Below are 121,012 nucleotides of genomic sequence, written 5' to 3' on the forward strand. Positions count from 1 at the left end.
CTTCTAAATCAGCTTTTTTTTTTTTGTTTGCAAAAACTGTCTTGAGTGCCCTGCTGCAAACTGTGCAAATCTCTGTGCACATTTAGACCTCACACATCTGAGCCCTGCTGGAAGGCGGCATATGTTCCTGGAGCTACTCCTGGTACAGGATCAGAAGCCTTTGGCAGCACTCAACCCTGTAATTGCAGAGTGCACACCTTCTTAGCTCAGTCTGGACCAAGAACATCTCAAGAAGGTGACCCTAAACATGCCTTGACCTGTGAGGCTGGCAGGAACAAGGTGGCACCCTGGGGCAGCTGGCCAGGCAGGACCCTCGAGTTGGATACAGTCCCAAAGGCAGCCAAGCAGAGAGCTGAAGCTGACAGCTGCCTGCAGGGGCCAGGGAGCTCTGGTGAAGGAGTCCCTCAACTATCCAGGGGAGCTGTCATCATCCCTGTGGCTTCAGGAAACTCCCAGAGCAGCTTTCTCATGCTGTGGGAATGATTCATTAGCAGCGTATTGGCCTCCCTTCTGGCTGCTACATGGGATGTGACACGCTGCACTCTGTCCCGGGAGATCTGGCTTTGCCCTGAGTGCTGAAACTTAAGGAGTGAAAAACCAAACCAGTTGGAGAACTCTGGAGACCAAAGGCAGAAGTCTCTGTAGGCATGGTGCAAAGCCTTCCAACAGGTAGCTGTGTCATCTGGAAGCTGTCCCTGCCCTGTCCTGCCAGTGGTGTTCATAGAATCGTAGAATATCCCGAGTTGGATGGGACCCATAAGGATCATTGAGTCCAACTCCTGGCACCACACAGGTTGGTGTTGATTTCCTTTTCCTTGTCAGGGGATTGAGTGGAAAAGATACAGATACCAACCAATACTTATTGGAACACCTTTTATTAATGAAGCTGTTATTATTAATAGAATCAAGCTGTTAGTAACAGGTTGGTATTCACACAACAGTAACTAACTCCTACCTGCAGTTCCCTGGCTGGAACCCCAACAGGGAGCTGACCCTGGAGGGTCACAGTGATGTGCCAATGTCTTGTACGCTGAGAAAGTCCTTCAGGTGTCCCTTGCATTCATCAGGTTTATGTATAACCTGTAGCCATAGTCTGCAGGTAGCACACACACCCTTTTGGGTGTGATCCCAGTATGATCCATACACAGCCGGCTGTGTATGGCAGTGATGCTATGCCTTGTAACCTTGAGGTTACTGGTTCTTGTGGAACCAACAGCAGTGCCGAACTCCTGACCATATCCATCTTTGGAAGGCTCCACACATGTGCTTTTCTTTTCCTCCTCACAGCCCATGTGCCTGTTGGCACAACCATTCCTGGAGGGTGCCCTGGACTGGAGGCCAGCAGCTCAGGTTGGCTGATAGTTGTCATGTGCCACCCAGTGTGTGCTGTGCTGTCTCTCCTGCCACCTCAGCCTTGCCAGAACCCAGGGCAGGCATGTTCTTGGGCTTTAACCTGGTGGCAGCTTAGCACCATGCAGCCTGCACTGTGTCACTGTCCCAGAAGAAACTCCATGCAAGGTATGATGTGACTCACACGGTAGCTTAGGTTCAGAGTGTGTCATGTGTGCTGTCTTCAGGTCTACAGACCATTCCCCCAGGTTGCTGAAGTCTCCACTTCACTGTGCTATTGCAATGAAGTCCCACTCTGATCCCAGGATACCCACCCCAGACTTCTGGGACAGCTTCTGCCAAATCCAAGGTAGAAGTCTCTGGGTGCACGGGCAAGCACAACACTGCTGAGTTGGAAAGGGAGAAAGGAGGTGGCTGGTGGGAACAGTGGTGCTCCCTGGTCACCCTGTGCCACAGCCAGCCTTGTGCTCCAGCAGGCAAAGGAGCAGTTCTGTCACAGGAAAGAGGATACATGAGGTAGGAGGAGGAGGTGATGCAGCAAATTTTCCTCTTCAAAAGCAGGTCTCCGAGTAAGTAACAGGCTTAGCACTTCATCTCCACCTTGCCTGACCCAATTGCATCGGGGAGTCTCTGTCCTGAAGGCCATCTGTCTTGGCATCTGGAGGATCTTCTTGTTTGCTTCTGCTGTTATTTACTTATTTAGTCTTACATCCCCCAACCTAGAGCCCAAGTAGAAGACCTCTAGGAAAACCATGCATCTCTGTGTGCCTGACAGCTTGATTTTTCTAAGGCAGAAGGTCAAAGAACAGCACCAGCTTACAAGACCTTGGAGACATCATGAGAAAGTAGGCAAAGATGACCAGGAATAGTCAGGTGAAAATGTGACGAAGGTGATGAGAACTGTTTTTAAACATCATGAGATGATTCCTTGTCTCTGGTACACAAAAAACAGGCCCTACAGAACCCCACATGGAGCTCAGCACCGTTGATTTGAAGCAGTGTTGCCCAGTGACGAAGCAAAACAGAGATTATGAGAAGAGGGTGGTCTCAGGACAAGTTGACTGGGACTTTGAAAAAAATCATCATCTCTGGGAAAAATTGTGATGGTGGCCAAACCCCCTGCAGCCTCAGCAGGGTTTTGGATCTGAGGTGGCTGGAGGAGCTTTTGCTGTGACACACTGTGCCACAACACACTGCAAGTCTCTGAGCCACTGAATCCCTCGTGCCCTGCACCCCTCATCCTAAGCTGCAGCGTAAATGATGGCAGAGGAAGGAAACACCGCTTCCTCCTGGCAACTCAGCTCAGCCAGAGAGCTGTCATCTGGGGCCTGCCTGTTCTGACCTGCAAGCTGAGAGCCTTGGTCTGGAGCTGCTGGGGGCTTTCCACTGGCCACATTCTCTCAGCCTGGGTACCAGGCTCCTGTCCACATTGCTCTGTTTCACCAGCTGGGCTCTAAAATGGATACAGTGACATTTGCTGCCAGAATAATATTTTCTGCAGGAAGATGCTGAAGAAAGCAAATTAGGAGGGGAGTTATTTGTCCCTGGCGATGCCACAAGCTGGTCATGGATATTGTTTATATCCTGTACAAAAGTCCCTTCCCTCCACCCCAGGGCAGAAGCAGCAGGGACAGCACAAGAAGGCTGTACGTGCCCAGGCCGTGCCCTCACATCTCCCCAGCCTCACCACAGCAGCGAGCCCGCTTCCCCAGCCAGACCAAGGGATCCGTGCTGTAAAGGCAGAAGCAGAGTCTGTTGCATCCCCTTGTGCTGCCTGTATGCTCTGGGACACATCCCTCTAATGAGGCCATGAAATCACTTGCATCGCTCACTGACCAGCTGGCCAGCCTGGCCAGGCCCTCAGCCCCTGCTGCTGCTGGCGGGTGGGTGCCTGCGCTGCGCCATGGCTGTGATGGGACCCGAGGAGCAGACCAAGTCCTGGCCTTTCTCCACACGGCTGCTGCCAGCAGCTCTGCTCAGGCTGAGCTCCACGACCCGCAGTGAGCGGGCACCAGAGACACCCAGACCCGTGGGGGGAAGGGAAAGGTCAGTCAGCGTGAGGCTGGCGGGGCTGTGCCAGGACAAGGGCTCGGGCAGAGCAGGGCAGCCAAGCTCCCTGGCTTACCCACAAAACTGGCCCGGAGGTGCCAGACTTTGTCTGCAGGGAAGTGAAATACCCTGCCTGGCCCGCTCTGCCCATGCTGGAGAGGCTGGCAGCACAGCGACCGGAGCTGGTGGAGGGACCAGGGTTAAAGGCGAGAACGAGACTGGTGGCAGGGCTGTGGGTTCAGCAGAGAGCTGCATCCTTGTGAGGGAATGTGGGACCCTGTGAGTGCCATCACGCGTGGCTTTGCAAAGGGACACAGCACCGGTGCTGTGCCAGGTCACTGGGGAAGTGACAAGGAGCATGTGTGTTTCTTTGTTGAAGACAAATGAAACATTTGTCAGTCCCAGAAAGCAGTATCTGCACTGGGCCTTAATGAAAAGTCAGGTAGCAGGTAATATAATTACCATCTGGATTGTCAATAACAAATGAAGCCCTGTTTAGGCTGGATGCTGGCTTTCCTCAGGGGTTATTTTCCACAGGTAGAAGATCATGCAGGCGCCTGAGGGTCAGAGCTTTTCTGTTATTTGTGGGGATCTTCTCTCTCATGGACCAGGTCCCCAAGTTTCTCCTGCCCTGGAGCATTCAGCCTCCTGCCTCTTCTGATGCTGCACAGGCACAAGAGGCACCCTGACCCTTGATGCCCTGTCCTGCAGGGACAGATGACACCACCAGGACAGTCAGACCCCTATCTGTAGGGTGCCAGATGTGCTGTTTCAAACTCTGCTCCCAGTCTGGGCAACTGTCGACTGTGGAAGAGAATTCAGGGTATGTCCTGAGGGATGCTGAGCGTTTTCAGCACCCCATGAAGAGAGAGGCTTTGTACACACTACAGCTCTGAGTCCAGTTGCTTACGCAGAAAGTGACTGGTCTGCTACCTCACTCCTGTGCCCTGAAGAAAGACCTCAGAGCAAAGGAAGGTTGAACGTACTAAACTGGGTTGCAGTAGCTTTCTGGGCGCAAAGTTCTCCTGGGTCCCAGTTCAGCAAGTTAAAGCTGGTGCCAGCGTCACCCCAGAGCAGGGATGAGCCTGAGCAGATCTTCAGCACCCAGCCAGAGGGTGGGCCCTACACAGGACCATGCGGAACTGGGATCACAGAGAGATGCAGTGATCCCTGTCTAGAAAAGACGCTTATGGATTTCCACTGGGCTTGGGCTCCTTGGCCCTGTCACTTCACTGTTGCCATTTCCAGTACCAGTGTCCGTTAAAAAAAAAAAAAAAAAAAAAAGAAAAAAAGAAAAAAAAGTTTGCTTGGCAGCCTCCAGCAGAGGTCATTAAAGCTGGGAGGGACATACTAGGACATGAGTGGCAGAGCTGCCACTACCCCAGGCAGTGAGTGACAGCACATCTTTTTCCCTTTGCCTCTTCCACACTCCTTGTGCTTCCAACTCCCTTTTTTGACCATGCATGACATTAGCAGCTGTTCTTAGATAATCACAGATGTACGGGAAGCCAAGACAGCTGACGGAACAAACATCCCGTCTCTTTTCCTTCCCCTGTCTGATTCTGCTCTTGGTTCCTCTGGCGTGGAGGAGACCAGGGCATGTCACCAGGCAGCTCTGATGAGCACGTGGCCTCCCTGCACAGCAGATTTCTCTGAAAGCCCCAGTGCCAGGAGCCAGGTGAGGATTTCAGTTGTCCCTTTCCCTAAAGGAGGATTTTGTCCTGTTGGTGGCAAAAAATGTGCTTCCAAACATGCCTTCCAGTGGGTTGACAGCCAAAATAACTGCCTTTGCCTGCATCTCCCATCAGCCCCAGTCCTCTAAGTACAGCCTGAGAATTTCCATCAGGGGCCCGGGCTACAGGAGGCCAAAAGAGAGTGAAGCATCCTGTCCCAGTGTCCATTTGGGAGGGCTCACAAGCACTTTTGGGATCTGTGGGTCAGAAAGGCTTGTATAGACAGGCTGGTCCAGTCTGCTGCTGCAGAGCAGGTGAGGGCTGAAGCCACACCTGTAATGTGCAGTCTATTCCCCTTCATTCTCTTGCTTCACATTTAGGCAAAATCTCCTCTCCTGGCCCTTTGAGTACGAGTGCTGGCTATTGTGCCAGCCCAGACCCAGGCAGCCTCCTCGGCAGCAACCCTCAGAAGCACTGAGGGTTCACAAGCGCTTTGGCTTCTTGTGCCATATGCACAAACAGCTGTTGGGAGGATGGCTTTAAATCCCACTCTCTGAGCAGCTGGCAAATGCAAGCTGGCACACACAGGCAGACCAGGACCCTATGGAAGTGCTGGAGCATGCAGATCAACGCTGAGCTGTGCTGCCAGTTTCCACCCTCCTGGCCTCCCCGGGCACCACCAGGCAGGCAGGGGTGTAAGCAGGCTATGCCAGCCTCTGGGGGACACTGTCCCTGGACAGGGCAGCCCCGCAGGCGGATGAAGGGATGGGCTTGGGCATAAGGGCATGTTTTTGCCATCCTGGGTAGTGGAGGATGCTCCATAGCATCCTGATGAGGTCTTGTCTCTTGAGGTGCTTCTGATGATAAATCAGCTCATCCTGCCTGGCAGTACATCACACTTACCAGGCAGCACAAGATGCCCTGATAATAAATAGTTTCAAAGACAAGACTAGGTAGGGCCCAATATATTATCTTACTATTAACACAGAGCTTCAGGTGCCAAAAAAAGCAGCTTTCCTGGCATGTTTTCAGGGCCATTATGCCAGACCTGTATCCCAGCTGTAACTTTGACAATGACAGTCTTGAGCTGTACTTATTCAGGTGCAGCAGGCAAACAAACCACAGAGCAACCAAGCAATTAATAGGATTCTCAGCCTGGCCTGGCCCAGATGTTATTTCTGAGCATGTCCTTGGCCAGGACTGCTCAGGGTATTTCAATACCATGGACTGAAGGTCCCAGGGATCCCTCCCCTCTGGGGCTGGTCGAGATGAGGAGCTGCCTCCTGTCCCTGTTGGTAGGTCCAGCCAGCAGCAGGGCTGAGCCAGATGCCCACGCAGCCTGCAGGACTGCTGAGCACAGAGGGACTCTCAGGCATGAGGGCAGCACTGTGTGGCTACCCATGGGGATACAGGGTACACAAACAACCCCATCCTCCTTGTGAGGCTCAGTGAAAAACCCTTTCATGAGCATCCTCGGTACACAGCTCCCAGGCCCTCCATCTCTCCAGGATTTGACTCCAGTACTGCCTCTTGCACTCACTGGCTCGTCTGTCTCAAATTCACTGCTGGGTCTGGATCACACAAGGATGATCCACACACATGTGAGGATGCACAACAGGAAAATCAGAAACGAGGACAGACTGCATGCTTGTTCCTCTGTGATCACCTGGATCCCTCCCTTCTTCCACCAGGAAGCCTTCCCTTAAACCTTCCCATAACAAGCCTTGTGCAATCCCCAAATTGTCATGTTCAGTCCCCAAACTTCCCCTACATGTCCCACAGGAGGCTCCTGGGCACTTTAGTTTGCACAGCTTTCCAGAGGGTTTCTTCTGCTATGTCCCTTCCACAGCAGCAAAGATGTGACTTCACCTCTGTGATGGTTTAGGGGTACCTGTGTGGAGAGGCCAGGTTAGCTGAGGTCAGCACTGCCTTATTCCCACTGGTCACTTTCTACTTGAATCATCCTTCTACAGCCACCTTGAAGGAAAAGCACTGGGAAGCAGCAGGGAAAGTGTGAAAGAAGGATGTTTATCACAGCTCTAGGTGAGCATAACTCTCATTTAAGGTGTTGCACCTCTGTATCATGTAAATATGTGTGAACACACAAGCACCATAGCAGCCCTGTCTTCGAAGAGTATTTGTGACCCCTTATCAAAGTCTGCAGTGAAAGAGAAAAAAAAAAAAAAAGATAAACTAGTGTTTGTGAATGCTGAAGCTGAGGCCACCATACTTGTTACATGGAAGTGCAATTTGCTAAATTCCTGTCAGCATTGTATTTCTCCTCACTAGATGCAGCACAAATGATCGCATTAGCCCCAAGAGAGCCCAAAGCCCCAGTGTGCAAGTCAGACACAAATTCGTATTCAGTCCCAAATGGCTTATGAGTTTTCCTGGTAAGACAGACAGATGAAATATAATAAGCTTTGCTTTCCAGATGGGAAATTGAAATACAAAAAGGTTGAAGTGATTTAACTGGGTTTTGGAAAGGAGGCTTGCTGCAGCCCAAGCACTGGAGCTTCCCTGGAAGAAGTCTTGACCACTCAGCGTCCACCTCATCTAAAATACTGGCTGGCACAAAAAGGGAGGTGCCAGCACCTATGGGAGCAGCATTCATGCTGCCAGCCAGCTCCTCCTCACTGCATGGGGCTGGTGGGATGGAGGGAGCCCTGGCAGAAAGCTGTGCCCCTTCCTATTCCAATCCTGTGGGCAGGGGCTGCCCCCTCCTCCGGGCAGCATGCACAGAGGGCACATGGAGCAGCACACAGGACACGAATGATGCTTGCACAGAACTGATGCCATGGTTAGAAAAGCAGCTAATCTATAGATGTGAATGAGGTTCATCAGCAGCCCATATTGCTGGAAGCCTCCAGTGCACACTGGCACATGTGAGGAGAGCTCTGGGGCTGGGTGGGAGCTTGCTTGCAGGTCCCAGGGAGCCATCCAGGTCCTGCTGAGGTTGTGCAACTCAGTTTCTCCCCTACCAGCTGCTGTCACCTAGACACTCCTAGGGTTTTCTCAACTGATTAGTCTCCTACTGCTTTGCTTCTCCTTCTCTTGGGTACTTGCAGTGTCTCTAGTGTGTTTTGTTGTTGCCTAGGGAATTGTGTCAGCACCTACCTTGTCCCTGCTCATGTGTATGTGTGTGCATCAGCATGTGTCTGTACACACGTGTGAACGTACAGACATGCCTGAAAGGGGAGGGAGAACCCCACAGTGTAAATAATCTAGCTCGGTATCTTGCTAGTGCTGCTATTGAGAATGACTGGGTTTCGGCAGAGGCCTCGGTGAGAGCTGGAATGCAGTGCTCCCGGGTGGGGGCTGTATGCAGTGAGCAGGATCAGTCCCTGAGGACATTCAAGTCAAGGCTGATCCACCTACTGCGCACGAGCCCTCAAGGCCTGTGGCTCCCTCCATCTTCAGTACTGATCTGGAAAGTGTTGGGGGAGGAGGAGGATATGTGTAAGTCCCCTGGCACCCTTGGGGGCTGGGGTTCCCCAAAGATTGGTCACCCAGGCACCTGAGGTGGGATTACAGAGTCAGTCCTGGCTTTCTCTTTTCTCTCCAGCACAGACAGGTTTGGTCAGCATGGGGTGACAAAGCTTTCCTGCACTTTGTAAGACTTCAGGAGGAGGCCTGCAGAAAAATTAATATTCTTAGAAACAACTCAGGTTTCCATACATGGGAGATCAGGATACTCAAAGCTGGATGCTGGGATGTCACATTTGGCTTTCTAGACAGTCAGAGATTGCAGATTTTGAAAATGCTACATGCTGAGACTTTTTTGGTTCTTCCTGATTTTACAAGCTCTTTGCCATGCTGTCATCTCACTGCAATCAGAAGACCATAGCTTTGTTACTTAAAATACAGAAAATCAAGCTCAGATTTGGCATAATCCCACAACTCCAGGAGCAGCACCGCTTGAAGACCACACCAAATACTGTGAGCTGAGAAGTTCACACGAGTCGGCCAGGGGCTGCGCATGTTTGTGAATGAATAAATCACCGGATGGACTCTGAGCAGGGGGGGGAAGAGCTTTAGAAATTTCCCGCAGAAGTGCAAAGTGACAGAAAGGCACTGCAGCATTTGCAGCCTTGGCACGGAGGCTCCTGGCTTCAGCCAGGGAGGGACATGTCTCAGAGGGGCTCCTGCAGGCTCAGGTGTGAGTTGCTGTGCAGCCAAACTGTCCCACGCTGCTTCACACCCTCAGCAGGCGGGCTGGGAGCTTGGCCAGGCTGCAGTGGGCGCATGGACCCTGCGTGCTGGCAGCACCGTGCAGCCCTAGAGGTTACCCAATCACCCCAAGCCCCAGCAGCAGTCTTTATTTGCAAACCAGTACTTTGGAGGGTTAAAAAAAAAAAAAAAAAGTAATTTGCTGCTGTTCTTTTTCCCTTGCCTTGCCTTAAGATGTAAAGTGCTTTAGCAATAGTGGTGGATGAAGGTGCTGAGATGGCACAGGACTTGAGGAATTGCTTAAGAGAGCAGGTGTGTGGCAGTGTAATTGTAGGTGTGAACGCCATGCTGCAGGCAGTGTTGGGGGGGTGGGGGGGCAGGGAACAGCGATTTGCAACACAGCTGCTACAAATTTTGAGCAAAAGGACCTTGGTGGTTTTTAATCTCCTCACCTGATGAGGAGTTCCTGTTTCAGAGCATGAATTGCCCCTTCCCTGTTTGCAGGGAACCCAGGGCTGCTTCTGATAAGCCCTTTCTGTCTTGTTTGATCCCTGTGTTTCTTTGGGACTGAGTGTTTGTCATTGTGGCTTTCTATAAATATTAAATTATTCTGAAGCTATTCTATGCTTACATGAGGGTCTCAGTTAATACCTGGCTGATCTCCTGGTCCTTGTGAAGGAAAGCCGGCCACCACAGCCTGCCCGTGGCTCTCAGCAGGCTGCAGTTCCCAAGGGCTTGTCAGGGCTGTTCCCCCCGGGGAGCTGCTGTGGGAAGATGCGGTGCTCCTGGGGGGACTCAGCTGGTGGTAACTCTGCTGGCCCTGCTCATGGGTGTCTGCGGGGCACACAAGCCCAGCAGAACTGCCCGTCCTGTCCTGTCTCGTTTTGTGTCTCAGAAACAAGGCAATAACTGACCAAGAATGAGATTTTTGAAGTTGAAGGGCGACTGTGTCAGATGTGGTGCTGTCCTTTTTGAGGCATTCAGGACATCTGCAGCCCAAAGGGACAGCTTTCCTGCAGGCCCTGCCCCTGCCATGCCTGCAGGGCAGGCTGTGCTCAGCCTCCCCACAGCTGTGCTGCCCCCAGCCAGCACGGGGCCCACGGCCCCAGCCCCAAGCAGCGTGCTGTGTCCTGGTGTAGGCAGTGCTCAATTTCTTTTCTGTTCTAAAACCCAGCAGGACTTTCCTCAGTCTCCCAGATTTGCACACACCTCTGGCCCACCATGATCTGCAGATACACACAGCTCTCCAGGGACTGCCAGGAGCCAACAAGAAAGCTTGCGGACCTAATTTTGGTGGACCCTACCACTGCATGTTAGAGTTAGCATCCTGGCAGACCTGGTTTTGCCTGTTTCCTGGCTTACAAAAAGAGTGAAGCAAAGCTTTCTGGCCTCCTTGGGAGACAACTGAATTCCTCAACCAAACCGTGGTGAGAGACCTGGGAAGCTAGGAACCTGACTGCAGCCTGCAAAGCACTCCTGGGTGTCCTGCTAGGCCTCAGTCTCCTCCTTTGTGACAGGGGGTGGCTGCTCGGAGCCACGGGCATGCGGCACTGCTGCCAGCAGGCACCCAGGGCAGGGTGCTGGGCAGAGGAGGTTAAACGACGACTTCAGCCACCCAGAGCCCTACGGCTGCAGTGTGCCCCACTCACTGATGGAGATGTGAGTGCTTCATATGAGTAAATAGTAAGAATGGGATCAAGATGCTAAAAAGTGAAATGTTAAAGAGAAAGCAAGTCCACAAAAAGGCATCAGATGGCTGGAGTCTGTTTAGTAGCAGTTGGTGACAGATCTCCTTTCTGCTTGGGTTTTTCTGTAGGAACAGTAAAGATTTCAGTTTTCTTCATGCAGCTTCAGCAAGAAACCTCTTTGCCTGTCAAAAATTTAGGGGGCAGTGGTTTTCACCTGGCAACTGGCCACTGTTGGCTGCCCACCTAGGGCAGTCCTGCACTGCAGGAGACCAGAGATTTAAGGTCTAACTCACAGATAAAACACAGCACTTTCTGCTACCCAGGGCTGCAGTGGGTGCCAGCACAGGAGCAGCAGCAGCCTGGCTCAGCTATGCCGACCTCCCTCACCCTGTCCCTGTCCTGCCAGTCCAGGATCTCTCCCAAAGGGCTTTTTCTCTGCCACATTTGTTAGCCATGAAGGCAGGTCCTTGAAGGCTGGTCCATGAAGGCAGCACAGCCACACAGAGACAAACAGCCTGCAGAGTTTTTCTTCTCTCTTCTTGGGCTCCTCCTGTTACTTGTTATGGGTTGTTTCCCATAGGGAAAATGGGTTGTTAGGGCATTCTAACAGGGACAGAACAGCAGGAAAGCCACATCTTCATAACAGTGTGACTCAGGAGCAACAGCTTGTCAGAGCAAGGAAAGTGCTTTCATGAAGAGGGGCTTCTCGGCAGCTTCAGCATCACTGAATTAAGACAAGAGTTTTGGTGGGCCAGTAGAAACCTATCTGCGCAAAACAGAGCCTTGCAAGGCAACTGTGAGACCTGGTCCAATTTTGGCAAGGGAAGTGCCACACAACTGCTGTTGCTGAGCTGGCCTGAGCGTTTTTCCTGATGATTGAGGGACCACAGTGAGGAGGGACGGCAGAGCAGGGTGCTTGGCTTCATACCCACCCAGCACGGGGCTCGCCCTGTCACTGTCCTTGTCCAATGCCAAGCACTGCAGTGCGTGCTCCTCACAGGAGGCTCCCATGATAGCAGCTCCTGGCAGAAGCAGCTCCTGGGGCTCCCTGCCTGCCCATCTCTACCACCGCACCTCCTGGCAACAGCCCTTCCCTTCCCTTCCCTTCCCTTCCCTTCCCTTCCCTTCCCTTCCCTTCCCTTCCCTTCCCTTCCCTTCCCTTCCCTTCCCTTCCCTTCCCTTCCCTTCCCTTCCCTTCCCTTCCCTTCCTTTCCCCTGAGCCCTGTTTCCTAGTGCAGGAGCATTGAGCACTCCCCACCTGCCTCTTGCTAAGGCTTATCCCTTCAGGGTGGGTCCTCCTCAGCCCTTGGCCTATTTTGTTTCTCTGATTGAGTGTGAGTCACAGAACGAATGTCTCTGTGACTTGTCTCTGCCCTTGTTATTTTTTTTTATTTTTTTTTTTACTGCTGACCTATTTTAATGTGCTTTGCTTTGCACTCTTCATTACCTCACCTTTGTCTTAGCAGTGGCTGAACCTTTTGAATGCAGACCAGTGCACTCCACAACAGTAGTTTAAGCTCAGCCTTTTGGTGTTCCTCCGGTCTCTCCAAAACCATCCCTGTGCACATCCTGTCTACATCATGCCCATAGGTGGGGGCATCTCTGCTCACTGGAAGCAGGGGCTGGGCACCAACATGTGACTAAAGTTCAAGTGCTGGGCTATGGCATGGAGGGGGTGGAGAAGTGGTAAGTCTTGTGCACAGCCAGGCAAACCCATCCGTGCTGTTGGGGGGAATTTTGTGCCCCTCTGCAGACCACAGGGCTCACACATGGGATAGAGAGCCCTGTGGCTGCTTGCACTAGGGCATAACATCATCCTGTAGCACCAACCCAAAGGTTTGCTGTAGAAGGTATCTCTTCATTAGGTGTGTGCTCCCCACCATTTCTGCCACCGCCACTCTACTTTCTCAAACCCTGGCAGCAGTGCTGTGCCTGCAGAGCACAGGAGTGTGCCCCATGGGGCTGCAGGCTCAGGCAGCCACTGCCCCAGCTCAAGCCACAGCCAGCTGAATGTGGACTGCAAGCAAGAAGGAGAGCTGCAGCTTGCACAGACACAGGCAGCTGGTATGCCTCCGAGGCAGATAGCACGCAGGCCCCTGCAGTAGTCATCATAGCCAGAAATACTGCTTTATTTCTTGAACAAAAAATGGTATTCAAGTGCAGTGTGCAAATCAGGCACTTGGAGTATCAGAGCCAGAGAGTGCAGGTGCAGGACATGGGGAGAAAGCAGAGCTGGGGGTGATCCACCTGCAGGAGGGCAGGCGGGGGGGAGGCATTCAGATGCAGCAGGCTCCTGCAAGCACCAGGCAGCGCCAGGCTGAGCTCTGGTGGGAGAGCAGGGCTGAGTATGCTCACCCCCTGCTCTCCCACCCCTGATTACATGGAAAGCCCCATGGAGCAGAGGTAGATTGATCAAGTGATGAAGGGCAGCCAGTGCAAAGAAGCAGAAAGTGATGTCTGGCAGTCCCTCAGCGTTGCTCTAGGCCCATTGCATAGCTGGCCAGCATCTCTGACCAGAGGACTCCTGCACTGACTCTTGATGCTTTGTACCATTGCTTAGGGACAACAAGCCTTACCTTCCCCTGGGCCCTGCAGATTCCTGCTCATGCGTGGGACATTCATCAGACAGAGCAAGAAACAAGAGACCCAAAACCTAAGTCCACGTACTCTGGCAATGGGGAGTTTCTTGACAGTTCTGGTGTCATCCCCGAATGACATGTTTGATCACACTCTCCAATCTGGAGATCCCCATCTGAAGATTTCAAACCCCAAATATGACTTCCAGGACCGCTCAGATTTCTTCAAGCTCCCTGCCCATCCCAGATGAACAGAATCCTTGTGACCCATCACTTTGGTCTTTGAAGTTTGGGTAGCTCTGCCTGGAGCAAGGAGAGCAGTCACCTCAGCTTGGAAGTCACCCCATCCATTTGGGGTGACTTCCCTCCTTTTCTCATCCTCTGACTCTCCGAGTCTGAGTGACGAAGAGCTAATCTCTGCCTCAGCAGAGGTGAAGGCAAGACAGGGCAATAAGGTCCCATGCCCATAGGTCTCCTCTCCATTGCTGAGTGTTTGCACAGTCCTCTACTGGGAAACAGCTCAAAAGGCAGGGCTGGATGCATTATGAGCTGGGACCCATCCCATAAGAAGGGCTGTTGTAGGAAAGACAGCAGAGGAAATAGCAAGGTATCTCTGGGCTAGTGCCAGCTGACCTGACACCTCAAATTAGTGTGTGATCGGTGCAGGGCCCCTTAGAGGAACAGGAACTAAATGTACTGGAACCCATCCCTGTATGCAGAAGGGCCAGAAAAAAACAGTCTTCTACCAAGTGCATGTGTCTGTATGAGATGGGTCAAGGTCTACTTCAAAAGCACAGCCTGTTCTGTAGCAGGTTTTCTCCAGCCTTAACCAAGTGAAGCTCCCAGAACTAGACATAGCCATCTCCAGAAAAATTCTGTGAAAGGACTGTAAGATCTTATGCAAATGGACTGTGTCTTTCCAGACCTGTGGGCAGATGAGTGAGAAGAACCTCTGATCTCTATTTTTGGCCTTTGTATGCTGCTGTGTTTAAAAAAATATTAGGTATAATTTCGGGCACAGCAGGCAAGTCTCTCTGTGATGCAATGGACTGGTCCAATTGAACTCAACCTCCATGAAATCAGCAGGACCTTGGCTTGACTTTGGGTTTCCTAGATCCGTGGGGATTCCCTGAAATTGTAAGCCTGGAGGAGTCCAGGAGGTGAGACACAAAGAGAGGGAACAGCACCAGCTGTCAGCAGGGACCCCTGTCTCCTGCCAGCCTCAGTGGCAAGCACAGCACAGTCTCACAGATGGACATGCATCACCTGGCAAGGGGGTTTGTAGCCAAAATCCTTCCTAACAGCCGGCTGCAAGGAGGCTGAATGCAGGTCACATCTTACAGGACAGGGAGTGATATCCTAGTATGCAGTGATCCTGGAAAGGAATTAGGGGTTGAGATAGAGGAAGCATTGAATACAAGCTCCCACTCAGGCAAGTCCTAAGTGAGTACAGTCAACCTGCAAATCCCAAGGATGATAAGCTTGTTCAGGCTGTTGAAAAAAAAAAAAAAAAAAATGTGATGCAGCAGCTCTCTAGTGATGCATAATGGGGTAAACACTAGAGAAGAAAGAGTTCAGCAAGAAAGGTCACAAGAAATGGTGCAATGTTTGGAGATGTTTAAGCTGGGAAGTCATACGAAAGCACAAGCGAGCACTGCAGGGAGGTGCTGCAGCAGCCCCGGCCCCAGCTCCGTCTGGTTGTACATCAATAGTGGGTGAGTTCCGGCTTTGTCTGGGCTGGGGAATACATGTTGCAGCTAGTGATGCTAATTAAATGGTAACTAGACTAATGGAGATTCATTTTCAGGCTTCTTGATAGAAACTTGTTATACACAGCTGGGAAATTGAAATCTGACCTCCTGCTCATTTCCTCTCTTCTCCAGAACAGCAGTTAATTACTGCAGTAGCCTGCAGAAGCTATGGGACAGGCTCGTCCACACTGTGTTCCCTTGGGGACACCCAGCCAGGCCTGGCAGGAAGCATCTCCCCAGCCTGGCTCCAAAGGCTGGGCCTCATCTTCCTGCATCCCAGACCCAGATCCAGGTGATCAGCCGTGGAGGCGGCTGGGGGTGGCCTGGGGTGGTCTCCCAATGCCCCTGCCTTGCCTTCCTGCAGCTCCCCAGGGAGAGACAGGCTGTTCACAAGTGTAGAGATCTCAAAGCCGTGATCTGCTCCTTGACGTGTTTTCTTCCATCTGACTTTGCACACATTTCTATCTGTGCATTGCACAGCAGTCTGGAGTGTGGAGCTGCTGGAGCCCTGAGATCTTCTTGTCTACGTGGAGCTAACGGGGCACTGCTGGACCACCCCAGGTACCTCCCTGTCTCCTGGGCGGGGTGGGCTGTGAGTTCCCTACTGTGGGGCCAGCTCCACACCCCTCATCTCCTTCAGTCCGCAAAGGAGAGATGGTGCCAAAGGGATGCAGGCAGAGGGAAAAGCAGCAGCTGCCTGAAATAGGCCTAAAGGGCTTTGCAGCACATCTGGCTTAGCGCTGGGGGCCGTGGGTCCATCTGCTCCCCATCACAGCCAGCAGCCTCAGCCAGCAGCAGAGTGGAGGCCTGCCTGAGGAGGGGCACAGTAAGTGGCACTCAGACTTCTGGGTACCTTTAACCCTTGCATTTCAGGTGGTGTGCAAACAAAGCCCACTGCCTACACACAATCTCCTGGTTAGCACCAAGAAACGACACAGCAGTCACCCACAATGCTTTTATAATCTGCTTTCTGCAAGATGACTGTTCCCACAAGAAAAGAGGAGGAGACATGATTAATTTTCATTAGCCTTGTAAATAATAAGCTAGTTTCCGCTAGTCTTGCCCTGTAATTAGGGCTCTGGTTCCAGGGACCTGCAGAATGAAGCAGGTGACTCATAGGAAGGCAGGACAGCCTGGCCATCTCCCATCCACCCACACTCCCCAGGAAAAGGGAAGCAGCTGAGGCACCGCTCAGAAGGGGATGGGGTTAGGGTTGGGGTTGATGTTAAGGTTAGGGGAGGTTAGAGGGCAAAGCCCACCCAGAGGAAGTACAGGATGAGGCTGGCAAATCTTAATTATTCAAACAAACAAACAAAAAAATAATGCAAAACTTCTGGTCCAGGACTGGCAGCGTCTGACCTGAACATCTGGATGTTGTGTGGATGGTCTCAGGAGGAGCCAGTTACATGGAGGTGAGGTGCAGAATGGGCGCCTGGGTGCCTGCAAATAGTCCAGGACTAAATAACCAGCAGCCATCAGCACCCAAGCACACATCTTGTGTCCAAGGTAACAGTGGAAGTCACACTCAGGAACCGGAGTAAACAAACCTCTACAGCTGAGGACACCACTGTGCCTCTGTGAGAGACACCACACAATGGAGATGGGTGATCTTTTGGGTAGATATGTGACTTGAGGGAGCTCAAAAACTTTCATGAACAAGAGAGGAGTTTTTTGAACCTCCGTTTCCATTTTGGTGCCTGCTAAACTAAAAAAAAAAAAAAAATCAGTTTTTAATATGAAAATATAATTCTGATATATTTTAAAAAGTGTTATTTTACAACAAAAAGACTGAATGGTTTAATAAACCCAATCCAAATGAAAGTATTTTATTATAGACCAAAGAAAATGGTCGTTCTCATCCCCAAACATTTTTCTTATGCCAATTCCTTAAGAAAAAAAAAAAAAAAAAAAGTAATTGAAGAAGAACCTTCAAAAAATCAGCACTTTTTTTCCTAAATTTAGCCAGAAACTGAATAGTTTCTGTGCATGCAGATTCCCCTGGCCCAGTCTCCAGGAGCTGTACATATGTGGTTTGACCTTCCCTACTCAGAGTTGCTCTGGACAAGGTGGAACTCACCAGAGGAAGAAAGGACCTGGCTTACGCTCATCCAAGGGAATTGTATGAGAGGTAGACCTCGAACCCAGCTCATCTGTGCCCAACATATGAAGAGCAGGGCTTGGCACTACCTTACCATACACCCTGTGCAAAGCAGGGGTGCCATGCTCACCACAAACTCTTCTGTTTTTCCCCACAAGGAACATGCATTTCACTGCCTCTCTGATTTTATTTTTCCATAGTTTTACTGAGGCTGCATCATACCCTCCCTTGCTGGAGGCTGGATCCTATGACTCTGTGTGCCGCAGAACACCTTTCCAGCAAGACATGTTTGGACACAGGGCTTTGGCTTGGCTGGAGACAGGTGGCCAGGGAATGCAGTATTTGGCCATTCACTTCACCCAGTGTAGCCCTATTGCTTGGAACCAAACCTGTGTCTGAGCACTGTGTTTGCCAGGTCAACAGCTCCCCCAGGGGTAGAAGATGCAGGATATTAGGCCAGAGCAGAGGTGACACAGCCACTGTAATAGATGTCTGCAGAAAAGTGTAGTCAGAAAATGTAGTGCCTTTAGGAGATCTGACGGATAACTTCCTGCTGGGAAACAGCATTCAGGCAGCGTGTAGGTGGCAGAGGGCAGCAGTGCTGGAGGCAGGAGTGCCTTTAGCTGGTCCTGCCCTGCAGTGCGGGCTGCCGTTCAGGGAATGCTGCCCAGCCTGCCTGCCCCAGAGCAGCCACACAGCAGCAGGAGGCTCGTGGCTGAGCAGCACAACTTGTCCTGACCCAAAAAAATCACCTGGGGAGAAATACAAGGGAACTCATGGGGCTGAGATCTGTGAAACAGAGCATGTTCCAAAGCAGGGAACTCTGCTGCTTTGGTGAAGCTTTTCCCTAACACAGGGACAAGGTGAGGTCCTTTTTCACAAGCAAAATTTACCTCTGTCACTCACTGCCATGAGATAGGTATCAGAAGCACAAAGCTAAAAACATTTCAAAAGGGAAAAAACAAAAAAGAGAGAGAGAGAGAGAGAGGTGAATAAGAATGTCTCTGCCTGAATGAAGGAAAAACACTCATTGGGCCCCCTGAAAAATGCCAGGGCACTACTACCTGCACAGATCACCTCCAGGACTGCCCCCATCCTGGAAGCATGCACATGATCCCTTCTCGGGCCTGCAGGGCTCTGTGTGCAGCTCAGGTGGTGTGAAAGTCTCTCTGTGCACCTCAGGCAGCCTGTGAGCTGAGCTGCCTCTGACATACCACAAAGCCAGCCAGGAGCCACCGAGGCAGGGCAGACCTCCAATATCTGGATGCAAGGGGATGCAGTCCTTCATCAAGGCAACAGCCTGTCACAGCTAAACACTACAGCAGTCAGGGAAGTCATCCCTTGTTGAGGTGACCTTTTATTTTACAGCCACCCCAAAAGTCAGAGAACAGCAAGCGGCTCCTCTGCTGGGCACTCATCCCTGGTGTGAGCCATGGGCTGGCAGGACACAAGCCCTGTCCTGCAGCCTCCTTGGCAGGAGCCTCCTGCTGAAAAACACAGCCCATTCTGGGAACAGACTTTACCCAAAACAGCAGATGCAGTACAAACCCATCTCGAAAGAACAGTTCACTAAGGAAAAACAATTGGCACATTAATTAGAAGTGACTGATTAAAGAACTGAAAGGGAATTACTCATCTTGTTAGAGACAGGCACCTGCAGAGTTCTTGCTATCAGAGCAACAGCATCCTCCACACCACTGATAGGACACTGCTGCTCAGCAGCACAGCACATCCTCTCATCGAGCACAAACACACAGCCACCAGCCCAGTGCATTCCAAAGCCCCACAAATCGATCCACCACAAGGCAGTGCTAGCCGTGGCCATCAGGACGACAGCACAAAACAGAGAGTGTGATGGGCCAGGCTGCCCAAACAGTGCAATTCACACCCAGACACACAACACAAGCAGAGATACATACAGAGGGGAGCACACATGCATGCATGCTCCCTCTTCTGGGTAGGCTGTTCTCTTCTAACACCAGCCTGGTCTGCCCTTATTTTGCTTTTCCACATACAGCTTCTCCATGTGCTTTGTCTCTTCCATCCTTTGCAAAGGTGCAGCTGGTGGCTGTGTCAGAGCAGGATTCAGGCAAGAAGCACAGAGTAGAGACCTGTTCCAGGCAGCCCAAGTGTTTCTGTATCACTGGCACTCTCTTAGGTGATACAGGTTATCCCAGGTGTTGTGCCAGGAGCTTTGCATAAAAGCTCCTCTATAAACTCTCCATAACACCTCACTGGAGCAGGGAAGTTCACCAGTGCTTTTCCTGGCCCAATAGAGGGTCTGGCATTTGGGCCAACCCATCCATGGGACTAAACAGTACTGAGATGGTATGTCCATTTGATGCTGTTCTGCAACTGTGGTACTCACAGTGCTATTTTAAGGGAAAAAAAAAATGCTTTAAGTCTGGTCTGTCTTCTGGAAGACGTAAACATGAAATCAGAGGTCCTGAACTTGTGTGACTGTCCCATTTATCACAGTGTCCTAACACTGAAGTACAGCCACTTCTGGAAAGGTAAGAGCAACTGAGGAAGAAATAGCTGAAATCATCTATCCTTCAGATCTCTGAACTGTGTTTGAACTAAACATCTTGGGAAAAACCTCCCAGGTAACTTGAACTTTTGCCCAGGATGGAGAATGCACTGCTGCACTCAGTGGAGAGTAATCTTTTTAATGGCTGATTGCTCTTTTTAAAAAATACCTTACCTTTCCTGTGGTCTGGACTGGCATACGCTTTGCACTGCCTGTCCCTGGATGTTGTTGGTGTTCTGGAGCCTCTGTTGTCAAGCTTTTATGGACTTTTTTTTTGTGTTCTGCAGTTAAGGCACTTCTGTTCCTGGTATCTCCCTGTGTGAAGCCACATCATGCACTCACTCCCTGTGGCTCTTCTCTAAACTATCTCTAATTTATCAACACCCTTCCAGACACCACCTGCTATAAAAGGACCCTCTTTTCCCGTAAGATACCATCTTTGCCACGCACAGGTCCTGCTACTACAGTGTCCTTCACGCATCAAGGCAGAGTGCATTTTAATGATCATTTTGTACAGATGTCTTGAGTCCAGCTGCTGAGTCACCGTGGCCTTCAAGTCCATCTCGGAGGGTCATACTAGGACACAGTTCTCAGCACAGGTCACTCCAGTTAAGTTCCTTATACCAAGGCAACCTGTTTTCCATGTGTATCTGTGGTGATTTTACTCAGGAGTAAAATGCTCCAGCACAGGTCCCCCACAGGCGGCAGCTCCCCCCAGACCCCTGCTCCTGCGGGGGCTCTCCATGGGCCGCAGCCTCCTCCAGGCCACATCCACCTGCTCCACCAGGGCTCCTCCACGGGCTGCAGCATGGAGATCTGCTCCATGTGGGACCCATGCGTGCAGGGGGACAGCCTGCTCCACCAGGGGCCTCTTCACAGGCCGCAGGGGAACTGCTGCTGCGTGCCTGGAGCACCTCCTGCCCTCCTGCTGCACTGACCTTGGGGTCTGCAGGGCTGTTTCTCACTCCTCGCTCCCCAGGTGCTGTTCCCCAGCAGCTTTTTCTCCTTGCAATATTCTCTCACAGAGGCACAAACAACATCACTTATTGACTCAGCTCTGGTCAGCAGTGGGGCCCTTATTTAACATGGGGCAGCTTCTGGATTCTTCTTTCAGAAGTCAGCCCTATGGCCCCCTGCTACCAAAACCTTGCCATGTAAACCCACTACAACATCACAAAGATGCCTACAAAGCAGGCTGCTAGGCTCACTTAGACAAGCTCAGGGGGTTGGAATTAGATGATATTTGAGTCCCTTCTAACCCAAGCCATTCTAAGGTGATGGGTTGTGAAAGGCTCTGTACATCTTCTGATTTCTCTGATAGAAAACAGAACTGTGACCATTCGTTATCATGTGCTTTACAGGTAGGTATGACTCAAAAAGCTGCCCTTGCCCCTTACCAGAATCATGACATTCAGTGTCCCTCTTTGGATCCTCATTCCTCCCTAAAGGCGTTGATTTTAACATTTGTTGATTTTAACATTCCAATTATATTTCTCTCCTAGCTGGATTCATGCTCATATGTGAGCAGAGTTTATTATCCAGGCTCCTTCTCCTCAGTGTGAAGGCAATTAAAGAACTTCTTCTCTTCAAGTCCTCTTCAAGAACTCTTCAAGTTCTTTCTTAAAGTCTGGAATGACTTTATGCTCAATACCATGATGTCAGACTAAATGAGGTCCTTCCTACTTGTCCTTCTCCTTCATTGTTTCATATCCTGTTGGGTACTGGATGCCCTGTGCCATCCTTGCTCCCCATCCCCTCGGAGGAAGGTCTACCATTATGAGCAACATCTCCTAGTCTGCTGCCATACCAGACCCACCTCATGCCCTCAGGCTGCCTGTGGGGCACTGCCACAGGAACCTTCATCATGCAGAGACATAAAGGCTCCCCAGGGCAGCTGTTGCCTGTGAGAAGAGGCATTAGTGCAGATTAATGAAACTCTCCTCACCAAGTACAGGCTGCCCAGCCTTTAGTGTCAGGGCCCCAGGGAGGGAATGCACCACCTGTCTGGGGACACCTCAGTAGGAGTATCCCTCTTCCCTGCTGGGTGTCATGATTATCCTACTGCATGGGCTGGACAGGATTCAGTCTTGTTCCATCTCTTGTTCCTCCACCAGAAAACTCAGAGCTGGTTTCTGCTGTTTGCACGCTAAGAACTGGTGACCTCCACTCACGGGGAATTGTGTCCTCTGCTCTTCTCTCCAGTGCTGCTGGCCTCTCTCTGGTCAGGCAGAGCAGAACCCAATTGTCTCTGTGCTAATTTAGTAAATTAATGAAATAAAATTTAATGAAGAACATTACTGGAAGGGAAGATGGTATTTCTTTCAAATAAAACAGATTTCAGTCACTCAGACTTATTCTCTTCTAAGTCTTAGTCATGATCTCACAAGCTCCAAGACTTGTTTCCTGGTGGTCTTGCTAGTATCATCTGTAAACAAGAAGGAAGAAAATGAATGCTGCTGTTGAGTCCCCACTACATCTCTTGGTTCTTCTTGATGTGGATTTTGGGTCACCCTTTAAGAGTTAATGGTCACTATGGGTGGATTTTGCCACAACATCTTGCTTACTTCAATTTCCATAAATCTTGTGCAAGAATAGTGCGCATTGTCTTTGTGTCCTTGTTCACCATATCTTCCTGTCAGGAAAGTAGGAAAAGAAACAGCATATACAGTGTTCTATAACCTCATTTTCCTCCTCCCATGACCCAAACACAACTCTTCTGCTGACAAATCATCTGTGCAGGGACCTTCACACAGCACAGCCCTTATGGACCCAGAGCAAGGAACACGGTTTAGCAGGACTTTGTCACTCTTCCCACCCTTGATTTATTGTTTCCTCTGATGCTTTCATACACAGATTTTCACATTCATACCTCCTTCAAACCAATCTCAACACTGACTACAGATCTCTTTGTTTATGAACAGACATATCTCATCTGTGCTCTCCACTCTATACACAGCATCTTTTTTTTTTCTTTCTTGAATGTGAGGCAGCGATAGCTCTCAAATCAGGCCACAAGCATCCTTCAAATGAAATTTAATTCTTTCTAGGAGACACAAAGGAGTTCAATCTATTTGTTTTAACCAGATAAATGGTTATAGGATTAAAAGTACAAGAACACAAATATATTTATTTTCATCATTTCTGTTCCTGGTATTGCACAGAGAGATGTTATGGTCTATTATATAAAGGAGAGCAGACCAGATATTTGTAATGACTATAGCTGAACTTTCAGCCTGTAAATCTAGATATTAGGGGGAACTTGAGTTATGGATGATAGCAGGAAGAGGGGAACATTGCATTTTCAGCAGTCCCTGCCATTACTGGCAGCTGGCATGCCTCACTGTGCTCTTCACCCATTTCTTATCGCCCCTGTGTTGGAGCTGCTAGTTGTGGTCGTCTCTGAAGTGGAAACACCAGGGATTACAAATCTCAGATCAGTGTCTCCTCAAAGTCTTTCCCAATCACATTTTAAAGCCAACAGGACCATGTGGGTACAGATCAGCAGGCTGTGGCCCACCTCTCCTAGACCAATGCTCAGAGGAACCAAAATCATGAGCTGATTTTATTTACGTCCCTTTTAAGGCCTTACTACTAAGGTCATTCCATATGCTGGTTACTCACAGCAGCTGAAATGATGAGGAGACCCCTCTGGGAAGGGTGCTGCTCTCCCACTCCTTCTTCCTTTGGTGAATAGGAAAATTTCCAAGTGCTAACATGGGTGATTTGCAGTACCAGGCAAAGGAAAGGCTGGGCACGTGTTAGCCTCAGGCTGCAGATGGACAAGAGGAAGCAGGCTGCAGTGGTCAGTCCTGACAGCCTAAGAGGACAGAGCCTCAGCAACAGGTCTTGATAGAGAAATGGTCTCAAACATCATGCTGCAGGTGACATGCAGCCTGAAATATGAGCAGATCAGTTCCTCCAGTCTTGGAGGAACCAGGTTCAGGGCAATTTGGCATCCTAAACCACACATACAGACTCAGAAGGACTATACCTGCACCGAGGAGACACTTATGGCTCTAGACAGCAACACCAGGCTTATTTGCTCTGTCTTGGTGCAGGCACTGCTGTGAGGGTGACACTGGATGGGACAAAGTTAGGGCAGCCTTGGAAGTGGGTGGCAGGAGGACTGGAGTCCAGCAAAGCCCAGGAGATGACCAGGTTTCACCAGTGAGGTTTGGCTGCAGAACATCTGAGGCCCTAGGTCACCAAAAGTGTCTCAAACCACGTGGCGGAGAAAGATCAGTTTGTCAACAGGGCAGCTCTGAGAAAACAACGTGGGAGCATACAGACCATGTTGGCAGCCTCCTGTGCCTTCACTGCCTGGAAGCTCAAGGGCCCCAACGTGCCCCCAGCTCCCCACCTTCCCCCTCACTCTGCAAACCACTTGCCTGAGGTCACACCACCTCTCATAGGTGTCTTTCCACACACGTCTCCAACCTCACCCTCTCCATGCAGCAGCCAGGAGGTGGTGATCGAGCTGCTCCTGAGAATAAGAGAAAGATGGGGATGATTGACATGGATGTCCGGTGGTTAACATAATGTAATTGTGCTGGTGGCACAGGGGTTCATTTGCATTTCCTTGGGGCGTTTATGTTGATATTAATTAAAGGTAATCATAGCACTGCTTGCTCAGTGCAACACTAACATACAAAGACAAAAGCAGTATTATAGAAAAAAAAAAAAATACTACTTCCTCCAGAGTTTCACCTTTTGTTTTGAGAAACCTGCAAGGTGAGTGGAGGCCTGGAGCTCAGGCACTGCTCCTCCCACACATCACAGCCACTCTGTGGCAAGGGGCTGCAGGATCATCACCATCTCCAGAAGTACCCCGGGATACGCTGACAGTGCTGGTGGCAGACACAGAGGTGGTGGGTGATGGTGTTATGGTGTTACTGGGAGCAGATACTTGCAGCACAAGGAGCTACTAGTGGTGATACAGGATGCTGGGCAGTAGGAGTGAATACCTGGGCACGCTGGAGGGATGCTGAGAGCATTGCTAGCAGACACTGGTGACTTTCATAATGGACACTGGTGGTTCTAGTGACATATAGTGTTATCCTTTGTAACAGCACTGGTGGCATTAGAGCAGGAGGGCAAGATGCTGGTGCTGTGGGTATCTGCGGGTGGCACTAGGCACAGATTCTGTCTGTGCTAATGGCTGCTGCAGTCCCTGCATGTCTGGATTACTGCCTCAAAGGTAACCCAACTTGTCATGTGGGGAGAGCTGTGAAAGTGCTAGGTGGTGTCAATGCAATTACTGCTGCATGGCCATCTGCAGCAACCAGGCTTGTCATACCTAGTCTTATCACATGCACAGAGTGCTATATTTAGTGATGGGAGCAGTGGCCTGTGAGCAGCAACTTGCAGCCTCATTCACGTCTCTGAGCTCGGAAATGTCTGAACTTGCAATGCGTAATTGTCCCTTGTCTTCAAGAGCTGATGCCTCCACCATGAAGGCCTCCTTGGTTAGGGAAAGCATGTTTGCTGAGGCTGCTGGATAGAGTTTCTGTCTCTAGATTTCACAGCTGAGTACATACTCAGCAGCAAGAAACTCAAAACAAACAAACAAAAAAAAGTGTTTTGGTGTAGACAAAGACAGGCGACTTCTGGGGAAGGACACAATTGCCTTGTCTAAACAACAGCTGTCTCTTGCTTGGTTCTCCCAGGGCATTTGGTTTTCCTTTAGCCACTTCCTCTGCAGCATTGGAGTTCAATTGGTACAGAACCAGTGGGAAGCAGAAGAGGGCTTGTACCAGACTTAGGAGGGCAGCCTTCTGATCTTTCCAGGCTTTCCATTCTTCTGTCTGTTGGGATATCCATTGAGAGTCTCTAAACACCTCTTGAACACCAAATACTTCTACCTGTGCTGTATCTGTCTGTGTATCTTATCTAGCCTTTCAAGACCCGAGTGGCTCTTTGGTCCAATGAACAGAACTACCAGCAGAGGAAGGCTGACTCCTCAGGCTGTTACTGTGCTGTTCCCATCCCTCGCTTCTCAGCAGTGAAAAGCTGAATGCCCCAGATTGTCCTAGCAGAAAACACACACACGCACACACCCACCTTGGAAATTAATTGACATGAAACCCAAATAATATTTAATCTCGCTAATAAAATAATGCAAGCTGTGCTCTATGTTGTGATGCATAGGCTTTAGAGAACATTAAGAAATGTTATTTTTAACCTGTATTTACTTTTTCTTTTATTTACTTTCCTAACAGGGAGTATTTTTTTCTGTTGGTTGCAGTGTGGTTGATGGTGAGTGACAATAAGGGAAGAACCACAACATTTTAGCTGAAATATAGTAGCACCTAGTGACCAGTTACAATGTGGTCTGCTCAAGCAGAAGTTCAATGAGTACTGATAAATGAAAGGAAGCTGCAGATTTTGGCAGGGGTATAGCTAAACACACCAAAGGTGGCTGGCCACTACAGGGAAGGTGTTTATCCCCAGGACCAGACTTACTTCTGTTCCAGACTCTTCTCCCAGGACTCAGAGCAAAGTGAAGAGCCCAAAGGATGAGGCACAGAGGGCTGCAGAACCGTCTCTGCTCAGGACAGTAAGATCCTGGCATGGCTAAGAAACAAAGACAGAGCCATGGGCAGCAAGGGGAGTCCTTGAGGGATTATTTCAAGACAGAGAAACAAGGGAAGGAAAGTCAAAGAGCACCATCCCCCAGCCCTGTGCCCCCAGGCTTGCACAGTTTCCTCCCCACCCAGCTGGTTTCCAGTCCATCCTTTCACTCCATGTGTGATGCAGAGGAACATGGGACTCACTTCCACATCTTCCAACCACAGGCATCACCTTTGCCTTTCTGTGTAGGATGCTTTATAGCATTTTCTTTGTGCCTTTGCTGAAACTTAATGAAGACAACCTGTGTATCAATCAGAGTTGCAGCAATTTTACATCTGGGACATTTGGCAGGGAAGCACTGTTGTGCTCTGTGACCTGAGGACATTTTCCCTTTTCTCTTTGCCTGACAGGTCTTCATGAGGGACAACTCTGGAGCCCAGAGAGGAACATGGTGCACAGGATGCTGAATCTGGCCTAGTCCTGAAACCCAGCAAGCTGTGAGAGGTACGGCATGGCCCAGGGCTGGCTGCGGGGCTCCTCAGAAATGGTTGGGAAGGAGGGGGGGTAGCTCTGTGCATGTGATTTAAGAAGCGGTGGTGGGGAGGGAGAAGGAGGCTGGGGAAGGGAAGCTGAAGAGGGCGTTTCAGTAACAACCCTCCCTCCATCTAGTAGTGAATCCTGCAACACACCCATCGCCAGTTATGAAAGTTATGAAATCTAATATTGATTGCTATAGTAACATCACGCCTCCACGCTGACCTAGTTTGAGACAAAGGAAGTACTCCCGCAGCTTTGAGCATGCAGGATGCTGCAGATGAGTTTCAGTGTGTTCTCTGGGAAGAATGGCAGACGGAGCTGCTGAGTTTTCCACCTGCTCCCCCTTGCCCCAGGACCCTCAGGCACCATGAGCTGCTTTGTCTCGGGCACGGAGCAAACCCAGTGCCAGGGAGCATCTCCATCCTGCCTCCCTCATGCAGGCATTAGGGCCCACCTAGCTTCATCCAGGCATTCAGGTAGCAGGAACGTCTGCCCTGGAACCAAGCAACGTCCTTGCAAGCTGCAGAGATCCAGTGGTACAGCAATAACAGCCAGTGCCATTCAGAGCACCCTGTTACTGTGTCACAAATTTTCACTGCAAGCATAGAAAGCCTCCATCCCCAGGAGCAGCAGCATACTCTGTAAGGTAAAAAGCAGATGTGTAAACTGCTCTTCATCCTCTGCCTGCTCCATGGAGGGCTTTGCAAACACACACACACACCTCCAGGCCTCTTGAACAGCACTGAACAGAAAAAAATCATTTTTTTTTTTCCCAAGCTGTCTTATTAGCTGCTCTTCCAGAGAAGCCACAACATGCACCACCATGTGCCCAGGGTGCCTTGTAAGAGAGGACATACATGTACCTGCAGCTAGGCTTCAAACCACAATGACCCTCACTGACTTCCTTGGTCCTTCTGCTCCATCTCATCAGCTCTCCTGCCTTCTTCCTAAAAACTCTCCCTTTCTTATCTTATTCGCCCTACTTAGTGTTTTGCATCTCCTTCTTCAGAGCAGATCCCATCTCCTGGAGAATTTTGAGAAACTTCTATTTAGGGACAGTCAAATAGGTTGTAAAGTTTCTGGGTTTTTGTTCCCTTGAGAGTTGATTATATTACCAGTGACATTTGCATGAAAATAAGTTCTCTCTCTCTGGGGCTCATCTGCTCCTCCAGATTAGTCAACATCTGAAGTCAAAATTCTTTGTCATATTGCAGTTACTGATTTTCACTGAAATTGGTTGTGCTGATACCAAAAAAAAAAAAAAAAAAAAAAATGTGTCTAGCATACAAGGAAAAAAGTTATGTTCTGTCTGTTTTGGGTGTTTTGGGATGTCTCCAGCCACATCCTGTCCCTCCCCATCACCACAGTGGGCATCAGTCAGTCCCAGAAGACCCTTCCCTTTGCCCAGAGAACAAGAAGGATATGGCAGCTCCCAGGGCTGCTGGAGCACACTGTTTATCTACCACGAGACCCTGGGAGCTGTATGCAGATTCTTTTTTTACATGGACACAAAATACTCATTCCAGTGTGAAGTCGGATGTGAGTCGGTCCCTCCAGTGGTGATACGGGACTCAGTAGTTTTGAGAGGTCAGTGCTGCATGCTTTTTTTGGTCTCGAACACCAGCATAGCCATGCTGGGATTAGCTTCATCTATCTGTAGCTGCCTGGAAGGTGGATGAGTACATGGGCTGGGTAAGCCCAGCGGGACACCTTCAAGCGGTGGGACAGACTGGCCCTTCTAAAGCAGGTCACCCACCTTCCAAGGAGGTATCTCAGGCAGATGGGCCAAATCACTTGCAGGAACCCCCTGTCCTGCTCCATTGATGTACAGAGTGAGGGGGAAGGGTGGGCGAGCCTCAGCTCCTGGTGATGCTGTCACACGTCTCAGTGTGACGTTAGCCCTGGGGGGGCTCCCTGGGGGACCCTGGCTTAAGCTCTCAGTAGTGGTCCACAGCATGCAGCACTTCTTGGCCCTCAGTCCACTGGAAGGAAGCTCCCTGGCAGCACTGGCAGACTGCCACGGGAGGAACAAGAGGTAGAAGGAGCCTGGAGGAAGGTCTGATGTATAATGAATAGCACTAAGCAGAAACTGGTTATTTTTATCCCCTGCGATTAGATTCTAAACTCTTTGAATCATCATTAATGCAACGCCCTGGAAGCTGGCGGCCCCCCTCGCTGAATGCCACATGAAGTGTTCCTGCTAATTCAGGGAACATTTGAAATCATGCGTGTAGGCAGACCAACGTCACCCACACCACAGTATACAATTTTAAGCTTCTTGAGGTAGGGTGTGAGGAGTCATTTTTCTTGTGCAGGTTGCAAATCATTTATTCCGTATCTAGCTAGTTATTAGCATGCTGCTAGGTTGCTATATATAAAAGCCACCCATGTGTTTGCAGCCAGCTTGGATGGCTGGGCCAAGGTTTACGTGGGCGGTGATGGTACACGGAGCCCTGGCAGAGCTGATCAGCAGAGGGCACAACTAGTCAACTCCCAAGGGTGTCTGCAGCCCCATCAGGGTTGGGGCTGGTCCCTGTGGAGGGCTTACGTCCTGAGCAGCCTCGTGTTATGGGCTGCCAGCACCTGAATGGCCTCCTGGCCCTTCATGGACAGCCCTGCCTCAGGACACGTCCCTCCCCAAACACTCCTGCTCAGGCAAACCCTTCTTCGAAGGTTGTGATCTCAAGAGGTCTCTTCTACAGATGAGCCCATGATTTTTATCTGTATGCCAGCCAAGAAGGCGCTCTGACTTCTCACTGGCACCACTTGGGCCAAAGGCTGGTGTCTGGTGCATTGATTTTGTGGTACGTTATGTTTTAACAGGGGATATGTCAGAGGTTAGGATGAGAGAGCTGAGCTGTCCCAGGAGATATCCACCATAATAAGGTCCTCCTTCTGCTTAGCAAGGACAGAGGCCCCTGGGCTGGCATGTGGGTGGAGGCACAGCTTTGGTGTTTCCACAGGGAGCAGACTTAGAAGCTGGTGGAAAGCTCTGCTGCTGTAATTCACTATGACTGTGAACTGACCTGGAAGAGAGATGGGAACTGCAGGAAAAGCATGGCTAAGCTGTGAGGGGGAGGCAGAAATGAGAGGGAAGCAAGGAAGGAGAGGAATTATGCTTTCAGTTGTGATTATGTAGCTCTTCAAGTGCCTCTTCAAGGCACCTCTCAGGCAGGGCAGCCACAGCTGTGTTTGCAGATGAGGGTGGCCAGGGGGAGGACATTAACTTCTTGCATGGAGGATGTGTGCCAAGGGCATGGTAAAAGGGAGGGAGGCAGCACAGAGCCTACACCTACTGCTGGCAGGCAGGAGGTGAAACACGTCCATCCCTGCAGCTCTACAGCTTCTACAGGAGCAGAAGCACCCGCATGCAGATTGCAGTCCCTCCTGCTGTAGGAGCTGCAGAGGTGCAGCTGGCCTCCTTCTAGGCTACCTCTAGTGCCCAGCAGGGCAAGCCCAAGCCCTGCACATGGCTCTCCACCATGCACACCACTGGCTGCAGCCCAGACACACACACAAAATCCGCAGCCCCACAGATGTGTTTGTCCTCATGGTCCACTCCCAACATGCATGCACAAGCAGCAGAAGTCTGTAACTTGCTCATGCAGTTCCTCCAAACAGGCGTTACAAAGTGTTATGCTCCAAACATCCCAGGTAACACACACCATGTTTAGTTTTTAAACACATACATATCTCAACAACCCTGCTCTACTGCAGGGGGCACACTGCAGTATTCACTGTCCACTCTTAAGGTGAGTTTGTAGAATTCAAGTTGGGAATTTGGCCAGCAGGAATCCAAAGACATGAGAAAAATTGTAGTTTCTCCTGGCTTCCCCCTCAAAGTTACAATGCAGGCATGGTGGGAAGTGACAGCTGGTCTGCCCAAGCCCCTCACAGTGCAGAGTCCCAGTGCAGAAGGGGGTCAGAGCGCAGAGGGGTCTCCCAGACTTTGTTGCTCCAAGTCTTAGGGCTCAAGCCTGTTCAGAATGGGCAAGTAGAAGCCTCCTTGGAGCCTCCAGTGGTCCTCTGGCAGGACAAGCACCTTGTGCTGCCCTCACCATGTTAGGGCAACGCAGGAGGAATTTCTATGGAGAGATGGAAATGAAACTGGCCAGCATCTCCTGGGCAGCTGTCCTCTTGAGGACATAGTGCACAGTCTGGTGGGGGCACCTCCCAAAGGACATGCAGTTAGTCTCCAAGGATGGGAGGGAGAAAAGAGGTCTGTTCTCCACATGGAAAGGGGACAGGACAAGACATCACAGGCTGGAGCTGCCACTAGAGAGATCCTGGCTGGACAGAAGTAACTTCAGAGTGCTTACAGGATTGCACGGAGAGACAGACATCTTGAGAACAGCTCATTGGACTTCTGTCCTGGGTGACGTTTTGACAGATCTCTCTCACACTTTTTGCCAGGAGTTACAAACCATAATTGCAAGGACTTTTGTCAGAGTAATTCAGAGGCTGCCAGGCTGCTGGGCTGGGTGACTGGGTGGATGGACAGACAGAAGCTGAGCAGGCATGTGAGAGTGAGGACAAGACAGACAGCTGGGAAAACTGTGCCTCACTAGTATATGCACTGCGTTGCAGCTGGCTCCTCTTCTCCATCCAGTTCCTTTTGGATCTCCTGCTCTGTCCAGAGTTCAGGCCAGCCTAATCTCTTTGCTTTTAAAAAGAGACTGAAAAGCAAATATTTGCACTCAGTGAAGTATCTCTTACAACAATGGAAGATTTTCAGCTCACAATGAAGACATGATTCAGTCTTCCTGGAGTGGAGTGAACCATCTCCCAACAGCTTCAGCAGACTCTGGACCATCCCCATCTCCCACACAGCATGCAGCAGCTGTGGGCCCTACAGGAGGGAGAGGTTGGCAGCTCCCTGCCAGGGGAGGAGAGGACTCCCTGCTAAGCAGGAAGCTTCTTCAGGCAAAGCTATCATCTGCCTTGTTTGAGATCTCATATGCTATTCAGTCTTGGGAGCTGCAGATGTATTTTGCAGGATGTGCTGCTGCAGGTGATTCAGGCCTGAGCCTGCAAGCAGCAGCCCCCGTGCTGCTGTTGTAAACTGTGCCCAAGAGGACGATGACTCCAGCTGGGGTTTGGAATGGCTTGGGGCATATAAAACTGCCATAAATCAGCTCAGGTCATTTGCTGCACCTCAGGGACCTCCAAGCATCAGCAGAGCTAGTGGGAAGAGGGACCCAGAGAATGGAGTCAAGCTGTGACAGGGGAAGTTCAGGCTGGATATCAGGAAAAGGTTCTTTGCCAAGAGGGTGGTTGCACACTGGGACAGTCTGCCCAGGGATGTAGTCACAGCACCAAGCCTGAGAGTTCAAGAAACATTTGGACTATGCTCTTGGTCATATGGTCTGAATTTCTGGGTAGACCTGTGTGGAGCCAGGAGTTGGACTCAATGATCCTTGTGGGTCCTTTCCAGCTCAGGATATTCTGTGATTCTATGAGAACCCAGGCTGAGGGGAAGGAAGGTGAAGGGGCCACACAGCAAAAGCTGCCCCTTCTCCTGGGCTCAGGGATGCATCCACTCCATGCTCTGGCAAACCCCTGCTATGAGCATCTCCTAAACAGGGCTCTCCCCTGCTAGGCTGTGGCTTGGCATGGGGGTGAAATGGCAGGGCACCAGACAGCTGACAGGGGACACCACTCTTGCCAGATCTAATTCTAAATGGCCCTTGGCCTTCCTTGTCACATCCCTGCATACTCTGACAGTGTCCCCACATTCCTTCCTCTTGCTCAATTTGTGAGCTTCAGAGTCATGGATTTGGGAGATTTATTGTCAAAATGCCAAGATATTTCATCTCTCCAAACTAAAAAAATAAATAAAAGTGTGGAAGAGGCTTGGTTTTGTTCCTTCCCCAACACCATCTCTTGAGGAACTGCCAAGGGATGCAGAAGGGAACTGTAATGAAAAGAGTTTAATTAATCATAAAGAGAAACCAGCTCACAGAGGATGCAACAGCCACCGTGAGGTGGGTGCCAGCAGCTGGAAAGCCGTGACCACCCCACCAGCCCCACCAGCCTTGACCCACATATGCCCAGCATTGAGGCTGCATCCCACATAGCAGCTGGCAATCAAGTGAGGGGATGCCCACAGCAAGCAGGACAGGATCAGGACTGGTTGGCATCCTTGCAGGAGGCCAAAGGAGGGAAAGGGAATTATAAATTCTGCCATACAGAAGCAAGTGTTCACCCTTGGCAAGAGTACAGCAGCCTGGGAGAGAGCGTGCCCCCTTTCCTCCCCTGCTCCATGCCCACCCACCTCCTTTCCCCTTCTGCTTCCATCCTCCCAGCCCCTTGCACAAACTTCACTTTTCCTCCCTGCCCACTTGTTCCAATAGCCCCTCAGTCTTACCTCCCCACCCCTCTGCTTCTTGAGCCTTCCCCAAGCCAGGCCGGACCCTGGCCCCACTTTTTTTTGCCTTACAAGTCAGGCTTTCATTTTATTTCATTTATTTTCATGTATTTTATTTAATTTCATTTCTCTATTTATTTTTAATCCTAGGGGTATTTTTACTTTATTTGTGGCCCAGTGCCCAGGGAATACTAAAGCAGTGATGCTGATGTGCTTTACGCAGACACCGGGCTGAAGTCTTTCTCAAGATTCCCTGGGAGATTTCTTCTTCAAATATTGACTACCCTTTGTAGGAAAAGTCATATTTATTATCAATATCCAGGGACATCCCATTATAATCAAATCGGCAGCTGTGTTGTCTCCTGAGGGAGTGTCTGACTCCCACAGAGTAATGTGGCATGGTAGCCACCAGAGCTGGGATGTCCACGTGTGGCTGTGCCAGAGTGAAAAACCTTGCCAGGAGTCTGGACCCGCGGAACAGAAGAAAGGAAAAAAGAAGAGAGAGAGGCCATAGTGGGTAGAACTAAGCTCGGGCAGGTCTTGCTGGCATTCCAGGAGGATTTGGGCTCCCTGCTGCCTGCAGGGCTTCCCCTCCAAGTCAGGCAGTGTCCATTCACGGCCAACTGAAATTTTTCTAAATTTTCTAAACTTGGCAGCTGGCTTTGGCTAGAGCCAGCTATACCTTGTCCTTCTCTTCTGTCCAGAGACCAAATGCGTGGCTTCTCAGAAACAGTGAGCGTTTCCTCTGGGAACATCTCCCATGGCTTTGTCACATCCTGTTTGTCACTGCACTGATGCCAGCTTGCACAAAGTGGGAGCTGGGCTACCTGGCACATGAGTGTCTCTTGTAGGGCACTCCTCCAGACAGCCCCTCTGCTGCTCCACTGGCTCACTGTGATGTCCCATGGGCGAGGGACTCCTGAGAGGCTGCTGCACCCAGCTGCCAAGGAGCACAACAGGAAAGAAAGAGGATGGTCCCCAAAGATGGCCCGCGAGCAGCAGGACACCAACTGAGGCTGATGTTTCATGTTGTGCTTTGGTGAGAAGGATGGGTTTGGTGTCAAAGTTCCCCTAGGTCAGCCCAGGATAACAGCCATGTCCTCAAACCCAAGGCACATGGCCACCAAATCCCCTGGGGACACAAGTAGTGCAGGCCACAAGTTCACATTGACCAGCACTGCATTGCCTAGAAGTGGACACTGCTGAATTCCCAGTGAGGGGCTGGCAGGACCCCAAGAAGCAGCATTTACCGAGCCTGTCTGAATTTAAGAAGAGATTGGACTGTGAACTTAGGCACATGGTCTGAACTTCTGGGTAGACCTGTGCGGTGTCAAGAGTTGGACTTGATGATCCTTAAGGGTCCCTTCCAACTCAGGATATTCTATGATTCTATGATTTGTGGGACAAAGGATGGTGGTCTCCACATCAGAGCAGAGCCCAGGCTGCTGTCCACAAACCACTGCTATTTAAAAAGACGCAGCCCTTGCCAGCCCAATGGGAGTGATAGAGTTGGGCAGACTTTTCAATCATGTTTTCAAATCCAGCATGCTACAGAATACATGACACTTCTTTTTTTTTCTTTTTTCAAATAATTTTTAAAGCCTCATCTGCTTTTCATCATTAATACATTTTTCTGTGTGAGGAAGGAAAACAAGACTGTCAATTCCTATGATCCGTCAGTGTTTGCTGACTGTTCCCCACACCAGCTCAATCCTAGCTGGGAGGCCAGGTTCCTCCGGGAGACTTGAGCACAGTTTGCAGCTCAAGAGGGAGAAGCCACCACTGTGCTTCTCGCAGGGACACACCATTATCTGACTGGCTTCTTGAGGAATAAGCAAACAATGCTTTTTCCTCCCACAAGCTCCCTGGGGCCTCTGAGGGTCCAAGCATGATTTCCCCTTCCAGGTGCATGTTGAGGAACATTGGCTCAACCTAGGGTTGGCAAATGGCTCATCTACACAGACCCCCATCATCCCAGCCCCCAGGGCAGCCAGTTCATCTCACCAAGGAAGAGCCATTCAGCTACATTTGGATGTTTTGGCACCTTGGATTTTGTAAAAGTAAGCTAGGATCCCATTTCTCAGAATTTTTACACCCGTAATATGCTTCAGTGTTTGCTAGTTATCTTCAAACTGCATTCAGTCGAAAACAAGAAACTAAACTAAATTGTCTAAGGGAATAAGAATTAGCTTATACACTACATGATTCCAAAGCAGTTTTAAATACAGGAAATCAACTAATTTATTGATCACCTTGGCTTATCCATATGTTCATTGACTCTCTTTAAACTGAAAGTTTAAAAGTTTGTCTTTTCTCACTGTATAAACCAGCACAGACGGGGATTCCTCTGAGTAGAGCAGGACAGTCAGTGCATCTCGGTGCTCCCCTCCCCACACAAATTAGTCTGTCCCCTCCACCACACTGCAGGGATGCCTGTACATGCTGCATGGCCCATGGAGAACCAGCCTCAGCCCCTTGCTGTGGCAGAGCAAGAGTGGCACAGCTCCCCCAGGAGCAACGCAGCAGGGCAGAAAAGATCAACTGAGCAGCAAACAGCTTCTCAGGTCAGGCTCGGAGTGTTCAAAAACACCTCTGCTCTCATCATAGCTACTGAAACATTTTCCTCTGGGGTAAAACATGCCATAAACACCAGCGCTTGTTGGAGAGGAGACGTTTGACATCATATCACATTAATGCAGCTGCAAGCAGCACGGAGCAGGACTGCCAGCTCCCTTCAGAAATCCAGTAACCACCGAAACACAAAACATAATGCAGCAGACCGGATGCTCAGCTCCTAGCTTCCCTTGGCTCAGGCAAGGCCTATGTGCAGTGTTTGACAGCAGATTTTTCTCCAGCCCCTGCAAACCAATGGGACAGGAGCAGTGATTTGCTGGCAGTAGCCCTGCTATCTTTTGTTATGCTGGCCAGGGAAGAGACTTTATTAAATAAACATGTGCAGAGACCAGAAAAATAGCAGCAGCATTATTTAAGCTGGCTCTTTATGTGGATGAGCCCTGGGACCCACAAGCACTCAAAATGCAACTAAAAAGAAATAATCCTTCCTGTGCTCCAATTCTGTACCCTGTTCTCTCCAGTCCCTGGTTCTCATGCCCCTTCTCCTTCCCTCCTGCTGTGTGATCTCTCTCCTATCCTGCTTCTCTCCTTCATCCCTTAACCTTGAGGCATTTTCTTTTAGAGCTGGTACAGCCCTGGTAAGGTTGCCACAGTGAGCAGTGGGCTGCAGAGCTTCTCAGCACCCTCTGAGCATCTCTCTTCTTCCTCCAGGTGCAGAGGATTCTGCGGGGAGCAGGGTCAGCACTTGTGCACGGGCTCTGCTGCACCATCCCTGAGCAATGCTCTAGAAAACACTGGGATCATGAAGGGCTTAGGAGATAATAGAAGCCGCCACCTCTCTGATAACCTGGACTCCCCTCAAGACTCTCTTTATGCCCCTCAGGACAGGAACCCTTATCTCCTCAGCCCCACTGACTCCTTCACCATGGATCCCCGGTTCCCAGCCCAGAATACCCTCCATGGAGACTGTCTCCTTCCACTCAACAACCAGATCTCCAACAGCAGCACTTTCCCCCGCATCCATTACAACTCCCACTTTGAGGTCCCAGATGAGAACCCTTTTCCGAGCCATGCCCAAGCCACTAAAATCAACCGCCTGCCTGCAAACCTCCTCGACCAGTTTGAGAAGCAGTTGCCCATCCACAGAGATGGCTTCAGCACCCTCCAGTTTCAGAGGAGCGATGCAAAACACCGGAGTGAAAGCCCCGGGCGGATCCGGCACCTTGTCCACTCTGTCCAGAAACTGTTTGCCAAGTCCCAGTCTCTGGAGGGCCCCACCAAAGGCAATGTGAATGGCAAGAAAGGGGCTGATGACCCCAAGCAAAACCGGAGGAGCAAGAGCAAAGACCGAGCGAAGACATCTGAGCCCAAGCGCAGGACCAGATCCAACATATCAGGCTGGTGGAGCTCAGATGACAACTTAGACAGTGACACCTGCAGCTATCGCAACCCCATGGGCCTCATGACACTGGGCCGGCAGCCGGACCACAGCCAGCCTAAGTATTTCATGCATGCTTACAACACCATCAGCGAGCACATGCTGAAATCCTCCAAGAGCAATAATGACCTCAAGGTCACCCCTTGCACCAATATCCCCATCAACAACGACTCCAACTACATTAAGAGGGGCTCCTGGTCCACGCTGACACTCAGCCATGCCCGGGAAGTGTGCCAGAAGGCCTCAGCCACGATTGACAAAGCCTTGCTGAAATCCAAGTCCTGCCATCAAGACTTGGCCTACCACTACCTGCAGGTGGGTGCAGCGGCGGGTTATGGCATGCTCCATGAGGGGACAGTGCAGGAGAGCAGGGGACACCCTCTCAGTGGGCGCCCTATTGCCTGGCAGAACTTATCAAACAATTCCAGATGTTTCAGCGGCCACTTCAGGTCGCATTGCCAGGAGAGGGCTAGGGGGACATGGAAAGGGTAAAGTCACCCAGGTCCCAGCTATGCCCAGGGACAGCCCACCACATCTTCCGTGGGGACACGGCGCTGTCAGGGTCGGGCTGCTCCAGGCTTCCACCAGCCCCTGTGCTGGGCCACAGCAGTGTGGTCAGGAGATGTAGTGCCCACAACACGGGTGACCTGCCAGCCCCCTGCTCCCCACCCCGCAGCAGCCTCAGTGCCCTCTGCTGTGACCCCAGTTTGCCAGGAGACCCCCTCGCACCACGCGTGCCCTGCTGCCCACTCAGACCCTGCAGCCATCGTGGCCGGGGCAAGCCCAATGCTCGGGCAACTGCTTCTGTGGGATGCCCAGACAGCCAGGCACACCGAGGGGCCACTGCACTGCATGGCCTCCAGCCAAGCATTGCCACCATCCCATGAAGGTTTCCAGTAATAACTGATGTTAACCCCTTATATCCATGTGTCGCAAGGACGTGCCAGCGTGCCCCATCAGTCCCGCTCCACAGAGTTTCCCTGGAGTGCTGGTAGGACCTGCAGCGCAGCGGGGCTCAGCTCCCTTTGCTGCTTACCCCAGGGCTGTGGGGTGAAGATGGCAGCGCCAGCCACCCAGCTTGCATGGCAGGGCCTGCATGGCTAACGCTGGGGGTCACAGGAGCCCCATGGTCACTGGGTGGTCCAAAAAACTGCACCTGAAGAACCCAGGCCTGGGAGATAGGAATGAAGATAAATAAGCCAGGCCTGGATGGGGGAAGGCAGGGGACAGGATGATTGAATGGGCTACCTAATGTCAATCTCCAGCATACTTTTCTAATGCAAAGGCGTCATCAGCTCCCCTGGCTGTGGCCAGCAGGCTTAGGGGCTTTAAAGAGCCGTGAATTATTGAAGCACATACTGCTTCTGATATCTTGCTGGCCACTGCTGCACATCAAATTGTGGCGGGAGTTATTGCATCGGGTATGTTGTCAGAGACATGTCCTCGGCCTGGTTTCTTTTTCTTTGCTCCCTCCTTTCACTGAGGAGTTTAAAAAGCCGCAGACCCCTTCTGTGTGAGCCCAGCACAGGTGGCCCCAGGTGCCAAGACCCCGCAGCCCTTGCCCAGTGCTCACTCACTCCCCAGGCTCTGGCCAGGCCCAGGTATGAGAGACCACCCTGATGGTTTGTTCCCCACCCATGTAATGAGCCTCCGTTTCTTGACAGCCTGACGGAGGGCTGTGGGCACAGCTGGGTGGCGTGAGCCCAGCCAGCAGCTGGGCAGCCCCACCGCTCGGCTGGGAGGACACGGGTGCTGCCCCGCTGCCACCGAGCGAGCCCCCGCGGAGGTGGGACCAGCCCCTCAGCCCCGGGCCAACCGACGCAGGCAGCGGCCAGGTAGGGATCTTGCTTTGAGGGGAAGATTTGCCCAGCTCCCTCCACTCCCTGACCCTCCTGGGGCTATCGGATGAGGCCGGCAGCCCCCCACCACAACTCTGGGTAGGGCACAGAGCCAGCACCGTGGGCACTGAGTCCAGGAGACACGATGCACATAACGTACCCCTGCCCCCAAAAGCCAACAGAACATGGGTGCTCATGGCCAGCCCAGGCCAGCCTGCATCCATCCCTTAGCTTAAGAAGAGACCTAAGGCGGAGGTGGAGAAGTCACCTCCGATGTGGGAAATGTCCCTCCAGAGTAGCACAGGCCCTCTGCCAGCACCCGCTCCTGCAGTGCCTCTGCCTTCTTGCAGAGTCCGGTGTGTGGGGCCCGGCCCCAAGGTGCAGAAATGCCATTTTGACCCAAGGGAGGTCAGGAGAAGCAAAATGGGGACAGGTCCCCCAGTCTCCAGGCTGGAGTAAGACCCTAAGGCTTTTCACTTCCCCTGTTCCATTCGCAAGCCCTGGGAAGGCTCCAGACTCATCAGAGACTATTGGGGCTCTCATTATATCTTCAGGCCCATTCCCAGAACCAGTCGGTCACGGGAGCTGAGAGCAGCTGATCACCCAGCTCCGCTCAGGTGCAGCCCTGTCCCTCAGTTTGGGGCTTTCTCTGGAGCAGCCCTCAGGGCAATGGCCTGGAAGAAAGTCTGGAGCACAGCTCCCAAGAGATGGAGGCCGAGCTTCCCCATGCCCATGTCTTCCCCTCCTGGTGGGCCCCACGCACGGCCAGCAGCCAGGCAGCCTGTGCCCAAGGGGATCGCTGGAGCAAGAGATACCCTGGGCCGGCAGAGATCAGGAGCAGGCAGGGCCCAGCAGCCTCTGCCCCACAGGCACTCAGGCCCCCATCTGGGCAGTGCTGTCCATTTTGGGCAGCCCACCCTATTTACACACAGTGTGTGCAAGGGAGGGACACCTCCATGCTGCCCAGGCACCACAGCATCCTTCAGAATTTTCAGGGGACGCTGTGGTTCAGCCTAGCTCATGCCCTGGGTGTTTCTCTCTCATAACCATCTCCCAAAATAAGCAGTGAGACAGTTCGGGTTGTGGCTGTTCTGGGCTGTGGGGAGGGGGATGTAGGGCCCCAGCTCCAGCGACACAGCCCCCTGCCTCCCTGTGCTCCTGGGGTACAGGGTCACACCACTGTCCATTAGCTTGGAGCTTCATTCAGGTTAGCCTCCCTGACCACACCAAAGCTTCCTCACCACCCCAGAAGCACCAAACATGAATTCATAAGCCAGGGCAAGCAGCCTATTAAGTGTCAGACATGCTGCTGATTGCTCCCATGGAGCAGAAAACCCAGCCCTGGTCCTTCCCAGAGCCCCCCTGCCAAAAGGCCAAGTCAGGCACATAGGCAGCCTGGGCTCCAGCTTTCTTTCTTGGGGACACACCTGAGACCACAAGGAACCCTCAGGACACCACAAGGGATCAGCTCTGGAGGGAGCGGCAGTGTGCCCCCATCAAGCTCATTCTGACATTGCAGCCTGGCTGCATGGCACAGGCATCCCTGTGTGCTGAGTCCAGCTCCGTGGGTGCCTCAGCGGGTATGCTCATGTGTGCTGCATGTCCGCATGTGCCAGGCTGGGCTGCATGTTGGAGCTGTCACATACGCAAACTGGAACCCTGCTTGCTCTGCAAGTCTCTCTGCCCCGTGCCCTCAGACGTGATGTGAACAGCAGGGCTCTTCTGTCCCTGCCAGTGCCCAGGAGGTGAATTTTCCCTTTCACTGCTCCCTCACTTCTGGTAATGCTCCGTTTGTTTCAGTGACTGGGGAATGCTCCATACTTAAGGAGGGGAGAAACCCCCATGTGGCCCCTTCTTTCCTGTCCCTTCTGTGCTTAGCTCATGATAACAGGATCAGAAGAGCAGTATTGCACAGAATGGTGCCAGTGGAGCCCAGCTCCAAGGGACAGTTGAGTGCCTGTGCCAAGGGACACCATGCAGCACCAAGACCAGGCAGAGAGGAATCTGCATCCCAAGCCCTGGCAGATCCTCTGCTGTCTACTTCTCCCCAGTGCAGCCCCCTGGGCAGGGTGGATCCTGAGCTTTCTGTGGCCACTGGCCACCTGTAAGAGTAGTGGACCTGGGCATCCTCTTGCTACCACTCCTTTCACACACACAAAAAAAAAAAAAAAACAAAAAAAACATGGGTGAGACCAAGCATACATCTGAGAAACAAAGTGCACAAGGACTCCCTACAGCCTATGTGGAGCCTCCTGATCTTCCCTGTTCCAGGCCTACAAGTAACACATTGCAGCTCTCGTTTCATTTTTGTCCTTGTTTTAAAACATGGGCAGTGTTCAGAGCTCAGGGTTCCAGCTTCCACGAGAGATTCTACCAGGGAGGTGCTGCGTCAGTCACTATCAAGGTCTGTCCCTTGATAATAGGAGATGCTCTGGGTTCTTCATCCCCTATTTCAGAGTCTGTTGGACAGGCTCTTCTGGAACCAGCAGGATCCCTCCTGGCTGGCCTCAGGGCCACTCCATGCGGGTGGCTGGCTGGGGCAGCTGTGAACAATGTGGGGAACAGGAACCAAGTGGTGCTTAGCAGCTCTGGCTCATCACAGTTAGCTGCAACTCAGCTCTCTGCATTCCCAAAGCACTATATAAACACTGGCTGATTAGTCCCACAGCCCCCCAGGGAGCTGAGTAAATCCAACAGCTCCATCAGCACAGTAAATGCGGATGCTCTCAACAGCATGAGCTGATGCAGCACATGGCCCTTTGTTGCTCCCCATGGCGCTCTCCAGCCAGCCTGCTTCCCGCAGCAGACTGGGCAGCCTTGGGCTGTCCTGGTCTGTGTGTGTTTGTAAGAGGATATCTCCTCCAGACCCACTTTCTATGGCTTTCCCTCACCATCACCTCTATTTGGTACTGTTGTAGCTACAGTCAGTGCTGCAGGTGATACTGCAGGGTGCTGGACGTCCCAACCAGCCACAGCAGACCCTGTCTCGGGGAATACCCTTGCTGTCCCCAGGCTCGCCTGCCTTCCCACGCTGTTGCACACTGGATATGCAAACACAGCAGGGCAGACTGCTGAAGATGAAATCCCTTGGGAACCATTGCAGCAAATTGTTTCAGTCCTCACCTCAACCCTCACTTCTTGACCATGCTTCCTCGTTCCAAGAACTGGCTGTGGCGCTTCCTGGCTCCTGACAACTCAGGTAGCACAATCTTTCTTCTGGACTGTCCCACACCACGTGTGGCTCCTGTTTTGATCAGTCCTAGGCTGACATCTGACTCTGCTGCTGGCCCAGTGCCTTGGCCATGCCTCCGGTCACCTACATAAACCCTTTGCAGGGCAGACAGGCAATGGTGTTAGTTCCTTGAGATTCTCAGCACTTCAGGCCTCATGGAAAGCATTAGCTTGCCCATCTCTACTGAGAGAATGAAAGATGGTGTTAAATTAATGGCAGAGTTGTCACACTAGTGAAGATAGAAATGCTTTTTTTTGCACAAGTTACTCATCTCTGTGCAGGCACCACTACAAAGTCTATGTAACCAAGCTGCTCTAGGATTTGTGAGGGCCTGGCTTGGCTTTTGAAATGAATTTCAGACACTAGGAGTCCCATTCAACTCAGAAACCTTAGAAGGGGGGCAGGGCTCTGATCCGTAGGTCCTGTCTATGACAGCTCTTACAGACTTTGACCTGAACAATGTGTGCAATTACTTTAATAAGCATGGGCTTTGTGTTAAATGAATGTGTGCCGCTCCTGTCGCAGTGTGCAGTGCAAATCTGGTGAGGCTCTTCCCTCCTTATTATGTCTGATGTTGTGCAGCTTATATCAACTGTGTAAGCATGGTCCAGTGTGAAGTTGGTCTGCAGTGGTCATTGGGTGAATGCGTGTGGGTAGATGCTGAAACGGAGGCAATCAAATGCAAGGCTGCCTGGCTCAAGCTGCCAAGGGAGGGCTGGAAAAGAATTGCATTTCCCATTTCCCCTGTGCTCCATCTGAGGGTCCAAAACTTGGCCTTGCTGCCAATTCCCAAAATCCCCATGGTCCCCTTGGTCCCAGAGATGCTCTCTCACAAATGCTCATGCTCCCCTTACTCTTGCAGGTGCCTCAGGGGGAGTGGAACAACACGCTGTCTCGGGACAAAGACAGTGAGATCCCGTGCCGGCGCATGCGAAGCGGGAGTTACATCAAAGCCATGGGGGATGATGATAGTGAAGACTCAGAAACCAGCCCCAAACCATCCCCGAAAACTGCAGCTCGGAGGCAGAGTTACCTCAAGGCCACCCAACAGTCCCTGAGTGAGCAGAGCACTACCCAAAGGTAACTCTGGGGCTCCCCTAGGAGCTCTGTACGGGTTCCCAGGGACCACCCCAGAAGCAGTCCTTGGGGTTTGGTCATCACCACCCACATGGAAACCCCACATGGGGATCAGAGCCCAGCAGAGCTCCCACACACCAGCTCAACTGGCCATGGGACAGGCTGATGAGGAGACGAGCGTGACAGAAGAAGATGTGGCAGGGGACTGAAGAGACCTGGTGACTCCAAATAGCCCTGGTGCTAGGAGTCTGCCCCAGGTCCCTGTCCTCTTGGTGATGGGGGGAATCCTTTGGTGGAGCTGTGTGGGTTTTCTCTGACTAAGGATCTGCTCCTCTAAGAGACTGTGGAGAACCCAACCCAGGGATGCTATTTAGATGGTCAGCCAGTGTGGCTGGGACCATGTGGCACACAGGCCACAGGCTACTGCAACTGTGCCATCTGCTTTGCTCCACAGGTGTCCCAAGGTGTCTGGGACCAGCCAGAGAGTGCCCCCTTCACACACTAGGCTGGGTGGTCCCCTGAAGACAGGAGAGATGAACTAAGAGGCCTGGAACCCAGTGTGGAGGGAGGAAGACTCACAGCGTCTTGAGCTAGCCAGCCTGCAGAGCAAGGGGAACACAGCAAACGTGCTGGGCAAGGGGCTAGCTCCCTGTATGGGGTCTGTGTGAACCACCTGAACAGAGGTTGTGCTTCCCAGGACAAAGCACCCAGCGGCTGTGGCAGGCTGTGGGCAGTTCAGATGCTGTAGTCAGCACCAGACGTGAGTGGCACAGGAGCAGGAGGAGGCAGGAGCAGCTGCAGATGAACTGCTCACAGTTTGGCAGATAGAGCCAGAGAAGTGAGGAAAAAGCAGGCAGTGTGGAGACCCCTCACGGTGTCATCAGACTGTGGAGCAGATGCTGTTTTCTAGTGGGAGATGGGGACAAAGCTAACTGCAGGGAGCCCTGGAAATCCCTGCTCTGAATCCATCCCTGCTCCATGGCCTCACACGTACTTAAGGGGAAGCAGAACTGGGTCCAGGGGTCTCTGGTGTAAAATACTCAAGTTGAGACATTTGGGTTCTTCCTGTCTTGGGCTAATTAACCACTCAGGTCACGTCCATCAGAGTGTGAAACTTCACCTGGGCTGCTGGGGCCCAGCACCAGGCGGGCCTGGAGCACGGGCACGGCTGCCATCTGCTGACCACCCCCTCGGCTCTGCCCCCACCAGGGAGCCTTCTGGAGCTGTGGCCACTCTGTTTTTTGCAGGGTCTGGCCACTTCCCCAGCCTGGCATGCCGGTGGGACAGCACCCAGAGCAGAGCCATGGCCCCATGCCCTGGCATGGCTGTACACCCACCCACGTTGCAGGCCTCAGTCTCCTCAGCCAGGGCTGCTGGGCCCCATCCTGGTGAGGGGGTCATGGACAAAGCCCTGTCATGCTGAGGGGAACAACAAGCTGAACAGATAGCCCAGGGCTTAGAGTGCCAAGGGACCCTTGGTGGGTGGCCAAGCTCCACAGTGAGTCCTCTGGGGGCTGGGTGTCTCCATCACCCCTGGCAGAAGAGGCCCCTCTCCATGCTCATCAGCTCTGGGATGGAGACTCAGGAGGTGCCACCATCCTTCCTGGAGGTCTGCCTGGCCAGGACACTCCCTGCACTCCGTCCTGCTGGGGTACAGCCAGACTGACCTCCTGCACACCACAGCCCCCCCAGGTGAGGCAAGACCTTCACCCCCATGCTGCTCTGCAGGGCCCACAGGTGGTTTAAGAGGCAGATCCTCTGCAGCTCACCCCTCACCATGCCTGTCTGTCCCCTGCTAGATGCCCAGAGCCCCAGCAGTCCACACAGAGACCACACCAGAGAAGTGCGTGCGTAAAAGATGGCACTGAGCTAATGTGCAGGGCTGCCACACACCTGCCTGGTCTGACAAGGACCTCTCCTCTTCCTCCACATCCCTCCCATCCTCCCGCCTGCCTCCTGGCTGCTGTGCACCCAGCTTTCAGCAGGGGCAGTTGCTCTGGTTTTGGCTGTGTCAGGCTCACTGACAGCCCTGCTCTTCTACTGCTGCTGTATAGGCTCCTGCTGAGCCCTGGGTATGGGACAGAGTTCTTCCCTCAGAGCCTGCAGCAGAAGCTGCTCTGGAAAAAACAAACCCCCCTGCTCCTGAAGCAGTGCCATCCAGGCTTGGCTCACCTTGAGCTTCTTCCAGATAAACTCTGGGGTTCCTCTATACAGACAGAATCTCAGAATCACAGAATGAGGTTGAAAGGGACCTCTAAAGATCATCCAGTCCAACCCCCCTGCCAGGCAGGATCACCTAGAGCACATTGCACAGGATGGCATCCAGGCAGTGTTTGAATATCTCCAGAGAAGGAGACTCCACAACCTCTCTGGACAACCTGTCCCAGTGCTCTGTCACCCTCCCAGTCAAGAATTGTCCCCTCATATTGAGCTGGAACCTCCTGTCCTTCAGTTTGTGCCTGTTGCCTCTCGTCCTGTCGCTGGGCACAACTGAAAAGAGACCAGTTCTGTTGTCTCGACACCCTCCCCTCAGATATTTATACACATTGATGAGGTCTCCCTCAAAAGCCAACAAAAAGTTTTGAAGATGTTTCTAATTGTGAAGTCAATAACAATATCATTGAAAAATCGTTCCCCCTACCACCTTCCACCCCCTGCCCGCCAGTCCAGGCAGGGAAGAGCAGGATTCCCCCAGCATCAGCCTGTACAGGAGCAGGTCTGTAGCCAAGGCTGTGACTCTGGGGGCTGGCACAGATACCATGTGCTCCCTGGGCTTGGGTTGGACAAACCTGGCATCTGCATTGCATTCCTGGGGGCTGGGGGACACAAGGTTTTGTCCCCTCTCCTTCTTCTGCACCCCACAAAACCTTCGCCCCTGTATCAACTTAAGCCAGTGGCCAGCAAGGTGAGAAAGTGTTTCCAGCTTCTCCAGCAGCTGCAGCAAGGGCTGAGCTGTGGAGGACCTGGTGTACAGCATCAGCTCAGTGCTGCCGTGCATACCCGTGCCTGGCAGAGGGTGCCAGAGCAGTGTGGTCTAGCTGTCCCAGCAGCTCCAGCACAGCCCCAGCTCTGCCCCTCACACCCTCTCTCTCTGCTGCAGGAGCCTGGACCGCCTGGACTCTGTCGAGATCCTCCTACCTCCAAAGTTCCCAACCTGGGAGGAAGAATACAACCAGATCTCCGACAGCGTCAATGAGTCCAGTTGCATCAACCAGGTGAGATGCCAGGAAGGCAAACCCCACTGCACACCCAGCCCAAAAGAGAATGGAGGCTGGCTGATGGGAAGAGGAATATCCTTTTGCCCCCTAAAAATAAGGCACCAGTTGCATTCCAGTAACAGGTGTGCTGTTCTCTGGCAGTGTTATTAAACTCTCAGGGACAGCTCCTTAATTCACGTTAGACCTCTCTTGCTTTAGCTTTTGCCTCCTCTCAGCACTGCTGGTGCAGTTGCAGTCACTGCAGCCGTGACCATGGGTATGGTAGCCCAGAGCTCCCCCATGCTTCACAGCAAGAGGCAAAGCTCGCTCAGGGCTGCTCCCTGTGCAGGCTCACGCTGTGCACCACCTAGCAGCTGCCTGCACGGCCGCCCACTCCTGCTGCAAGCTCCGTTCGCTCGCGGAGTGGGCACAGAGCCTGGGCCAGCCTCACTGGTGCAGAAGGCAGCACGCAGCCTGAGGCCAGCTGCCAGGGACCCTGCAGAGGTTCACAGGGGACAGAAATCCTGCTCTGCTCTGAGGGCCCCGTCCTCAGGAAGCAAGTTGGACCGAGGCACAAGGTGCCTGGAATTCAGGAGGCTGTCCTGCCAGCTAACTGGGGGTGTCTCTTGTGTATTCCTGATTCTCATGCCACAGGGAAGTCCAGACAAAGCCAAGGGGGCCAGTGGAGGTACTAATGGTGGGTAGCAAACCCTGACCATGGCCTCTGGGTTTAACTCCTGGTCCCATGCTATGTCCCATCCTCCCCTTGGTATGAAACCAGAGTGGCTAAGGACCTGTGGCCGTAAGCCAGCTGCCAGCAGCCAGGAAATAACCCACGCTGGCATAAGACTGTTGCACGGTTCCCATGTGCTCATCTCCACCCCAGGACGGGGACCCCTCCTTTCGGAGGAGGTGTCTGGGGCATCAGTGGCTCCATGAGCTTTGCCCAGCTGTGTCACTGTCACCCTGGGCCTCTGTTATGTCCCTTCTCTGTCCCTGTGTGCCTACGTGGGAACATAACACACACATGCCCCCCTTCCATGCTGCTCCAGTCTGCCTCCCCACACGCTGCCAGTGCTCCCTGGTCAAGGGAGGCAGCACAAGGTTAACAAAGTGGGCTGAACACCAGGAAGCACAGCATGGAGGAGGGCAAGAAGTGTGTGCTGGCACTGCCCTCCAGGTGCACAGGGCTCTGAACCCACATCCATCCCCACCCAGCTGCTCCAGCCACACACTTTTGGCTTCTGCTGCTGCTACCTGCAGCTGGAGCCATTTGTGGAGAGCTCTGGGGAAAGGCACAGAGCATTGCTTGTGGGCATACATGTTCCTTGTGGTCAGTCTCGTTACTTGTACATTGATAAAAGTGTTCTGGATGTTTTGTCGCACAGAGAAAGAGGTCAGGCCCATTGCATTCCTGTCCTTTGTATGTAAACCTGTGTCTAAAGCCAGGCCTTTGCAGGGAAGGGGAAACCACGGGCAAGCTGAGTCTGTGCTCTCCCCCACCCCATGTTTGCCATTTAGCAGACAAGTGCAGCATCCTCACGAAGGCATCAGAAGTGTCTCGAGGGGCTGAGCAGCCTGCACTGTGCCAGGAAGTGCCCAGCACATGCTCCTTTCCAGACCCAGACCTGCAGCTCTGTCATACTGACTGCCATGGCACCAGCTCAGGCATGGGGCTGGTGTCATCAGTTGTGCTTTGCCTGCCTTCCTCCAAACCAAAGACAGTCCAGTTGCAGCTGAACTGGGATTTAGAGGCCTCTCACAAACTGCGTAACTCTTGAGTCAGGGTGGAGCTAGTACAGCCACCTCACGTGTGCTGGCCTGATCCTCTGCCAGGCCTGACCTGCCTTTTCATAAGTGCTGCAGGCAGCTCCTCCTCCGCCCTCCTTTTTGGGTGACCCCCAACATCTTCTTTGTTTGTCCAGCAAGACTTAGCATCCTCCCATACAGAAACGTATCTGTCTCTCAAAGACAAGTCCACTGTACCTGGCTTTGTGCAAGCTGAACTCCACCTTGCAAACCTCTGGAAGTCCGGGGTTCATCTGATGTGTGTCAGCATCCACCTCTCACAGGAAGGGACCTGCTGCCAGACAGAGCCAGCTGCTGACCCCCAACACTGCTGAGACACAATTTGAGCTGTGCTTTATGTAGGATGGCCAGACCCGGCCCCCAGAGCCAAGCCTCTTCCCTGAGGTACATTTTGAACCTGGATTCTTCCCAAGATGGGTCATCTTGAGCAGCTCGTGAAGGGAGGAGCTCCTGAGGTGGTTGTGCTCTGCAGAGCGGGGATGGAGGGAACAGCCAGGAGATGGGGAGAAAGGACTCCTCCTGGCAGGCAGTGCAGTGTCTGTCAGGCAGCTGTCCATATGCCAAGTGTGTGCCATGGCTTTGCTGTGGAGAGAATGGAGCATTGCTTCCATGGGGCCTCTTCCTGGTGCAGGGGCAGAGGAGATAGCAGCAAGGTGGCCAGCCCAAGTCCCAGCAGGGCAAAGGATGGTTTCCCTGATGCGCAGTGCTCAGCCTGCCCGTGCACCCAGCTCTGCAGCCACAGGGCCATCGCTGCTCCTGGCCATGCCATGAGCACTGGCCAGTGCTGGCACTTTGCAGGGTGCTAACCAGGAGCCACACACCTCATCCCACAGCCACAGGCACCCTGTGTGCGCCCAGGGGTGCCCCAGTCAGGGCGTTTTGTTTCTGCTGTCAGAGTGCCAGTATGCCCCGTGTGTGTATATATTAATACACAGTGCATACAACGTGCTGAATGCATCAGCAGCTTATCTCCATCTCAGAGGCGTCCCGTGGAGCTTTGCTGTGCCTTGTTTGTGGGGCCTGTGAGGCATTTTGTTTGGCATCTTATGGGCTCTGAAGTTTGTACTGAAGTGTCAGCAGTGGTGGCCCAAAGGAAAGGGCTGTGTGCTCCCCTCGTCCTTGGTCCCTGTGCAATGGCTGTCTCTGTGAGGGCTGCCCCTTTCCTGGCCTTTAACCTTCTCCAACTCTTTCTTCCAGATCTTTGGACCCCCCTCACTTATCCCTCAGATATTTACCCATGGAGAGCAGGTACCGTCCCGCTGCCATTCCCTCTTCCTTCCTCATGGAGCTTCCTTAGGTCTCCCTGGACCCCCACTGCAGGGTGCGAGGCAGCTGTGGGGCACCCTTGCCCAGGGCCACAGGAGGAGGAGAACGATGCACTCCCCAGCCCAGAGCACTGCAGGGCGACTGGACAGTTTGGTCCCCCCAGCCTCAGCAGAGGGTTCAGGGGTGTTTTTGGGGATCGTGATGAGTTTTTTCAGCCAAACCCTGTGGAGCTTGGGGAAAGGCTACAGATGCCAGCACTGGTCATAAATCCTGTCCTTGAAGCCAAAGAAAGGGCCAGGAGAGGTGGAAGTGGCTGACAGGGCAAACCTCAGCATCTCTCATCATCAGTATTTCAAAACACTTGCTGTTCCAGGCTGGCTCTGGTTTGATCTGGGTGAGTCTCCCGAGCTGAAGCTGGATCAGCTACTGCCCCTCAAGGACAGGGCCGGGCCAGGGGAGGTGGAGGCAGCAGGGGAGCAGGGAGTGGAGCTTCCCTGCTCAGGTCTCAGCCTGCACCGAGCTCTCTCCTGCTCCCCATCTCAGGGAGTGCTTTACTGGCACCGTGGTGCTAAGCACCGCCTGCTCCTGCAGGGATCCTCTGGCCTGGAAGGAGGAGCCCCTCTCCCCTGGCCGGGACCCCCATGCCAGCGCTGCTCCTCCAGCTCTGCCCGTGTCTGGCTGAGATCGCTTGGGAGCCACCACACGGAGGGGAGCGGAGAAAGCTGCAGGAGGGAAGGGAAGGGGCCCAGCCCTGGGCAGGGGGTGACTGCTCTGCCCCTCTTCCTGTGCAGGCGAGAGAGCCGGAGCTGGGGGAGCAGTATGAGGCGGTCTGTGACTCTACCTACAGCGAGGCCGAGTCGGCTGCCGCCGAGGTGCTGGACTTGCCTCTGCCCAGCTACTTCCGCTCCCGGAGCCACAGCTACCTCCGAGCCATCCAGGCGGGCTGCTCCCAGGACGAGGACACCGGCTCCATCCGCTCCATCTCCCCCCCACCAGCGGGCAGCCTCAGCGGCAGCAGGACCCTGCCCACCAACAGTGAGTGCCAGCGAGGCCACGGCAGTCGTGGGGATGGGGTGTGAGTGCCCAAGGTGCTGGGGGTGCGGGGCACTGCCCTCAGACACCTTGCAGGGTGTCTCCAGCCTCGGTTGTCCAAGATTTCCACGGGGACTGCGTCTCTGAGTTTGCTGTGTGCTGGCAGAGCACGGCAGGGATGCTGCCAGGATGGCAGTGCCCAAGCCCCTGGATGTGGTGCCGAAATGGCAGACAGGCTCTGGTTGCACAGTTGTTGCAGGCTGCAGAGGTCGGACTCAGCGCCTTCGCTCAGTGAAGGCAAACCCGGCTGGGAGCACTGCAGCTGGGAGCGCCCCATGGGATGCCCACCTCACCCTGCTGCGTGTGGGGAGCACTGCCTGCCCTCCTCACCCCAAGTCCCACGGGGCTGTGGGTGCAGTCCTGCTGCCATGCAGTGCTGATAGCTTCCCTCCTCCTCCTCCTCCTCTCCGTTATGCGTCTGACCGTAATTCCTCCAGTCTGGGCTGCGCTTGGCAGCTTTGGCCTCTCCCTGAAATTCCTGGAAGCAAAAATTGAGGTCAGGGACTCAGCATTCATTTCCCCAGAGTCTGAGTGAATCCTGATCTCTTCAGCCCCTTCTGCCAGAGGTAGAAATTGGGGCTGACAGAAGGAGGGAAGGCAGAAGATACCTGCCTCCATCCCTCGGTGGCCGAGAAGTGACAAGGCTTTGGGGTTCACCCAAAGTCTTTTCCAACAGAATCATAGAATTGTTTAGGTTGGAAAAGACCCATAAGACCATCAAGTTCAACCATCACCTAATGGTACCAAGTCCACCACTAAACCATGTCCCTCACTGCCATGACCACACATTCCTTAAATACCTCCAGGGATGGCATCTCTGTCTTCCATGGGCAGCCTCTTCCAATGCCTAACCACTCCCTGTGAATAAATTCTTCCTGACGTCCAATCTAAACCTTCCCTGGCACAACTTGAGGCCATTTCCTTGTGTCCTATCACTTGTCCCCTGAGAAAAGAGACCCACACCCTCCTTAATGCAGCCTCCTTTCAGGTAGTTGTAGGGAGAGACGAGGTACCTTTTCTGCAGACTGAACAACCCCAGTCTCCTCAGTCGCTCCTGGTAAGTCTTGTTTCTTTGCAGACTCCCGTACAGGGCAAGACTCCAAAAACAGGTCTGGGGTGCCAAGTCTGGGGAAGAAGGTGAACAGTGCAAGTTTGCCCCCTCTGGACCCTCAGGGTTTGTGCTTTTGCCCAGCAGTCGCAGGCAGATCAGACCATGCCCAGCTAGGAGAGGAGTGTACATGGCCAGAGGTACTCCTGCGCAGCCCAAGCATTGGCCCAGTCCGTGCAGCAACCAGGGCAGAAGAGGTGACAGTGACAGTGTCACCTGGCCACCCCCAGCCCACAGGCTGCTGCTGGCATTATAGCCTGGAGAAGAGTCTTCCAAAACCTTCTGACAAGGAGGTGCTGGGAGTTTAACCTTTGGCTGGACTGGCTCCAATTGCTTTCTTTCCTGGAGACATGCTGGGTGGCGGCAGCCACACAGATGTCTGAGGCATCTAGTCGTGTATGTCCCTCACCCCTCAAACGTACTAACCTAGAGACCCCCATCTGACATCTCTGGTGTGAGGTTCAAACAGGTCTTGCTCTGAATTTCAAGGCATTAAGGAGCCTTTCTGAGCTCCAGTGCCTAGCACCTGTAGCCTGTGTTCTTGTCCCTGAGTGGTTAACACCGTATGCCCACCTCTAGATGCCTCTTCTGGCATTACTCACTCCGGGCAGGCCCTTCTCTTTTGATTAGTAACTATGGTATTGGACAAAAGCCCGGCCTCTTCCTCAGAGGTGACTCCAGGGCAACTCCTTCCCCTTGGGCAGGGCAGAGGCTGGAGGCAGCACTGTTCAGATGTTCCTGACCCTTGGGCTGTCTCTCCCAGCACCGCAGCAGAGCCGGTAATTTTGCAGAATGGTTGCAGGAGCCAGCTCTGCCCCACTGAGCACCGCTGCTGGGGTGAATCACTTTGCCAGGGTGCTGGGGTCACCAGCCCAACACAGCAAGGTACAGCGAGGGCAGCTCAGACCCTGTGGACCTGGCATCAGGGAAGCCTCAGAGGGCAGAGCTGGTGCACTGTTGCTCCCAGCTCCTTGACAGGTGCCAGTGCCCCAGATGACACTCACCTGTAACACAGAGGAGCAGAGGTCTCCCCTCTTGCCTGCCCAGCACACCCGCTGCATCCTGTCAGTGGTGTCACCATGAGCCTGGGACAGCAGCGGCAGCGCTCTGTCCTCAGCCAGGCTGCACAGAGCACATGGTTTCCATCCACAGATCCAACTTGCTGCTTCAGCCCCGTGATGAGCTGAAAGGAGGCTGTGTGACTCTCAGGAATGCTTTTAGGAACACAGATGAAAAGATGATGCTCTGGATATGGTAATACTAGGCAGACCGCAGAGTAGGCATGAGTGAAAGACAGCATCTCAAGCAGCAAGCCCTGTCAGCCACAGGGACACCCAGACAGGTCCAGCCAGGCAGGGTGATCCCAGCATGGAGGCACTGGAGAGCATGCGACCCAGCGCTGGGTTGGCACCCTGTGCCAGCAGTAGGGATGGGGAGCAGGAAGGGGAGCACGGGCAACCCACAAGCACAGCCCACTCCCACCCTGCTCCTCCTGACAGCGCAGATGCTGCTGAGCTCAGCACTGCTGCAAGCCCCCACCAGTGCTGGGAAACAACAGCAGGTGGAGCACAGGAAGGGGCTTTCAAGGCTTTCAAAATGACTCGTTGCCACCGTTCAAGAGTCACCTCTCTGTGACATGACCCAGCGGAGATTTGCTGATTTTCAGAACACCTTCCATCCCTTTGCTTTTGCTGCAGGGGCTGCGGGAGGGAAACAGATTTGATGGGGGGTGGGGTAGGGGGGGAGGAGGAGGAGGAGCAGAGAAGAGCATCTGTGTTTGTGTGCATGCACAATGGGGAGGGCAGGAGACATATCCGGACAGCAGTCACACCTTTAATCAGCCACATGGTCCCAGTTCCTCCTACAAATGCATGTGTTCATCCCTGAGGCTGTAACTGCTGGCTGCGGTGCTGCACAGCCTGAGCAGCACGTGGGTACCTTGCAGCTTGACAGCATCAAGCTAGAGCAACAGAGGGAAGTGGACATCCCACCGCTTGCAGGACTAATTGTTTGTGGCCCCTGCTCCACGCTGGGCTCTGGGAAGAAACAACCGGGAGTCCTCCCCCTGTTCCCCTCCCGTGGGCACCTTCCTTATCACCATCCACGCACTGGCCCAAGGGAACTGCTCCCATCGTGTTCCCGGTCACCAAGGGGAGGACTGGGTTTCTTGTCTGTACAGACACATCCTACAGAGGCACCAGCTGCAGGAGTGCTGTGCCTCAACACAGGTTTCTTGATCTTCGAAGGGCCAAATGGTAAAGCTAAGCAGTACTGTGGGGGTTCAGCCCCCAGCTGAGGAGAAGAGGACATGCAGCAGGCTGTATTTCCTGGAGGACTGCAAGCCTCAGGGTCTGCGGTGTGCGCAGACAAACTCCTGTGTCACTAGCATATTACAGGGCAATTAACTCCCATTTGACAGCCAGCTAGACAGATGATGAGCTGCCCTTGATCAGCCTTAAACAAAGCTTTGTGCTTTGCAAAGCGGGAGACTGAAAGCCCCAGTGAAACCTATTCATCTAATTGCCAGGCGTTCTGCTGACAGCCACAGAGACTCCTGTGTATTACAAAGGGCTCCCCAGCCCCAGTTCCTTCTTATTAGAGGCATTACTGGGAATTGCTTGCTTAATAGACTGCGTGAGGATACAGAGCTGCACTCAAAGGGCCTTGAATATTTGATGTCCAGGACAAGAGGGAAAGCAGAGAGGTGAGCAAAGCACAAAAAAATAAGGGGAGACCCCAGCCCAGCCTCCAACCTATGCCCCAGTGACAGCAGGGAAAGCTTACACCAAACCAGTCCCTGCTCAAGCTCTTCTCCTGATGCTTTTTGGTAATGTCAGCCTTGCTCGTGGCAGCACCCTGCCCTGGGATTCAGCAGCCTGTTCCCAGAAGCCCAGGTGCCCGTCTCCTTACTCTGTGCCCAGATCTCTTCCAGGGAGGCCAGGAGATCCAGCTCTGCCTCCTCCTTCAAGGCCTGGGCTCTGTTGACCTGTTTTTCCTATGGTCGCTGAAACAAAAGACATCTGGAGTGCCCTCCAGTTCTCCCTCTCTGCTGGCCCCGTGGCGGCAGGACCGGTGGAGCAGAGGCTGCAGCCCCTGAGCCCAGCCTGGTAAGGGAGTCACAGAACCTGGTGCAGAAGGAGCCCAAAGAAGCCCAGTCCTTGGCTCCAAGCAGCAGCAGGCACAAGGCCTGTGCCTACAGCGGCCAGGGTTGCACACACCTTGTGCCAATCCACAGGCCGTGGCTTTGCCAAGCCCAAGCGGGTATGAGGCTCTCTACCTGGAATAGATACTCCTCAAAGCATGACAGAATAGCTCCTCTTCTGCCTCCAGCCAGTTTTGTGTCTCCTTTGTATTTTTTTTTTCCACAACACTGCTAGTGAGATGGTTCCCAGGACTGGTGCCGTGCCAGGAACCCTGCCCTGCCCTGGGGGAAGGCAGATCCCAGCCCTGGCACTGACAGCCCCGTGCAGGGCTCTTGCAGGAAGGGGCACGGCGAGGCAAAGCACCTGCACACCTCCACGCTGTGTCACAGGACAGCAGCACCGTGCAGCTGCCCAAACCCCCAAAGGCTGCTTTGCTGTGGAACGAGTTTCCATGGCTTCCAGAAAAGTGATGTAGCAACAGCTTTCGAGGGAAGACTGCCCTCCTCCTCCTCTGCAGGTCCCGAATAGACAAATTGTGCTCTTCTCCTCCCTCAGCCGAGCAGCCACAGAGGCCACAGGCACACCTGGAGCTGGAGCAGAGCGTTCCCTTGGTGGGGAAGAGCCAGAGGTTTGAATGCAGAGGAAAGCAAGGCACAGGCCAGGACACACTGCTCAGCCAGGGTGTGAGGGGCTGCAGCTGAGCAGTAAGGTACCGGAGTGGCCCCTCGCTAATCGTATCAACCAGGGCTGACCCCATATGGCCTTTGAAGGGAGAGACTGTTATCGTTTCCTTCAGATTTTCTCCTTCTTTTTGACCTAGATTTCACGTTCCAGAAATAGCTTTCTCTGACATAGCAGCAGGAAAGAGATTAAAGAGAGAGAGAGAGAGTTGTCTGTGTGTGCACACCAGAGAAAGATTTATGGTGTGTGCTCCTTGAGCACTTGTAAGGGAAAAGGGTGGGTATGTATGTTCCATGATCTGTTCTGCAGGACACAAAGAAATTCATGACATCTGTTTCTCTCCATACTAATCTGCTCATTTCTCATCTCTAACCTTTTCCTTGTTATTACGGAAACTCCGCTACCAAACCCTGAGCCCCAGCCTGTTCCCTTTTCCCCAGGAACCCCCTAACGCTGCTCCAGGGCTGTAACCCTGCCATTAAACTCCATCACCAAAACAATACCTCCGTCCTGCAGCAGTGAGGCCGCACTGGGTGCTCTCTGCTGCCACGTTTTAGCCCTACTCCAGGCAGCACCCAGTGCAGCAACCTTTCCTTCAGCTGCCTGCACCCTTTGTGGCACCGCAGGAGCTGGGCTGCCACCAGCTTGGGGCAGATGCTCAGAAAGGGGGAGCTGCAGCACAGTCAGGAAGCCAAGTCTGTCTCGTAGCTTGCTCTTAGCCGTGCTGGCTGCAAGGAGCCAGCAGTAACACGGGAAAACCCAGAGCACCCAGGGGTGCCCCCCCCCCCCCCCCTTCCCCTCCCCACCGGCCCCGCGCCCCCCGCCCGGAGCCGAACCCGCGCCCTGCGGGGAGGGGCGGGGCAGGGGGCGGGGCAGGGAGGAGGGGGCGGGGCCAATGCCGCTCCCGCCGCGCCTGCGCGGTGACGCGCGGGGCGTGGCGGCGGCTTTAAAGGCTCGGCCCCGCCCGCAGCGCGCAGGCGGAGCGGCGGGCGGGCGCGGTGAGTGCGGCGGCTCCGCGCGTCTCCTCCTTTCTCTCGCCGGCCGCGGCCGCAGGAGCACCGAGCGCGGCCCCAGCCCCGGCACCCGCCCTTCTACCGCCGGGCCCGACCTCCCCGCCGCGGCCGAGCGGCCCGCAGCGCCCCCCCCAACCCACCCATCCACCCACCCACCCCCATAATTAATTCAGCCTAGGGGGCGAGGCCGAGCAGCGCCCCCCGCGCCGCGCCTCTCCCGTGTTCTCCGGTCCCCTCCGCCCCTCCTTTGTGTCTCCCCATGGCTTTGTGTCTGGAGCTCCTCAAGCAATGTGAGTGAGTGCCCGGGGGCGCGGCGGGCGGGCGGGCGGGGGGCCGGGCCGGGCCCTGCATGGCTCCGCGGCGGGGGATGCCGCGCCCCCGCCTGCCTGCGCCGCTCCGCTCCGCTTGCTGCTCCCCCCCACACACACCCAGCGGCCCGGGCCCTGCTTCCTTCCCCCCGCTTCTTGCCGTGGCTGCCGCCGTGGGGTCGGGGCCCCCGTGCTTCGCTCCGCCCGGCCGGGGACGCTCTGCCGCCGGCCGGCGCCGCCCCGAGAGGCGGGAGGGCTCCGGGAGGTGGCCCCGGGCCCTCGCTCGCTTTTGTGCCTCGGCTGAGGGAGCCGGGAGCGGGGGGAGCTTGGGGAGCTCCGTTCCCGGCCGGCCCGCGCCCCGCTGCTGTCCCCAGGCTGTGCTGAGCGAGGCGGGGTCACGGCAGGTCAGCGCCCGGGGGCCCCAGCCCGGTGCTTAAGGGCTTTAAAGAGTCCCTGGGGGCTGTAGGGAAGGAAATAGTGTTCAGATCGCACGCTTCCCGGAGTGACACCCGCCCCTTGTCAAGGTGCTGTTGGGATCCGGCCTCCCCTTGAGGAAGGGTGTCTGGGTGCTGAGTGAATGCTGAGGCTTGCAGGGGCTGGTGCTCAGCAGCACCCCACGCTGCTGTGTGCTGGATGCAGGGCTCCAGTCTCTGTGGCCTGGGATGAGATCAGGTCGTAGCTGAGGCTATCTGGTATTCCATGGCAATGGTGAGCTGCCCTGCCCTCTTTTATTTAATTAAATGCCTCTGGATTTAATAGCAGGAACAGTTCTGGTAGTGGTGTGAGCTGTCAGAGGGAAGGGTGTTTGACAGTTGCTTTAAGCACTGAGTAACTGCAAACTCTTAATTTCTACTGGAGTCTTTATTAAGAGGTTCAAAGAGATTATTTCTAGGATGATGTTGGTAGGAGAAATATTACTTATTCCGTGAAAGTATGGACCTTGACCTCAGGTCATACCGGAAATGTGTGTTTGAGATGGGAATGGAACTGGGATCTCTGGCTCCTGGGCTTTAAATTGTGAGTTGGAGGAGGGCAAAAAAAAAAAACACAGCATGTGGCACTGGATCCTAAAAATAAATTCCAATCATGTGGGATGATAACAAGCCAGATTGCCAACTCGTGTAAGTTGGCAGACTTGACTCTGAAGGGTCCAAATTGCTTAGCTGGTGCTTGTTGTTCAGGAGAAATTTGGTGCTGTGAAGTTAGTGCTTTGTGTTTGTGGGGAAGAGCACGCATAACTAGTGATCAGATCTAGCCTGCTTGTCTTTCAGATAAATGTGTGCTTACTCTGCAGCAGTACGTGGGTTTCAGGAAAAGGTTACTTGTGGCAGACAGATGTTGTAACTAAGGAAAACCTGGAAGCTTGTCCTTCTTTATTAAGATGCAGGTGCTAAATGGCTGTAAGGAGTTCTGCATCTGTAGCCTGTTACTTCTGTAGTGTCTGTACAAGACTTTTCTCTGTAGCTGAAATAGGTGTCAGGAGGCCCCTGGATCTGTAATGTGGCCCTTAAGTACTGGGGCACAGGCACTGCGTGGCATGGCAGTTCTGAAAGGACAAGAAGGCCCTGTGCATCCCCACCAGATCCTTGTCAGCAAGGGCAATAATGGCAGAACTTAATTTTCTTTACTTGTGGGTTGGCTGTATGGAGAAGAGTGAAAATAGTGTGAGTTGGTAAATCATGCAGCCCTCAGCACCTCTGAGGTCAACAGGTATCTTTGTGGAACTTGATCAGCTGTAGCTTGTGCTCTGCTTCTCTGGCTGAAGGGGCAAATGTTGTCAGCTGCTGGGGGGAGCTTGCATTTTGCTTTGCAGCTGTGGGTGAGTCAGTAGTTGGATTCCTAATCTGCATGTGCGGTTCAGATTTGTGGACACTTCTGGCTACTTAGCTCAAGGTTATGTCTGCTGGTCTAACGTACTGTGTAATGCATGGGAGACCTGCTGCTCTGTGAGCTCGCTCTGAGCTGTGCATGCTGCCAGAGCAATGTAATTTTAAAAGCTTTTAATGCATAACTAATAACTGCCAAGCACTTACAAATAACTGTATGTCAGTTCTGGTCTCCTCTGTAGAGTTGAGTCCAGCCTCCGTTACTTAGGAGTGAACTATTCAGTGGTCCCTGTAAAAGTCTCTGATGCTAATTCTCTTAATGCTGTAGGTGTCTCTGCAGAAATAAGGTTGCAAAGCCATGCTGCAGCGGGGCCTGTTTTGTCTCCTCAGCTGATATTTCTGCTCTGTGCAACCTGTGTGACAGCCTCAAATATTTTTTTAATGGATTGAGGAGGCATAATTGGATTCAGTGCAGTGCAAGTTACAGTAACATATGTGAGCTGCAAGGATTAAGGCTGTGCAGGCGGGTGGCCTTGTTCAAGAAAAATCTACTTTAATTTCTTCAGTGAAAAGTTGTCAGTGTGTTTCCTGTCAGAGCAGATTTTAAAAGGGAGGGGAGAAATACTAAGTATAATTGCAGTTGCTTGGAAAGGAGATTAGAGTTCAGGCTATTGGATCAAGTTCTGTGCTGGCTGTATTTGGGGCTTGAGGGATGAGAATGGTTGAACGAGGTCCCCCTGGAGAGCTCACAAAGAATGTGTTTATCCTTCCCTTCTCTCCTGGTCTGCAGCCTGTAACCTCTTGCTAGCTACCACCTGGACAGAGGGAGAAGTGGAGGGACAGGATGATACCAGGGTGTTTGAAGTAAACTGTATTTAAACAAGTGAAAGGTAAACTATTCACAGGTGTGCTGCTTAATGAGGAGAGCAGGAATTGTCTGCTTTAGTTCCTCTTGTGGTATTAATGAATTATTGCCCACTTGGTGCAGATGAGCACCCTGTGAGCCTTCTGTCCTCTGCAGAAGCTGTAGGCAAGGGAAGTAACTACCCTGTGACTGAAGTCCTGGCTTCAGTTTAGCCCTCTGCTTCACTTCTCTGCCCTGCCAGGATATGGCCTATGAGCCTGAAATGTGCTGTTTCAGAAGCATTTGGAATTTCTGCTGAAGATAGTTAAGTGTTCAAATACATAAATGTGTGAATCCATTCCTTAGTTCTTATGGGGACTGAGCGTAACAGACAACGTGAGGTAGGGCAGTAATAGCGTTTACATACTGCAGTGTGGGCAGGCCGCTGGCCAGGTAGGTGACAAGCAGTCCTGGGGGAAGTGACAGTCCTTGCCTGCAGGTGATAATGAAGCAGAAAGGTTGTAGGGAGGTCTCTTGGGCCATGCTGCTATAGTGACCTGGAAACTGTAAGCAGGTAAACAGACAGATTCACCCAGCAGTGTGTAACAATAAGGTTATATAGGAAAGAAGTAGGAGGCCTGAAGGCAGCACTTGTTGCTGAGATGCTGGGGTCTGCTGAAGGCCTGAAACCTGAGCAAGTGATTTGTTGGACAGGGCTGTGAGGAGAAGGTGCACTTGATTAGGGGCTTCAGAAGCTGCCTTTCTCTGTCAAGGAGAGGAAACTGGAATTCCCCTGGAGGAACTGTTCCTGAATTTTTGCTTGCAGCATTTAAATACTCTGGAGAAAACAGCAGCAGAGTTGTGATTCTCTTACCTTGCCAGGGCTGGTGGCTGGGTCTTGTGAAATTACTGCTGAAGGGGCATGTAGATATACTGGATGCAAGAAGGATGCATATGATACCTATCTGATACATACCTGATACCTATGTGAGTTGAAGTACTACAGCCTGCCTGCTGCTGCTCCCTTGTAGCAGACAGCGTGTGCAGGAACTTGATCATCCTCATTGCCATATGGGATGTCTGGGGGTTACGCTTGTCATCTCTTCTCTCAACATTGAGAGAACAAAAAGTCTCTTCACACTGGACTTGCCAGAAACAGGCTGCATCGAATGGCAGCACTCATAAGAGAAGCAGTACAAGGATGCATAAATTTAACTTACCACTAGTATTTACATTAAGGACATGTTGACTCTCAGTTTTGTATGTGCTATTCAGTACTCTTTGTTAAGAAGTCCAGGTTTGACTGCAGTGATCTCCTCTTTTAAGCCTAATTCTAAGATCAAAGCTTAAGCTACTGTGTTGTCTCTCCAGTTTGAAACTGATGGAAAAACTCAAGTAGTGAATGTCTAAAGTAAGTTCTTACGTGATGTCTAAAAAGTAAATTCTGATGTGTAGTGTGAGCTGTCAGAATGTAAAATTAAAGCAAAGATTAGAAGCCGAATGTGACTTTCTGCTGATGCTGTCATAGTGCAAGGTAGCATTTGATGAAAGCTGAAAGGTATTTAAGAGTTGATAAAAAAGGGAATTTTTAATGGAAGTTCTTATCATAAGATTAGTCAGACTTCTAAGAATTACTTGCATTTTTTTTTTATATTTGGGGAATGTTCAAACTGAACATAGTCTCAGCAGGGCATTTGCTGTGCTCAAGGGGGATCTCAAACTTCATAGCCGGGGTAGGGATACCTACAGTTGCAATAAACTGAAACTCAAAACTGGGAAGTTAACCCATATCTCTAGGGCCTTATGTGCAAGGCAGTGTGGATGTCTGATGCTAGAAAGTGCCCCAGGCCACAATGGAAATGTCCCCACGAGGATTCTTGAGCCTTCCTCTAAAGGTGCTGGTTAGGAGCTGCAGCACTGCCTGTTTGGCTGCCAGACTGGTTGGTGCTGCTCTTACAGAGAGCAGCATGTGTCAGAGCAGCTTGACTGCCAGCATGCTATTGTACAGCCAGACTCCCCTTGCCTCTTGTAAGGTCATTTCAGTAACTGTTTTGTTAAGAAGCCTTCTCTTCCTTCTTTGAACCCTGAGGCTTTTCCCAGTCTCTCAGTGTGGCCCAAACATGAGGTCCTGAGTCACAACTCTTCTGTCCAGGAACTCTTCCAGGTTTTCGTGCTCTCTATTGAAAGGCTACCAGTGTTTTCTTGTCTGACCTGCCAGTTGAGTAACAATCCTGGGCCAAGGATTTTGGCCTCTTAGTGCTGCTCCTCTGAGCAAAGCAAGCTCCTTGGCAGTGTGGAGCTGGTGGCATGCCCAGCCGTGTATGGTGTGCAGGGGGACTCCCCTCGGGAGAAGATGGGTTTGGGAAGATGGCAGTAGTGGAACAGGGATGGAGATCTTCCACCCCCAAGTGCCTGAACAGCTGCTTATTCTCCTCCATTGGAAGGAGAAGGAAGTTGGACAGTGTTTGCACAACCTTGAGCTCTGGTGCTGCTTGGATTCAGAAGTGCTGGATTCAGTGACCCTCCAGGTTGCTGTGTGCCAAGGGCAAGGCCTTGAGCAGGGAAATCCTGGGTTCCAGGAAATGCAGCTCTGTAACCTGCAGCCTGTTGCCTTGGCCACCGTGCTTCTGCTGCTTGGGCTTGGCTGTGCACTTGGCACCTGGCTCCAATGTCTGCATCTCACTGTCACCCTGCAATCTCCTAGGGTGTTCTGGAGGCTGCTGCTGCTAATAGTTATATTATGCCTCACATTAGCTTTTATCACTGCTCTGTTAACTTGCTTACTAGAGATGAGTACTGTAAAATGCTCCGGGTTGCTGAGGGGAGGCTGCCAACGCAGGCTCTGATGTTTCTGCTATTGTGGGAGCTGCTCGTGCTTCTCAAGCCAAATGATGGGGAGGAACCAGAGGCCTTTCAGGAAAGGAAACAAAAGGCCTGTGTGGATCTGACCCCAGTCCTGAGCAAATGCTGTCCCTGTCTGCTATACACATTGTGCATGCCTTGTGTGTGCTTTCAGTGGACATCTTTGTCCCTCAAGAAGAGGCCAGTGTTTAAACTGACCTGCTTGGTGGCTGTGTGGCTGTGGACTGGTATCTGCAGTTTCAGTACATTGGCTCTCTTGGCTTTTCATCTTTGTGATGCTTTAATTCCTTTTCAGAGTGCTTCAGGGAGTTGATGTCAAAGAGCCATCAGATCTGAAGAAACATATATAAACGTTAGAAATAATGTAAATAGGAGTCAGGCCACTTTAGCTCTGAACATCTGGCCTGCAGGAGATGTAAGGGGCATGAAGGATGGCAGCTGGGTGCAGAGGAGCTGCTCTGCGGTTCTGGCTGCTGCTCTTTGCTGTAGGGTGAGGTGAGTGTTTGGGCATGGTGGTGCTGTCCTCCCTGGGAGGCCCGCAGCTGACAGGATCCAGGCACGCTGGCCCCTGCTGCTGTCCAGTTGTTTGAGAGGAGCGTTAGGTCTCCGTGTTGCCAAGTTCTGGGTCCTATGCTTTGGCCGCAATAACCCCATGCAGTGCTGTAGGATTTGGGCAGAGTGGCTAGAAGACTGAGGAGGAAAGGGACCTGGGAGTGTTGATTGATGCTCTGCTGGATGTGAGCTGGCAGGGTGCTCAGGTAGCCAATGAGGCCAACAGCATCCTGGCTTGTATCAGGAATAGTGCAGCCAGCAGGAGCAGGGAGGTGACTGTCCCCCTGTACTCAGCTCTGGTGAGGCCGCACCTTGAGTGCTGGGTTCAGTTTTGGGCCCCTCAGGACAAGAAGGGCATCGAGGCCCTGGAGTGTGTCCAGAGAAGGGCTACAAAGCTGGTGAAGGGCCTGGGACACAAGTCCTGTGAGGAGCGGCTGAGGGAGCTGGGGGTGTTTGGTCTGGAGAAGAGGAGGCTCAGGGGAGACCTCATTGCTCTCTACAACTCCCTGAAGGGAGGTTGCGATGAGGAGGGGGTTGGCCTCTTCTCCCACATAATGAATGATAGTACTTGAGGAAATGGCCACAAGGTGTGTCTGGGGAGATTTAGACTAGATACCAGGAAATTTTTTCTCTCAGGCACTGAAACTGCCCCCCCAGGGAGGTGGTGGAGTCACCGTCCCTTGCAGTGTTTAAGAAGTGCCTGGACGAGGTGCTATGAGATGCGATTTAGTAGCTTAGTGTGTAGTATTGGTGATAGGAGGACGGTTGGACTAGATGATCTTGGTGGTCCTTTCCAACCTCAGGTTTCTATGATCCTGTGTGTTGCTGTGACCCTCTGTGGAGCTGTGCAGTGACAAAAGGGGGCCAGCGCAGGGCGCACCGAAGGCTCCCAGCAGGCATGAGCCTCGCCTTGTCTTCCAGCCCCGAAGCAGTGGCTCCAATGCTGTTCAGGGCTGGAGGAACAAATGCTCAGCAGTGAGCTACTGGCACCACGTGTGGGTGAGGTATGTACCCCTCCTCCTGTTGGGGCCTGCCCTGGGGAGGTGGCTCACCGGAGGGCTATTGAACATGCGGAGGAAACTTCCTCACCTGTCATCTTGGGTGTTAAATAGAGAGCTTTAAAGAGCAAAGATGAAAGTGTCTGTCATCTTGCCTCTTTGAAGTGCTGTGCTTTGTCCTGTCAGACTGACATTCTGCTGTGCTCTCCAGGCCTGCTGCAGCTCTCATCAGCTGCCCCAGCATACACGTGGCAGCTCTCCAGAAGAGTTGGTGGAGTTGCTGTGTGCTTGCTCCGCAGAGCAAAGCAGGACTCGGGCTAATGAGGCCTCCTTGAATCAAAGGACAGAATTGGGCCAGCCATTTAGGCTGCTGGTATTGCGACAGCAGTAGACTTTGAAGCACTGTCTTCTGGCATACTATTTGTGTGCTTACCTTTGATTTTTTTTCTGATTTTTTTTAAAGTGTCTGAGTATCCAGGGTGCTGGGAGAGGTAGCTCTAAAAATAACTTTAGAGGCTGGTTGCTTCTGAAGTTGTTGTTTCTGCTTCTCTGATTTCTTTCCCTTCTGTTGATAATGTGTTTTTTTCCCTCTGCTTCAAGGTCTGGTTCACACTTAATCATGTGTTCTGCTTTCTTCTAGTTCTTGCTATGTTAACAAACATGCTTTGGGTATGTGTTCAGATAGCTGGTGGATGTGACTGCGGTTCTGGGTGAACTAGGTTGTGTGCCAGGAACACTGAAGAATGAATTAACTTTTTTGAAAGGGTGAAACAATATTTTTTGAAATGTGGTGCTCCTCAGGTACTGTATTGCAGATGGAAGCACTCAGGTGTGTTCTTCAGCTCTAATCAGTGGTGTTCACAGGTGGTGGGGGCTGCAGGAAGACCTGTTATGCCATTTCTCAGAAGTGCCATAGGATGGCTTGTTTTTAGTGGCTGGATGAATCCCAGCAGTAACTCTAGTTGCTGTTAATGCTTTAAATCAGGTCCTGCTGTTACATGTGAAATAACTTCATAAAACTGAGGCGAGAGATGGTGGAAGTACTGTGTACAGTGACTCTCACTTGGATGGATTTATGGCTAAGAACTGCTTCTGCTGTAGTTGTTAAGGGTACCTGTTAAATGTGTTTTATGCTATTTCTTATGGTGCAATGATTTTCAGCATCACTTTTTAAGCAACTCAATTACAGTTCTTGCCATCTGTGCCTCTTACTATAAAACAGCTTCTTTCCTGATTACTGCCTGGCCTCCACTTGACACAAGGCAGCCAGGGCTAGGACCTGTGCTCTGTTTCCCCTGCCAAGAGTGACAGGCCTCTTCTTCCCATCAAATTGTATGAGAAGCACAAAATTGGTCTGCTCATTGCAGGTCTGGTAAGTGGTGTTATCCTCGAAGGCTTAATGCCACAGCTCATGAGCATGATCAGTATTGCTGTGCTTAAGCTGCTCTGCTGGGTGCAGCTGTTCTCACTCCAGCCTGACTTCATCCTGTGGCTTACACCTTCACGTTTGCTTTCTCAGAAAGTAACCCCAAGTATATTCATATCCTGCTGTTGTGTTTAGGCTACCTGAGAAGAGTGCTGTAAAATGTATTCTTGAATGTAGCTGTCTGAATCCAGAGATGAGAAGTGTCTGAGGCTTAAAGCCTGACTGTGGTATGCTCCAAGCAGCTGCTCTGCCCCAGGGACTTCCTAGTAGCTTTGTGGTGCTCCAGGCCACTCTGCAGCAGTGCAGCTAGCAGTCACCTCGTCTCTTGGACTAGAGCAAGTTTTTCGTGGTTAACACGTGCAGTAGGATGGAATGTGGGGAGCGGTCAGGGAATTTGGCTGAAATTATTTGGGTATTATTAGGGGCAAGTTACCTTCCCATAGCATAGATTGGTTCTTTCTTACTGCTTTGGGTGTTGAAAACAACATGGTGTAGATACCTAGAACGTGCAGATCTTGTTCATGTAATCCATTTCAAATCCCAAGTTTGTTCTGTCTTTGAAGGTAGTTTTAGCTGGCATGATTCATTGTGTGGATTGGCAGCCTTGGGTTGGTTTCTTTTGTGTTCTCTTGTATGTGTGTGCTAATTGTAGCATGCTGAAAGGCACTTGGGAAGATTTGCTTAAGAGTGATGGGCTGAGAAGCCTCTGAAGCATGTGGGCAGGCTACAATGGAAGGGAAAACCTGATATGAGAGAAGAAAAATGGTATCTCTGATCCAAGCTGTGCTCTGTCTTCTCAGAGCTAGGAAAGAGGCTAATAATCTGATGACTATTCCAGTGTTAGAAGGGCTTTTTATGCATAGACATGGTTCAGGAGCTTTAGGTTCACCTGGCAAACTCAAAGCAAGGTTTTTGTTGTTGTAATGATGTACTTTCTCTAACAGCTTCTCTTATTTTTATCAATTACTATGGTTCAAACAACAAAAGAGCTTTCATTTTCTAACTGGCCTGTTCTGATTCAGTTGTATTGCTCTGTCCCCGTGTTGGCAATCATGATGTCCCATGCTGTGGCATCACTCGGAAGTAGCTGCGAGGCAGTTGCAAATATTCCCCTGCACTCCTCCACCCCAGTAGCCAACACCTGGGAGGAGAAGGCAGAACAGCTCAGATGTCTGGGATGATGCAGAGCCCTTAACTGAGGCTGAATGTGGTGGAAGAGGTGTAATACAACCACTTTCCTGAAACTGTTCATTGCTGTGTGTTGAGCTCACTTGAGGGAGAAAAAAAAAAATGGCAGGAAGCCCAAAATCTCCAGCTATCACAGCGCTGCTTCACTTGAGCCCTGTTAACAAATGTTTGATGCCAAAAACCCAAGTGCCTACTCGGCTGCATTCCAGTCGCCTTGTAGTGGGCTGGGTGCTTTCTGTGGCTGGATCCCAGGTACACTGAGCTTGTCACAGAAGCTCTGGTACCAGCCTAGAAAGCTGGTACATCACCTCTGTGGCCATTTGAGTGAGCTCTGGGGGTCTCTTGCTACCTTTCTAACTTCTGAAACAACTGTTTCCATTGTGGGAGCACTTAACCACATAATGGGGTGGCAGGGCTGTTGAGAGCTGTGCAATGAGATCATGAAGGACAACAGGATTTGACATGTATCCCCTCATCTGTGAGCTCAGTGAGGACGGGAATGTAGCGGAGAACTGGGCTTCTTTCATGGCTTAATTCTGTTCCTTGCCAAAGTGCTGGGAACTTGCCTTATTTCCTGGAATGCCATGACTCACCATTGCTAAGACAATGTGTGAGAAATGTGTTCTGGTGTGTGCAGTCTCTTCCATGCATTTATCCTCAGCTTTGGCTGTTTTCTGTAGGGTGGCTGAGTGCATGGCACAGCATGCTGCGAGCTGTAGCAACCTCTCAAATAGTCTCCTCTTGGTCAGTGCAAAGCCAGACTCTGGTCTTCAGTGCTTTGCCTGGCAAACACATTGTCTTTGAAAAGGGGGCTTTGTCATAGCTATCACAGAAGCACATTGACTGTAACTCTTCTGTTTGCATTTTTCTGATATTATGGAAGGGGAATGTAGTTACCCCCTGCACAGGAGGGGTAGCTGGAGCTCTGGGATGAGATTGGGGTGCTCAGTGTGTTGGCCCCACTGTTCAGCAAGAACCCACTGCACTTGCATCAGTTGGCTTGGGCTGTTCTGGCTGTGATCTATCTGGACTGGTGCTTTTTTTAAGCGGCCTTGTGTTCAGACAAAAGGGATAAAATATCATGTAAGATGGAAGCTGAAACATTCTTTTTAGTGAGAAATTTCTGGCTGTATTCCTGAAGGGATCAAAACTGTTTTCCAACAGTTCTGCTGACAGATGCCTCTTCTTGTTTTAATTTTACTTTGTGAATTGCTGGGTTTTCAAGCTGAAGGGCTAGAGCAGCTTGTAGCATGAAGACAGTGGTGTTCGTGTCACTTGGAGCTGTTTGAGTGTCCTGTGGAAGGAAAAACATGACCAAGGTCAATTGCATTTGAATCCATGTTAATTGGTAATGATGTTGATCTTAATACAGCTAGCTGTCTGGCCAGCTTGGTTAAGAACTGAAGGGTGTAGAAAATGTTTAGTTTTCACTTGGCATAGGTCACATCTGTCCTGATCCCTACAAGGGGTGTGGAGCTGCCTGTACTGAGGCTACTTGACTCTTCAGACTCCTAATGTAATACTTGCTTAAGAGAAGAAAAGGGATGTTAAAAAGTCTGACTAAAATTGATTTAGACTGTAGGTTGCAGACAGAAGTAATTCAGGAAAAAAGTTAATGGCTCATCTGTAATTATACATGGTCTAAGTTTATATGTATTTAGCATGCTTTGAGTTCTCAGTATGTGTAGAAAACTACCTCATCTCTGGGAAGGATAAGACTGTTTCCCTTACATACAGCAAAATAGCCAATTCCAAAGTATTTGGAGATTTCCATTAAAGGCTAGGAATAGATTGCTTACTAGGAAAAAATCTAGTCCCTTCATTACACATGGGCTTGTCTAGCCAGCTGTCCCCAACAGATTTCTTTATTTAACAGAACAAGTGGCTGTGAAATGGCTTATTCTTTCAGAATGAGACTGCGTGGAGTTCCGTATCCCCAAACCTATGCCCTCTAGGGAGTTAACTGGGGGTAGTTCTGTGGATGAGTCTGTGATCGAATATTCACAGTTGCTTTGTTCTTATTCCAGCGATGGCTTTTGACACACTTGAATACCAGCTATACATCAGATAATCTGATGACCAGATAATTTCTACTACCAAGTTCTGAATAACTCATATGTAATGCGTTCAATGGAAGATCCTATGTAGGTTGTCTTTTGTATTCCTGTCTTTCAAAAACTATGAAGTACCTGAGTGAATTCATGGGGCAGCTTGGAAGCTCTTCTCCTGTCTCCACAGTTTCAGCAGGTAACCTCTGCCAGTGAGAAATGGGCTTATCCAGCTCTAGAATGGGCAGAACAGGAGTGGCTCTCACAAGTGACAGATCTCTGGGTGTTGCTTTTTGATCAGTTCTCCCATGGTTGCTATTAGACAGATAAAGGAAAACTAGGTCAGCATTGTGCTGCTTTGGGGAGCAAGAGGTTGGCAATAGACAGAGACCTCTTCTGTTGCAGCTATGTGAATGCCAGTGTTCTGGGCTTCCTTGCAGGTCATCTGCAGCCTCTGAACTGTTTCCAGCAGCAGGTCTATGCTGACCACCTTGCATTGTAGCGTAGATGCTTTAACTTGTGTTTGCATGGTAAGATATCCTTTCCCCCATGCTAACCCCTTTTTCTACTTGCAGATTTCTTGAATTAATGCAATCCCTCAGACTGACTTGGCTGGCATTTATAACGGTTGCACTGCAGAAGGAAAAAGAGGCCAGCCAAAGTAGACTGAGCACTTGAGGATAGGAGCAGAACCAAATCGATACACTGCAAATCAGTGTATTCCACTGTGTTCTCTGAAATGTAGCCAGAAGGGCATGTATCCGTCTCTCAAACAAGCTTAAAGATTTGGCTGTAGATGGTCACCTACAGGATAAAAAGCAGTTTCAAAGTTAGTAGCCCACTCTTTCCTTTTAAACTTTTTTTTTCTTTGCAGAATAGCCCTCTGAAATGTATTTAAGTTGTTAAGGAAAACAGCATTTCTGTCTGAAAGATAAGGTAGTGAAAATCATTACAAGTTTGTCTGGGCATCTTTCCATTGCTGAAGTTGGAGACATTCTTTCAGCACCAGTTAGTTAAGGGTTGTGACACCAAGTGCTTGTTCAGATTGCAAGTCATCAGGTTGCGTGCTGCAAGCCAGGACCTGGAGATAAAAATCAAGTTGTCTTGTGTGATTTCTGATAGACTTGGAAACTGGAGCTGCCTGATCGTGTAGCAGCAATGGCCGTGCATACTTGTTCAAAGGTAAACAGCTCCTGCAAACATCGTGCAGAAATCATCCAAGATACAGATTTGTGCTCAAAGCAAACTTGCAGAGAAAAGTAGGTGGTGTAAAGCTGTCAGGTGCTCTTAAGATAACTAGAAGTGAAGTCACTTAAGTGTATCTGGAAGCCTCAGGCTCCCATCTAGCAAGCTACCATGCTTCAGAGTGGTAGAGTAGGACTCTGTATTTTAAGTCTCTCTACTTCTGATCAGTGAGTGGCAAGAGATAATGGAACCCTTCTCTCTTTCAAGAAAAACGCAGTTGTTCTTTGTCTTGTACATTCTTTTCCAGTCCCTCACCAGAAGGAAGATAACGTACTGAACCAAGGTCTGCGCTTGTCTGGGCTCTTTCCAGTCATGCTGAGCACTGCTTACTAATACAGTGTCACATACAGGGCAAGCATAAAGACAACAGTAGCACTTCACTGTTTCTGTGTCCAAGATCTCCTGGCCTAGCCAGTAGTGACATACTTCCAGGATGTGAATCAGTTCTGTGTCAGTGGTACTTGCTTTTTTCAGACAGACTTTGTGCACTGTAGTTTGGGCAACACTGAGTGAGGATAGGGTAGAAACATAGGTGGATAACGCTCTGCTGCACTGCTTGATCCGAACTCTTCACAGCTGAAAGTGGAGCTGCTGGTTTACCTCTGGTGCTCAGGTTGTCTGGTGCTGAAGCCTGTTTGCAGGATTTGAAGGCCGGGCCTCAGAGGCAGCATAACCTCCTCCTGCAGTGCGCTTCACCAGAAACTGCAGGCTTCCAAAATCCTTTGAGGTTTTCATGTAGAAAATGTATGCAGGAGGAAGCTGGTTTGGGAGATACCTGTGCATGCTCTGCTGTGACACCAACAGAATTGTAGACCTGTTTTGTCTGCCCACTGCATATGGTTGGCTTTGAATTATTAGCAGTCTGTCTCACTTGAAGGGGGAGCTGATGCTGTTCAGCTGGCCTCCTGTCTGAGGTTCTCCCTGCCTGTCCATGTGTACTGTACCTGATCCATGCCATGCTCAGCACTGCTTGTGGTTGACAGTGACAGTTCACAGCTGCATTGGCACAGGGTTTGTTGTGTGTAATGCACAGCAGCCCAGCAAGCAGGGGCAGTAGGCTGCCACCAGTGTCCCTTGCAGGAGCACTGATTGCAGTTCTCGGCTCTGTGGGCTGGTCCTCTGGTTACTCTTATCCTGTACCATGAAGTGGTGAAGGTCGGAGCTAAGGCTTCTACACAGCCATGATCATGAGTGTAGGAAGTAGTCTAGCAGTATCTACCAAAGGGGGAACTCTGCATATTCAGCAGTGGAGTTCATGCATATGTGAGCTTCTGTCCCTGCAGCTTGTACCTGTTCCAATATCTAATTAAAAACTAAAGTTCCTTTTTCTTTTTGTGGATGATATTTATGAATAACTTTCTTAGCTGGCTTTATGGTAAAATCTCTTTGACAGAGGAAAGGAGTGAGTTTCCACAACACGGAGTCTGAAAAGGTCTACTTTTTTTCTGATATTAACTACTTCCAGAAAGCAGAATGCTCATTACCCCAAGTGGTACTTCGTAGTGTGTCTGGCACCGAAGTGTGAAAACCTGGGATGCTGTTCTCAAAGTAACCATCTGTTTCAAATGCTGTGATTCCAGCTGTGCTCATCCAGCTGTGTTCATGCTCCTCAGTGCGGTAGCTCTGCTGCTCACATCCCCATGAGTGGGACATCACAGAATAGTTTGTCCTAGGTGGTAAGTCATACTGCAAGCTAGCTTTAAAATTTCAGAAGTAATTATTCCATGTTATTGCACTGTTGCTCATGTACATATCTAATAGAAACTAATGAATGTTCTGGTAGTAATGTGCAAAATATATATTCTATGTATCTAAAAATCAAACATTTCCTTTAGATTTAGATAACTTAAAACTTAATGTTTTGAAGCTTCTTGCATCTCGTGCAGGAGCCAAAGCCCAAGGCAAACTTGTTCATCCTGGCAGGGACTGCTGAGTTAAACCACAAAACAGTTTTCTAGTTAGTCAGGCTCCTGAGAGTTTTCTCTAATAACATCCTGGATTTGAGAGCAGCAATATCATTTGCTTACTTGAACCCACTTCTAGCTTTAAGTGTTGCCATCTTCCGTGTTTTTTCTCTGCTTGGAGTGCTGCATGTACCAGAAGAGGTGGCTTCTCCTGGAATCTGGGTGGGCAGGCAAAGGACAGAACATCCTGGAATGTAACTTCCTAATGAAAAAAGCAGTGTGGTAAAGCCAGACATCCAGTGACTGCAGATTCATACTGTGTTAAAATTTGCTTTAAATCATGCTCTTGCTTCAAGATCACTGCTGACGCAAGCCAAGAGGAAGAACAGGTCAGAGTCCTTAGTCTTGAATTTATTAAAGAATTTTCTTAGCTTGCTGGATGGTGGTACTGGACATTCCAGTGAATTTGACTAAGTGTTGTCCTGAAATTGTGTATGTGCCTGGATAACAAAGTATCTGCAGAACATAGGTGAAATGGCTTTGTGCAAAACTTTCCTGCTCATTCAAAATGCATGATGAAGCTGAACCTGGGTGTTTTCCTTCTGTATTGCTGTAGAGTGTGAACTGTCCTTTAATTGCAAACAGGGAGTGCTTCTAAAACTGTCCCTGACAGAACAGTCCTGGGGTAGAGGCTGAGCTGCCCCAGAGGCAGGTGTCCAGTAGGGCAGGAGTTGGGAGGCTGTGTCCTATTTCAATTAGATATGACCCTGGCCCCGAGCAAAGTGGTACTTTAACAGAATACTGTTAATAATACTGTTAATAATGTTAGTGTTAATTGTACTGCAAATTGCCATATGCTTGGTTTCCTGGCCTAGAGAAACCACAAATCACATGGATCCTCTGTTCTGTGTGGTCAGCGGGATGCTGCTGAGCCTTGCAGCCTTCATCTCCCTGGCTCCCTCCCTCATGTGCTGTGTGGCCACACAGGGTCTGGTCCATGCCAAGTGGTAACTGGGGCTGTGGTGAGTGTGGTGGGGGACAGGTAACAGCTGCAAGGAGAAAGAAAAGGGTTTGAGTCTCTGGGTTGCTTTCATAGCCTTGCTTTTTTTGCCTGGCCCCTAGGTCTGCTCCTGTTGTGCAGAGCGCGTGGTGCGTGGCTTGGCTGAGCTCTGTGCTGCCCATCCAATGCAGTGCTTCTGTGCAAAGTGTTCCTTCTGGTCTCACAGGTGTAGATCAAGGTCTGCTCATGGATCTCATACATACTAATGTGAGCTTGAGCAACATGAAGGGTAGTCTTTCACACAAATACCTTGTTTCGTGCCTTGCTTTCTTGGTGTCTGAGCTGTTTGCATCTTTTTTTAAGCCCTCATTAATGACTTCCTGGTGTGAGGCCTGCTGAGGTATGCAAATCAAGTTGAAATCAGACTGGATCCTTGTGTAAATCCCCACACCATGGTGGCCTCCTGTGTGCCCAGTGTGACTCACTTGGGTTGTTACACCCTTTCCCTGGGGACAAGGCCCCCATGCTGGGGGGTGGGGGATAGCAGAGGCCTAGGTTGCATGGGGCTTGGTAGCAATTCTGCCAGGTGTCCTGTCAATTAACTGTTAATTAAGCTTGATGTAGAGGTGCCTCCTTTAACTGTCCTCGTGGTTGTTTGCAGTAGTGGTTGGAGCAGGAGGGGGAAGCCCTGCAGGACCAAGGGAGGTGGCACTTCACAAACTGTTCCAGGTATCTTGCAGCACAGGCTGCTGATGTTGCAGCTGCATGGGAATTTACTGCTGAAGGTGATGCAAGCTGCTGAAAGCTTGCTGTTACATGGCCCTATAAGCACTCTGCTGTTCTGTCAGAGCCTCCTTGTCCTAATGTTCCTGTGATTAGATAACTGGCCATGCATCTATTTACAAAACAGTATCCAAAATAACTTGTTGCTATTGTTTCCTCAGCTGAGCAGTGCATGCTGGTTACAGATAGAGAAATAGAAGAACTAAATGTCTATTGCTGAACGGGAGGTTGGACTTTTTTCCCATCAGTGCTTCAATGCATTGTTGTTGTTTTCACGATCTCAGAATTCAGCCTTGTTGGTACGTAGTGTGTCTGCTATCACCTCCCAGGTGTCTTGGCTTCTGGAAGTCTGGGCCAGTAACAGAAACGGTTTCACATTGCTGCCTGAAGTTTGGATTCCCTCTTGGTGTGACTGCCGAAGACACCAGCCCTAGCAAGTAGGGAATAGTCACTGGTGCAGGAAGGGCTCTCCTAGCTACTCGTTGCATCCCTGTGAATCAGTAAGCACCACTCCGCTGCTGCTGGGGGCTCAGAGCCCCTTGGAGCAGGCAGAGCAGCAACTCCAGGTTTTTAACTTACGTTGTAATGGGAACAGTTTCAGCATTCCAGTTTTTTATCTACTTGACAGCACTTCTTTCCCTGTGTCATTCTCATGTTGATGGCATGTTCACACTGCATCTGCTGCCTGGCAGGAGCCATGCAGAGGAGGTTCTGGTAGTGTTATTCCATTCTTACCCAGCTTTAGCTAAACCCTGGCTGAGACTTGGTAGGAGACTGAATAGCTGTCTTGTAAGGGATGGAGATCTGGTGCTTAGTTGCTTACTGAGCATCTTTAGTCAGCATGTGGTAACTGTTTCAACTCTTCTGGCAGCTTGTCTAGTCTCTCCCACTGGAAGTATGGCTTGAGTATCTGAAGCTGAATGCTTTCTTGAAGGTACTTCACAGGAAAATGCAGAAAGCGTTGGTTAGTTTGCTTCCCAGTCCAATATCACAGGCATCAGGACTGCCTCTGAGGCACTTGAGTGCACTGTCCCCTTACTGGGGACAGACCAGCTGCAGCACGTGGTGGGGCAGAGCAGCTCCCTCGGCCTTGGTGGTCATGGTAGTTCCTACTTGTAAGGACACGAAATGAAAGCACTTGCTGACCCCAGAGTACCTGACATGGTATGAATCTATACTGGGGCTTACCTTGTAGTAGCTACTCATGTATCAGTGTGCTAAAGGCAAAGGCTGAGCTGGTGAAAAGCACTTCATCAGAAGATGGGCATTTTGTTGGGAAAAGTCAGCTGCTCTTACTGTGAATTTCATCCTACCGCCAGTCTTGGTGTTTGATAATTGGCATGAAGAAGATTGGATGCCTGAATGCAGTGATTCATTCCAATTCAGTAATTGTTCCTGGTCCAAGTGTGGGGAAATGGCCAAGTGGAGAAATAACTTTAAAGTGTCTGGGTTAGCTGGACTTTTCAGAGAAATACAGGGGGTTGTTTTTGCGTTGTTTTGTTTTGTTTTTTTTTTTCCACTAAGAGGTGGTAAAAGTGTGCTCCCCTTGGTGTTGGTGTGGGAGCAGGATCAGGCCAATGCTCAATGCTTTGGCTCCTTGTCCAGGAAAATCCAAATTCATTTTTTCTCCAAAGCCTTTTTCATCCTTGTTGGTGTGAGGAAATCTCCACAAGGAGCAGTTTCAGTTTGTTCATTCCATTCCACCCTTGCAGGAGGAGTTTTCTTGGCACATGGACTTTTGAGTTGTCTCTACCATCATGGTGTAGCAGCTGCCTGAACACTCAAATTTTGGGCAAGGGGAAACTGGGAAGAGATAGGGTTGTGGTTAACAACTGCCTGGCACCTGCTTGCTGAAATCTCTGATCATGTTCTCCAGAAGGGTTGGTAGCACAGCTGCTTGGTAGGACTGTGACTCCAAAGACCCTTGCAAGAAGACACACAACTTCCCTTCCAGAACTTCAGACAGGGTAAGCCCCTGATGTGAGAGGCAGGGCTGTTCCTCCTGTAGCTGCTATGTCAGTTCCAGTGTTGGACTTGCATACTGCTGTACCAACAGAGCAACAGATCCTGAGTTTTTGCTGTGGTACCACTTCTTACTGTTGAGGTTTCTCTATAATGGAGAAAAGGCTTGTGTATGTTTGGAGTGGGGGAGTTGCAGCTGAAGAAAACAGTTTGTGGTGTTTGTGCTGCCTGGTACAGGTGTAGATGTCTGACATAGCCTTATGAAACTGTTGGATGTGCTAAAGAGAAAGCTGAAAATGAACAGGAGAAAGCAACATTTTAGGCTTCTGAGGCTGTTCTGTGCTTCTAAAAACTGTTGTGGAAAGGTTGCTTGTGACATCTTTTTACAACTTTTTTGACTACAGAAAGCCAGAGCAGTGTCTTTCAGCAGGCTTCCCTGGAGGCTCCTCTAGCTTTGGGCAATCAAGTGAGTGCTGTTCCTCAGGGTTAGACAGCTGTGGTTGAGCAAGGAGTGACTTCTTCCAAAAAACATCCCTGGTAAGCTGTTTTCTACTGGAGTAACTTTAAAACAGTCTGGCTTGCAGTCATTCTCAGCGCTTTCCTCAAGCCACTGTAAGTCAGTTTGCTACCTTCTTCCAACTCGGTCAGACTAACCTTTTCTGTCTAGTGTGGTGGAACACATTCGGAAAAGCAAAAGTGCCAATGCTGGAAGCTCTGCTTGATCTGCTTGTTGGTATTTAGCTTTTACAAGTGGAGTCCTGGGAGTAAGTGTTTTGGAGTATCCTACACAACAACCCGAAGACTCCTGGGAGCCTGAGCTAGATGATGTTTGTTACTGAGGAGGTTATGCAAGTAGAAAGCTGAAAGGTGTGCAGGGAAATTAATGATCTGTCAATAGCAATAAATCCCATGTGGAAAACAGAGCCCAGGCTGGGATAAGCAACAGGGGAGGCGAAGCCCAGAAGTCTTACAGCACAGAACTTTCAAGGCAGGAATATAAGCTGCTATGGCCGTGCAGGTTCCTGACAGCAGCAGGCTATGCTCTAGTGACATACAGCGCTTTTCCTTGAGAGTGGAGTTCAGTGGTAACCCTGCCTAGAAGGTCAGGGAGTTGTCGTGTACAATACCGAGCTCCAGACAGCTGAAGACAAAGGAGTAGATCCCGAGCCTACCATGGTGGGCAAAATGGCAAGAGAAGCAGCACAGCTAAGACAGTGCCTTCCAGGCTTGTTGCCTAGTGACTGAATCTGTGAAATTGATGCAGTAGGAGTCTTCGCCTCTCCTTGTGTTCCATTTCTAGGTAATAGTCTTAAATCTTTAAAGACTCCATATGGCAGGTTGGAGGACCAGGTTAACGTGGTTGTGGGTGAGCAGCTCCTGCACATGAATCCACGTCTCCTTGATTCCTGAAATAGAGTAACCCAGCACTCTCTGGAATTACTCTAGGACCCCCCTCAGTCCAAAGGCTGGGAGAAGGGACCATTGTTAGGGGAGTGTTTGTGGTCTTTGAAATTCCTCGGAAATCAAAGTTGAGGCCTCTGGGTGAGCAGTGTAGGTTAAGTAACTGCGGATACACCCTATGGTACCAATGTATCCCCTCTGTGCACAGCAGTGTGGAAGGAGGGGTATTACAGAGTAGTCAGCTCAGCTTTGTAATGTGGGTTAGTTCATATATGCAGAAACCCCAAGCAATGATAACAGCTATACTTTCAAAAGCCTTCTAATACCTCATCCAAAAGGATTAGAAAGCTGGTGTATTTGCTTAATTGCATGCCCTGACTCTCGAGCACTGATTTTCTTTCTTTAGATCAGATGAGAGGTTTGCAGCACTGCCTGCTCTGATTGGTGCAGCAGCTCACCGCTGTCAAATTTAATGCTAATGAAGGAGAGAGGGAGCAACCTGATGATAGGAGCCTACTACAGCCCTTTGCATCCATGTTTTTAATCTTATAACTAATGCCATATTAGATTAGGAATTAGAATGTGGAATCGTTTCCTGTAAGTTGGAAAGCTCACACTGTCAGCAAACAGAAGTTTCCCAGCAACTTTGACTTTGATTCTCCAGTATTAGCATAATGTTGCCACATCTTGGTTTGTACATACTTAAGGGAGGAAATAGCTTCAATTGAATCTAAATATTAAAACTTGTTGATGACTGCAGCTTTGAAGATGTAAGTCGTGGTTGCTTGCTGCCTGAAAACAAATGTCCAAGTGGAAAAAGGCCATCCTGATTAATGTGTAGATTTTTTCATAGAGTGGGTAAGTGCAGGGAGAAGTATATCTAAGCCTGATGGTTTTCCCCATCTCCATTGCACAGAGACTGTTCTATTGTTGTCTTGTCTGCTGACACATGTGCTTTCCCTGGCCCTGTGGGTACAGGGTGTGGTTTGTTTTTAGCTTACAAAGAATTTCTAGTCATCTGGGTGTGGGGAGCATTTTTCATAATGTTCTGGCAAAACCACCTCTGCTGCTCTTGGTGGCATCACTGAATATTTGCTGCAACCTAAAACAGCTGGAATCTCATCCTGTGAGCGCAGATGCCAGCAATTCCCTGTTTGGGTAAAAACTGGAACATAGTAAGCAAATACTGTGGTGAAAACGTTGAGACTGAATAAAGTAACGGGGGATTTAATTCTTCTCTTGCCTTGAGGCTTTTCTGCAGCAATGGTGGCAACTTCTAGATATTCTGTCTGAGGTAGGTTGGCGAATTGCTGCTCCTTCTGTTCTTGGGAGTGAAGCAATCTTCCAGGAGCCCTGTTTGTACCAGGGGAGTGCTAACAAGAGCTTGGTTGTTGCTGACACCAGTGCAGCCCTGTTACTGTTATCACGGTATCTGACAAGCTGCTGACTGCCATCAGCACTTTCAGCACCCTCTTGGCCAGCTCTTCTATGAACAGTGTTTAAATGGCACACTTAAAATAATAGCAACCCATCCACGATGCTTCCAGGACTGTTGGTGGGACCAAGCCACTACTGCAAGAACTCTTCATCTGTCGAAGCAGAAGCTTCCTGCAGGACCTCCATCTCCCTGGCCAGGCTGGTGTTGGTGCAATTTCACCATGCTGCAGTACGTGTTCCCGCAGCTGCCCAAAGACCTGGACCAAAAGTGAGATTGACTGGTGGGATTGGAGGATGGTCACTGAGCTGAAAGGGACATGTGGGGAAGTACTGCAGAGTAACGTTGCTATTGGCAGCATGGTAGGTAGACAAATTCTTTCCTAGAAGGCAAGAAGTTGGGTTGTTGCACGCTGCAGGGTTTCAAAGTGCAGGCAATAAGCTGCATTTGAGCACCATGTGTCTCCTTTCATGTGAACAAGTGCTTGAGAATGACTTCGTGCTTTAGAGGTCATCAACTGCTAAAATAAGTCTGGGCTGCTGTTCTTTGGCATGGACGAGAACAGACTTGGGTTATCGAGCAGTCCTGCATGGGTTTCTAGCCATGTGTTTTTTGACTGGGTGTAACTTCGAGAAAGTGTTAAGATTCCCTGGATTTCCACAGTGACACAAGTTGAAAGCATCTGCAATGCCATCCTCTGAATGAGAGTAGTGTGGCATTGCCTGAAGTGAAGTGATGTCAAGCAGGAAGGAGTGTTTTGTGTGATGCATAATTAGTGTGTAGAACCTACCTCTGCAGGATATACTAGAAACTCAGAGAAAAACTAATAAGAGCTGCTTAATTACACTAGCTTTCCTAAATACTTTAATGCTAATACTCTAGGTGCACTTGGAAGTGGCTGTAGTAGTGGATGAAGAGAGGATTCTCAGTCACTTGTTATTAGAGCAGTGTCTCCTCTAAATACCTATCCCTGGTTGTTGCAGCTTGCTACTTCACGTAGCATCAATTGCTTCTGACAGCGATGGATTAATGTCCCCAGTGGAGAAGGGAAGCAGCCTGCAACACGGTGGCACTGGCTAATTCATACCTGGTTCGTGTATGTGCTACATCCACCTGTATGCTGCCTCTGTCCTTCTGAACAAAGCTCCAAGTGGTGTTGGAACAGGGAGAGGTGTGAAGGCTGCTCAGTGCTCTGTGTGACAGCAGTGCTGCAGCAGCCAGCTTGGGCAAGTGCTCCCGTCAGTGCTTCTCTGCGTATGTTGGCTGTGGTCTTGGATGTCCTGCACAGCTCTTGCTCTTCGTGAGGCCTTTCTAATACATCCAGGGCTGCTGAGCCAAAACTGGCCCAGATACAAGCTTCAGTGTGCGGCCTGCTGTAACAGGCTCCTCCGGCCCCTCAGTGAAGGCATCATTGTTTCTAGTCACCACAGTTGGCCTTTAAAAGGAAGGAGAAATGAGGTCTGCAATAAGTGCTGTTCCTGGAAGTGTTCTTTATGGAAAGCAAGACTCCATATGCATCTTAAAGCACTTTCTCTCTCCCATTTTGCTAGCAGATCAGTCTAGTCTCTCCGTTCTCTCTGCAGGACTCTCGGGAAAGGACTCGCTGCAGTGCTTTCTTCCCTCTGCCCACGATGGCTCTCAGCTGGGGCAGAGCCACTGTGTTGCTGCTGTGATGGGAAAGATCCTGTTCACATGGATATGAGAGGGGGTGGGAGTGACACATTAAAAGCCAAGCTCAGCTTCTGTTGCTGCAAGCTTTCTATGCTTGTAAAAAAAAAAAAAAAACCTACTGTGGGGTTAGGATTGTGCTGGCACTGCTCTAGCTGCTGCTGTCTGCTCTGCTTGTTGAGCTGTCCTGCACAGCTGGGGACTTGATTGGGAAGTGGTTGTGCTGTGGTTGTGGGGGAAGGCAACTCTTTGCAAGCCTGCAGGCTCACCTTTTTAGGCTTGTTTGGTCCAGGCAAGACAGGCAGTGGAAGGAATCAGCTGGTGTCTCCATTGCTGCCCAACCCATGCAGGACAAGCTGGCAGGACAGATGCTTGGTCACCCCTTTGCTGCTGCCTGGGAGCCTGCTGAGGCTCTGGTGTCTTCTGCTGTGCTGGCTGAATTTGTAGAGGAGGACCCTGGCCCAAGAGGATAGAATCCTTGGTAGAGCTTGTGGGGATGTGGATGGGTGAGCAGAGCCCAGGAGAGGCAATGGGGATGTGGGGACTGGGCATCTGGTCCTGCCTGAGCTGGAGTTCTGCCTCTTCTGACACCATGCATGTGGCATTTCACTTCTTAGTGATGTCTCAAGGCAGGGCTGTGGCTTTTTCCCAGATTCTTTGTGCTTATTAATAAATTAACAGCTTGGGGGTTGTAAAAAAACAAAAAAAAAAGCTCCCTTACAATGCTGCCCTGTGCTAGTTGGGTTGGAGACTGCCTGACTGCACAGTCCAGATGGAGAGCCTTCTGCATGTGCATCTGCAGAGCAGGGTGGAGTTGTGTATTGCTGCTCTTACTTGCTTCAGAAACCTGTCCCGAAAATTACTTTGGGGAGGGTGGGGAGAAATTACAATGACACTTCTGACACAAATAGAAGCCCCAGTAATAGTTACTGCAGATGGGTTTGGGAGTGTCTGTGGCTGGTGTTCTCTGCAGCATGTGTTGTCCTGACAGTAAACTGCTGTAGCAGTCGGTGGCCAAAATCAGTCCGAAGTCCAACTGTGCAAGATGCGGTATTTTTAAACCCCCAGCGTTCCTGGATGGTGTCATCTAATGCTTTATACCTCTTCTTAAATTTGTGACCTTCTATAAGTGGCTGCCTTTTTCTTAAAAGGGAAGGGGAAAAAAAACCTGCCTTCCCAGTGAGGCAGTTCTTGGTGTACAAGTACTTATTGTAACTTCTCTGCTTCAGTATTGATGTCAGTTCCTAATAAGAGCATCTCCAAGGTGCTCAGACCTCTGGTACATTGAAAAATCCAAAGCCCCTAAGGTAGAGATCACAGCCCTCTTAGCGTTCCCTTCACTGACTGAACATCTGCTCCTCCTGCAAAATACCAGGGACTACTCATCTCACCAGAGGTCTGAAAATGTATTGCAGTACTGTGTGGTGACTTGTGCCATCCTGCCTGCCCTCCTTTAGCTGCCTCACCCTGTGCCTGCTGTGCCAGCACAGCTGCTCCTTGCTGTTAACTAATGCCCCTCTTCACCCTGGAGGCATCTCCGTCATGGCTGGGCAGAACACAAGTGGTTGTACAGAGCATTCTGTGGCGGTTCTGGATAGAAGCGGTACCTTTAGTCCAGAAATAAGCGGCTGATATCAAATAAATACCTGCCAGAAATGCTGTCCAGTCAGCTTAGCGCTAGAGATTTGCAAGGATGCTGTGACCAAGGTGGGTATTGAACCAGGTGCTGAGTCTCTGCAATGTCTGTGCTTGCTTGGCCAGAAAGTATTGTCCCAGCTAGGAAGCAGAGACCTCTTTGTGTGGGTCTGACTTTATTATTGTAGCTCTAGCAAATGTGGTGGTGTTTGCTGCTTAGTGGTGAGGAGACAACTGCTAGCTTCTTGGGCTGACCTGTGGTTGGGTTCAGAGGAAGTATTTCTCATGCCTTAAAGCTCAAAAGTTATTTTTCTTTCTGCAAAAAAAAAAAAATAAATAAAAAATATGCCAAGTAGCAGAAATTCTACTGGCCCCTGGCAGCAGTGAGCTGGGATATGCATCAGGTGTGTCCATGGTGTGATGGTGAGTGCTCCTGCAGGAAAGCACCATCTGTGTGGGAAGAACAGTGCTGTTAGGGCACATCTGGTTGATGCACGTTCATCTCACGGGTGAGGTAAGGCTTGTGTGAGTGGAAATAGCCAGTTTCTGCTGCTGTTTGGGTCCGGAAAAGTGACTTGGGCACAAACTGAACTGATGTCTGGTTGTCTCCCAAAGCTGCTGCTGGTAACAGCTGCTGTGTGATGGAGCAGGGAGCTGGGGTGTGACCTTCAGCTGGTTCTTCCTCAGGATGAGGTGCAAGGGATGAACCTACTGCCCTTCACCTCTCCTTGACCTCAGCTGCAGATACAGCTTCACTCCCCATGGCCTTTTTGGTTGCGTTCCCTGGTGTTGCAGTAATGTTGCATCTGTCTGGGTGTCCCAGCAGTGCTGGTGCTCTGCTCCAGGGCTGGCTTGAGGGGGTGCCCGCTGCCTGGGAAGAGATGGGGCAGTGCACAGCAGCCCCAGACCTCACTGCATCTGTCCTGGAAGCAAGTGTAGTGGTGGAAGAAGCAGTGGTGTGGTGGCGGCCACCTTGCCCTGGCTGCAGTTCAGATGCATGCAAGCACTCTGTGGGGCTCAGTGCTCTATCTACAGAGCTGTGTCATGGCCAAGGCCTGAGGATGAAGGAGGTGATTGTGGGGGGGAACATGAGCTTGGGTTTCTCTAACCTCCTCCAGAGCAGCATTCTGGGTATGTGCAGGCTGTTGTGTGCATGGCATTAAGCAGGGGCTATAATGCATGCCTGGTGGTGCTTCCTCCCAGATGTCTGCATACAGCTCCTGATGGTCACTGAGCATCACCTGGTGCATGTGCTGTCAGCTGAGTGGAGACCACAGCCAGGGTTATCTGCATGATTACACAGTGACAGCAGCTACAACAAGGAAGGCTGGATGGAGCTGGTTGGGTGCCGAAGGAGTTGCTCCTGATGATCTGAGAGCTTCCAAAGGGCCTGCTGTGGATGTAGTGGCTGCTGGGGAGCCTGAGCAAGAACTCTGCTTCCCACGCTGCTCTTCTGGCCTGGTCACTGTCAACTGCTCGTTTTCTTCTCAGGCACTTATTTTATTCTATGTAGTGTGGAGATTTTCTTTTTTTTCAAAGATTGCTACTGCTAAAATGGACAAATGGGAAGCACTGAAGGAGGAGGCATTTACAGCCTTTCCACAAACAACATATTTAAACAAGCATAGTCACTTAAGTTTGCTTTCCAGGAGTGTGGCTTTGTTTAAGTAGTGTAAGTCTTCTGTAAAGGCAGTCACGTGTTCATTTGAGGAAATGGGAATTGTCATGTGAAGGTGCCCATCTTGTCTAGATGGAAATATTTTCCTGTTGATTAGTAAAGGTACCTAGATTTCTCTTCGTGCCAATTTAAGTATCTTCATCAGTTGGCAAATCTTCACCTGTCTCAATAGGGGAAATGTTTCATGACCTATAATCTGGTGAGATGGATGGAGAGGGCTTTAAACTGGGATTGGGGGAGGAGGGGTATGCCATTAGGAGCACTGAGGTTAAGCCAAGGGATCGGCTGGCACCATCTGAGGTGGAGGCTCATGGAGCATCTGTGCTGCTCTGGGGAGCAGTGAGGCTTCAGGAGCACGTCTGAAGTGCTTGTATATCCATGCACGCAGTATGAGAACAGACATGATGAACTGGAAGCTCTGGTCCTCTCCCAGATGATATCACTGATAGTAGTGGGATTTGGTGGGATGAGCCCCATGGCTGGATACTTGGTAAAGATGGTCACCCAACAAGTAGGGATGAGGAAAGGGAGGCATTTAATGCCTTTTTTCCCCCTCTGTTTTTAATATTGTTAATACTAGTAATAGATCCTGTGGTGCCTGGTCTCCAAAGCTGGAGGACCATGAGTGGGGGAGCAGTGCTTTCCATCCAAGATGTTAAGGGCCTTGAAAGCATCTGGAGGAGGGCAACAAAGCTGGAAAAAGGGCTGGAAGGCCTGTCCTGTGAGAGAGGCTGAGGGCACCTGGGTGGTCCAGGCTGGAGGAAAGGAGGCCAAGAGGCGACCTCGCTGCTCTCTGCAGCTTCCCAAGGAGGTGCCGGTCTCTGTCCCCTGGGGACCGATGGCAGGATGTGCGGGAAGGGCACAGAGCTGTGCCAGGGTCAGACCGGGCATCAGGAAAATAGTCTGGACTGTGAGGGTGGCCAGGACTGGACGAGGCTTCCTAGCAAGGTGGTTAATGAAGTGTTCAACCCTGTCAGTGTTCAAGAGGCATTCGGACAATGCATTTGGACAATGCCCTCGTTACCAGGCCTTAACTTTCAGGTAGCCCTGAAGAGGTCAGGCAGTTGGACTAGAGGATCTTTGAAGGCCCCTTCCACATGAGCTGTTCTAAAACAGACCAGTTTCTGGTCAGCTTCTATACGGTCCAAATACAGTTTCAGGTAGGCCTGTGTGCTGTGGCCACTGTCTCAAGGGCTAGAAAGACTTTGCTTAAGCACAAGAATAAGGTCTGAAGAGATCGCTGTGAACCATAAAATCAATAAAAATCTGTATTGTGTTCAGTAGCAATTGTTAGTGGGAATCATTTTTACTTGGACTTCCTACAAATAAAACATCCTGCAGTTCATTATAGTTTTAGCTTTGAAGTATTGTGCAAGTTCATGAAAGTAGAGGTCAGACTGTTTGGAATGTGCCTGTTCTGGTTCTATTTGCTATTGAAAACCACCTCTAAATGTATGTGCTCCTTAAGTCCAGAGACGTGACTAAAACCTATGGGCTTAATGCAGCTGAGGATTCTTGTTTGCTGTAATATTATTAAGATGTTTCATTTAAATGGCAAATGAACTTGTAGTGGGAGAGATTTGGGAACACACTGCCTCAGGCATGGGGAAATGAGGTCATTTCTTCAGATCTTCCCATGGAGAAAGGGGATGATGCACAGGGCAGGAAAGCGATAGCAATCTGAGCCCTGCTACAATTGAGGGAGCTCTAACTTGTCATCACAACTGACTGTGGCTTGCAGCTTTTGAGATGATTTAATAAAAATGAGGATGGCTTGAATGGGTCTTCAAAGCCATGGGAATGATTATAAATACCACCTGGCTGTATTGAATCAGCAATAGCAACAAAAGAACTGCACTTCATGCCAGACACACACTTGACAGCAATTTCAATGTTTAAATCTAAAACCAAATACCTTGGCTAAGATCTTGGCAGTGCTGCAGGTACTAAACAGGTAAGCACTGCCTCGTGGTATTTAAACAGGGGCCTCTTAAAGCAGTTCTGGATTTAATATTTTATGACTCCTGTGCCTTAGTCTCTCAAGATGCAGTTCCCTGATTGTGCAGGAGAAGGAGAGGATCATGGCATGCTCAACTGTTCTTGAGGGTCAGGAATGCCTGTCCAGGCTCTGAAAGTGCATCTCTTCTGCCTGAGGTGAAGTCAGTGGGTATTGCCCAAGCCTTCAAGAGCAGCAGGTAATGTCGTGAGGAAGATGTTAACTTTCATACATAATGCTTTCTAAAAACAGCTACACAAGGAAGACTATAAAAAGACTGCTCCCCCAACAAATCAATCATCCACATCAGCTATGAATTCAACTTACTTAGGAGTTCCTATGGGCAGGATATTTAACTGGAAGCTTAAGCAAAACTTCAACATTTCTGGTTCTTCTGTGCCTTTTTGTGGTGTGGGCTGATGTTCACAAGCAAATTTAGCTGATGGTGCTGTACACAATGGGCAAACAGAGTGAAATGTATACCTGACCAACTGCCTGTATGGATTGCAGCTCCACATAACATCACAAATCTCTGGAGGGTTTTTAAATACCGTAGGTTATGACCTCCAGCAGCTCAAGAACTGATACCTGGTGGGATTGATCTCTAAGAGTCCATGTGGGCGTGCTGCCTGCTCTTGGTGCAGCAGTATCTCCCTTACAGAAGCAGCAGGTGGCACTTGGTTTCCTCACGGCATCCTTTCGGCTTCTCATCTCTTCCCATGGACTGAAGAAATGTTGAAATGTGGTTCAGAATTGCATTGAAGGAGAAGGGAGCTGCTTTAGGTGTTTACCCAACTTCGGCTTTTGAAACCCATTTTAGCTAAGGTGTGGTTTCTGGGTTTGCAATCAAAAGTCTGTGCTTTAGGGTTGCAGAGGGCTTCAGTGGGATTTATTTCCAACTGTGCTCATCAAGGCATTCTGAGGAAGATCAGGAGACTTGAAGAACTGTGTTCCTTTCATTTGCATGAGGTCTTAAGAGCCATAAACTCCTCTAAGTTGCAATCAATTCTCACTACACTTATATTAACGGGGCATTTTGTGGCTGGTGTGATGGGATTCCCTATTTCACTGTGCCCGTCAGCTGGCCAGGACAGTGCAAAACCATCCCCTGGAACAAAAGTTGCTTCTTTGTTCCATATATACAGCACCACAAACAGTATTCTTACTGCCTGTAGGTAGATGGAAGGCTGAATTTATATTCCTGACCCTGAATACCACCTGTCTTTCTCAGGAAACTCTACTGCTGCCTTCTGTCTGACGTGCTACCCTCCCCTTGTTTTTCCTAGCTGCACTATTCAATACCAGATAATTGATTAACTTTCCTAAGTGTTACATACAGCCCTGTGGGCATAAACTGCAGCTGGGAAATTCAAGCTGTGCTAATCCATAAACACGGCAGCAAACCACCAAACCACTCCCTTGGGTTCTGCCCCTGCCCGCTGGTGTCACAGAGGCTCTCTGTGAGGTGACACGGGGCACGCTGTGGCTGAGTGCCAGGTGCAGAATGGTAAGGATGTGTCAGGTGGGTATTTTTAATTGGAGGGTCATGCGGGCGGGCTTTCTCCTCTTCCCCTTGGGGTGGTTTTTGCTTGTCTTAGCTGCTACAGCCTCCTGGTACATGTGGCAGCATCAGCTTCCTGCGTTTTGGTGGCATAGAGTCACAGAAGGGCTTGAGGTGGAAAGGACCTCAAAGACATCCAGTATCAACCCCCTGCCATAAGGATGCCACCCACTAGATCAGGTTGCTCAGGGCCTCATCCAGCCTGGTCTTGAACACCTCCAGGGATGGGGCATCCACAGCCTCTCTGGGCAACCTGTGCCAGTGCCTCACCACCCTCTGAGTGAAGAACTTCTTCCTAACATCCAATCTAATTCTTCCCTCTTTCAGTTTAAAACCATTCCCCCTTGTCCTATCGTTATCTACACAAGTAGAGCCCTTCTCTGTCCTTTTTATAAGAACCCTTTAAGTGCTGAAAGGTCATAAGGAGGTCTCCTGGAGCCTTCTCTTCTCCAGGCTGACCAGCCCCATCTCTCTCAGCCTTTCTCCATAGGAGAGGTGCTCCAGCCCTCTGACCATCTTAGTGGCCCTCCTTTGGACCCACTCTAATAGCCCCACATCTTTCTTGTGCTGGGGGCCCCAAAAGTGGACACAATGCTCCAGGTGGGGCCTCACCAGGGCAGAGCAGACACAATCTCCTCCCTCCCTTGCTGTGCTCCAGCAGGCAGCAGTGAGCTCAGCACCTGAGCACAGGCTGCTTTCACACTCCCTAGCGCATGTCTGGAGCTGAACTTTCTTCCTCCACTTGCCAGAGCAGTCACCAGAGAGTCATCCTGCGTGAGCAGGTGTATGTGCAGATGAGCTATTTCACCACGCACCCAAGAGGCTGTTCAGGTGTACAGCTGGGGGGGAATGCTCTCCTGGCTGTGCTGACATGAGCACTGCACCAATCTGACCTCGTGGCTGTGTAGGTGCAGCCAAGAGTTTGTCCTGAGAGAGCAGAGCAGGCAAACATCTGTAACAGTCAAGTTTTAACTTGACCAGGTTTACAGCATACTGAAGGAGGTGTTGGGATGTCCAGCAGGGATCATGGGGAAAGAGGAGGCAGTCCTGCAGTAGCTGGTGCTCTAGCATCCCCCTGCCTCCTGCTGAGCTGGCAATTCAAACGCATGACAAACAAGATGCAGAAAAGCAGCGCTGTGTGCAGAGGTCGGCTCTGTGCTGCCCTTCAGCCTGTACAAGTGGTGCCATCTGATCTAGGGTTTCTGCTGAACTGAGCATCCCAGGGGTGAGACTGATTGAAGACAGTTCTGACCTAGCATTGCTTGAGCATCTGCAAGTCCCGCTGCCGCCCTGCTGTATGAGTTTGCACCCTGCTGAGGAAGGAGGTGGTGTGGGAAGGGAATGCTGATACTGCTGGAGCCATCAGTTAGCAGGGACCTTGCAGTGCAGGGGCACGCTGTTACATGACTGACCCATTGGCTCGAAGATGCGTGTAGCTGTGTTTTGGCCCATAAATTTAACAAGTTGCAGCGTTTGTATCTGACCTTCTAGGAAATGACTGTGGGTGGTTCTTAAAGTGCATAATAAGTTCCTGTCCCAGCTGGACACACAGCAGCTGTGGGCTCAGGCTGCCCTGGGCAGTTTCTGTGGCTTGTGCCAACACAAGGAATAGTACCAGGAACAGGTCAGGCTGAATTGTCCTGGATATATTTCAGCTGCGTGGCTCCCTGTTGCATGGCCCACAAGGCTGCAAGAGGGACTCATGTCAGAAGGTGGTGTGGGGGCTGGGATGAGCAGTTAGGAGAGGTCCTGCTCTTGTGGCCATCAGGATGCTGCTCAATTTGTTCTGGACTTCTGTGTATTAAGGGCAGGAGGGAGCAGCTATTAGCTCTGTCGTTCTGAGTTCCTGTTTGGATTCACGCTGAAAGGCAGCCTGTTTGGCAGCCTCACGGGCTCCCTAGTTCTCCTGTAACAGCAGGACCATTACAGGGCTTCTCAGCATCTTCAGGCACATAAATACTTCTGGAAACATAGATCTCCTTCTCTGTAACCCCTACCTTTTAGCTCCCTTTGGAATGGAGCTTGCAGCTATTAATGTGGTAGATGTGGGCATGTGTAACAAGTCAGCAGTGCACAATGTGTAGCTGTGCAATTTTGCTGCAGAGGATGTGGCTGTGCTACTGGGGGTGCCTGGGAGGGGCTCTGACCCCATCAAAGATTGATGCAGGCCCCGGGGCACCCTGCAAGTGCTTGCAGCAGCAGTTGACTACACAGGGACATTTCTGCAGAGAAAAAGGAGTTGTGAGGCTCAGGTCACCCGAAACATCACTTCCCACACCTGTACGCAGTTCTGATCAGGTTCATTCATTGCTTCTCACTTATTAGTGCTGAAACTACTCAAGAAACAGAGAGCATCCTGTGATGGGCTGAGCCAGAATTGTTCATGGCTGTGTCCAATTACCCTAAAAAAAATATATATATCTCTCTCAAATGTGCTATTGTGAGCTCCCTGGGGCATGCAGGCCGTGTGGTTTGTTGGAAGGTGACGTTGGGAAGCAGCAGCAGGACCTGCCCTCACAGTCCCCAGGTGGATGGAGGACTCCTGACCTGCTTCTGATCTGGTGCTTGATTTATTAATGTGCCAGTGGCTACTTGGAGGGTGGAAATGATGCAGTTGTCATCAGTATTGTATAACGACAGCGATCTGTGAGGTATCTCTATCTGTGAATTGATGGCTGGGATTGCCATGCGAGGACAAAGGATGGTGCGGGCCTCTCATTATTATGAGGAAGATTGTTAGCTTATTTGACAAGCTGCTCAGCCCGCAAAGGGGCTCGGAGGCAATGGCAGGAGGGGGAGTCCATGTAAAACCCTGCTGGGCTACTGCTAGGCTCATTCCAGGGGCCACCAGCCCATCGCAGCTCCATCCATGTGAGCTCAAGGAGTGTGGGGGCACACAACAGCGGGGGGGAACCCAAAGCGAGGTCTCCTGGGGACGGGGCTCTCCTAGAAGAGCCACCAGCCCGGTAGCCAGGCCCAGCACCATGAGTTCTCTGGGTCTTGTGGGCCAAGGGGGTTGCTGCCAAGGGGTCCGACGCGTTCTGGGGGCACAGAGGTTTGCCGTGACATAGGACTTGCTAGACCAAAGGTGGGATAAGGGCAGGGATTTGGGAGATCTGATCGAGAGTGAGATCTGATCCCCAGGGCTGTGTGCTTGCTGGGGAAGGCCAGCCCAGGTGAGCCAGGGAGTTGGCGACGAAGCCTTGGGAACAAGGGGATGAGGCGGGCCTGGAGCGAGAGCACGCGGTCCTGTGTAGGTGTGATGGACTGTGCTGCAGCTGGGGTGGTACCTCAGCATCAGGCTCAGATCCGGGGATCCAGAGGCCATCCAGTGGGCAGATAAAGTGAGCCCAGCTGCTGGAGGGTCCACCTTGATAAGGCCACTGCTGCTGTCACCTGTTTGTTTAGTTGCTCCTGTCTGATGTGTGGCCGTGTATATATACGTATGTAGTCGATGTGTTTTCTGTGTGTGCTCACACTGGGAGCACATCTTCAGCCTCGATACTGGTTGGACCTGGGGATGTGGAGCAACACTGCCTGGCCTGTCTCAGGCTGTAGGATCCAGCACGATGTATTTTGCTGTAAATGCATAGCAGATAGTGTTTGTTTTTTGTTTTTTCTTTTTAAGGTACTTCACAAATGTTCATTCCTACCATCAACATCTAATACACTTTATGGCTTCTTTCCATTTTTATAGGAAAAACCACCACCCTGATCCAGACACTGAAATTTGTCAACTGATGGGACAAAGAGCTGAGACCCTTGGCTGTACTAGGACACTAAAACATAGTGCTTAGCCAAACAGAATTCCCCCACCGTGGAGGCTTATATTTGCTAAACCTTGTAGCATCCTTGGGAGGCTTCTCTGTACTTCTTCTCTGCTTCTAGCCTTTCACCCATCATGGAATTCCTTTTGACTTCTTTTGCAAGCTAGCTCTGGCTCTGCCTTTTGCTTCCCAGTATGCTTTGGTGTGGGTTACCCGGTGTGAGTTGCTGGCTGTAGGCTGTTGCTGCATTTTTGCCTCCAGCTTCTACTTGGAGGCTCTTCTTGGATGTTGTGACTGACCTGCTTTTTCTTTCTCTTTTACTGTGTTTCTCCCTCTCTCTCTCCCTCTCCCTCTCTCTCCAATCTGTCTCTTGCATTCTCCGTTCTTCCCACCTCCGTCCCTGCAGGTTCATCATGCCTAGTGGCATATAAAAAGACTCCACCTCCTGTCCCACCTCGGACCACATCAAAGCCGTTCATCTCTGTCACTGTGCAGAGCAGCACTGAATCAGCGCAGGACACCTACCTGGACAGCCAGGACCACAAGAGCGAGGTGACCAGCCAGTCAGGGCTGAGCAATTCTTCAGACAGCTTGGACAGCACCAGGACACCCAGCGTGACACGGGGCAGTGTTGTGACTCCAGCAAGAGACACTCCAGAATTACCACAGAAAAATGCAACCTTGAAAAGTGACAAAGGGACTCTGACTAACGAAGAGCCTAAAGTGGAAAACGTCCCCAAGAGAAAGCTGTCGTCTATAGGAATACAAGTATGGAACAGTTTTGTTTTCCTCTGTGTCCTAAGGAATGTCCTTAGCCCATCCATTTAGCGTGTGCATTTTGTGTGACCAGGTGCGCATCTGAACTCACCTCAAATAGCAAGAGAATAGCTTGTCAGACTAACTTCCCATGTTCCTGGGGTGAAATACAGCAGAAGCTGTTCATAGCAGACCAGAAAGGAATAAATTATTTTAGTACAAAATTAAAACACTTCATAAAGCAGTGGGGCCCTGTTAACCAAGTGTCTCTCTAAAGAGGCCTTGTACTGCTAGTACACCTGCGGGTGACCCTGTGCTCTGTATTGTATTACATAGTGTCAGTCTGCTCCTTGTCCCTCATGTTTTTTGGGACAACTTTGAGTGGTGGGCTGTCCTACTTGCTGTCTGTGTGGTGTGGGCTGCTGCAGTGTGAGTTGGTCCCAGGGCTGTAGGCATGCCAGGAGCACTTCCTTGGTGGCTGGCTGCGCCAGTGGGTTGCTACTGCTCCTGCTGGAAGCACTTAACTCTGTGGAAACTGGTGGTAATGAGCTGTAGGTTATACAGTCAAATGAGATCCCACCGAGTAGCATAAACCCATGCTTTTATCCAGCAAGGGTTATCATCTGCGATTGTCAACCTTTTCTTGAGAACAGATTTCCCAGGTACAGGTGACTGGTCCCTGCAAGCAGTGTTTCTGTCCCAAAGTGCTGGCTCCGTGCTGTGGGTTATAACCTGCAGGTGGGACCTGGGGCACTCGGGCAAGTCCGAATGTAGGAGCTGGGCCAGGCTTCTTCGTGTGGCTAGGAGGGCAAAATGTGTTAAAAGAGCAGTAAGCAAGAGAAGTTGCATTGGAGATGCTGACTTCTCTCCTCTTCATTTTCTGAGATGGTTCCTAGCCTACCTGCCCTGCAGCTGGATTTCCTTTCTAAAACCTTCTAAGCCTCTTATCCAGGGCTATGGAAGGTGTCAGTCCCTGGGAGAGAGGAAGCTGGGTTTTGCTGTCAGCCTTAATCAGATCACTGCCCTCTCAGGAAGCTCCCTGGTCTCGGCCAGTCTCTCACCCACCACATGCAGATGCTGCTCCCTTGGGCACACACAGCCCTTCCCCAGCCACTGCTGTGCAAACAGCAGCAGATGTTAGAGCCAGGTGCCCTCAGAGCAGCCACCTAGCAGCAGTCCTGGTGCTCAAGTGGAGGCAAACACGAGCAGCAGCCTCGCACCTCTTCTAGCACAGCCCTCCAGTTGACGTGTGGTGTCTGCATGCTGTGTGTGTGTGTGTGTGTGCAGCAGCCCTCCCGGTCTACTACTGTGAATTCCAGCAGCAAGTTCTTGTGTCTGTTTTTGTCTGTATTTTTTTGTTCAATAAGGTTGACTGCCTTCAGCCAGTGGCAAAAGAGGAGCCTCCTCCACCAGCCACCAAATTCCAGTCCATCGGGGTACAGGTAGAGGACGAGTGGCGGTAAGTGAAAGACGCAGGCTTTTGCAATTCTTACTCTTTTCTTTTAAATTGCTCTTCCCTCTAGTTTTGCTTAGGCCTTCTCCTTCTCCCGTTCTTTGTTCTAATGCAAGTGGGGTAGAATGGGGGCCCGTGGAGAGCTCTTCCTCTGCAGCACACACCGCTGAAAACAGCACTTGTTCTGTAAACAGCCAAATCAATGGGGGTTCGAAATAAAATAAAAAGTCCAAGATGTAATTATAGATGTTCATCAGTCCTCTCATCTGAATGGCCTATTGCAGTAAGCAGGCAACCTTATAATTCTGTCTGTCTGAATGTGTGGTGTGTGTTTGTGTGTGAGGAGGGGCAGGGGAAAGCTCAGCTGCAGCCTTAATAAACAAATGCATTTCATTGTTGATGTGTGCAGCCAGCCCCGTTGTGTTCTGCTATTTAATACGTTTGCTTCTGATCTCTCTAGAAACAATCACTCTCGCAGTATGTCCTCCAAACAGGACACAGACTCTGACACGCAGGAACCTAATAACTCTATCTGTAAATCATCTGAGAGAAGTGTTGCTGAGTGCCCCCAACACAACAACTCTGTTAGTGTTGATACTAGTACCAGGCAACCAGCCAAGCCCTCACAGATGAAGAGAAACCTCTCCTATGGAGATAACAGTGACCCAGCCCTGGAACCTTCCTCTCTCCCTCCTCCTGACCCTTGGCTTGAGACATCCTCCACCTCGCCATCAGAACCCATACAGCCAGGAGCCTGCCGGCGGGATGGGTACTGGTTTCTGAAGCTGCTTCAGGCAGAAACAGAACGTTTAGAAGGCTGGTGCCGCCAGATGGACCAGGAGACCAAAGAGAACAATCTCTCTGAAGAAGGTAGGTGCTGCCAGCCTCTGGATGCTAACCTGGAGCAGCCTAGCAGCTCTTCCTTTGAGAAAGAATTCAAGCCAAGTATTGGGTTAGCTTTCTGTGGTTAGCTGGCTGATTGCCACAGGGTAATGGCGAAACCTGGAGGTGAGGGTGGGACAAGAAGCAGTCTGTTCTTGGAAAGGATAGGATAGGAAAGGATAAGGCAACTTTCTCTAGCAGATTGGGTAAGAAATAATACTAAGATGCAGTAGAGAAGACTTCAGAAGCTGCCATCATCCACTGACAAGTCAAAACAGCTGAAAGCTTGACTAAATTGCTTTTAGGGAGGCTGTGAGGTCTTTGTCCCTGCCTAACCCATTGTAGCTGAGTAGACAGGTGAAAATCTACTTGGTGGTGGGGCAGAAGGAACTGTGACTGCTGAGCCTGCCTAATTGGGCTTGTCTTAACAGCCAAGAGGAGGGTTCTTCATACAGGAACACTGTAATGAATTCACACTAAATACGCCAAAAGTATGTATACAGGAAACATAAGGCCACTTGACTTTATTGGGTTCAGCCCAGTTGGGCTTGTTTCATTATTTTAAAATGAGATAGCAAAAATTGTATTGTTTACAATTAAAATCATGCCTAGATGCGTACAGAGTGACAAAAGCGGCTACCTAGGCTGCAGGGGGCACGATCTTTGGGGCCTGTAAGTATCTGAGAAAGTTGAAACGATGATGAGACTTGGGTATAGCTCACTGTCACTGTTGGGGGTGGGGGCAACTAATCTCTAATCCTGTTGCATGGCGATGCTGTGCTGGCTGCCAAGCTGGGCAGGCAGAGCCAGGGTTCTGGTAGCCTCCAGGGGGTGGGGTCTATCAGGTCTCCCTGCCAAGAAAAGACAGGGAGACTGACCTTAAGAGCAATCTCCTAGCAGATTCTGTAACAGAGAACATAGTGCGTTTAAAGAAAGCCCAGCTTATGGCTGTCTGGCCAAGCACTGATCTATAAACGTTCAGAACCAATTCAGTAGATGCTGCAGCAGGCCAGGGAGGAGAAAACACGTTTCAACCCTTTTCACGATGTATTTGCGTACACTGTGGGCCTCTCAACCCTGCCTTTGGAATGGAAAAGCCCGTATTCAGTGTTCTTCCATTACTGAGCAGAAGAATGTTGCTATACTCAAAGGTTTCTTGGAGATTCACTAAGAGCAGCATAAAGTCCTGGATTTTAAAAACATCCTGATTAAAATCCCTTGCCAGTCAGTATTTGAATTCCTTCTGGTAAATGGAGATCAGAGGCAGTTTTCCTGCCCCTTGCCATCTTTGCCTTGTTTGTGACCAGAAGAGCAGGTTATGGTCTGTGAGCAGGTGCCAACAGATCTACTCACTGAGGTGGTGCTTGTGGCTTGTTTGGTGGGCTGAAGCCTGCTTAAGGAACTTCCTGCGAGCTCTGATATCACGATCTCGGTCTGTTGGCCTGCTTTTGGCCTGCTCTAGAAGGAGCAATAACAGATTGCAAAGCCAATCACAGACTGCAGTTTCAGTGCAGCTTCTTTATCAGAGAACAGGTAGTTCCTTGGTGAACCTCTGGAACTCCTAATGACTCAAGAGTGTTCCTTGCTCCAAACACTTGAATTTGTGGCTCTATTTGATGGTCTGTTCAACTGAGGTCCTTTTTTCTCCCCCACTACTGCAGTCTTAGGAAAAGTCCTGAGTGCAGTGGGCAGTGCGCAGCTACTAATGTCACAGAAGTTCCAGCAATTCCACGGCCTCTGTGAACAAAACTTGGTGAGTCTGGCTCTTTTTCCTGTTTGTTTGTTTGTTTTTGGGAGGGTAACGCATCTGTTTCAACAGCAAAACAGGAAGGCTATCAGGTATTAACTAACAGGCTGCTGTCAGTGGAACAGGGTTGCAGGGCAAAGCCAAAGCAGCTGTACACCATGCCACAATGGATGAATGCTGTTTTTAAATAGCAGGTGAGCAGTAGGAGGCTGTTTGGGCAGTTCTTAGGCTGTGCTCTGTTCAGGGATGAGTGTTTGCAGTTCCTTTTGGTGCTCATGCTATCGCAGGAATTTTCTTGAACTGCTAATCAGGGTACACCAAATACATTGATGCTCTCTGTAGCTCTTGTATGTCAGCTAGCCATTCTGCTGCGTGTCCTGGAAACCAACTCTCCTTTGTTACTTCCAAAGGACTTTTTGAGGTGAACCACAGATTTTGCCAAATGGGGGCAGTGTTTGTAAAGGCTACTGTTCCTCTCCAAATATGCTTGCTTTGCATGTAGTTTATGTGGATGGTTACTGTCCCAGTAGACTGTCCCTGGTTGGTCACAAAGCACTGTTTGAATTGGATCTCTCTGAATGTAATGCAAAGGCTTGCCCTTGCTGAGATCTAAATGGAGATAACTTAGGGATGAGTGAGAATCTGGGTTTGGGGTTTTTGTTTTTGTTTTTTAATCCCTCAAGCTTTATCAAGGCATGGATTTTGCAGAATTCTTGAGGTACATTCTCCTTTATTTGCAAGAAACTTGAGAAGGAAGGGGTTGAAGCGCTGGGCATCTCCGTGCTAATCTCTGGCTGAACATGGCTGAGAGATGAGCAGCAACACCACCAGCAGCCAGGCTTTCAGCAGGGTTCTGTGCTGAAGCTTTCCTTTAACGCTTTGTGCTGTGCTGCTCAGATTTGATCCCGTGCTTCCCTAAGAAAATGCAGGCTTATGATGGCAGTTCATATACCTGAAAATTGGGGAAATTCTGTTTATAATGGGGAAAGACTTACTTTAGCTACTTAGTTTTTCAACCTAGCCTGAGAAATACTGATACTCTCTCAGGGGCATGTAGCAAAGTGATCTGAGTGAGACAATTTTGAATTTTGCTTGTGAGAAGGCCAGCATGCAATTTCTCCAGGTGTCAGAGCTGTGTTTTGCATTGTGCTGTATCAATTTCCATTGTTACGCACTTCAAAGTTATGATCTGAGTACAAAACTGTGTTCTAGCTTAATCACATGCTGGGGAGCTTCAGCTGGGTGTTACTGCTGTGGGGCTGGACTAACTGCGGGTGCTTTGGGGAGAAGAGTCCGATTGCTTTTTACTACAGTGCCTTTTCAGGATTACATTTCAGGCTCCTAAAGGAGAAATGTCATCAGGATTTCTGCCTCCTGTTTGCTACAAAAATATTTTTGACTGTAAATGATGGTCATGTGCCTCTGTCCTCTTCGGGCTGGTGTCTCTTATGTGTTCTTGAAGTTTCAGTCATTGGGCAGCTGTAAGGTTTAAAAGGGGTGTATACGTACCCTGTGCAGACTGCTCTACTTGTCAGGAAGGTGTATTCTAACATGCTTTTATGCTTTCCCCGTTAGAATCCTAACGCCAATCCCAGACCCACAGCCCAGGACCTAGCTGGGTTTTGGGATCTCCTGCAGTTGTCCATTGAAGACATCAGCATGAAATTTGATGAGCTGTACCACCTGAAAGCTAATAGCTGGCAATTGGCAGAGACACCAGAGAGAAAGGTGAGTGTGGGGCAGTTTGGAGTGGCCAGAGCACCTTGCATCAACTCCTCCTGTAATTAGAAGGTCTGTAGGACCTTTACAACCTTCTAGTTATGCAGTGTAATCTCTCCATATACTACAGCTGCCTCTGATAATGCTTTTAGCACTTGTACTATAAGATTGCATTGTCTGTCAACCATCTTCCCCATGCATGCAGTCACAGCCTTGCAATGCATTGAGAACATTCCTCTTGAGTAACAGTGGAAACAATTTTGTACAAGAGGAAGAATATTAAGATGGGGAGAGAGGAGTGGTGCTTTTAAAGCGGTGATGCAGAGGAGGCCTCTAGTGTTAAAAGCACTGCATAAGTAGGTTGCAACTATTCCTGGTATCTGGGTGGTATAAAAAGCATCTGCTGGAGCCTTTTCAAAATTCAGGGTGGGCTGTGTACCAGGGCCAGGCTGCTTTACCAGATATGAGGGGAGAAAAGATTCTATGGCTGCAAGCAGGACAGCATATTAAAATTTTGCAGTTCCAGATGCTGTCTGCTGTACCCTGACCCACAGCTGGGCTACAGACATAGCCAGAAAGCTCCAGTCTGGGCCACAGAACACCTCTCTGTACAAATTTGAAGTACAAAATGTTCCATTTCTAGAAGTTGGGAAAGCTGAATTTATGATGAGTGTCTCACTTGGGAAGCGCTGCTGCTTCTTTCCCCTGACACTCCATAATCTCATTACTTAGTCCCTCAGGACGTGAGTCCCCACCATAGCAGAGAGCAAGCTTCTGTATGTGCATTTTTATTTTATGTTTGGGTTTTTCCTTACTGTCTCCCTAAAGGAAGAGAAGAAACCACCCCCTCCAGTGCCAAAGAAGCCAGCCAAGTCCAAATCCCAACTGAACCGGGACAGAGCCTCTGATTCAGACAAGCAGCGCCAGGAAGCTCGCAAGCGTCTCATGGCAGCCAAGCGGGCTGCTTCTGTCCGGCAGAACTCGGCCACGGAGAGCGCAGACAGCATCGAGATCTACGTCCCTGAGGCACAGACCCGCCTTTGAGCAAAGGGGCAGAGGAAGGAACCGCGTGGTTTTTATAAGTCATTAAAAAGGAAAAAAAAAAGGTTCTCTCTAAACTAGTGTGATTTATTCAGTCTAGAGACAATGAGCCATCCTTGAAAAGGGCTCCTGAGTTGGCTTTTTTTTCTCTCAGCTTTAAGTAATGAAGATTTTAAAAAAAGAAAAAAAAAAAAAAAGGAAAAAAAAAAAAGAAAAACATACCCCTCGTTTTCTCACTGGCTGTGGTGTTGCTGAATGGATTGAACATACTCCTGGAAATTCCAGCCCCTCAACTTGGAACTTCAATATTTTTACTTGTTCTATCTAATGAGAATTATTAGCTTGTTTACAAGAAGAGGACAACAAAAAACATGAAGCCTTGAGCACTTGCCATCCTATGTTCTTCCTCCTCCTTAGTTCTGTTCTTTCATCCTTTATTTTCCCCCCTTCTGCTCCTTTTCTCCTACCCTCTGCATGGCTTTGTTTACTGTGTTAGAAATAACCTCTCTTCCACAGAGCTCCTGAAGAGAACACCTATTCAGTGTGTACTACTGTTGCACTCTGCTAGCAAGCAGCCTTTCTTGGGTTTTGTTTTCCTTTTGATGGGGATATTGGGGTGGGGGGAGAAGGGGTGGGAAGGGATAGGGCCATGGGTTTGTATTCCTGTGTTAATGAAGTGAGAGGATGACAGGACCTGTGGAATGTAATGCAGAGTTGCTGAAATGCAGTACAGAAGCAAACGTGCAATAAGCTGGCAAAGAGGGGCAGGGATGGTGGTTGGCTGGCTGATCCCGAGAGCAGTACCCTACCCCAGGCGCAGGAGGGGAACAGAAGGACCACAGAGCAACTATGGACATGATCCCCACATGCTTCACTTTGATATTTTTTTTTTCCCTCTTCCCTGCCCTTCACAAAATTATTTTCCCTGAATTGCTTGTTGAGAAAGAAGCTGCTACACTATGGGACCTGTTTCAAAGTGGGCTGGGGCAGGGGAGGGCTGGGTTGAGTATGCTGGTATTTCAGGGTGGGAGGACTGGGTTTTGTACAAAGAGGAAGGCAGGGGTAGCTGAGAGTAGGCTGCCCGCCTGTACGTATGTGTACATATGCACATATACAGTTAGTAGTACCTGTACATTTAATTCATACACACGTATACATGCCCACACACACAGTGCAGACGGTGTAGTAAAGGCACCTTGGTGAGAATGGGCATATGTATAGCATATATTTTTACATGTACTATATCTAGATGTGTGTAAAAGTGTGTGTAAAAATATATACCCTGTGTGTAATCAGATGACTATTTTTTCCTTATCTTCCTGCTCTTTGGGTAGAGGAAGGATTGCTAAATATTTTTTAGCCCATTTTTCCCCTTTGTAGGCCTCCTTTTCAGTCTGACTTCTTGAAGCCAGGACTGCCACCACCCAGTTTTCTGCCACCCCCTCAAAATAAGCATCTGGTCCCATCCTGAGCGATCTTGCTGGGGATTTTTTGTTGTTGTTGTTCACTTGTTCGGCTGAGCTGGGAGATAGCGTGCTACGTTCACGGGGGTGGGGGTGGAATCCCAAAGAAGTTTCAGCGAGGGTGTTGGTGATCCAGAAGGCAAAAAAAAAATAAATAAAAGTGAAATCTTGAACGATGCCAGAGTGCGCCTTGTCTGTTGTCCTGTCCTGTGAGTGCACGGTACTGGGGGTGCTCCCGCTGCCATCTGGCAGCAAAGGGGATCCCACCAGACCCTGACCATGATGTGACCCACGTTTAATGTTGGGCTCGGGGTGCAGACTAACAGGGTGTGGGTATTTTATTTTTTTATTTTATTTGGAGGGGGGGGAAGGGGTCGAGGTGTGCGCGTGGGGCGGAGGACCCCTGAGGAGCCCCGTGACGTTTAACAAAATGGCCGCTCCCGCCATAAAATGGCGGCCGAGACAAAATGGCCGCCCCCGCTGCGCAGCGGGGAAGGGCCTTGTGGGGCCGGTGTGCTTCCGGGGAAAGCGCAGGGGGCGGGGCGCGCCCGTCCGCCTAGCCAATGGCCGCGGGCTGTGCACTGAAAAGGGGGAGGAGCCACAGAGGGAGAGGGCGGGGCTCTGGCAGGGGCGGGGCCTTGATTGGCGGGCGGGGCTTTGACGGGGGCGGGGCTCCTCCCCTTGGCGCTGTGGCGAGGCGCAGAGCGGCGGCCGCCCCCCGGCGGCTCGGTGCTGAGGGGGGAGCGCTCCGCGGCCGGCACCGGCACCGGGCCCTGCGCTGCCCTGCCCCTCCACAGAGCTGCCCGGGAGCTTCCCCGGAGCTGCAGCGGTGAGGCTCGGCTGTCCACAGATGTCCCCAGGTGTCTCCATCCTTCCACAGCCCCTGGCCTGCATGGGGTCAGGCAGCAGCGTGCCCGTGAGGAGGCACCAGCACATGAGGTGTATGTGAGCCACACAAGAATGACATAACCCAGCCTGGCTCAGATCTCGTGTTTTTAAAAAAAAATAACAAAACCAAAAAAAAACCTTTTATTTGACAACAGAAGAACAAAGAAAAATATATTTACAGTAGTTTTTTGCTCCATTCAGAACATCACCCCCCCAGTCCATCCTCAGGGCAGCGACACCAACCCCACCCTACGGGGACAGCGGCAGCGCTCGTGCCCCCAGTGCAGCAGCACTGCCCCTTCCCGCTTTGGTTTGACTGAGGCAAAAACAAGAGAGGGTGAATGAAAAGTTTCCCCCTCCCCTGGGAGGGAGAGAGCGCTGTAGGCTACCTAGAAATAAGGGAGGCTGTCCCAAAATAAGGGATGTGCTCCAGAAAGGAGGCAGAGGGCAAAGGCTGGACAGAAATTGGAGCAGGGGGAGCTGAGGAAGGCAATGCTTGTAGCCACATGGTGAGCCTCAGCCCCAGCAGTACTGTGCTGGTGCCCCTGCCCAGCTGGGAACCACCAGCGTTGGAGCCATCCCTGCACTGCATGGGAGCGCTCAGCAAAGTGAGGCACCACCGGTAAACCTTCCCCGGCCCCTGAAGCACTTGGTAACGCCCCCTCCTTTCCTCTTAACAAGAAAAGGGGAAAAAACAGACCCCCAAATCACTGCCTTCTTCTGGCACTGCTGGCTCCAGCTGCTGCAGAGCACCAGATCCTGTGGACCTCATTATCTCTATTCATGCAACTTAACAATCAGGCTAATAACCTAGGATTAGTGTTTCTCAGGATAGGTTACATATGTGTGTACGTATCACTATTTAACTTAAATTTACAGTGAAACAATAGTCCCAGGACCTCTGCAGTGCCCGGGCTCCTGCTCCCCACAGACGCCGGCTGTCACTAGAGGTCACCAGCACCACAGCACCGGCCCCACCACGCTCCCCCGAGCACGAGGGGAGCAGGGAGCGAAGGGACTCGACACCCCCACACCCCCCCGGCCTTCCATGCGGCTCATCGCGCCTGGCTGATGAGACAACTGCATTCCGGGGGCTGCGCCTGCAGAGGGACACACAGGTAGCCCATGCCCACAACATGCTTCTTTCCAAATATTTTTTAAAAATAAAAGCGTTGGATACAAAAAAAAATCACAGTCTCAGCTTCGCGTCCGCCCCCAGCAGCAGCAGCCTGCAGTCGGCGTTTCTCAGGCTCTGCGACGCGCTCTCTGTTCCAGGAGACAACGTGCACATCTTCAGCAGGAACGTGAGAGAAATACAGGGAAGTCGCGGAAATGTTTGTAGAAGAAATAAAAAAAAATAAAAAATAGAATAAATCACAATTAGAGGGAAAATGTTTCAACAAAAAACTGCTAAACAGCACCATGGAGTTTTCTACTGGCAGCATCTGTAACACCCTAAGGCAGAAGAGGAGACTCCCAGGTTTTCTGTGCAAGAAAATCCCACAGATTTCAGGTTTCCAGTTCATCTGTCCTTTGCGCCTCCCCAGGCAAGGCACGGCTCCTGGCCAGCACGAGGTACCAGAAAGGTCCTCCATAAAAACAGGAGAAGGTAGAAAAAAAGGAAATCATAGAAAAAGCTTTTCATCTGTGGTCCTTAAAACAGACACAAACTTTTTTTTTTTTTTTTTTAAATGGAAAGAGAGAAAGAACTCTCTCTCCCCCTGAAGAAGTGGTGTTGGCTGGACCCTTGTTTACAGGACAGGGCAGTCAGCAGGTTTTCTGAGGGAGCTCCGTGGCCTCGCACAGTGAGTGCCGGTCGTGGCAAGGAGACGTCGCTCAGCTGCAGAGGTTTTTTTCCACACTGGCCAGGCTGCAGCAGCCACATCCTCCTGCCTACCCGGCGTCCTGTCCCTACCAGGAGTGCAAACGGCAAGGGCTCTGAAGGATGGTGAGCGTTTCCCCAGGACAGGACGAGGACAGCCCTTCCTCTCCTCTCCCCCATGGCCAGCGGAGGTACCGGAGCCCCTTGGGACGCACGAGTCCGCTTCTGAGATGAGCTGTTTGGGGGTGCAGGCAGACAGGGGATCCTGCGGACCGGAGAGAAGGGACCCTGTGGGTGGCACGAGGCTGGAGGCTGGGCACCCCCGAGGAAGGGCACCCCGTGGGACCTGGCCCGGGGGCTATTTGGCGACGGAGGCCCCTGGGGGCTCAGGCTGGGGTGAGAGGGGCAGCTGCCCGCCCTGGCGCTGCGACTCCAGCTCGGCCGCCTTCTGCAGCGCCACCTCCACCAGCAGCTGGAAGCTGCTGAAGTCGTCGCCGAAAAGCTCCGGGGGCGTGGGGGGCGGCGTGTTGAACAGTCCGCTGGTGGGGCTGGCAGCCTCAGCCCGTGCCAGCAGGGCCATGGTGCTGCCGGCGGCACCCAGCGGCGCTTTGGGGTGAGGGTCTGGCTCCGTTTGCTTCTCCCGCTCGGGGCTGCGGGCACCCGCCACCGTCAGGTTGCTGCCCAGCGCCTGGGCGGGGTGGCACAGTACCTGTGGGCACACGGACATGGGCAGCACCTTGGTGGCCCCCGCCGCGGTCATGGGAGGAACCACCAGCACCCCAGAGCCAGCAGCAGCCCCCCGGGGCAGGGCCACGTCGCCAGCCTTGCCACCCCGGCGGGAGATGGTGAACTGGTTGGGGTCCTTGCCATCCTTGCGCAGCATGTCGGGGAGCAGCCGCCGCCGGGCGTTGATGAACCAGTTGCAGATCTGGGAGGAGAGAGGCGTGCAGCGCTGTCAGCAAGCAGCTCCCGAGCCCCCCACAGCTCTCCCCCGCCTCGCACCTCCTTCTCCCACGGCTCACAGAGGCAGAGCTGCCCCAGAAGGGGCTGCGCATGGAAACCTCAGCACCGGCTGCTTCCTGCCTGCCTGGGCAGCCCCTTCCTCCCAGCACCTTCGCTGTGGTTGCCCATGGGCAGGCAGAGCAGGGCACAGCTCCCACACCCTCCCTCGACATCTCTGATACCAAACTGCCCGCTCACGGAGCTCCCCATCCCCTGAAGGACAGCAGGGATGGCGGCAATTCACTGACGTGTCTCCGTGCCTCCTGCTAACTAGCAAAGCTGGCCTTAAAGGCATTTCCAAACAGCTGGATGCAAAAGAGGCAGACCTCTGCAGCTACACCTCTGGAAGCCCCTCAGAAACGCAACAACCATACACAAAAAGCTAGGTTAAAAAAACTGCCTTCTTCCTAGAAAACAACTAGAAGAGAATAAATCAGGCAAAAAAAAAAAAAAAATCTTTCCTAAATCATTGTCACTGTAAAATATTTCCCCTGGGTAGAAAGAACTTACCACAACTTCAATCACAGCAAAATCTCAGTTGTCCTTTTTTTGTCTTTCAGACAATATTTGGCATTTAACGCTCTCAAATATGTGAGACTCACCCCCTTTTTCCTTGTGAACACACTCCCTTGCAACCCCTTTGCCAAGAGCCCTTGACGTGCTCCAGCGCTCCCACGGCCATCAGCAGCTGTAAATCCCCAAGCAGAGGGCTGTACCCTGGCACCCACAAAAAGTCCAACCGGCTCTGCAGTGCCCAGGAGCCCCCACGAAATCCCAGCTCCTGCTCCTTCCACGCAGCGAGCGCGGCAGACGGGCACGCTCAACCACCCAGCCAGGACGCAGGCTGCCGCACGGCATTCGCTTGCGGGGGGGAGCTAGACAAGCCTCGGCAGTTCCCCTTCCAAGCAAGCAGGCTTATTTTTAATGTTTCACGTTTTTAAACACCGCTGTGATGAGAGCAGCATCCTCTGCGGTCTTGGGGAAGAAAAGCCTGGCCCTGCTGCATACCCCTCTCCCTCTGAGGATGAGGCCAGGGAGGCCGGTAGCCGCGGGGCTGGCCCGGGAGCCTGCACAGCTTCCTGACCCCGGCTTTCTGCGTGGGGCTCGAGGCTGCCCGGTCGCCCTGGAGACCTGGGGCCACCGTGCTGCCGCCGCCTCGTCACTGGCAGCCAGGCAGGGGCACGCATAAACAAACTGCAGGGCGCAGGGCCCGGCTCGGCCACTGCGCTCAGGAGGCGCCCGGGGGAGTGGGATCGGCCCTGCTGGTTCAAGCACCCCTCCCGAGGCTGGCCCTGAGGCCTCTCCGGCCTTGCCTTGCCATGGGGTGTCCCACTCCACCACCCCATCAGGCAGAGGATGGCCGAGCAGTGCCCCGTGTGTCACCTCGGAGCAAGGGAGGGTACGGAGCTCCCACAGCAGGAGAAACCTCACTCACACCTCCTGCCAAGGGCCAGCACCTTCTCACAGCTGCCCCCCACAGAATGAGGATGCCCCACTCCATCCCAGGGGTGGCTGCGTGGTGCTGGCCGGTCCCAGCACCCGGGCTGGGTACAGCCATCGGGCCCAGTAGCACCAGTACCATCCTGGGCCGGTCACCGCTTCACAGCCAATCCGCCTGACAGCGCCCCAGCACCACCAGCCTGCCCTGCAGCAGCAGCCCAGCTGCTGGCTGGACACAAATCTGTTGCTCAGCCAGCATTTCAATAGATAAGTAAAACATTAAAAAAGAAGGTTTGCTGTGCCGGTCAGGGAGAGAGAAACCAGACAGACTGTCACGGCCCACACACCAGTGTCTGGGCCAGCTGGCCAGGACTGCGCTGAGAGCAGGGCAAGGAGACAAGAGGTGCAGAGGAAGCCCCATGGAGGTGAGCTCGGCTGGGCTGGGCTCCCCTTTACATTGCCAGTGTGACCAGGGCAAGCAGGCAAGCCAGCACCCAGTGCTACCTGTGGTCCACCCAAGGCCAGAGCCCAGCCCTGCATGGCGCACTCTCTCCTGGGACACTTGTCCCCTGCCCAGCTCTGACCTGGAAGGTGGCCTGGCCCCTTTGCTGAGGGGTGCCCAGGGAAACAGGATAAAGCAGCCCGAACCCCTGGAAACCCCCACTCGTGGCAGCATTTACTAACAGAGTGGTATCGCTTCCTTTTTCCCAATCTGAATCCATCTTCTGGCCAGCCAAAAACGCCTGCTCCATTGCTCCCTGGGCCACAGACCTCTCCCAGTTAGAGGCTGCCTACACACAGTACTTCTGCCTCCCTGCCGTTCCCTCTCTGCCTCCTTACTGCCCCGTGGTTCAAGCATGCCAAGTCCTCTGGGGTCTTCAGAGGACTGCCCCAGTCCATCCCTTCCCCAGCGCACGGGGACCGGGTCATACCTGCAGCACGGAGAGGCTGGTCTGCCCTGAGAGGCTGAGCTTCTCCTGCTCGGAGGGGTAGGCATTGAAGCGGTGCTCATACAGCCAGTCCCGGAGGATCTTTACAGACTCCTTGGGCAGGTTGCCCCTTCTTTTCCTCTTGTTCAACTGAGACGGTTCCAGGCATGTGGTGCCGTCGTCCTCCCCGGGGTCGCTATCCGACATGGTGGAGCTGCCTGCGGACCTCTCCTGGTGAAAGCCTGGCGAGGTGGAAACCAAACAGCGCACATCACCTGGTGCCCTGGCTGGGGGCATGGGGCCGATGGGGGCACGCAGCCCCCTCACTGCCCGAGCTTGGGGGGCAGCTCCCCCCCAGCACCCACCCCACAGCACTCCAGCCTTCCCGAGCACAGCCCCTGGAGCTCTGCAGGGACTTCACAGGCTGGGTCCACGAGGAGCTGCCCCCTCAAAGCAGCGAGAGGAGCCGGGAGGGGGCAGAGCCGGGGGGGCTCCGCTCATTGTTCGGCGGGGCTCGGGGCGGCTCCGGGCGGCCGCTGTCAGCTCCGGGCACCCCCCCCCCCCCATCCCCGCCGCAACAGGTAGCGGGGCGCTCGGCCCACACAAAGCCGGGAGCCCGCCCCGCATGGGGAGCTCGGGAAACGGGAAAGAAACCCGAAACCGCGGCGAGAGCGAAGAAAAAAAAAAAAAAAAAAAAAAAAAAAGGCCAGAAACCAAACGCTGCCCCCCCACACACACCCCCCCCACACACACCCCCCGGCCGCTAAGAAAACCCCCAAAGCCACCAAAAAGCCTCCCCCGGCCCCGAAGCAACTCTCCCAAACTCAACACCCCGCGACAACAAAGGGGAACGGCGCCGAGCGCCAACAAAACCCCCCCCGGGCGCACCGAGACGGCACTCGCGAAAACTTTTCACGCCGCCCCGGCCGCACAAAGACAGCGGGGGCCGCCCCGCACGGGGAAGCCGAGCCCCGCAGCGCCCCGCCGCAGCCCGGCCCGGCCCCAGGCAGCCCGCGGGGGCTCCCCCGTCGTGCCGTGTGCCCGCTCTTACCCCCGGGCCGCCGCCGCCGCCTCCTGGGGCCTTGCATGGGCCGTACCGGGGGGGGGGTCGCGCCGCAGCCGCCGCCGCCGCCGCCGCCACCGCGCCGGGGCCGGGGTGCGGCGGGGCCCTCCCGCAGCGGCGGGGCCGGCGGCGAAAAGTTTTCGGGCCGCGGCGGTGACAGATGCCGAGACAGAGTTCCCTTTGTTCCCAAGGAGGCAGGAACTTGGGCCGGGCCCCCCGCCCCCGGCCCGCCCGCCCGCCCCCGGCTGTCACCGCCGCGGCCCACGGGGCAGCCGCCCGGCCCCCGCCCCCGCCGCGCCTTTGTGCGGCCGGTGCCTGGAGGCGCCCCGGGACCCCCCCCCGGACCCGGACCCGGACCCGGACCCGGACCCTTCACCGTTCCCGTCCCCGGAGCCCCGCTGCCGGCGGGGAAGGGGCACGGTGGGCACGGGCTGCAGGGCCCGGCCGGACGCGTGCCCGGGAACGGGGGCTGCAGACCCCGGGGCACCGCCAGGGCTTCGTTTGGGGGCTTTGTAACTTAGGGCAGGGGAAATCAGAAACTCGGCAAGCACTGCCGTGCTGCTGGAAAGCGTTTCAAAGCAAGCGTGGTGATTGGGAAAGCACCAGAGGGTGTTTGCTCAGAGGACAGCACGCCTTCTCCTTCCCTGACCTGCGCGCTGCCCTGTCCCTGTCCCTGTCCCACCACCATGGTGGCATCACCCGTAGGTGCAGGGCAGCATCACCCGTAGGAGTGGGGCCAGCCAACGCGGCGAGGTCTTTGGAGGCCTTACCATGCCGCCACCGCTCTCCCTGCAACCACAGCGACCCTTTTGGGTTTTGGAGACCAAGCTGCTCTGCTTACCCCCAGGCACACTGCCAGACCCAGATGAGGCTTCCCATAGGATGTCCCCGTCGCGTGCTGTGCGCCTTTCTGCAACGCACAAAGGTCACTCCTCGCTCTCAGCTGGCCAGAGCCCACGCCACAGCTGGCCAGGTCACGCACGTGAGCAGCGCCGAGCCCAGCTGGGGCCATGCCCGGTATGGTGGCACATTTTGTCAGGGTGAGCCATGGGAGGGAACCACAGGGAGAGCCGCTCCAAGCAGCAGTGCCACATCCCGTGTGTCAGGCACTGATGGGTATTGAGAAGGGCTGCCAATAAACTTCTGTCACTGCAGGCTTTTTTTCATACCGATACAAGCCTGAAGCAGGAGAAAAAGTTCAGCTTTGCAGCACTGTGAGAGCCCGGGAGGCCAGGCTGGAGATCTCTCCTTCCCCAGCCCCGTGCCCAGGAGGGTACAGGTCTGTTTCGGAGCAGCAGCGCATTTGCCGGCATTTTCAGGCAGCCCTGATTCAAACCCCTTCACTTGGCTTTCAATAGGAGCAGGCGCCAGGCTCTTAGCCCTGAATTGTCCATCCCAAATGTGTGAACTGAGCTGATTATGGTGATTAGGGGGCCTGGGCATGGGAGAGGGGCTTGAGTCTGAGAGGGAAAGGAGCTGGAGAGAGCTGCCATATACAGAGGCTGTTTGTCATGGCCAGCACCTGCATCGCTCTGGTTTGCAACGAGAGATGGGCCGGAGCAGCCGCGTTTCCATGTGGTGGCTGCTGGCAGCAAAGATGCAGATCTGCCAAGAGCGGCTTTCGTGATGCAGGAGAGGATTAAATAACAAAAAAAGGAGAACTGCTTAAAGCCTTTCTTTAGGTGCTGCTAAATCTGCAACGTCCTGAGTGAAACAGTACCCCGAATCGCTATTGCTCAACCAGTGGAAGCGCCATGAGGGACACTGAACCACAGATGAGGCATGGAGCCCGTGCAGGGTGCAGAGCCCCCCTGCTGCCCCTGCCCGCAGCACCCTGCAGCCACCGCTGCGGCCCCAGTGAGCCCATGGCCCTGCCCCAGCTCCTGCCCAGCGGGACCGGGCTGGGCCCCGAGCCCCCCGAGACCCCGGGGCCGCAGGAAGGCCCAGCGGGCCACAGGGGCCAGGGAAGGCAGCAGCAGCCCCCGGCTGAGGGCTGGTCCGGGCTGAGTGTCCTGGCCCAGCTGGGCCACCTCCCGGGCAGCGCCATTGACATGATAGCGCTATTAAACCTCTGCAATTCGGAAAACAATCCAGCAGCCAAGGCCTGAAAGGGGCTGCTGGAAACCTCGGGCAGCCTTCGACAGCGCTGCAAGGCTGCAAGTTCTGCCCAAACAGGACTTTTTCATTGCCCACCCTCTGCTGTTTGATCTGTATCTTTATTTATTTATTTATTTATTTTTGCTAGGAAAGGGCTTCCATTCCAGCTGTGGGGTTCTGCTGGGGTGCCAGTTGTCCCATGTTCAGGGGGCCACTGGCTGGGCTTGCCCCACTGGGACATCTCATGTGCTGGCGTTTTGCTGGTAGCAGCTTGCCTTCTCTGCAAAGGCATTTGCCAAAGCTGCCAGGGTCATGCTAGTATTAATTAGGAGGGAAATGAAAGCATTCCCAGGGCTGGCCTGGCTGGCTTCATCATTTCCCTGCTCAAGGGCTGGTGTGCTCCTTTTGCCCAGCTCCAGCAGAGCTTTAAGGACTAATTTTAAAATATTCAGTGCCTGTGTGGAGATGAGACTGGTGGCTGCCTCAGGGCGCCTGTAAATGCCTGGGACCAGCACTGTGAGAGCAGCGCGCAGCCCAGTCCAACACCCTGGCCTCCCACCTTCAGGTGCCCTGCTCTGGCCTCCTGTGGTCTCCCACCTCCCCTCATTCCGCCCACTCTCAAATAACCCTGAGCTGGGCTCCCCAAAGCTTTTTTTTTTAATTATTTTATTTTATTTTATTTTATTTTATGTTATTTTATTTTATTTTATTTTATTTAAGCTGGAAAGCAGCAAGGCAGAAGAAGACCTGGCTTTGAACAACCTGGTCTGGTGGAGGTGTCCCTGCCCATGGCAGGGGGTTGGAACTGGGTAGGCTTTAAGGTCCCTTCCAACCCAAACTATTCTGTGACTCTGTGATCTGAGCTGACCAGGAACCACCAATGTGCCCTTGCTGCAGAGAAGGTCAGCAGTGTCCTGGGCTGCATTAGGCCAGGAATAGCCAGCAGGTCGAGGTGCTCTTGTCCCTCTGCTCAGCACTGGTGAGGCCACGTGTAGCGTGCTGGGTCCAGTTCTGGGCTCCCCAGTGCAAGAGACATGGAGCTACCTGCTCTAGGTGGCCCTGCCTGAGCAGGGGTTTGGAGCAGATGAACCACAGCGGACTCTGCTCACCACAACCATCCTGTGATTAAGCGGGTGCCTTGGTGGCAGCGTGCACTGGCCACTGAGGAGAAGCCAGGAAAGAAAGTATTTCAGGGTGCTGTGCTGACTTGAAGCTTCTTGGAGCTCTGAATGCAGGAAAGGCAGCAAACAGGTGGGGGAGGAGGGAGGGGTGGTTTGCCAGATTGCTCTGGGTGTAGGCAGAGAATTAACTCCTCTCAGCAGAAACAAGCCACAGCCACTGGTGAGCCTCGTGAGCCAAAATCCAGGCAAGGCAAAGCTGCTGGCATCGGGAATCAGTGGACTTGATGACTGTGCACCTCGGAATATGATCAAAATCCTTCAATGTTATGGGAGGAGGCAGGAGACTGGGTAAGTCAGCAAGGAGAGGGGAAAGAAGCTGCGACAGGTTGACCCCCAGAAATGTATTCTTAAGTGTCCCTGCCCCAAGCAAACACTTCTGAAATTAAATGTCTAGTTTTGTTTTGGGGATGTTTAATACGTTTGAAGAAACTGTTTGTTTATTTTATTTTTCATTTATTTTTTATTTTTATTTTTAAAGAGAACATCCCCTAGTAGTAAAGCCTGGGAACCTTTCACAAGAAACTAGTTTGGAGGTTTGCTGATGTTTCTTTCTCCCTCTGTGGATGAAGTGGCTTTGACCAAAGTGGATGAAAAACATTTGGGGCATGCACAGCTGACAGCACAGAAGGCAAACAGCCCCAGCTGCTTGTGTTGGTGACAAAGCACAGAAAAGGCTCTGAGCATTGCTGATAGAAGCCCAAACGCAAGCTCAGGAGGTAGCACAGGAGGTGCAGTCAAAGGGGAAAGGGCTGAAGGAGCCAGTACCCAGAAGCTACTTCTGCACCACTCTGTGTAGCCAGCACAGCCCCATTACATGTGTGCCCTTAGTTCCTTTTTCACCTAGTTTAAGTCAATCTGCTTTAGTAAACTAAGTTCCTTGATGTCAAACCTCCCTGGTGCTCTCCTCTGCATGCTCCTAGCGTGGCAAGATCTTTTTTATACTCAAGATGTGAAGGTGTGGGGGACATAGAGACTGAGACAATGGCCAAACAGCACTCCCTCTTGGAATCCCTTCTTTTCCTAGTAATTCCTAGTATGTTATTGTTTTTTTTTCTTTGTTTTTGTTTTGTTTTGTTTTGTTTTCTGTTGTTGGGTTTTTTGTTTTGTTCTGTTTTTTTCTTCAACAGCTGTTGAGCTCCTCCCTTTCCTTGGGGCTGCCCCTCACCTGCTGCTGCTCAGTGTGACATGCTGAGCATTGCAGCTGTGAAGCTGGGGCTGATCTTCCCCATGTGCTTCACTTTACATCAACCCACTCAGAGCAGCACCTGCCTTTTGGTGCCTCCCTGCAGTCTCATAAGGCCCTCTGCAGCCCTTTATGGCAGCCCCATCTCCGTGTGCTCCACCTGCAAGGAGCTCCAGCAGCCAGGGGAGGCGGGATGGCACCTTGCAAAGCACAGATTTATTCTTCCCACACACACCCCTGTGTCCACTAACAAGATTTCTCTACTTTGCTGGCATCAGGGTTGAGGGATATCTTCTGAGAATCAGCTCTGAGATCAGATCTGTGAGTGGATGGAGCCATTGGCCCCGTGATGTTTGTGAGATGTTCGCTTTGCCATAAAGCTCAGTGAAGAAGCTTTTTAAGAAATCATCCTGTCTTTCAGCAGCCTTCAGGCCTGGGACTTTGCTTTGGAAGTGGGAGGACTGCATGTTTTTCCCCAGTATACAAAGCAGTAGGGAATAAACAGTGCCCGGCTTTGCTCTGTGAGCCTGGAGGTGGGCTTGTACCTGGCTGCTGCTGCAGACCACAAGCCCCCCTGGGAGAGCTTGGCCTCCCCTCTCCCCTCTCTGTGCCCCGATAATACAACTTGTGCTTCCTTTCGTTGGCACTGCCTGGAAAGCAGAAGCACCAGGAACCGAGGACAAGCTCTCAGACCATGGGCCATGTCCCAGGCGAGGACATGGCCCCAGGCCTGGCAGGTCTGGGACAGGGGGGGTGCCAACCCCAGCTCCACATGCTCCTGGGGTGCTGGCAGCCCCATCTGAGCTCTTCTGGCAGCTGTGCCCTGGGCACCATCTCGCCAGGCTCTCTGGGTTTGTCATCACATTTCCCTCCTCATCCTTTGAAGGGATGGAGGTGGAGTGACCTCCAGCAATGTGGGAACCCCCTTATCTCCTCCCGCTGTGTCAGGATGGTGCTATTTAATCAAACCACTGGGACAAACAGCACAACAAAGCTGACTGCTGAGGAAGGGCTGGCAGTGCAGGGACCGTGCTGCCTCAGCAGTCCTGGCTTAAACAGGGGTGTTGGCAGCGGGCATGGGATGATGCTGAGCGCTTGAGGAGAGGGGAGGAGAGGAGAGGAGCAGAGCAAAGAGGAGAGGGGAGGATTCCACCCTTGTATCTCAGTCCCTTTCCTCTGCATGTCCCAAAGCACAACTATCAGCAAAGGCAGAAAATGATGCTTAAGCCAATTTTGCACAGACAGGTTGGGAATGATTCGGTTTGAAACAGGGTGTCGTCAGGAGAAGACCCCAGAGGGCAAGGGCAGAGGCAGGGGGATGTGGTGTGAGGCGAGTGGCCCTCAGCCCCAAATCTGAGTGGCACAGCACCAGGACTGTGCTGGTCAGGGAGGGAGCCACACAGCACCGCGTTGTGTTACACCATCAGACTTTATAGGCTGCTTCAGCTTTCTGACCCCCTCGAATTACAGGCTCTAAAGCCATAAAACAGACATAGAAGGGGAAACAAAAGTGTTCTTCTTTTTCTTTCCTAAAGGAAGGGAGTGTGGGAGGTAAAGGGAGAGCTTCATCCTGCATCAGGTCCCCTGGACTGCACTGGTTTGAGCCAGCCAAAATCCCCACCGGCCGGTGCTCACCTGGGCTGCTCGCCCCTGCCCTAGGACCCCCCCTGCTCCACGGGGAGAGCAGCTGCTTGGTGGGGATGGAGCCTGGCTGGGTCCCGGGGGCTGAGCCTGCAGGCAATGAGAGGCAATGGGGGAGGACGGATGGTGCACAACGGCACGGTGAGGGGAGCGCTGCCTCCAGCAAGGGCACGGTGCCACGCGCCAGCATCGGCATGACATGGAGCAGGGTGACGTCCTGGGTGAGGGGAAGCCTGCTGTGGGGCTGGGCAGCAAGGGGGCAGGGGCTGGGCAGCGTGCACAGAAGGCAGGGAGCGGCTCTCGGCACTAATCGTCTTTGTCCTTGGCCCCGTGCTTCAGAATGCGGGTGAACTCCACGTAGTTGAAGTTGCCCTTCTTGTCGATGGGCGCCTCTCGGTACATCTCATCCACCTCCTCGTCGGTGAACCTGTCCCCCATGGTGGTCAGCAGCTCACGCAGATGGTCCTCGTGAATGAACCCTGCGGGGACGGCAGGGACTGCGTCAGCACGGGAGGCCAGAGGGGTGGCCGGGGACCTTCACTGCCTCCCCTGGAGGCTCCCTGCTGTCCCGCTCCCAGCCCTGCACCAGAGGCCATGGCCCACACTGTTCCAGAGCTGCCTGGGGGCTCTCCCCAGAGCTTTGACCCGTACCTGATGCCTCCTCGTCGAAGCAGGCGAAGGCGTTGCGGATGACATCCTCCGGGTCGGTGCCGTTCAGCTTCTCCCCGAACATGGTGAGGAACATGGTGAAGTTGATGGGCCCTGGTGCCTCGCTCATCATGCCTTCCAGGTACTCGTCGGTGGGGTTCTTCCCTGCCGGGCACAGGTGGGGGGGTGGGTGTGGGGCCCACCCTCCCTGCAGCCCCCATCCCATCCCCAAAGTCAGCCCCCCTCCCCCAAACACCTTTTCATTCACCCACGCCACAAGCAGTGGTTTCTGCAGCACCCACGACTGCTGCCTCAGCACCTCTCCCCACGCCGTCCCCGGCCCCTCTCTGCACGACCCCATGCCAGAGGCAGTGCTGGGATGTCCCAGGCACAGTTTGGGCTCTGCTGAGTGCAGCCTTAACGCCCATGGGCCCCTCAGTGCACGTCCCCTCTGCTCTGGGACCTTTCTCTCCCAGGCAGTACCTTCAGAAGGGGTCTGGCCACTGTGCCAACAGGTGCCAGACCTCGCAGTGTGGTGCTGAGGCAGCAGGGAGCTTTTCCTGACCGGCAAACACGGCTCTAGGAGCAACAGCCTAGGCTGCTGTCCTTAGATGCCTCCACAAACGCACTTTCTAAGGTCAGCTAGCACCAGCAGAGCAAGTTGCCCATTTTTACAGCATCAAACAGACCCAAAGCAGGAGGGCTGTGCCCCAACACCACCCCAACAGTGGCTCCTCAACGCAGGCAGTGACCAGGGCTCCTCGCAAGGCACCGTGTGCCCCCAGCAGCAGTCCCTGCTGGCTGTTACAAGCAAAGGGGCCGAGGGGTCGGCAGGGGACCAGGACAGGGTCTCCTCACCCATGGAAGCCAGCATGTCGTGCAGATCCTCCTTGTCGATGAACCCGTCGCGATTCTGGTCGATCATGTTGAAGGCTTCCTTGAACTCCTGGATCTGGGACTGATCAAACATGGCGAAGACATTGGAGGTGGCGCGCTGCGGGCGCTTCTTGGTGGTCTTGGCTTTGGCACGTTTGCTGGACATCTTGGTGGCTGGGGGGGTACCTGCAGGCAGGACAGGGGCATCAGGGGGCTGAGGGTAAGCAGAGCCCAGGGAGTGGACACAACTCCCCCTTTCTGGCTGCTCACCAGGTCTGTGCCTCAGTTTCCCCAGCTGCCACACAGTTTGGCTATCTCCAGTGAGATAACATGGTCGCAGATCGGGGCACAGGGACAGGTGAGACTCAGGCTCTGTTTAGTCCCCTGGGAAGTCCCACGAGCAGGCAGCTCTCCCTGTCCCCCTTCCCAGCACGTCCCAGAGCTCCCCACACCCTCAGCCCCCACCCCCACGTGCTGCCTGTCCCCTTCACCCCGGTTGCAGGGAACGATGGTGAACCCAACGCCGCATTGGGTTCGGTCTGCGAGGGCACCCAAGGGTGCTTTCTAGGTGCTGCTTTGGGTTTTGGGGCAACACCCCCCTTCTTGGAGGCTGCCCTGGGGTGAGCAGACACAGCTGCCCTCGCCCCGTGCCACAGCAGCCGGTGCCTTGCCGGGCTGGGGGCTGAGCTGGAGCCAGGGGTTATCGGCTGCGGGCGCATTCCTCGCGTGCCGCCGCTTCCCTGCCCTCCCCCCTCACCCCAGCTGCAGCCCTGCTCCTCGAGGAACCCCAAAATGCAGGGAGGGGAACACCCAGGGGGGTCGCAAGGAAGCAGCTGAGGGCAGGAGGGTTCAGAGGAGCGGTGAGGTTGTTGCAGGCGATGAGGGGCACGAGAAAGGAGCAGGCTGGGGGGACGGGAAGGAAACAGTGGATCCACAGGACGAAAAGACAGACCCGGGGGGAACTCAGACAGGGAAATACTTTGCCCAGAGGGGATGGCAAAGGGGACAGCCACCACCTTCCCAGCAGGAATAGTGTCAGGGTGAAGCAAAGAGCCATTTCCCAGCAGCGAGGATGATCAGAGATAGAACCTGAGCCCCTGAGCAATGGTTTGGTGTCACTGTCCACGCTGCCAGGCTCAGCATTTAAGACCTTGCACCATGGTGCTGGGGACCCAGCCCTGATTCCCACAGGTTGTGGCTGCCTCTGGCGTTACCCAGGACGAGGATGCTCAAACCTCTCCCAGCCAAATCCCGTTAAGTGAAACTCAGCAAGCAGCTGTCAGGGACAAGCCTGGCACAAGGACACTTCCAGTTGCTGCCAGCTCAGCGTGGCCCTGGGAGAAAGCCCGGGGTGACAACAGAGACAGTGGCCACAACAGAGATGCTGCTCAGATCCTCGAATTTCTACCGTGGTCAACTCTAACTCACGGAAAGCCCCGTGCCTCAGTTTCCCCACCTGGGGCAGGGAGCCCATGCCTGCTGCAGGGTGGGGAATCAGAGTTAATAGACTGTGAATGAAGTTCCTCAGGTGAAGAGCAGAGTATTCCTGTAACCGTTGTGCGTTACAGAGGTTACAGGGAGCATCCTGCCCGGCGGGACCAGAGCGAGCAGCCTTTTCTCACAGCTGCACAGCTCCTGTGAGCCCTTCCCAGGCTGTGCCTGCCTTCCAGCCATTCCCCTGCTTCACTCTGTCATCTCTTCACTCCCTGCTACCCCTCCTTTGAGGCTGCAGGGGTGTGGGTATGAGCACACAGCCCCCCCAGCCTGCCCTTCCCCCCCCCCCCCCCTAGCTGCAGCCCCCAGGTTCCCCTGGCTGGGCTCTGTGGGAAGGAGCCCCAGTGGCTGCAGGCACTGGGATGGAAATGCCACTGCCCTCATCTCCCTCCCCACCACCGCCTTTGCCTGCTCTGGCTGGCACCCAGCACCTAACGCCACTCGTGAAATCTCCCCAGATCACCCCAAAACCTTCGATCATTTCCCAGGCATTTGCCACCAGCTTGCTGAGGAAAGCAGCACCACCAAAGAGCCAGGGCATGCCCACAGCTGTGTGGGCAGACGACGGCCCCGTAGCCCTCCTGCCCACTGCTTCCCCTGCCCCGCTGCACCACAAAGCTCCTTGCAGTGGCACAGCCCTTGCCCGTGTACCCTGTCAAACACCAGCATGCGCGGGCATCAGCCCAGTGCAGGGAAATTCAGCTGAGCAGCGTGATTCACCTTAACCTGCTGCACCGGCCAGAGCCAGCAATAAAAGCTCTGGTGCCAGTACACGGCGCTGTGCTGCAGCCAGCGCTGAGCTCCCAAAACACAGGGAGTTATTAGCAGAATTATTAGCAGAAGACTCGAGAAATAAACAGGAGCTTTGCTCTCACCACAGGAGCTAGCATTATCAGGATATTTACCCTGCCCCAGCTGTGACCAGTGAGCATGAGCACAGCTTGGCACACTCCCCTGAGAGATGGTTCTTGTTAGGGGGATTAAGCGCGATTTGGGCAGCCCGTGGTTTGGCTGTTCAATTCTGCTGTTTGATCCTAAACATTCCCTGGGAAGATGCTTGGTCCCAAGAACAAGCTCAGCTCCTCGTTTTATTTCACACTCGTTTTATTTCCACACTTTATTTCACACTGCAGCCAGGCCCGATGTGCCGCGGGCGATCCATGCCCTGCTGGAGGAGGCTCGATGGCTCCGCACACAGCTCCAGGGCCCGGCTGCAGGGCTCTGGCTGGCCAATAAAAAACACGGCCAGACTGTTTGGTGGCCTGGCCACAATGCCCTGCATGCCTCAGTGGCCTCAGGCAGGCTCAGCCAGTCTGAGCACCCAGCTTTTCCTCAGCAAGAAAAAAAAATACAGGATGAGTCCTGCTCCTCCAGCCCCCTGCCCTTGCCCCCATGTCCTGCAGCCAAGCGCCATCCCTGCAGCCACGGGGCTGCCTTGAAAAGTTATTAAATAGTTGCAGGTTTAAAGAGGAAGAGCCACGGCTCGCTGTTACCGGTAAAACAAGCCACCATACATTTCCTCACTGGGAAGCAGCAAGCAGCTTCACCCTGCTGCCGTTTCCTGACCATGCTGGGGAGGGCAGGACAAGCCAAAGGCACATCTCGGTGCTGCCAGGAGGGATCTCCACCTCGCAGCTGCAGCACAGCCCAGCTGCTTGTGATGCCTTGAGGCTGTGTGGTACAAACACGACGTTGTCTACGTGTGTGCTGGGTGCCCCGTTTCCCAAGGGTGGCTCCTCCAAGGCTGGGCAGACAGCTGCAGGAGCTCTCTCTGGAAGTGCTGACAAGGCTCCCGCTCTGCACAGGGCTGCTGCAAGATCTCCAGCATAGCTAGAGAGGGAAGGACATCATCTCTGTGACATCCCGGCACCCAGATGCACGATGTACATCTGCTGGATGCTTTTGGTCAGGCTTCATCGGATAGGGGGAAGGGCAATGCAAACAGCCCGAACTGTTCCACAGGACATCCCTGCGGGGATAAATGATGGGCCCTTTGAAAGACCATGGTTAAATCTCTGCCCCAAGACTCTTCCTAAGGTTAGCTGCAAGTAGCAGCAAACCAGAACATGTTTACCAAAAGGTAAGTATGCTGGGGGAATGAGCAGTGAGCAGCCCATCTTCCCTGCTGTTAAAACAGCCTTTTTCTCCCGCTAGCCCTGGGATTTAGCATTGCTCAGCTCTGTCCTCACTGCAGAGCTGCCTGGGGGGGCAGTGCCAGGGTGAGCCCAGGAGCTGCAGCAGGATCCTCCTGCACCACTTGGCATGGCTGGAACAGAGACAGGCTCTTCTCCTTTATGACCTTAGAATCATCGAATCATTCGGGTTGGAAAAGCCCTCCAAAATCACCCGGTCCAACCACCCCCCTACCACCAATGTCACCCCCTGAACCATGTCCCTCAGCACCACGTCCAACCTCTCCTTGAACACCCCCAGGGACGGTGACTCCACCACCTCCCTGGGCAACCCGTCCCAGTGCCTGACTGCTCTTTCTGAGCAGAAATGTCTCCTCATTTCCAACCTGGCACAACTTGAGGCCATTCCCTCTGGTCCTATCACTGGTTACTTGTGAAAAGAGGCCGACCCCCAGCTCCCCACACCTTCCTTTCAGGCAGTTGTAGAGAGCAATAAGGGAGATCGTAACACAGATGGGTGGGAAAAAGGGAGCTTGGAGCATGGGGAAAGCAGAACCTGAGCCCCAGGCTGTGTCCCCCAGACCAATTGCAGCCACCAGCACTAATGCCAGTGAGCAGGATGTAAGTGCGAATGGAGCAGGCAGGTGTTGAAGAGACAGAGCCAAGGGCACAGGGACAAGGTCCCCACACTGACCCGACAGGACACAGAGGCTCCAGGGCTGGGTAGCAGCAGGGGAAGAGCCCTGAAGCCCTGTCCCTCTCCCCCAGCCCGGCAGCACCAGGCACTGCTTGGCTCCTCTGGCAGAGCACGAAGGGCTGGAGGCTTCTGTAGCTCTGATGATTTTGGGGTAAGAGAGAACAGCACGGTTTCTGAGCCAGCTCCTTCCCACCACGTTTAGGGGGCAAGGGCATCACCGTGCCTGTGAGCATCAGGAGGGTGATGCAGAGGGCGTCGTGGGAGCGCAGGGCTGGAAGCCTTTGTGGCCTTTGGCCACCAGCATCACGTGCCCTGGGCTGGCTTTGACATTCTCCTAGGAGAATGAAGGGGCTCACCTTGGTGGGAGAATCTGGCCTCAGGACGTCAGAGGGGGAGGCAACCGCAAACTCCTCCTACAGCAACCCAGAGCCTGCCAGTGACGAGAGGAAAAAATTCAAGTGACCGAAGAAACCAACCATCTTTGGTAAGCAGCGGTGGTTGTTGACACTTGGGGATGTTCCATTCCAAAGAATGCTGCTGCAGCCACTGCTTTCTTTTACACGTCGATGCTTAAGAACCTCCCTGGCTTTTATCACCTTCATAACACTTTGTACCGAAAAGGCATGCACGGAGGGAAGCAGCTGAGTGGAAGAAGCCAAGAGGACCTCGAGTTTTCACAGGCAAAACTACATAAGACACAAAGTTCCTCTGCATCTGAGGGAAAGGAGCTAAATAAAGCTTTTCTGCCTCCCAACAGTTCATTGCCTCAAGTCGCTCCCGGGTCACTTGGGACATCTCTGGAGTGTCATGCATGCATCTGGATCCTGCCCCTGGCCCTGGGTGAAGACTTGCGGAGGGGAAAGCAGCTGATCGAGCCAGCAACAGCTCCCACTCAAAGGAGGCAGGGGGAGCCTCGGTCAGGCTGCACGGATCAGCTCCTGCAGCTCTGCCATCCCGGGCAGGTCACCGCAGTGCCCGGGAGCTTTGCTCAGCGCCGTCCCTCGCCTCCCCCGGCCGGGACACCCCGGGCAGGGACCCCGGGGCGAGTGGCTCCCCGCCTGCCGGCCCCCGGGGCTTCTCCTGCAGCCTCCTCGCCCCCTATCCCAGGCTGCCCCCTCCCCAGCCCTCCACGTCCCTCCCGAGCCGCCTCCGGCCCCGTCGGGGCTGCAGCATCGAGGGCAGCCCCGGATCCCTCCCGGTCCCTCCCGCCCCGTCGGGGCTGCCCAAAGCCCTCCGGAGCTCGGAGCCGGGGGCAGGGGGAAGCCGCCCCCCGACGGGCGATGCCCGAGTCTCACCTGGGCAGGAGCGGGGCACTGCGGGGCGGGCGGCGCTGCTCTGCCCGGGACCGGCCGGCGGCTCGGCCCTAGGTGCTGGAGGGCGACCGGGGCGGTGCCGGGCCCCTCGTCCCGCCCCGGCCGGCCCGGCTCGGGCCATACAAGGCAGAAAAATGCGGCGGGGCCGGGGCGGAGGGGCCGCGCTGCCGGCCTTGTACGGGCGGGCGGCCGGCCCACGGGTGCCGCAGGTCCGCGGGAGGCTCCTGGGGGGGGGCACCCCGGGGAGCAGGAGGCTGTGGGGGACCAAATCCACGCGGTGCCGTGCTGCCGGGGCCGGGGCATCGCCCCACCGCCCTCCCGGGGGTCGCAGGTCTCGGTCCTGCTCAGCTCCGGGGGCACGGAGCGGCCGCCGGTGCCGTGGGGTCCCCGACGGCGAGCCGAGGGGATTCGCGCATGGTGGGGGGCAGAGCTCTGCCCGCAGGGGAGCGGTGGCACAGGGGGGATTTGGGAGCCTTTCCGAGGGGGATTCGCCCACCCCGGCCCCCAGCTAGGAGTGGGTTTGGGCGACACCGCCCGCAGCGGGGTCCGTGCACCTCGGGGGCTGCCCAGCGTGGCAAGGGACAGCCCGGGGCCACGCACGAGGATCGCTGCCACGAGCAGTGGTGTAAAA

The 121,012-nt window shown here is 52.2% G+C and overlaps 3 protein-coding genes across 10 annotated transcripts; 1 reads left to right on the plus strand and 2 right to left on the minus strand.

The window, feature by feature from the left end:
* Positions 1-36,735: 36,735 nt before the first annotated feature.
* On the plus strand, positions 36,736-100,145 carry DLGAP4 (DLG associated protein 4; the record flags this gene model as incomplete). 7 transcript variants are annotated; one of them, XM_082773028.1, is made up of 12 exons in its annotated part: positions 36,736-37,686; positions 38,309-38,362; positions 43,304-43,521; positions 46,619-46,733; positions 49,722-49,772; positions 50,582-50,825; positions 91,321-91,682; positions 93,038-93,129; positions 93,584-93,993; positions 95,667-95,758; positions 97,328-97,480; positions 98,300-100,145. In XM_082773028.1, 12 exons carry the CDS (start codon positions 36,736-36,738, stop codon positions 98,513-98,515), a joined length of 2,958 nt encoding a protein of 985 aa, XP_082629154.1. In that variant the 3' UTR covers positions 98,516-100,145. The 7 variants fall into 7 exon arrangements, with proteins under 7 accessions (XP_082629154.1, XP_082629153.1, XP_082629155.1 ...); XM_082773027.1 differs by lacking the exon at positions 38,309-38,362 and adding an exon at positions 39,036-39,206; XM_082773029.1 differs by lacking the exon at positions 49,722-49,772.
* Positions 100,146-101,044: 899 nt separating this feature from the next.
* Positions 101,045-107,318, minus strand: TGIF2 (TGFB induced factor homeobox 2). Of its 2 annotated transcripts, none has more exons than XM_082773674.1 (3): positions 107,108-107,318; positions 106,060-106,298; positions 101,045-103,613 (listed from the first exon to the last, which is right to left on the minus strand). In XM_082773674.1, exons 1-3 carry the CDS (start codon positions 107,142-107,144, stop codon positions 103,044-103,046), a joined length of 846 nt encoding a protein of 281 aa, XP_082629800.1. In that variant the 5' UTR covers positions 107,145-107,318; the 3' UTR covers positions 101,045-103,043. The 2 variants fall into 2 exon arrangements, with proteins under 2 accessions (XP_082629800.1, XP_082629801.1); XM_082773675.1 differs by lacking the exon at positions 107,108-107,318 and adding an exon at positions 106,422-106,672.
* Positions 107,319-113,073: 5,755 nt separating this feature from the next.
* MYL9 (myosin light chain 9) lies at positions 113,074-120,442 on the minus strand. Its single transcript, XM_082773413.1, has 5 exons — positions 120,364-120,442; positions 119,425-119,498; positions 114,728-114,931; positions 113,873-114,034; positions 113,074-113,700 (listed from the first exon to the last, which is right to left on the minus strand). The coding sequence occupies exons 3-5, from the start codon at positions 114,909-114,911 to the stop codon at positions 113,528-113,530; spliced, it is 519 nt and encodes a 172-aa protein (XP_082629539.1). The 5' UTR covers positions 114,912-114,931; positions 119,425-119,498; positions 120,364-120,442; the 3' UTR covers positions 113,074-113,527.
* Positions 120,443-121,012: the final 570 nt, after the last annotated feature.

Source organism: Aythya marila (genome assembly GCF_965140915.1).
Source record: "Aythya marila genome assembly, chromosome: 16".
Classification (NCBI taxonomy): Eukaryota; Metazoa; Chordata; class Aves; order Anseriformes; family Anatidae; genus Aythya; species Aythya marila.

Excerpts from the sequence above, each read along its gene's own strand:
- TGIF2 (XM_082773674.1), bottom strand. The coding sequence starts at position 107,144 with ATGCAAGGCCCCAGGAGGCGGCGGCGGCGGCCCGGGG. Across the intron at positions 106,299-107,107 it reads GCGGCGGCGGCGGCCCGGGG|GCTTTCACCAGGAGAGGTCC; the intron begins GTAAGAGCGGGC and ends CCACCTCGCCAG. Across the intron at positions 103,614-106,059 it reads CCAGCCTCTCCGTGCTGCAG|ATCTGCAACTGGTTCATCAA; the intron begins GTATGACCCGGT and ends CTCTCCTCCCAG.
- MYL9 (XM_082773413.1), bottom strand. The coding sequence starts at position 114,911 with ATGTCCAGCAAACGTGCCAAAGCCAAGACCACCAAGAAGCGCCCGCAG. Across the intron at positions 114,035-114,727 it reads CGACATGCTGGCTTCCATGG|GGAAGAACCCCACCGACGAG; the intron begins GTGAGGAGACCC and ends TGTGCCCGGCAG. Across the intron at positions 113,701-113,872 it reads CTTCGACGAGGAGGCATCAG|GGTTCATTCACGAGGACCAT; the intron begins GTACGGGTCAAA and ends CCGTCCCCGCAG.